The sequence below is a fragment of the Anopheles nili genome, chromosome 3 (assembly GCF_943737925.1).
Source record: "Anopheles nili chromosome 3, idAnoNiliSN_F5_01, whole genome shotgun sequence".
In the NCBI taxonomy this organism is placed as follows: Eukaryota; Metazoa; Arthropoda; class Insecta; order Diptera; family Culicidae; genus Anopheles; species Anopheles nili.
The window spans coordinates 34,501,075-34,641,079 of record NC_071292.1 but is presented as its reverse complement, the minus strand read 5'-3'; the positions used below and the strand labels follow the sequence as shown (position 1 = coordinate 34,641,079).

The 140,005-nt window shown below is 45.0% G+C and overlaps 15 protein-coding genes across 16 annotated transcripts; 9 read left to right on the top strand and 6 right to left on the bottom strand.

Annotated features, from left to right (window-relative positions):
• The first annotated feature begins 393 nt into the window (after nucleotides 1-393).
• LOC128726379 (protein bunched, class 2/F/G isoform) lies at nucleotides 394-36,978 on the top strand. Its single transcript, XM_053820184.1, has 4 exons — nucleotides 394-3,013; nucleotides 14,029-15,051; nucleotides 28,923-28,974; nucleotides 36,646-36,978. The coding sequence occupies exons 1-4, from the start codon at nucleotides 507-509 to the stop codon at nucleotides 36,976-36,978; spliced, it is 3,915 nt and encodes a 1,304-aa protein (XP_053676159.1). The 5' UTR covers nucleotides 394-506.
• Nucleotides 36,979-40,135: 3,157 nt separating this feature from the next.
• Nucleotides 40,136-44,248, bottom strand: LOC128724128 (solute carrier organic anion transporter family member 4C1). Its single transcript, XM_053817893.1, has 8 exons — nucleotides 44,167-44,248; nucleotides 43,643-43,988; nucleotides 43,322-43,542; nucleotides 42,724-43,255; nucleotides 41,941-41,996; nucleotides 41,372-41,863; nucleotides 41,117-41,303; nucleotides 40,136-40,985 (listed from the first exon to the last, which is right to left on the bottom strand). The coding sequence occupies exons 1-8, from the start codon at nucleotides 44,246-44,248 to the stop codon at nucleotides 40,445-40,447; spliced, it is 2,457 nt and encodes an 818-aa protein (XP_053673868.1). The 3' UTR covers nucleotides 40,136-40,444.
• Nucleotides 44,249-48,788: 4,540 nt separating this feature from the next.
• On the top strand, nucleotides 48,789-52,912 carry LOC128725325 (solute carrier organic anion transporter family member 74D). Its single transcript, XM_053819058.1, has 6 exons — nucleotides 48,789-48,975; nucleotides 50,258-50,755; nucleotides 50,818-51,162; nucleotides 51,227-52,379; nucleotides 52,449-52,654; nucleotides 52,728-52,912. Exons 1-6 carry the CDS (start codon nucleotides 48,789-48,791, stop codon nucleotides 52,892-52,894), a joined length of 2,556 nt encoding a protein of 851 aa, XP_053675033.1. The 3' UTR covers nucleotides 52,895-52,912.
• Nucleotides 52,913-53,494: 582 nt separating this feature from the next.
• LOC128723657 (F-box/WD repeat-containing protein 5) lies at nucleotides 53,495-57,370 on the bottom strand. The gene is made up of 7 exons (XM_053817419.1): nucleotides 57,043-57,370; nucleotides 56,699-56,856; nucleotides 56,455-56,632; nucleotides 55,368-55,790; nucleotides 54,522-55,284; nucleotides 54,302-54,452; nucleotides 53,495-54,224 (listed from the first exon to the last, which is right to left on the bottom strand). Exons 1-7 carry the CDS (start codon nucleotides 57,368-57,370, stop codon nucleotides 54,096-54,098), a joined length of 2,130 nt encoding a protein of 709 aa, XP_053673394.1. The 3' UTR covers nucleotides 53,495-54,095.
• Nucleotides 57,371-58,552: 1,182 nt separating this feature from the next.
• Nucleotides 58,553-60,795, bottom strand: LOC128723640 (E3 ubiquitin-protein ligase PPP1R11-like). Of its 2 annotated transcripts, none has more exons than XM_053817400.1 (2): nucleotides 60,706-60,795; nucleotides 58,553-59,108 (listed from the first exon to the last, which is right to left on the bottom strand). In XM_053817400.1, the coding sequence occupies exons 1-2, from the start codon at nucleotides 60,793-60,795 to the stop codon at nucleotides 58,749-58,751; spliced, it is 450 nt and encodes a 149-aa protein (XP_053673375.1). In that variant the 3' UTR covers nucleotides 58,553-58,748. The 2 variants fall into 2 exon arrangements, with proteins under 2 accessions (XP_053673375.1, XP_053673376.1); XM_053817401.1 differs by lacking the exon at nucleotides 60,706-60,795 and adding an exon at nucleotides 59,174-59,266.
• On the bottom strand, nucleotides 59,173-60,530 carry LOC128727566 (succinate--hydroxymethylglutarate CoA-transferase). Its single transcript, XM_053821492.1, has one exon. It carries the CDS (start codon nucleotides 60,528-60,530, stop codon nucleotides 59,256-59,258), a length of 1,275 nt encoding a protein of 424 aa, XP_053677467.1. The 3' UTR covers nucleotides 59,173-59,255.
• A 1,239-nt stretch (nucleotides 60,796-62,034) lies between the features above and the next one.
• LOC128726456 (zinc finger CCCH domain-containing protein 11A-like) lies at nucleotides 62,035-62,675 on the top strand. The gene has a single exon (XM_053820270.1). The coding sequence runs from the start codon at nucleotides 62,035-62,037 to the stop codon at nucleotides 62,458-62,460; it is 426 nt and encodes a 141-aa protein (XP_053676245.1). The 3' UTR covers nucleotides 62,461-62,675.
• Nucleotides 62,676-64,666: 1,991 nt separating this feature from the next.
• LOC128722543 (NADH dehydrogenase [ubiquinone] flavoprotein 1, mitochondrial) lies at nucleotides 64,667-66,602 on the top strand. The gene is made up of 4 exons (XM_053816213.1): nucleotides 64,667-64,771; nucleotides 64,893-65,135; nucleotides 65,203-66,279; nucleotides 66,361-66,602. The coding sequence occupies exons 1-4, from the start codon at nucleotides 64,723-64,725 to the stop codon at nucleotides 66,438-66,440; spliced, it is 1,449 nt and encodes a 482-aa protein (XP_053672188.1). The 5' UTR covers nucleotides 64,667-64,722; the 3' UTR covers nucleotides 66,441-66,602.
• A 3,804-nt stretch (nucleotides 66,603-70,406) lies between these two features.
• LOC128723438 (tribbles homolog 2-like) lies at nucleotides 70,407-92,901 on the top strand. Its single transcript, XM_053817181.1, has 5 exons — nucleotides 70,407-71,150; nucleotides 71,883-72,011; nucleotides 72,111-72,271; nucleotides 88,011-88,202; nucleotides 92,489-92,901. The coding sequence occupies exons 1-5, from the start codon at nucleotides 70,407-70,409 to the stop codon at nucleotides 92,835-92,837; spliced, it is 1,575 nt and encodes a 524-aa protein (XP_053673156.1). The 3' UTR covers nucleotides 92,838-92,901.
• Nucleotides 92,902-95,881: 2,980 nt separating this feature from the next.
• Nucleotides 95,882-101,889, bottom strand: LOC128722802 (regulatory-associated protein of mTOR). Its single transcript, XM_053816483.1, is given in 3 exon segments — nucleotides 95,882-96,585; nucleotides 96,688-97,937; nucleotides 98,969-101,889. Coding segments are annotated over 2 exon segments (4,047 nt in total). The 3' UTR covers nucleotides 95,882-96,585; nucleotides 96,688-96,811.
• A 4,003-nt stretch (nucleotides 101,890-105,892) lies between these two features.
• Nucleotides 105,893-106,866, top strand: LOC128726104 (mediator of RNA polymerase II transcription subunit 6). The gene is made up of 3 exons (XM_053819893.1): nucleotides 105,893-106,092; nucleotides 106,166-106,446; nucleotides 106,520-106,866. Exons 1-3 carry the CDS (start codon nucleotides 105,893-105,895, stop codon nucleotides 106,843-106,845), a joined length of 807 nt encoding a protein of 268 aa, XP_053675868.1. The 3' UTR covers nucleotides 106,846-106,866.
• Nucleotides 106,867-106,909: 43 nt separating this feature from the next.
• On the bottom strand, nucleotides 106,910-107,899 carry LOC128726908 (spindle and kinetochore-associated protein 1-like). The gene is made up of 3 exons (XM_053820753.1): nucleotides 107,558-107,899; nucleotides 107,174-107,492; nucleotides 106,910-107,067 (listed from the first exon to the last, which is right to left on the bottom strand). Exons 1-3 carry the CDS (start codon nucleotides 107,897-107,899, stop codon nucleotides 106,910-106,912), a joined length of 819 nt encoding a protein of 272 aa, XP_053676728.1.
• Nucleotides 107,900-109,104: 1,205 nt separating this feature from the next.
• LOC128726443 (uncharacterized) lies at nucleotides 109,105-110,387 on the top strand. The gene is made up of 2 exons (XM_053820256.1): nucleotides 109,105-109,629; nucleotides 109,737-110,387. Exons 1-2 carry the CDS (start codon nucleotides 109,105-109,107, stop codon nucleotides 110,385-110,387), a joined length of 1,176 nt encoding a protein of 391 aa, XP_053676231.1.
• Nucleotides 110,388-110,613: 226 nt separating this feature from the next.
• On the top strand, nucleotides 110,614-112,521 carry LOC128726710 (tektin-4). Its single transcript, XM_053820532.1, has 6 exons — nucleotides 110,614-110,685; nucleotides 110,754-110,828; nucleotides 110,904-111,405; nucleotides 111,476-111,770; nucleotides 111,856-112,078; nucleotides 112,153-112,521. Exons 1-6 carry the CDS (start codon nucleotides 110,614-110,616, stop codon nucleotides 112,519-112,521), a joined length of 1,536 nt encoding a protein of 511 aa, XP_053676507.1.
• Nucleotides 112,522-118,172: 5,651 nt separating this feature from the next.
• On the top strand, nucleotides 118,173-119,972 carry LOC128726554 (hormone receptor 4). The gene has a single exon (XM_053820369.1). The coding sequence runs from the start codon at nucleotides 118,203-118,205 to the stop codon at nucleotides 119,970-119,972; it is 1,770 nt and encodes a 589-aa protein (XP_053676344.1). The 5' UTR covers nucleotides 118,173-118,202.
• The last annotated feature ends 20,033 nt before the right edge of the window (nucleotides 119,973-140,005 follow it).

Here is a 140,005-nt window from a genome sequence, read left to right as displayed (position 1 = left end):
AATTCTCCAGCTGTCATCTGCAACGGAGAAGCGAAGGAAAATAAAAGTGTGTGTTTACTACCAGGTTGTGTTGAACCGTGGTAGCAGCGATCCGGCCAACACTAGCACAAGCACCAGCAGCAGCAACAGCAGCAAAAGCTAGTAGTGGGCCTGTCAAAACATCCGATCGACAAAACACCTTTTTTTTTCGCTCGGTTCTCGAACGAGACACAGGGGGAAGGGAAAAATAGTACTCATCTCGGTGGTCAGTGTGCGTGTGTGTGTGTACGCGTTTCTCGTGTGTGCGTAGTGTGTGCATTGTTTTTTTTTTTATTCTCGCGTTTGTTTTATCTATCGCTTGAACCATTCCGCGTGCGTTCAGCGTCTTTGCGTCGTGCGTGCGTACGTGCGTTGTGTTGTGGTGAAAAAATTCTCGAACCGTGAAAAGAAAAGAGAGAGAGAAAAAAAGAAACGAAAACCAACCTTCGTGAACTCCGGAGGACGCAGTGTATTAGCAGTGTACGGTTATGGCCGAAAACAGTGTGTCGAACAGCCTGCCGCCCGCAGCACAGCAGAAGGTCACGGTTGGCGGTACGGTGGGTGGTGCGGGAGGGCCGGGAGGAATGCACCACCATCATCATCATCATCATCACCATCATCACCACAATCACCACAAATCGATGGACATGGGCGGAACGGGCAAGATGGGTGGAAGTAAACATCACACTAATGTAATTCACCGGACTACGAGTGAAAGTTTACGCTTGGGTGGTGGGGGTGGCGCTGGAAACGGTTCCTCAATGAACAGTACTGGCGGGGGTGGCGGAGGCACTGGATCGACGACCACCGGAAGTGGAGGAAGCGGAGGAAACGGGAACATCATCATCGGCAGCAACGAAAGCTCCGTCAGCAGCAGTATGCTTAATTCGTCCTCATCGACGACGAACAGTATTTCGCGGAAGAACGCCAACGCGACCGGCGGTGGAGGTGGTGGAGGTGGTGGAGGCGGTGGCGGTGGTGGTGGACCGGCAGGAGCCGGTGGCAAGACGTCATCCTTCACGATCACCTCGGTGATCGTTGGTCCGGGAAAGCACAGCGCAGACAACGGGGACGATTCGGCGGATGATCTGGATGAGTCACACACGGACGACAACAGCCGGATAACGGATTTTGAGAACGAAACGCCCAGCTTTTCGGAGGACACGTTCAGCAAGGAGGATGTGTTTTTCGCCACAAACGCCATCGGAAGTGTGCCGGTTATACCGACCAGCTCGCAGTACGGTTTAGCGATCGTGGCCCCTAACGATCAGGCACCCGGAGGTGAAGTGCTGGCCGATGCGATGCACCTCAGCGTCACTGACGGGGGCATCAACATCATGAGCCATGGAAAGGTGGACATCAGCGATGGTAAAGAGCACCACCGGAATGAGCGGTTTAAAGTGGTCAAAATCGAGAGCACAGAGCCGTTCAAGCGAGGTCGGTGGGTGTGCATGGATTTCCTCGATCACCGAACGCTCAACAACACTGCGGTTGGTGGTGGTATCGGTGGAGATGGGAACGAAATCGGGGGTGGCACGAATGCCTCCGCCACGACGCAAGACAGTGGCGTAGGGCTGAACGAGAATTCGAACTATGCGCCCTCGGATGGAACACCAGGAGCGGCCACTGGTGATGTTCCCGGTTCCGAGTATCATCCGTCAGTGGCCTCAAACTCGACGGCAGCTTCTGGCACGACGACAACCGGATCGACCACAACCGGTACGGGGACATCCAATGTGCTTGGGCTGCTCAACAACGAATCTCCGGGACAGAGCTTGAATCTTCCGCTAGCAGCCGGTTCACCACATGTCGGAGGAGCTGCTAATGCCGCAGCCAGCAATACTAGTCACGTACCGTCTAACTCCGCTGGTCAGGGCGGTGGTGTTGGCGGGACAGGCATTCCCCACAGCTTACCACAGTCGCAGCTACAGAACGCACTGGCTGGGCAACAACACGCGCAGCAATCTTCTCAACCATCGGCATACTCGCAAGGACAGCAAGGACAATCCCAATACTATCCCCACACGATGACTAACCTGGCCGAGCTGAGTCAGCAACCTGTGACGAATCAGCAGGCTCATCAACACCACCAACACGGTGCTACCCTTCCAAGCCACATGCAAATGCATCCGCATTCGCAACCTTCACCGCAACAACTCCAACATCAGCAGCAGCAGCAGCAGCAGCAACAACAGCAACAACAACCACCACCACAATCCGGCAGTGCGAATGCCGTCTCTTCCAGCAACATTCTTCCGTCGATGGCCGCGTCGATCCCGACATCACAGGAGATGAACATTATCATCAACAACCCGACGATCCAATCGAGCTTCCCGTCGCCCCACCAGCAGTTTAAACCACCCCAGACCAACTCCCAAACCAACTCTCCCGTCGTCGTGCCCACATCGCTGCTCGACGGCACAACAGTGGCCACCGCAACATCCGGTGAGAGCGTTGGCACCAGCACCGGAACAGCGGTTCTTTCCCCGTCCGGTAACTCCGCGGCCAACACCATGGTGACCGGAACGGCCAATGTCCACGATACAGCTGGTTCTGTATCGATCGCTACGGATTCGTTGATCAACTCGCCGTCGGCAACTTCATCGCCGGTGACCTCTTCCGCTCAGATGATTCCACAATCGGCACCGGCAGCCGGTGGTGTTGGCGTTGGTGCTTCCTCCGCATCCGTCGGTGACTCGTCCGCCGTCCTGGCCGGTGCCTCTGGTGCCTCTGGAGGTACCAGTGCGGGGGCGGCCATCTCTACTACAAGCAGCAACGGTGCTGTCGGCACGTCAAACGGTGTCCACAGTGGGTTGACTTCTTCAGCTGCGACCGGTGCGGTGGGTTCTCCATCCTCTGCTGCCGTTGCACCGGTCACCGGAAGTTCGGCCTCTGATCAGCAGTCATCGGAAGCGAAACTACTCTCGGCTGTGTCCGGAGTTACGGCTGGGGATGGTGAAGACGCGGACAAAGCGAACGCGGAAGATGGCGAAAGGTAAGTTCCCGGGTTTCGGGGGCATTTTCTGTGCTTGTTAACACATTCGCTGGATGCGCTTACGTTTTTTGTTTTGTTTTTTGGTCTATTCCCCGTTATTGTATGTGGTTGTTTGTGTTTGGATTCGATGATTCTTGCCAAAATCCATCCCGAGGTTTTGGCAACTCATTGCATAGGGTAACAAAATGCATTCGCTTGCAACAACAACAACAACAAAAAACCCTAGGAAGTAAGGCACGACGAGAATGTGCACGATGGCAATATGAAAGAGGGTGATCAATATGCACATATGTAGGGCACCACACATCGATCGATGAACGAACAATCGTGTAAACATTCCGCGATGGGTGACAATATTTACAACCGCTTTTAATTTCATGGACCCTTTAGGGTGCCGGCTAAACAAGCAGTTAAAATACAACTGTTTTGAAAACTGATTCGATTATGCATTATTATGATTACTTGGAATCAATGGCTGATTGGTGTTCCAAAACATTGCACCCTCGTTGTTTTGGTTGTTTTACGAATAAATGAATATGTTCTCACGCCGTGCCCAGTTCCCATGCAACGGAACGTGTGTACTTGATTGAAACACCTCGTTTTGACTCTGCATTCGGTCAGAATAGATCGGTATGTGTGCTGGTTCCAGATCACCAGCGGTTGTACTACAATCGATCGTTGCGTCGGTGTTTGAGATTGTTTAATTTAGGTGCCGACTCCGAGCGTTATGATCGCCAAATTCATATAGCCATCGTGGATGGAAATTGCTTTTGCATTGCTTGTTCGGTTTTGCTCTTTAGTATCTTACAGGTTGTGATTTAAGATCGTGCTCATAACATGAAACATGTTTCATTCTATTGCTAACTTTCGCTCATCTAGACTATGTAAATATTATTTTACTCACCAATGCATATTATGTTTAGGACTAATATTCGTTCTATTTTTATATTTATTGATATCGTCTATCGTCTAAACATTCCGCTAAAATTGATTCGGTTGCAATGATGCAATCGGACCAAATAATATATGATTTTTTATGTCGATATATATTAAGCACACGCAATGTCTATTTGCAAGTCTTTTGCACTTCGTATTTCTTCCAAAATAGTGAAGAATATATGTCTTTAATATACGCATTCTTCGATAGTAAAACACAGTCACTAATATTCGTTGATCCTGAAAGCTCCAACAGCAAACCGATCTTCATCTATTGCTAGTAGCTCAAGGATGTAGTTTTAACTCCTTAGCGACGTCCTTTTTTTGCGAATAATTTGAGAACCCCCAAAGTCCTTGCCATGCGGACATATCGCGGACGTTAATAAATAAATCGCTTTTGGAGCGCCTATTTGTGAAGTCTTCCAATTCCTTATATTTATTGCACCATCCACCCCTCCCGAGCGTTTGCTAAATTCAAGCACTTAGCGAGCGTCAATGTACGTACGGGAAAGCAAAAATTCATCATCGAAGGTCATGGACGCTTGTGGCCGGATGCAATGTGCAAAAAAAAAAAGTCAAGGTAAACACGAAAGCAACCAAAACCCCAAACGGACAGGCTAGCACCACCCTGTGTGACTATCCTGTCAAGTTGACGTAAGACTCCGCTCTTTTCTAGACCGTCGGAAAAGCAGGCGTACAAATTTTCCTCCAACGCCAACAAACACCCACCGTACGGTTACTTTCTCATAGTAATACTAACCCGGCCGGTTCATTCGGGCCCCAGAATATCGATCCGGCATTTCGAAGGAAACGCCGTGACTCTGGAGGTGGAATAACGGACACATGCCTCCTGCTTTGGAGGTTTTGCCTTCTTAAGGATTCGATTCGCGAGCCAAATCATTAATTCATTGGTTGCGGAAGGTTGTGTTGCGGCGATGGCAGAGAGCAACATTTTCACGGTTGTTTATTAGTGCGGTGGTTTGGGTTGTTTCCACTTTTTAGAAATTACTTGTTGAATCGATATTAACTGGATGTCCCTTTATGCCGCTCGTGTCCCCTGTGTGGTGATTCTTATACCGTTCGGCTGTTGACTAATAGCTGTTTGTGTCGCACTTTTAATGATATTTCATTTATTAAAGGCGTCTCACTCCAAACAGGGCAGGGAAATCGTAAACGTAAAAGATCAAATATATCGTCTTCGCTTTGGGTTTTAAATTGAAAACAATTTTCATCAACTTACCGTTGGGTTAGCCAACGCTGGTCATACTAAACCAATACTCCAATAAATCAATTGTCGTGCTCATCTCGAATTGAGAGGCTGGTGGGAATGGAATATCAATTCGAGCAGTTTAAAATGGGGTTTTAAACGAGCCACTTCGCAAACTTCAACTGGTTCTTAGACGCCAAACCTCTCTGTCTGTAACTAGTTTGCTGGAGAACATTGCCACGGTGTTGCACTTCACGCTCGTTCTACTTCTCCGAGCATGACGAATGACGATCACCGTGGACTTGCGAGAGTATTAGATATCCTTTCCTACCGGAAGTCAGTGCCGCGTGCGTGTGTGTATCGCGCACAGACACCTGCTAGCGTCGATCAAGACAAGACGCCCATCGAAAGCGGTCTCAGCCCATTCTAGTCTAGTTGTTGCGTTGTGGTGGTTTAGCGAACTCTAACCCTACCGCGTAAAGCGTAGAGTATCGATATCGCGAACGAATTTACGAAACAGCAGCACCACCGTCACACAAGGATCGATCAAGTCGAACTGCATTTGTTGATGTTTTACCGTGTGAACGAAACCAAACTCAAAAGTGCATCGAAAACCAACAAATTCCATCCGAGGCACAGGAGGCGTTAAAAGCACGATCAATATTTTTCCTGCTTCCCTGTTCTGAACAAGCCATTTCGGGCACTCGTGTCCTGCCGGATTCTTTCGGTGTGCGCCTTCTGTAAGCTTTATTAAACGCGCAAAGGTAGCCCACGATTGGAAGGCAAGATTAGATGTGGATGCGTTCTTGAGATGTGTTTCTTTTGTTTGGTCATGCATCGCCGGCTCTGAATAAATAAACAATCCATCGAGTGTGCCCCGCGACCCCATCACCCATCGCCGACCTTGCCCTTGCCCTCCCACACACACGCACACGCTGTGACGTACGCAGTCGGTCAGTCTGGTGGGGTCTCGTAGCATTTAGAGGATCTCAAGCCACAGTCTCCGGTATCCGGGCAAGATCAGGCAGAAGATCAGTTTACAGTCGTAGCTCGATCGTGTCGTGCGCGCATCTGCATCCTTGAGGCGTCATTTCGTGTAAAAGCGTGCCCGAATTTTCCTTCAGTTTCCCACAGTGAAGGTAGTTCAATTGATAAACTAATGAGTGCTGCGGCGGTGGTTGGTGAACAAATGTTAAATAGGCGAGCAAACATGTTCGGGAACAATCTAGTGATTGGCACGACGTACTACCGAAGCTCCAACTTTTACATTCTTCGACGAAACTCGATGATTCCAAGATGGTGAGTAAGACGAGGTGCGATCGATTTGTTGTGTTGGGAAAGGCGCGGTGCCCAATTTCGGGCGCTCCAAAATTTATTCGCATCACATTATCAGCATTTAATGAATGTGTATAGTAGCACGTACACTGCGCCACACACAGAGCACCAGTCCCATCGCGTTCCATTAGTGGAGAGGAAAAAATGATCATAGCCCGGGGGCGGCGTTCTACTTGAGCGGAGTTGAAATTTTATAATTAGATTCAATCAGGCGCGCTTTTTGGGCTGGACAATCGTCGAACATTTTACTGCTAGATGATGCATTTAACCTCAGCAGCAAACGGTAGAATGAAAAACAGTGTTCGAAAATATATTTACACGATCGACGATGCTCTATTGGGACGGGTATTTTCGACCAGAAGAAAACGTTGTTTGTTTGTGCAGGAAGATGCAATCGAGAAAAGCAAACCGGAAAACCACACACCGATGCAGCTATTTTTCAGTTCCTGTTTACTTCACCGACATCCTATTGTTGCATTGTATTTTCGACCGGTGTACTAACCGCCTGAACGAACCCTCCTGCTCGACGAATGCGCTGTGCGAGGTAATAATTCCCTTGTTTAGCTAAAACTGCACGAGTTCACGATCGCAACGGCATTTCTGAGCCTTGCCTTTTTAGCGACACCTGTTGAGCACTAGCAGAACTCACAATGCACTAGCGACGAGTCACGACGGGAAGCGCAAAAACTATCTTATCAAGTAATAGTACTGCTTGTCATCCCTCCTGATCGCTCCTTCGTCCTTTCACCGCCATCGGTGCATCGGTGCAATCTGCTGCACTCGGTTTACTCGGGTCGAGATCATGTAATGGATGCGTCCGCTGCTGAAGCGGTATTTGCTATCTCTTGTTGTCGTCCCCCACCCCCTTTGGTCTATGATAGTGCAAAGTGGTTATGTGTGTGTGTCTGTGTGGGGAACTGTGATGAAATATGTGTGAAATAGTATACATGGATAGTGCACTAGCGGCGGGCGGGTTCGTTCTCGCTTGGACGGTACAATCTCATTAATACCCTTAGGTGAATTGAATCATCCATCCACACGGCAGCGAGCGACTCACGCGTGCCCTCAGGCCTGCTACAGGGTGGATCTTGAAGGGAGTGTATGCTAATTTTGAACAATATTACCCGTGCACTTGTTCCACTTCGATGGTGACGATGGTCAGTGCACGTGCTCGGAACGGCATCACTGTCACCACATTCCAACAGACGCGTTATAATAATATAATCTTTGATAAAGATGCAAGTTGTCACCAGAAACGAAAGCTTTACTTACTGATAACATTCTGGGTATTTTATTACAGGCCTGTTTTGTATGACTCCCATTTAAAGATTCTACGCTGCGTAGTTGCATTAACAGCGAGGTATTGGGTTTGAAACGATCGATACGATTTTGATTAATTTGCAAGGCAAATAGTACTGCGCGTGTATGTGCGTGTGCGGCGGTTACACACTTATTTGGCTCTAATATTATCTCGAGTACAGCAGGGTGATGTTTGCTGTTTACTCAGTAAAAAAAATTTCCCAAACACAGCTCTATCACACCACCCTGTGCGGCTAGTATTCTGATGGAATGTACTGGCGGCGCGCGTCGGTCAGTTTTGTTTATATTTCCTCGCTGTAGTAATAGTGCGGCATGCGCAAGATAGTGCATTATGATCGCCTTGTGATCGACAATGACGCGCCGTTTACGGGATGGAAGCAAGAAGGCGTCAAGAGCAAAAGTAAATCGTAAAATGCAGTAGCGCCCGCGCAACCGTTTCATTCAGACAATTTCCTGACGCCGTCACTGACGCGTTCGAGTCGTTTACGCGCATTTCGTGCTTGTAGTAGCATTTTTTTGTGATTTGTTGCAACAAAAACAATATCCTTAAGTTGAAATAAACCATCATTATCCTCAAAACCAGCCTTCAAGGGTGGGTGGATCGCTACACAGTACGAAAAAAAAAACAGTGTTTTCAAAGTGTGCTGAATTGTTGTGTGGTGGTAGTATCCTGAGCGAACTGTGTGCTAGACAATATGCACTTGCACTGAATACTGCTCCAGAAGATGAGCAATGTGTGTCAGTGCGTAATTTTGAGCCACAATTAGCATTATCGATGGTCGTTGAACAGTGCAAAGCGAAGGAAATCGATCGCCTTGTCCTTGTCCGGTGTGAGTGCATGCACACGTTTGTTAGTACAATTTGAGATAAGTGCTTCCAGAGTATCCTCCTACTGCTAGGTGATAACACGTGCCGCGGTGTGTGTTGGGTGGTAGCAAAGGGGACTGTTACAATTAGTAGTGGTCCGTAGTGATAATTTGTTAGAAAAAAAATAACAAAAAACCTTAGTTTGTAGCCGAGCGTTAAGTGGACAGTTTTGCAAGCAAGACGAATTCTTCGCCACTCTTCGCTGACGGTGTCCACCCAGCAGGGATAACTTGTGTACCTCAAATGTTGCTAGGCTTCCGGTTCGGTGAGGAGCGGTATTTGCCGTCTGTTCGAGTCCACCAACAACAGGGCAGCAGAAACATGTCTAATCCGCCAGCCCGCAGGATCACCATAGGCGGTGTGCCGTCGAAAATTGTGAGCATCCCGAGGCGCATCTCGCTAAGGTAAACACTTTGCCTCTGGTACTAGATCTACCTCGGGCATATACGCATGGTGATGAGAGGGACCGTAAGAGCAGTGGACGCATTCCTGAATTTGGTTGAGTAATCGTGAGGTCGGAAATAAGCTTTCTTACTCATTGGAAAACGCCACACCGTGTTTGGCAGTAGGTTGCAAGAAGTATGACACAGAGATGTGCGATGAGACTGAACATACTAAAACAGAAATTGTCTTCCACGTGAGTCACTGGAGAAAAATTGTATTGCTCAAAAACCCAAAACAAGGTTATTTTCACATAACAAGCATGCAAATGGGGATTTACGCTATCAACACCTTGTCTGGTACAGATAACGATCGAATAGGTTGTTGATGTCTTAGAGCACTACTTCGAATCAGCCTGAAATTGTGTTCCATGTTTTGAGCATTTTCTAATTTGCTATTTGTCTTCTCAAACCAAAGCTGACCATCGGTGACACTTTATCAAACCCTCAAATCACCGTTCAGATAAAGGAAGTCCCATTGTCGTCGGCGACATCTTTTTCCCCGGAGGCTTAGTTGCGCAGCTTTTCGACCAACAGCGCCACACTTCCGAAGGTTCAATTTAATTCAATCATCTTTTCAACCATGTCTCCATTTTGCCGGTGTGCAACCGACAGTGGGATATGAAGCTCCATTGTTCGTCGTCTAATTTGCCCACACCCGCCGCAGGGACGCGGTGGTGCGCTCTCTCAGGGCGGATGTCTGTTCGTCTCCCTGCCTCCTCCAAGCACGTCGATGTGATGCCCGACCTAACTACCAGAAGATGATAACGAGTCGGCTAAAAATAGTGTATAATCCGTTCGGGTGTGTGTTGGTCCGCCACTTATTGCACTAACGAGCTAAAAGCCGTGTGCGCTTCCTCCTGCGATCTCGAAAGCGCGAGACGACGTTTCGACGGCACCAGCACCAGCAGTAGACATCTTCGCTCTGCGCTCTTTGAACCAAATATAAATCCCCTGTCTCCCCCGCCCTCCTCCTTCTTGCCCGCTGCTTGTTGCTTGATCACTCGCGTTCCGAGGTTCGTTGTTGACAAGCGCGCGGCGACCAACACGACGAAGATGCGGGATGTAGTCTCTCGATTTTTTGTCAGTTTTTATTTCTCTGCCCACCTCTTGGTGATAGTTCCAAGCCTGTCGCTCGGCTGGATGAGAGGAAGAGGAACGAAATCGGTGATCGGGGATGTTTGTTTAAAAGACGATCGAACGATCATCATACGCGAGAGATGATGCGCCGTTTGACAGCAGCGTCGTCATCAGCGAAACGGCACGAGTGATCCTTCCTGTTCGAGAGATGGGTTTGTTGAAGATCACCAGCAGCGTGTACTAGCGTTGTCTGACGTTTGGCGTGTCTCAGTGGTGGTGTTTGTGCATTTGTCAATGCGAAACCGCGAAACGACCACGAGCAAGCACGCGAGAGATCACCATCCTCCGCCGCCTACCAATAAAGCGCGTCTAGGTTGGGTTGGGCAAATGCGCAGCCGGTAGTGTGGTACCGTTTGCATGCACGCGAGATATTCCCTCACAACAGGTTGCTGTCATTGTTTGTTGGTGGTTGGACAGCAAAAAAAAGAAGGAATGGCACTCGAGAAAGGCACAACAGCCCGCGGTCGTCCGTTAAGCAAAACAACGAATTGAAGCGAACTCTCGCGAGTTTTGTGCAACAGCAGCAGCAGCAGCAGCAGCAGCAGTACTACTGCCATAGGTGTGCAGCAGTTGTGCCTATCTTCTGTCACCTTTTGCGGCCCTTTTAGAGGCCCTGGAAGTGCACGTACTCTAGTGTGTTTTGCGTTAGTGAGCGACTGAGCATTCCCGCCTACGACGTCGCAATTGGGTCGGATGTGCTGGTGGTTGACTGTTCCGGGGGCTAGTCCACATTTGTCGAAACAGGAATTGTGAATCCCTTTTTTGTCGTTATCTATCTCTGGGTGCAGCTTCGTTGCTGATTGCGTTTTGTCATCAACCTCCTCCATCTTTCCTCCCAAAAATGTTCTTTACGTAACATCGAAAACGCTTCGTGGTGTTGTTGGTGACAGCAGTTGCAATTTTGGTGTTGTGGATGCTATCGTGCACTCGGTGTTCTCTAGATTTTGGCAGCATATCGTACATGTGCCCCTCGCCCGCATCCATGGTGCACCACACATATGTTATACGAAATGGCGCACGTATGGAGTAGATCGAACCGCAGAAACAAGCGCACCGCTTGCGAAGAGGAGCAACCAAATCTCAACTTTCGGTAGGTGACATCGGCATATCGCATGATCACCACCCACACGTGCTTTTCATTTGAAATTTATGAAACAATTTTACTCGTCAAACCGCCACGGAAGTTGCACTGCCCAGTGAGTCAGTTTGCATCACTTCGTGAACAAAGCACATAGCGGTTTGTTGCGCTCTTGACGGTCGCGCATTTTTGTGTTTCATTTCCTTTGCATTAAAATTTGGCAATCGTACCAGACAAAGCTGGCACCATTTTCTCATTCGCGTGCGGCACCGTTGCTAACACCAACATTGTTTGAATTAGGGATCCACACAGTGTGCGTATAACAGTTTTCGTGCGCTTCAAACTGGTATACTTCTTGTCTACGGCTGCGTTCTCGTTGCATTGTGAACTTGCACACAAGCTGCCTGTAGAGGGCGCTTCATTCGCACAGGAGTGTAGAGGGTAAGATGAAACACCGAAGCAAGCCAGTTTGTTTCGTTCAATTTTCATCTTATAAAAAATATCACCACACACAATTATACATTAAAACAATTTTAGCAATTTTCATCCCTAGTTAATGCCATTGATTTGGATATTGCTCGCACAAGTATTTCGTGTAATGAGTGTGTAAAATATACCTCAAAAATACCTGATCCATAATACAAAAGGCTCAATCCTTCAACCGATCATACGACGATGGTTTGGTGGTACGAATTATCGTACCATATACGATCACGAGTTATTTTCGACTATAAGGTGAAGACAAACTATCCAAAGAGGCCTACCACTCGCCTTATATCCTACCACTTTCCAAACCGCACTCGTATTCAATGATATCATCGTTCAACACATGAGATCACCTGGATTGAGTTTGTTCATTTGTTCCATCTGCGTGGACGACAATCACCGAGCAATCTGCAAAGTGGCCTGGAAAAGCACTCTGAATTGCGGCGAAGTGCTAACAACCGCGAGTTTGTTTATTATTTTCGAACATTCCCGAACCACCACCAGGTCGAATAATAAATAAAGCGAAGTAATGCGCCCTATTCGTCCGAACGTCCACCTACACGGTACTTCTCATATGTAGCGCGCTTCACAAGACCAGTTTTGCGTTGTTTACGTCCCGATGGTTTGGTTGATCAATTCCTGTTAATGATTTTTTGCCTTAGTGGTGCTACCAAAACATCGACTCTTGGGAAGGTGGTAACATGCTCTGCATTACGATTGTTGGTTTAAGTGAGCGCAAATATGGTTAATTTTTATTCATGCGTCAAATAAACATATAAAACTCATAAAACGGATGTATATTATTTAAAGCGTGGAATTGTCGTTTATTTTAGTGCTTGAACACTATGTTTGCGCAAGAATACAAAATTTCAACATTAAAACTCCTTCATAGGGAGTGTGTAGGGAATTAGATACGTATTCTGGTTAGTAATTTGCGACAGTAATGCTAATGAGTTATTCAATCATGACGCTTTCGACGGTTTTCCGATGGCATCATCGTTGCATAACTATGGTTTGACAATGCGCAACACAAATTTGCACGATTGAAGAAAAGGAAATGATCCCTGTTTTGTGGTGGATCGAGACACGCTGTAGATCGCAAACGATCAGCCTTCTGTGTCAGTAAGCTCGACTGGCTCGAGCTACCCGTACCTAGTGGACATGGCATAGTTTGCAACTCATCGTTAAAACTAATTGTAGCAATGAATCTAATGCTGGTGAACATGTTGCAAAAACCATGCCACCATGCACGTGCACACGTTGTTGCATGGTCGGTAGGATTGGGAAACGAGTCCGGCATACACCGCCAGAGAGGGTATGTTGGCTCGATGAGCTGCTGGTTTTCCACGTTGCCACCGGTGCTCGTGGAAAGAATCGTTGCCAATCGTGACTGATTGGACCTAAGTGATAAGGTCGCGTGTAAAGCATTAGCTAAATGCAGAATCGCACAAATGTTATACAAGCAGTAGCGATTTTCCAGATAGTTGGTCGTTGTCGAAGTGAAGCGAAAACGATAGCAAAATTATGGTAGAAAATAGTTCAACCCTCTGTTCTTCGTCATCACATTGTACAAACTCACTTTCTTGTATTATCAAAATCGATTCCAATTTCTTTCTTTCCGCTATTTCTTTATGTTTCTTTATTCGTGGCATACGTAAAATGTTTCCCTCATTATCGCTCTTACCGAAGTCATACTAGACCTTTCCTTCGACCTGTTATTGTTCCTTCGACAATTTAGTCAGGAGGGTTATTATTGCTTAGTTGGCGTATGGCAATGCAAACGCGCTTTAGAGGCATGGTTTGCGGTATGTGGATGATCAACATTGACCAGGATGGGACGGTACATATCATCGAAGTTTATTAATACCCGCTGCTCGGTATTCGGTTGGCTTTTGTACTTGTGTTTGCTTTTAACCAGTCGTGTTGCTATGTCTTTCTTTTTGTCCGCCGTTTGCTGATGATAATCTGCTGCTCCTGATATCACTCATCTCAATCCACGACGCTACTAGACCAACCGAGACTGCGCCGAGCCCGTTGGTCACCATTAAAATGCATGTCCTTTACTACGCGCCTTGAAGGGAAAAAACCAAATCATCGCAAAAAATGCTTTCCTTCCTCATGTGTTTGAAACGTTTGCTGCGAGTGCTCGTTATGCGCGATGTGGTTTTGAATATTTTTCGAATGATTATTTCGTTGTCTATAGCAGCAACACCGGGTTGCAGGCGACACAGCAACCACGCCAACTGCAACCATTGCCTCCTGCACAGCAGCAGTTAGGTGTAAACGCTTTACCCGACGCGAGCCTATCGAACGAACCCTTCTCAAATGCTTCCTTTGACAGAAGCACGTTACCCGCTGCCCAGCAGCCGCATCAGCAACTGCACCATCATCATGGCCCGTTGTACAACGAAACCGCCGAAAAGCTATCGAAAGCCTACTCGCTGCCACCGTCCATGAGCACCGCTGCCAAAGAGTCCCTTCGAAAAGAGCTCGCCCAAAGTCGCCTCGAACAGCAGCAGCAGCAGTTCCAGCAGGCACAAAAGTTCCAACCCGTGGGACGCGGATTCAATGTCGTGATCACCACCACCGGACCAAGCGGAACTACTTCCCCTTTGAGCCACAGTACGACGAGTGCTGCGAACCACTCGAGCAGTAGCAATGTCTACACCGACATTGCGCTCGGCAAGAGCATCCAAAGTCTGATGAAACCTACGCCGATCCTGGCGACTGCGGTATCTAACCGGTTGGCAGGAGGATCCTTAACCAGATCGATTGGGGCGCTAGGACCCTGCCGAGAGCTGCCGGAAAATGGAGGTGTCGTCGACTCGACTGGCTATTGCCGAACTGCCAGCAGCCTGCTGGGCAATCTGTCCGGTGGTAGTAACAGTGTTAGTGCGTGTACGGCCACGCATCCGCACCGTTGTGTGCAGGATCTGATCAAGGAAGAGCTCGGTGGTGGCAACCGGTTAAGTAAAGCGGGCAGCATGATTAATATGAGCATCGAGTCGGACCTGTTCACTGGTGGTGGCTCTCAGTCACATCCGGCGTCGGGACGATCGAGTCCGGCGTTCCTGCACGGGACCACACCCGTCGGGAGTCCGCCGCGGTTCCTCAACACCCTTGGGGCTGCTGCGTACGGTGGTTTCGGTGGTGGAGGAGGCAGTGCACGTGTTAGCAGAGCTCCCTCACCGTCAATGGCTGCTGCAGGTGGTGCCGGAGAACATGCAAGGTTTGACGATTTTCCGAGTGTTTTCCGCGCTCGCTATCACTACAACCAACCAATCAAATACTCAATAATCTGTCCGCTCTCGTGATGTCCGCTAACGCTCGATGATCTTCTCTCTTGATCGGTCACTCGGTAGCCGAAGGATACTCCTTTTTTTCGAAAAAGTCTTCCGTATCCTTCACGGCTTCTGGAGTGTCTCTAGACGTGTGCATCAACTCCGGCAAACGTCGTTAAGCCGAGCGTGGCACGATCCTTTTTTTGGGAAGTTCCGTTCTGGGGGCAGCGCAACCCGCATGACCTTCATCTGAACCTCAAGGTCACTGTTGGATGTTTTCTGTTTTTTTTTCTTACCATTGTGAAGCTGCTGATTTTTGGTTTTATCCCGTTTTTATCCACTCGTCCACTTCCGCAAACTAACAACCGCTATTACATGCGCGCTCATACACACAAACACACACACATACACACACGCACATCTACTGACACGCATAGCGATCCTCTCGAGGTGCGAGTGGAAATCCATGCGAGATCGATCTAGGGCCTAGAATCTAGGCGATGCTGCGAATAGAACGTGTGTTGTAGCCGCTATAGTTGCTGTTAGTGTTGTTTGTTTGTTAATTTTTATATTTTTTTTATTCTATTACCATTATTGTTTCGAATGGCAATGCAGCAACACTTACGTTACGCAGTATGGAGGCTCCTCTTTCTATTTGCTCTCATTGATGTTGTCTTACTGCTCAGGGGACCTACGAAAGCCAGCCAAGAAAGTGGTGTTTAATTTGATTTTCTTCTCTCTCATTGCAGGTCAGTATGGTTTGTCGCGTGGTAACATTTCGTACCGGTTGCGCAAAGCAATTTTTCTGTATGTATGCATGAGTGGTATGTACGTACGTACAGGCAGGTATGCTCTTATGTTGTAATAATAATGTCTCATGGAAGTGTAGCCTATCGCCGAACGTGTAAGTATATTACAACATTTTCTTCTGTCCCGCGGAACAGCTGGTAGCGCCCCGAAAAGGGGTTACTACATAAACGGGTGAGAAGTATATTCTACAAATACGCGAATCACCGGGCCTGTCCGATCGAAAACCGGCCACTGTCAGGGGTAATGGCATAACCGCGACTTTGAATATGCCGCCATACTCGGTGTCGCTTTGTGCTATAATATAATTAGAGCTAATCAAATTATCAGCGAACGAACTTGGCAAGTGCGAGCGAAATGTTAGTGTGATGTCGTGCATAGCAATGGCGGCCATAGGGAAGCCCTGTCGCAATGGCAGACTGTTTGTCGCCACTGCCTGATTAGGCAGACTTGCAGACTAGACCGGCTTTCTGGAATCGGGCAGCTTGTTATTTTTTGTTGCTTTTCTCGGGTCGTATTTGCACAACAAATGATCGAGTTTCGAAAAGCACTTCGTCTCGAGGGACGTGCGAATTGGATCAAAGTTTAGAAAGTATGCAAAAAAAATCGCATAAATTAGTACCTTATGTGGTAGAAACTTTAGCACACATGCGATAACTCAATGAATGACTAATTCGTCATGCTATGGTGCCTATTTTTGGGGCGATTTAAATGAATCACCGATCATTGAAGGTCTAAAGCTGCTTGCAAAAGCTTGAGTTTAGTTTGTTGAAACAAATACGACCTCGCGTTGGTTTCTGTCTCTCCATTGCATATATCCTTTATCAAATTTAGAGCATAAGAAATCGATAAAAGAAATGATGTTTAAGTGGGTAAATAATTTGCACACACATAAATCAATATCACGCTCTCGGCCATGTTACGAGCTGACGATTGACCTGTTATTACAATCAATCAAGCTGCAACGGTGACTCCACAAATGGATATGCGGTTCAGCTCGACCGAAGGAACCAAGAACGTCAGGAGATCAGGTCGAGCTGTCAAGGCATCAGCTCGGGACGTATAGATTTCACCCCACTACTACACCGTGTGTTACATAACCCACACGCTGGGGGACGATCTCTCGATCATGGACTACAGTGAGCCGATGTCAGATCTAAATGACAGCGACCTGTATATATCCCACAATCATCATCATCATCATCATCATCATCGTTTTGGTACGAGACGGGGACTCAAACATGTGCGCTGATTTGTTGCACTTGCGCCAGCAGGGCTTCTGTGTGTGGTTTGCGCTCTCTGGCCGGGCAGAACTAATCGCACTTCTGTTGCCTGCCCCCCCACTCTGTGACCAGCTGGTACGAATGACGCAAACGTAAAACGTTCAACTGCTGCACAAACAAGACGACGAGAGACGATTGCACACAGCATGCGATTGCTTCGCGAACCCCTCCAATCATTCCAGTAGCTGTAGGTAAAACGAATGTGCCTGGCGCAAACCAACCGGCTTGATGATGGAACCGACGTTTAGCAACAAATTAGCCAAAACCACGCGCTTCTTGCAACGAGAAAAAAAACCAAATATGCAAAATCAACGGCAACAAAAAATATCCACGGCGCGCGCGTAACCTGATCGCAGTCAAGATCGAACGCGGATACGCAAACGCACTGGAAAGTTCGCGAAGAAGAAGCTTTTGCCTGCGGCTTTTGAGGGGATTGAATTGAAAACCGATCATTTACGCTTATCAGCCAGATTCGCTGGTCGTTTATCAGCCGGTTGACACGGCAGCAAGTGACTATGTCCTGGCAGGGGTTGCCTTTTCTATTTGATGGGGATTTTTGTTGTTGTTGAAAACATATCATTTGAGATGTGATTTTTTCATTGCGCTGGTATGTGATAATTAGTTTTAATTGTAAAGAACCCTCAAGTGCACTGAGGTATGGGCTCAAATTGAACGTTACTCGTTGAACTTTTATGCAGCTGGCAAAAAATGTAAAATGGCTGACCATTTTTTCAACACCCAAGGTGGCTGTAGATCGCATTACAACGCTAGCAGCCTTGCCAGCCCGGTTAAACTGTCCCGCAGTGTTACCTTTTAAAAGGAGCCTAATTCGGGTGGTGTAGCGTGTGGTGGCCATCGATCGTTAGTGCCACGGCTTAGAGGACTTTTCAAGAAGCAACACCGTTGGGGAACAAAAGAACAAATGCCAAACGAGCCCACTAATGAGCTGCAAAATTCAACGAATAGCCTTCGCTCTTATTTGGACCCCCGTCACTAGCGAAAGCGACACGTCGTTGACTTTGAAACCCTCAGAAAGCCTTGTGTTGGTTTCGAAAAGTTGCAGTTTTCCTCCTCCATGTGTGTCCTAATCCCCCCTTTGGTCGATCGGCCCTTGCAACATCATGCGCTCCATGAAGGGCCATTTTGCAGGATGTGATTGATAAATTGACTATAAATAGCGTTTTTTTATCTTATCGGCTGCGTGCGTTGTTTACGCGAATGACGCAAAAAGCTGTAAAGGGTTTTCGGACGACATCGTCGCTGCTGAACTAAAAAACCTCGGCCACGAGTGAAACCGGGAACTCCCACAAACCCGTGTATGGGTTTCGAGTTCCCTTTCTGTGGCCCTAGGTCATGGGTTTCCACACCACGGAAGCTCGGAATCGCTCCGTGAGTGCTCCATCGTGGGACTCTGCACGCTGTGGTGCGCAGGCCCAGGGGCTACAACAAATCAATAGTGGCAAAATGGGCAACCCAATTGCTTCTTGTTCTTCGTTTTTTCGCGTGAAAATGCGCCACGATCGGTGGTGAGGCAGTTTTCCCTAGCGCCCCCTCGAGTTGTCTGTCCGTTCAAGTGGCGGCCCCACAAACGGCACAAAAGGGACACGTACGCACGCCACCAATACACCCACATCCAACGCATCCGTAGCGCATCGCAGTAGCGGCAGCAGCAGGAGCAATAGAAGTGCGTCGTGAGGGTTTCGACGTGATTGCACAGTCTATCGTGTGTGTGTGTGTGTGTGTGTGTTTTTTTTTGGGCCCCTTCTGTCCATCCCTTGTTGTGTTGTGTCAAGGCCGTCAACGTGCGCGGGAAAAGCATCTCACGGAAAAATCGCGCGTTTTCTTTCGCAACGTGCCCGTTTTGGGGATTGTAGCCGTTGTAACAGCACGCAGTGGCAGCACTGGACGGAGCCTTTTCCGGCGTCCATTTGTTCGTTGTTGTGGTGGCACGCACAACGCACGCACATGGGCTGCGGGAAAAGTCACCGCGTGGAAAAGGTTCATTGACTTTTCCTCAAAAGCGGCACTGAGGGGGGGGAACGTAAATTCACGAGCCCAGTGTTGTGTTTCCGTCACGGTGCGGGAAATGAATTATTGAGTGCGTCAGTTCATTAGTGGGACGGCTCTTTTTCTTCGTTGTCGTCGTCGTGCGGTCGTGGAATGTTGTAAGTGCCCTCAACGAAACCTGCCGAAAAATGGTGCTGCTGCTGCTCGATTCTGTCGCCGTCAACTGCTGGGGCGTGTGGTTCAATCGTGTAATATGCATTTACATTGAGAAGTACAAATGAATGCGCGAACTCAAGCTCTCTGTCCCGTGAGAAAAGCCGAATGCTAGCGTAGTTTAACGGGCGACTTTTCGACCACTATATCACCGTATCACTGCCACTACCGCCAGGACCTTTCCAGAGCCACCGCTTTTGCGTGTGTGTGTGTGTGTGTGCGCTATTTTGTAACAGGAAATAAATACACCACCAACACGGTATGTGACTTACGCTGGTTTCATGTGTTAAATAGCATGTTGTAATGAGGTTTTTTTTTCATGAGCTGCCCTAATGCGCATTACCGGCCGTTACTGTTATCCCAATTGTTGTACTTTTTGTTAATTTTATGTTGAATTTAATCAAATGAGTACCAAAAAAATACAAGGTTTTTAAGCAGATCATGACGTTAACTATAAACTTAAAATCGAATGCAAAAAGTAGCTTTTCATCGTCGCTCATATTTTCCAACGCACATTTGCTTCATGCTCCCTGCTCTTGCGTTTAATGCTGAAACGTTCTGTTTTGCGCCTCGATAAATCCACCCTGACCACCGCGCTGACGTAACGGAGAGAAAAGGATCATTAGCCGTTAGGGACGGCGAACGAAAAAAAAAAAACATCATCAGCCGGATTCGAATGAAAATTCGTTCATTAAACGACAGTGCGTTTCAACTCGGCTCGTCAGTCTGTGGTCTCGCGAAAGAAGAAAGCTTTTTTCGATGTGTTTTATGTGTGTGGAAAGCCAAAAAAACCCCCCTAGACGGATACCACCCCCCTCATCACTCGATCGCGCAACTAAACTGATCGTGCTCTGACCAACGCGCACGCACACATCCGCGCACACATTTTCACCACGCAGCGGCGACGCAGTGCGTGCGTATTCGTAAATTTACGCACTTTTTGCTGCCCTCCCGCTCGATCGGCGAGATGAAATTTAATGCGAACCGTACGCGTGGGGGATGGTTGTGAATGGAGCGAGAAGGGGGGGAATATCGGATTTAGGTCAGCAGCAGCAGCAGCAACACTCTTTTTTTTTGTGCTGTCGCCACTTCGCCAACGGAATTTGCAGCGCTCAGCAGCAGCTTCGACGTTGGACGTTCCTTGTTTGTCGTATATATATATATATAATTTTTTCTTTCCCTCGTATTTTTCGCCTTCATCTCTTCTTTCGCCAATCCAAAGATGAGGCCGCATAAGATGAAGCGGATGCACGCGTGTGTGTGTGTGTGTGTGTGTTCGTGCGTGTGTGCAAACGCGCGATCGGTCTCTGACGATGGTTTTAAACACACCACCTTTTACACTTCGTTTTGGCTGGTTGCCTCGTGGTTTTGTTTTTTTCGCCTTGCAGTAATGTCATCGGTGTGCAAGTCTGCCCTCCTTGTGTTGGTGTGAGTACGCGCGCACACACACACGCAGCTTTACGGTTGTATGTGCTCCCCCTTTCTTTTCGCGATCGCGCTGCAACACGCATTATCCTTTTTGCTAAATGAAGTGACTTATTCGAAATGGCCTCGCGTTGTGGTCTTGAATGTGGGGCGATCGTGCTCGATCGAGAAGAGCGGAGGAGGATAGCATTGGGCTCTGGCGTCTGTCGTCCTTGAGACTTAAAATAAACCATACCGGTTTTCGGTGCGCGCTATATTCGTAGCTCCCATTTCCACCGTTTCCAATTACTTTCCGGAAATGCGATGGCTAGCAGTTTTTTTTTTAACACAGCCTGTTTTGGAGTTGATGCTATTTTTTGTGGTTGCTATATTTAACTTCGAATTATGCTCTTCTGGGGGTTGCGTACAGGTGTATGCGCGTATTTAAATACCAACCAATGCCACCTGCTTTGGTGGCACGTTCTCGTGATGTGTTTTTGGTATATTCGCTCCAAAACGCTGCACTTTCAGAGCTCCCAATTTCGAGCCTTCCCATAATCCAACAAAATGGCTCCGTAATGTTGTCACTTGTTACTGAGAGAAAACGGTATTTCAAACTCCCTCCCCAATGTGCTCCTCTCGGTGCTGGTTTTCAAGCACACGGTAGTCATTTAAAAAAAAAAAAAAAAACGACCCCCCAGGCCCATTTATGTTCGCTTCCCAAACCAAAGGCGCCCTCTGGCCGGTTTCGGAACGCGACACCATGTAACGCACACCACCCACCACCATCAACCGTGGGCTGTTTATGTTGCGTTATGCTGCGCTGGCTTTGCGAGAGTGTGTTGCAATTCAGCCGAGATAATTCAACCGCCGGTCTAGCACACCAGCCAGCCAGCCAGCCAGAGCCAGCCCGTAGATGGTGCGATTATTCTTCACCACGAGCTTTCGATGCTCGGTGCGAGCATAGGCGGTGGGGGAGTGTTTGATATGTTTGTTTATGTTTTACTACGATGCTTCATGTTTCGTTGTACCGCGCATCGCGCTATGACGCACACCACAGCAGACGCGCTAAAATTCTGCTCTTCTCCCCTTGAGTATTGCATTATTTATCGGCGAGCGAGAACGCGAGAAAGAGCGATTTGATCAAAAGAGCGAACACGTGCAATCTCACGATGAGATTCATCTATTTTTTTTTTTTTTGGTAAGAAAGAGAACCAAAACGGCATTCAATAAAGGTCTAGGAGACGTCGTCACACAGGCCATTGTGTTTTGAGCATCGATAAATGAACCGACCCGGATAACTTTTACTTTTTATACATCGTGCGATATGCAGCGGACGATCACATCATGATTCTCTTGGTGCAGCATACTGCACCGTGTTTGTGCTATGTTGCGTTCTGTGCCAGAGAAAATAGAGCATACGGTGAGCATATTTCTGGAAGCTCCCATTTTGTATGAAACCTTCGTGAAATTCGTGAAACACTGCATCCGGAACTAGCTGGGGTGGGTTTCACACGCGAACCTATGCCAACATGTCCTGTTTATGGGAGGGCATTATTTTTTTTTTTCGCTAGAAGCCCGCCAGCATAAGTTTTTCGGTCCCCTGCGAAATATGGCTCTCTGAGGCGAAGGACAAACAACGCTCAAATTTGGAGAGATCGCTTTTCGCATGGTCCCACTCTCGCTTCTCCCAGTTACGGGCTGTGTTATGCTAACCAAACAAAAAAAAAAAAAGGCAAACCAACAACCCCCCACCCTCCTCGGACACACACACACACACAGCTGCACACATACGTAGTCTGTTGGCACAAATCCAGGGTCTCCCGTCGAATGTTATGTCTGGCGGTTGTGCTCGTTCCGTCTCTGTCGCTCGTGGAGCATGGAGAAAATGGTTGGAAAGTACAACATATTGGCACCCGCAAGAGACCTTTTCGTATTGCCAGGAGGGATGAAAAAGCCCTCCCTAACCCCGCGACTACACCTCCTTTGCTAGCACTCCAAAAACACGGGAATTGTGCTCACGAGAGGAGACCCTTTTTGGCGGGGATCGGCCGATATGCAGAAACGGAAAATGCTCTTACGAGAGAAAGCAAGAGAGACTGAGAGCAGAGCGATCGAGCTCCCCTTTTTTGGCTTTCGTATGTGTGTGTGTGTGTGCAAGCTGTCTCTCTCTCTCTCTCTCGCACGGGCGTGAATCCATTGTGCGTTGGAAGCCAACAGCATATGCCCACGACGGTCTCTGGCTGGCTGGCTGGCCGTGTGTGCCGTAATGCTGCCCTGTGGCCATGTGTCCCCGTGTGTGTGTGTTGGGGCGCGGAGGATTGGCTCGAAATAACTGCATTGCATCGCCGTGTGCCGTACATTTGCTCGTAGTAAAGTGCGGACGTTTGACTACACACCATGTCATCGTCGTCGTCGTCGTCGTCGTCGTCATTGCCGCGAGCCCGCATGGCGTAGTGGAAAACCAGTTCGTTGTTGCCGTCGTCGATGAAAATTCAAACCTTCACCACCTCAACCCCGCCCTTCTCCGCGTGTGTGTGTGTGTGTGTGTTGTGTTCTCGTACGGCGTCTCGTCACGCGTTCGCAAGAAGATTCCGAAATAGGGAGCAATTTGGTGAAGAAAAAAAAACCAAAAAGCATAAGCACAAGAGCAGCAAGCCCCCACATGCGTAAAGACGCGAACAGACAGATAAGTGCGTGAAAAGAAGCGAAGTACAAAGCACAAGAAAAACGCCTCCACTCGCAGCTGTTTGCACGCGAGGAGCTCAAGAGAAATAGAAACTGCAGCAGGAGCAGCAGCAGCAGGCATCCTGGAGGGATGTGAACAACGCTGTCCTGTAAAAGTGTCGTGTTGTGCCGTTGCATCGTTTCGATCGTTGCAAATTCGGTGCAGGTTTTTTTGGGTGAAAGTTTTATGCTCACTCACCTTTCGATCAAAAAGCGCAAGTGATCGTGGGTCTCTCTCTCTCTCTCTCTCTCTCGTTTGGTTGCATTCGCTGGCTTATCAGCAGCACAGAGCAGAAGGAGTTTGTTCGGTAGCATTGACAGCAGTGTGCGTGTGTGTCCCGTGGCCAGGACAACCGACTCAGCAGACTGGCCCCAGGAAGCAGGCGTGTGTTTATGCGCCCCTTTTTGTTCTTCCTTTAGTGGCGCTCCCCACACAACGAACGTACGTTTAGTGCTAGGCACAAGAACCGAACCGTGCCATCGTGTGGCTGATTTGATTGATACGCCGCCGCCACCGCCACCATTTGATCGTGGCGTGTGCGCTGGGTCAGGAAATTAGAACGGGGCAGCCAGCAGCCAGCACGAAAAGGTCCTTCACACACCGGCTTCTGTGACCTGCAGCAGCAGCAGAAGAACACACACGCGACATCCGGCACACGGCACCGCACCGCATCGGCCATTTTGGTTTCGTCCGTATTATTGATTGTGGCTCGGCTCTTGGGTGGGTCGTCAGGGTTGCCCTGGGACGTCCTGGTGCAGCACCGCCAGGTTTCGCTGCTAGTGGTGGTGTACGTGAGCGAGGTTGGTTGGTTGGTTGGTGCATGAATGTAGGTGCAGGTGTCCGCCCGTGGTTCGCTGCACCAGCAGGAGGAAGCTTACCGCGGTCCAAAACCCGGTGGTGGTGTGAAATGTAAAGAGCGAAGGGGTGTGTTGTTGTGCGTGTGTTGTTGAAGAAAATTTACGGTGAAAAAAAAAACAACACCAGCGACTCGCCAAACACCGACATCCGGGCTCGTGACGTGTGTGTGTGTGTGTGTGTGATTCACGCAAAGGGCTTCCACAGCCATCGGAATGGTCTGATCCCTTTTGATGAAGGTGGCAAGTTTTCACGACGAGTGGTGATTTTCTGGAGTTTATTGCTTGTTTTTTTTTTCTTCACCCGTGCGTGCTCTCTCACTCTCTCGCTCGCTGGGCCCGTCGTTATCATACTCTCTCTCGCTCTCGCGTCGTGTGCGTTTGTGTGAAAGTGTTGCCGTGTTTCGTCGACATCTTGCGAGAAGAAAATTCGTGCGAAAACCTTGCACGAAAAGTCCTCATCCACGCCCGGGATCTCATCCCAGCCCATCGAGTGGGCCATCCAGAACGAACCATCCACCGTCAAAGTCTGCAAGGCCCGAAGAGCGCACGGTTTTTTTTTGCTTTACCTTTTAATTCCCAATTCCGAACTCGCGAACGGCATCGAAGATGAAAAGCGACATCATGGCCATGCACCAGTGCACCGTGTCCGGCAAAAAGGACATCCTGCGGGAGGTCGTTATCAAGTACATCGATCACTTCTACCCAAAGTAAGTGGTGCAATGCACACTTTTCTCACTCCCCCCAAACGCGCGGACAAAAATCGAACTCGAAATTCGAAGCGCACGGAGTATTACTCTGCAATATTAATGCGACATCCGGGCGTGGACGGCTCGAAGGATCGGGGAGGAGGGCTAGCATAAACGAGGGCTACCAAAACCAGCACACTAGCGACAGTTACCATCGCGCGATGCATTTGTGGGGCCGAAACAACCCCCCCCTGACGGTGGTGGAAATGCGCGGAAACGGCGTTTTTCCGCTCGATTCTCGATTGTGCATGGGAGTTTTCCTTTGCACAACCATTCACCCACCACCGGTGGATAGTGAGAGTGAAATGGGCGAGAGAAAAGTGAAATCTGTCGCAGCACCACAGACCAGGACGATGGGCCTCAAACGAAGCCGCCACCCGGTCGTGCCCTTTTCGAACAGCAGCACATCGAATAACATCTCCTGCGGCTGCGACAGCGGCGATGTCCTTCGATCGTGGAAGGTTTTTTTTCGCTCACTGGAAGTGGATTTTAGAATGGGACGAAACGCGATGGTTGGAGCGCATGGGCGGCGGGCACAAGAGGCACAAGAAAGACGTGTGTGTGTGTTTGCGCAACCATCTATCGGTCTATGTTCGTCTGCCGCCCAAGGAAACGCTGCTGTCTGTCTGTCGGTGGCACAGAAACTTACCGTGGTGGGCTGAAAAACTAATAATCATGCCTTGTGCACGTGGGGAGAGGGATATTGATTGATGCCTTTCAACATGCTTGAAGGGCCTTGCTTTTGCTGCAGTGGCGGTCAAAATGAGTCCCATTTTTTCGCATGCGTTTTTTTCCTCTTCTTCTGCTGTGTGGTAGGGAAAAAATGTGGCACACCATTTAATTTCGCTTTCGTCGTCATCGTCGTCGTCGTCGTCGTCTTGTTCGCGATAATCATAGTGGCGAAGGTTACCAACTGGTTTTTTTTTGTTGATATAAATTGATGGATGAATTTTTGTGTGCGTCTAACACAATCCCGTACAGTGTTGAGCAACATGTTAGTTTGCTAAAACTTGTCCGAAATATGGTAGGTTGAAACGCCACCAAAACGGGTGTCATTTGAAGTTACAGCAATGGCTTCTGTCAGATTAATTCCAAAATTTGTGTAACCCGAACAAAACCTGCAATCAGCTTTGTAAACTCGTTTACTAGCCTCTAAACTCTTGATCCTGCGATGTTGAGCAAGTTATAAACGCTCAAGGGTACGCAACATTGTGTCAATTGATCTCTTTTTTGTTGTTGTCGATCCTCCATGATCAGACTCCTGGCCTGGCATGCAATTTTCACAGGCTCGCTTGATGCACTTAACCCTCAGCAGTCGTTTGAGGCCGTTCAGTTTTGAACAAATAGCAAAGCAGATCGAAGAACAACGTAAAAACAAGAAAATGACACACATTTCCAGGCGCGTTATGCAGGCGCAGAAACGCTTCGCAGATCTTGAACTTGGTACCGTTTGTTTTTTTGGTTTTATTTCCATGTTTAGGGCCTCGCCAAAGAATCACCACCAGAGCAGAGACCGTGCCAGAAAATGGTGCCCCTGTGTTCGCTCGTTTCGCAGTGTGTTATGCTTACGGAGTTTGCTGCACACGAGAAGCCACTGGCGGCCAGCAAAACAAAAAAAAAAAGCTTCGTAAAGGCAGGAGGGGTGTTATTTAATTCCCCGCTCGCGTTCATGGTGAAAAAAGGAAAGGAGAGCAGAAGGGGGATGGTGTGAAGTATTAATAAAATGAAAACATAACAAACCAACCGATCGGGAGGCGAACGTGCAAAACAAAGCGAGAAACAACAGATACAAAACACCACCCCCACGGTTGAAAAAGCGGCTTACGGGCGATGGTGTGGTGTGCGTTCGTTTCGCGATCACTGCACGCGATAAAACAGGGGTGTTTGTTTCGCGCCTCGCAAATTAAAAGCCCACACACACACACACACACACACGCGCGCTGCTGACAAACCGATTCGATCGATTGTTCCATAATGTTCCCGTGTCTAATGACACGAACGGCTACCGTTTACACTCGTAGCCGAGCGCACTCTTCATCGGTTAGATTTATACGACGGGATCGGATCGAATCGAATGAGATTGACAGGAGGCAAGAAGTGGTGTGAATTTCGTGCGCTGTTTTAAAATTTAAATCGCTCCCCCCCCCCCCCCCCCCCCGGCTGTCGATCACGAACGGTTTCTGGTTTCGCGCGTGACGCGCCTTTCCCAAGTATGCGTCCTCGAGAGAGCGATACGACGAATGTCGGCCTTTTCTTACACCACCACCCTCATCAGCTCATTTGTTCCCTTTTTCTCGCTCATGTTCGCCATTGCAAAACCAAATAAACGCAGTGTGTCGGTTTGCCGGACAGCTTCATTTGGCACACCGCGTGTACAAAATCCCGGATCCCGGGTAATCGGCTTCGCTTTTTTGGCCACCCAGAGAAGCCATGTGTTTTGCGTGAAAATAGCTTAGAAAAACTGACCCAACCGTTCAGCGGTAAGAGAAGCTTTTCTCGGTTGCGTACCACCAGGGAGATGGATTATAAATGGTACGATTACGTTAGCAAATGCCCGGCACTCGGAGGAGACGTGTATAGAATAGTGCTTGAAAAGGTGGCAACCGTAAGCTGTTCGGAAGGAAGAACCACCGTAACACTCTTCCAGGGGTGTATACTTTCGCCCAAGCAAAGCAAATGGTGTGGAGTGGCCAAGTCCTCTTGAAGCCGTCGATCAACAATGCGCCACTGTAAGCCGCCGGTATCATCACCACTTGTGTCCCTCGGCGAAAGCGTTACGACGAGTCGCGTTCAGTTAGTTTTCACGCCACAAACGATCGGTTCTTGAACGGAAGATCATGCCGATGACGTATGCGGGACAGGAGACAGTACGATGACGAAACGATGCCAATTTTAAATCGCCCGTTTGCAGCTTGCAGCATGACAGAGCGCTGCGCAAAAGGCGAACAAGGTAGTCACCGTACACCGTACCAAATGATAGAGCGAGTCCGCGATACGGTGGGGGGAGTACGATCGAAAGCTGACTAATTTGTAGGCGAGCAATGAGGTTTTCGGGTGGGCTCCAATCATGTCAATATAAACGGTGTGTGTGCGTTTGTTTTTTTTTTTGTTTGCCTACCGTGCTATGTCAGTCAACTATTGTGTGCGGGATTACGTCAGATGCCACATGAGTTCGATCTTTGATCATGTTTTCTCGATGCTTTGAAGCGTATTTTTTTGCAGGAAAATGCTCTCCCCTAAACAGAAAACGATAGGACTAAGATCGATTCTACCAGCGCAACACTAACAATAATATTTAGCTTGTGTATTTTTATGCCACAAAATCAATGATCATATCTAGTCTGTTGTCTTTTTGCTGTATAAAACGATGACAGCATAAAATTAAAAAAAAATGAACTAAAGGAATAATTATTTTTGAAATAAGCTTTAGCGTGTGCTAAGCTAATTTACTGGCCACAAATTTATGGTTGCAGCTTCGCCTTTTTTCTTGAAAAGATACTGAAGTGGAAATAATTAAGTAATTCATTATATAGTACCCGCACGTCATACTCGAACGTTATCACGCATCCTTATTACTTTAATTAATTAATACTACCTGTCACGATCGCACACCGTCATCTTACTGTCGATAAATCCACTTCCGCCTCGTTCATGGAAGCATATTTTTAGAACAATAAGCATTTATCGCTCGAAGGCAATAATTTACAACCGTTTCTCATCGTCAGCCGACATATCGTATCATGGATTAACTTATCTTTTCTTCGTTCGTTTCAGTGCTTCGGGAACAAGTGCGGTCGCCATCGATAATAAAATCGAGCAAGCAATGGTAAGTCATGTCGGATTATTTTAGCTGTATTATACGCTTCTTTCTGTATTTCTGAAGAAAAAAAACGCGCTATGCTGCCAGAGAGCCAATAAAACTTTCGGCGTTTTAGTGTGTTTCATTTAGAACACACGTGACACGTCAGTCAGTTCGTGTTTGTTCTTCAGGTGCTTGCTGATAAGATGCGTGAGTAACCGTATCCTATTTCATTATTACGGTTACGACTAACGCAAATATCTCACAGTAGTGCAAAGTGGCGAGGAAACCTGCAATAAAATGACGAATTCTATTTTTGGAAATTATTACTAACTCTGCTGGCCAGTTTTGGTTAAATACTGCGCTTATCAACCCCCGAGAAAGTGCCACATTTTGTGTTTTGGAGTTTGCCAGAATATTTCAAAAAACGCCTTAAGCTCCTTTTATCCACGATAACAGGAGCCTTTCGTTCCGGAGCACCATTCAAATGTGTTATCAATTGAACTGGCTTGGGACTGTTTTGATTCCACTCCTCCAATGTACGATGATGATGTCACGTGGCAAAGAAACGAGCAACTAAAAGTTGTTGTTTTTTTTTGTAAACAGATCGTTCGTTATGATTTCGTCATGCCTCGCCAGGCTTATCATTGCCGCCGATGGCAAAGATGGAAGCCTCGAACTTAAACTCTGTGTTTTTGCTAGTACATTTTTCTTCTTATCCTTTTCGCTTTTCCGATCCGCGTTACGCACGACAACGCGCCAGTGGCAGCGATCGTGGCCATTTTCTTCGCTCCTATAAGAACTTAAAAAAAAGAAATAAACGATGCAACGATGCTTGCCATTGCAGTATCAAATTTTATTCAAACCCTCATTTGTATAGCCTCGAAATGCTTCGACGTGGATGGACAGTTGTTGAGTTGTTTCGTTCATCTCACAGCCTCGTAAACATAGCGTTTGCTGATAACACCGTTTGCTGAGTTCGCCTGACACCTTTGTCGAGCAGAAAGCACACAACACCACACAGCCCGTTTTGAGGAAGGAACGTTGGGGTTCCGTTCAGATCACCCCGGCTGATAGGCCGTTACGCTTTGCCAGTAAACAACAAACAAAACATATCACTTGTGGTGGTGGAAGGCTTGTTGTGGGGGGGAGGGCTTGTAATTGATTTTCTTGTTCTTTCACAAAGGCCCTTTCGGCGCATTTTACCTTGTCTGTTGCGCGCGTATTAACAGGCTGCGGGTATTAGAAGCAGATTACTGCTGGTTTATAGATTGAACCGGTTGCATCCACCCCATGTATTTGCATTGACTTTTATGACTTGTTCTTCGTGATACGACTGATTGCGATTGTGCGAGAATACCTTGATGTGCTTTGCTGCACTGAGGTGGTAGTACAAATATATACTTTATTTTTCCTTAAAATTTGTCTATGTTTTGTTTCCTCTTAAAAGCGGAAAGCCAAAATCTGGTAATTAAATTTGAATAATACAGTGTGAAAATGTTGTATTGTTAAATCATAAGTCAAAGGTCCACGATCGTGCCGACATTTTCTTGAAGACTCCATATTGTTTTTTTGTTTTCCATTCGAGAAAAATTGTATTTCAATCATTTGAAAATTTTAAAATAGTTTCCTGAAAATTCCAGGATCCTAAAATATTTCATTTTTGTTTAAATCTGTGTAAATCCTCTTCACAAATGGTTTTTTTTTCTTGAATCGCATCATTAAATCCTCCTTTCTACGAGTGATCAAGTCATGCGACTTTTTGATGAATTTATGCCCTACTCGGCATGCACTCCTGGCGCCCGCTGTAGACGAAAAGAAGGAATATCAGCACTTTCTCCATGTAACTGGCGGCGTAGGGATTTGGGGAACGTGTGTGGATGTACATGTGATGTTTAATTTTTTTTTGCAAACTTATGCAGGAATGCCGTTCTTTCAAGTAGGTCAATCCAATTAACGATTGCGGCTTACTACCGTGAGGTGTTTTCTTCCATATCCTTGTCTGCGTTGTTTCATCGCAATTTTTTTCCCCCAACCGTTATGCATATGCACTAGTGAAGGATTTTCATGTCGATCCAATGTTACGATGTGCCATTTTATGTTCATTCCGACGGGCAGACGATAACCAAATAATCGTTCCTTTTGAAACAAATTGTCGACATACCCAGTGAAAAAAGTAATAAAAGTTGTGAACCAACCCGGTCACTTTCTCATGAAATTCGAAATTAATTGAGCTCCCTATAAAATTCCAAATTTCGGCTTTTTGTGAGTGTATGGTAATTATGTCCTGTACGAGTACTCTTCATTGTTGCTTAACTTGAACGCTAAGTTTAGTTGTAAATATTTGTCTGGTAAATATTACACAATTTCTTTGAACATGTCATATCTTCCTCTGAACGTTTATGCATTGATAACAGCCTAACCTCGACCTTTTCGCTAACCATCCCAGACAACATTGCTGTACGGGTCTTTGAAGTATGACGTCTGAAATCGTAATTTAATCCCAAACTCTCAGAGCTAATTATCGTTTTGTACCTTTGCTCGCGCATTTCTTTGTTAAAGCACACCTCACACAATAAGTCTTACACACACCGCACCGTTATCATCTTATCACTCCGGCTGGTTCCGTCTATTAAAAGTGTGTACTTTATTCTCTCCAGCGCATAGTATCATGGCACATGATGGAACTGGATTGAACTAGTTATGTTTTTACACTTCCAGCTGAAAAAAGGCAGACAGCAGCAGCAGGCACACTCGTTGGACTTCTGGGCAACACTTTCAATCAGACGGGGCGGGCTTATCAGTGGGTGTTTTTTTTTTTTTTGTAATGTTTTTGATTCGATTTTTGGCCACGTTTCGGGATAGACCGCTTTTGACGGGTGTTTTCAGTGGAGTGTTTTTTTTTTGTTGTTGTGTGTGGTGATATTTTATTCCGCTCAACAGACGATGTTTTTTTCTGTTCTGTTGCCTCCTTTTTGGTACGCAAACAAACAGGGAGCTCACGGGCGACGCGAGATTCATTGCCATCTGGCATTTCGATAGCTCAAAACGTGAAAATGTTTACATGTTTCGCCATTTTCTCAAACCGTAAGCTTTCTATTCGAGGGTGAAGAGATAAGCAAATTCATGCATGAGAAGATGTAAGCACCCAAAACGAGAGAGAGAGAGAGAGAGAGAGAGAGGCCAAACACAATCATTTGCGAGATTGCGGTCGATTAAAGGAACGGTGCAATAGAACAGTGTCGAGTGTCACGGGACGGGGTGGTAGCCCTTCGAAAAAAAGAAGGGGGAGGAGAGAGGGTGGCACAAATTATTATGGCCTTTTTTTCACCGTTTTATCCACCCCCCCCCCCCCCCCCCGGCCCTTCTAATAATGGTGGAGAAGTGGAGGTGACACTGCACGCTTCCTTCCTCTATTTGCAGTCGTTGTGCGCCTGAAAGTCTAACGTGTGCGAAAGGGCCCTTAGTACCTATAGCGTGAGATGACCTTCACATTCTCTCGAATGAATCGATCTGAATCGCCGTCACTTGCTGCTGCTGCTGCTGCTGTTGTTGCTCCACTCACTACTGCCCTTCCCAGTGACGTCCCTTCGTCTGCGATCCCTTGGAGTGAAGGGAGAAAAAAAGGGAACATTTAGGACGGACAGAGAGAAAGGACCTGTTATTTTGTGCACAGTTTTAGAGAACCAAACGCCCCTGCTGTTTTTCGATCATCGCCACAGCCTGATCTCTTGCCTTCCATCAGGTATCAGTAGAAGGGCTGCGGGAGACGACTGTTTTGCTATCACGTCGTGTGCTCGTGTCGAGAAGGGAAACGATTAGAAGGTGTGGGGTATTTTCTCCCTCACCCAGCGAGAGAGAGAGAGAGAGAGAAAAGAAAAGAACGGCATCGTTCGAATGACATTCACGGCCCCTAGGGAAGGGGATTGCGCTTCTTGAAAAAGAGGAGCATCAGCGATATCGAGATAGAGCAGAGAGTGGTGGTGCGATTTTTATGCACTCCCGCAAATGGATGACTTATTTTTCACCCATTTACGGGAGAAGCGCTGTTGGGTGATGGGGAGACAATTTTCCACGATCGCGCTCACATTTCCCATTGCGAGTCGGTGTGAGCGAACTGTGCTCGGTGAGAAGCAAACAGCAACCGGCAGAGTAAGGCCCCATTAAACCCACCGTGAGAACGAGAGAGAGCGAGAGAGAGAGAGCAGTGCATTGAAAGAAGAGAACGACCCCATGTTGGGGTGCGTCACTGTGCTATCGCTCGCCATAAAACTGCTCACATCCCGTCACTAGACAATCAGTCGCCTTTCGGAAGCCGTTGTTGGGCAAGCGTTTGTTGTGTTCAGCAGGAGCGTTCGTGTGAGCCTAGAGCTGTGTTATTCTTGCTCAAGCAGTACCGGGTGTGGGTGTGTGTGTGTGTGTACCATAACCGGTTCGCGGTGAGCCAGCAGGCACTTGCAAGCGATAAGCGAACGATCCCTGAACTGAAAGAGACTGGCCTATCCTTTTCGGTGCGTGATAAGCACGCCCATATTCAGCGCATTGTTAGACGTGCCGTTATCAAATTGCCGCCATCGTCCTTGTGAGGTAGACGTGTGGGGGTGTGAGTGAAAATCACGATCACACGTGATCAGCGAGTGTTAGTTGATCAGCGAGAGAGAGGTGCTGTTCCGAGACACTGCCCCAGACACGTCGCGATTGTTTTTGTTTTCTTTGAGCGAAAGGACAAAATGGAAACCCTTCCTGCGATAAACGATCCTTACCCGGCACTATGCAGTGTGCTGAGACAACAGCAACCGGCACAACCAAAGCAACAGCAGCAACGATTGGCCGAGAACTGGCTTTATGAGATTAAACAGAAGGGCCAGGACAGCACCTACTACGTGATGGTGCAAAATGTGAAAGTAAGTAAGCTCCTGGACAACAAACACTTCACGACGCCACGTGCAGCAGAGCGCGGTTGGTGGGGCTTGTCACCGCAACCTATGGAAAACGACACCACCCCCCCTTTTGTGAGCGGTCGCAAGTCGTCTCGAACGCGTATTATTAAGTACCGGCCGAAGGCAAGGCACCGTGTGTGTGTGTGTGTGATTTACCCACCGATTTACCCGACTCCAGGGCCGGGTGTTCTGGGCGGCTCATTAAATTTAAATTGTACCCCGGGTGCGTTCGATTAATATTGCACTGAAACGAGGCCTCCGATAACCTTCACCTCCCCTTTTTCCTGTTGGTGGAAGAGGGGGAGGGTGGAAGGTGCAAGAGGGTGAACCCCGCTCGTACTTGATGAGTCACTCGGTCGGTTGGAGTTGCAGTCCAGAGGTACACACACGGGTAATCGTCGGAATGCCAGAACAACACCGCTCGGAGGTCTCGAAATATATATATAAATTTTCCGGACACCCGGAAAAAGGAATTTAGGGGGTGGTCGAATTTTTCTTGGTGGTAGATTTTTACCGATCCGCGAAGGAAATGGAGAGGTGGGGAGGCATTTATTTCCCGCAACGAATCACCAAATTACACACACCTGTTTGTGGTTCTCGTTCCATCGATCGCGTGGAGACCTGTATGGTCCTTGAACTCGTGTCGCCCTTAGTTGGCGGCAGCGAGAGGATGGTAGTATTTAATATGCGAAACCAGGACACAAAGTTCATATCACCAGCTCTCGGCGTCGATCGCAACACGTGAATTTTCTCCCTTCGGCCACATTTTTGGTGTCGAAAAATAAAATTCCTTTCTGGTGAGGAAAATTTTGTTTTTTTTTTTCCTTTGCTCTTTTGCCTTCCTTCCAATCCCGCCTGATCAATCAACGGTCAACAGGAGGGGGCGGGTGGGGCATATCGCGCAATCGAGGCCACGGAATCCGCACCATCCTCGACGGAAAAGGCCACACGGCCGCGTTCGTTCGCTTCTGTTGATGCTGTTGACGATGGGCTGGAATTGATTTTAATTGAACGGCGGCCCAAAGCGCAGGGACTTTGCGTGTGTGTTCCTTTTTTTTTTCTTCTATCGCTAGTTTTTTAAACGAAGTCCGCACCTCGATCGACGGCATGGGGGGTGGGGGGGGCCGACCAGCAGAAGGATATAAATAGAATATGTTAATCTGTGTTTTCGTTCGTTCCCGTCAGCAATCGCCTCGAAAATAGTTCATGCTCATCGCTTTCGTCGACATTCATATTCCCTTGGTTGTCCCAGTACGGACGGAAATTGTGCTCTCGAGCGTCACAATCGCTAACTATTTCGAATTTTGCACTCAAAGCGGCCGCAGAGGGGCTCGGTTTGTCGGCGAAAAATATTGGCTGATAATTTGAAACGGTCATGTTTGCTTTGCCCATTTACAAGGTCGAGCGAATCTGGCTGACGATCGTTTATCACGTTCCTTCGATCGATAGGTTTTTCGGACTTGGGTAAATAGAATCGTAAACATTACCTTTTCCCCTCATTTCTGCTTTTTTTTTTTGGTGTTTGCTTCCTCGATGGTGTGATTACTTATCGCGCAGGGGAGTTTGTAATGGAGTCGCATGCGTGTGTAGCAGATCTTACGTTGGGTTTTGTTTTCGTATCTCGTCTGCATCGCCCGAGGAAGAACTGGTCTGGTTTGGCTAACAAACATGCCCCCTCTACAAGGGTGGGTTTTGTTATCTTATCGCAAGAAACTATCTATCAAGCGCTCCAAACCGTCATGCACTTTGGGATGTTGTTTCTGCTTGTTTGTTGTACATTTTGTCAGATTTTGTAACTTCTGTTTTCCGAGGTGCCTGGTCTGGGAGAAGAAATAAATTTTCCATAAATCAGGTTTGGGGTTTTTTTGGTGTTGTATTTGAGAATTATTATTGTTCAAAAAGCCCCCTCCCCACCAAACGAGGAGAAAATAATAATTTCTTGTCTGTGCTTCTCGGTAAACATCTCCATTGCATCATTGCCGTTCTCGTCTCGCAAAAGGACTACAACTTGACGATGGTCCATTGCATGAATGATGAGACGAATAAAAATAGCATGACATTGATCGTGTGCAGTGAAGCTTTCCGCCAAGAAATACTACTGACTCCCGCCATTTAGCATCAATTAGCATCGCCAGACAAAGACCCAACCGGCGTACGTACCTTGTGACACAGGGTGATTTGTTACTTTTTTTTCCCTCCCGCAATGCCGTCATGGTTTTGCGTCGCAATCGATCAGTGATCGCGATGATGACGACGATCATGGTGTGTTAAGTGGAGTGCGTAAAATATGGCGGCGGCGATGACGTTATCAAAAAGGCTCACCCAGACCCCGAGGTGTGCGGCTGTTGTCACTCGATCCTGTTAAGCAAAGTGGTAGTTGGTGGTGGTGTGATCAACTCCACAAACACCGGAAGCATTGATGATTCAAACAATTAGCGTCAATTATTCGTCATTGACTTTCGAAGGAGCGATCGATTTGCGGAAATGTGCCGTGATTTTGTGCTGCCTGTGCTGTGCGGGAAAGAATTTCTACATTTTTTTAATGCATTTCCGGACCGCTCAAGTATTTCAACTCGGGAATCGTAATTTATTGTCAGTTTTTTTCATGGACTCATTGTGCTTTGACATTTCCTTATATGGTGCGTAGTATGTTGAACGATTTCAGTAGCTGTTCGAATATGCGTGCCCTTTTCAAAAAAAAATGCAACATTACTTATATTGTTTCTTGTTTCGTTCTCTCTCTCTCTCGCTCTTTTAGGATCTGGTTAAATCGCATCTTATGTTTGCTGTTCGCGAAGAAGTTGAAGTACTGAAAGAGAGGATATCCGAGCTAATGGATCGCATCAACCAGCTCGAGTACGAGAACAACATTCTCAAAGCGAACGCGTCACAGGAAACCCTGGCGCAACTGACCACCGGCGGTAGCACCGTGGCAGCAGCGGCAGCAGTTGCTGCAGCAGCAGCTGCAGCAGCAGCACAGCAACAGCAGCAACAGCAGCAGCAGCAAGTCTCGTCGGCGGCAGTCACAACTGCCGGTTCCACCAAAGCTCCAACCTCCTCGGCAAACCCTGCCAATGGTTCCGTTTCCTAAAGCCTACGTGTTTCGAAAAGGCCGTTAGACGTACACTTGACCTAAAGACTACTATTATTGCTACTACTAGCCGCGGCAAGTAGCAGCGCTTGACCGAGAGCAACCGATGCGTGTAGAAAAGAAAAGTCGCCAATAGTTCCAAAATACGGCTCACGTGTGTGCCGTATTCTCTCCGATGCACACACGTGGAAATTGTTTGTCGCTCTGAGCGCTGTGTTTCGATGCTACTTCCTAGTCGAACCGGGGGAAAAATCCGCCATTCTGTGATTGTTGACGTGAGCCAGGCGTGTGGGATGATCCGACACTGTCCGCTCCGACATCGGCTGTCCCCAACTCCCCCGGGAGAAACGAGGCGTAAAAGCGGTTGCTACTCGGGCGCAACAACAACTTCTATTCCAATTCCCTTTAGTATTAACTTTTTGCCACACTGATTCTGTTTTCTCGCTGCAGCAGGATCACAAGATCGCGTTGTTGTGTAGAACATCAAACCGTGTAGATCAAACCATGCAGAGTGAGGCGAAATTAGGTAAACAAAAGCTCGTGAAACCGCGCGAACCGATACAAGCACATGAGTAGAGGAAGCGATGACAGCGGCAAACAGGAATTGCTCTTTGCGTGGTGTTTGCGAGGATGCTCGAACCATTGAACGATCGAATTAACTATTCAGCTTTACGCAAACACAAGTGCGCCTACAACAAAATTGCCAGCATTGAAAGCGAACCGAGCAGGGTCTCTTTAAAAACACACAAAAAAGTTTACTAGCCGACCGACGGGTAGAGGAAACACGAGCGAAGAGTTTATGTTTTAAGGGAAAGGAGATAATGTTGCCAACGGTTAGAGGACGAAGGAGAAAAGCAAAGCATTAAACAAAAAAAATAATACTATAATCCGTAGCACACCACCACTTCGTAGAAGTAAGGAAAGCGTACTCGTTTGAGAAGCTGCACCATTGACAACCTTGACTAAAAAGGCATCGAGAAAAGAAAAGAATATATGTATATCTATATCGGCACCAATGCAGTGCGCAGGGCCTAGTTTTGCGTGGACAGCGAAAACGAAAAATGCAGTCGTCTAAATTTTATATAGGGCAGCAGCCTGCGCATGACACGTGGTAATGAAACGCAGCTTTTCGAGGAAGGTTACAGGCGCGAGGTAAGCGATTCGTTGCGAAACGCTAAAAAAGGAAGCCAACAAACGGAACTGAGATACGTTAAAATGTGATTTAATGATAGGAAGTGACTAGTGACAGAATAAGGCAAAGTGTTGTAAATGGAAATATTAAAGCGCATAATACAATAATCCACCACACGCTCCCAAAGCAAACAAACAGGTTAATCAAATGCGCTCTGGCGAGTAATAAATGAAACGCCCCCCGAATATGTGCTGGCCGTAGTCCCAGCATTAGGCAGCAGCAATGCTTTTGCGTGCTTTCGTTTTCCAAGTATTCATGTACCGGTTCTAACCTACCACGCTCCCGTATCTGCGTTTTGCATCAATTTGTCGTATTTGTTGTCACTGAAAAATGCAGTTTACAGTTTATTGGCTACTTACCTTGCGCGCTGGCAGGCTTGTTTGTATCGATCGCTAAACAGAGCAGAAATCAACAAGGAAGAGCTAGTCTGAGAAGGAATCTTCCCCCCATTTGCGCTGTTGCATTGGCGGAAGGCGATATACGTTGTTAAATTATTTTTACCCCCCTTTCTTTGCTTTTTGTCCTATTGTTCCAATGTGCTTAGGCTAGAGCCAAGGCGGTAAAAGTTTAGATGGGGGTGGGTATCACGTGAAAAAGCAGGTCTTTGTGTGAACAGCGGGATTTCAAGAGAGAGATTATAGCGAAAGTGGAAGTGTGGAAGAGCATGTATGATTGGAGGCAAATAAATGTGATTCGTTTGTACATAATGAAGATAGGAAAAGGTTAACGAAACGGTAGAGATTTATCGAGCGAGTGAAAGCACGGGAAGGACACCTTGCGCTTTCGTGTCATAGGCGCTTGGTTGGGAGTGGGATAACCCGAACCTATACCGAAGAAAGGGAATGCGATACGACGAGGAAGAAGAGTTAGATATCTATGGTCCGTGCGTGCTTTTTAAACACATGCTTGTTTTTCGCTCTGTCCGTAGACTATTTGGTACCAAGTACCAGGCGCGATGGGCGGATGAATGCAAAATAAATAAAAAAATCAAACCACTGTTATCGTAATTGCATGCCGCAACACGCAGCAAGAGAAAACTAACTAAACCCTAAACGGCTTTTGATCATTAGCGTTTGGTTCTGGTGGTTCTGATGCTCAAGCAGAGCAGTAAAATGCCACAGAATTGTAATGATATCATCACCCGCGCGCATCTCTTGTTGAAAGCAAGGAAGACAAACCCATGTATTCGTCGAGCACTATAGAGAGAGAGAGAGAGAGAGAGAGTGGATGGTGTAATTGATGATAAAAATATAGTAGTCGCCTTCATCGCAAATGTATGTTATATATTTTTTATCGAACAATGCAACCATACACGCGACCGATGAGATGAAATAATCCTACGGCGAATTCACGCATTTGAGTAGCGGAAGCCGAGAACGAAGAAGTAAGTCATATAAGCATAAATATATAGATTACCCTTATTGCTTGTCACCCGCGCCTAGCGTTTAAGTTTAATAGGAAAACTGTTTTATTGAAAACCTTACAGCAGGGAAGAAAAAAAATAATCTACCGCAACACGCAACAGGGAATGGAAAGGAAAAAAAAATTAACAGACGCGCGCGCGAAGGAAGTACGTTAGCGGATGGCCGATGAGGGCATCTGCGGAAGCGGAAGCGTTTTTCTGTTCATTTTTACCACTTACGACAGCGCAAGCCCTTTTATTTACTCTTTTTTTTTATTTATTGCAACAAGTTCTCCTTCGAAACGATACTACACTAAAGCAAAATGCAAAAGAAAATACCAAAAAAATCAAACAGATCACGTATAGAGAGAAGAAAAACGGGAAGTGCATAGAGTGTAGGGAAGAGGCGCGGCACTCCAGCCTCCCCCATCGCTGATGCTGGGTGATGTGAGGAAACCCAGCATACGGTGGAAGTGCGGAATGCACCAGAACAGAGCATAATAAATTTAAACAATGAATGAAAACCAACACCAGTGTTTGAAACTATTCAAGTATAATCACAAAACCTTTTTTTTGTCTTAAGCGATATCATCGAAGCTTAATTGCTTTATTGCAGGGCCGACTAAAAGCTGATAAGTAGCTACTAAAGCTATGTTTTGTTTGTTGCATTTTTATACACATATAAATATGTATGTAACTATAATGGCCGTTGCGATTTGCGTCACTTTCGGTTCATTTTGTCAGTTTCGGTAATTGCGAAACAATCGCTATCCGAGCGTTGGCAGAGATCTGCTGCTGCTATTACTATTATATCGCCGGTCCATCCGATACCGGTATTCGTTTTTGGGGAAGCGCAATCCAGCTGCTCCGTTTTAAAAGTCCGTTTCCGGACTCATAGGCCGGTTGGGTTCGTTCCTAGGCCGGCTTACGGGCCCATTTATGCTTTCCGGTGAAGTCGCCCGAGGTGAAAACACCTCATTGCGTGCGTAATTCCGTCGCAAAGCGCTGTTCGGTTCCGGACTGGCCGCTTGCAGCTGGCTGTGATAATCACTTTCATCGTCGCTATCGCTTTGCCCTCGAGGTAAACTGGTCGCCGAACGGAAATCGAGCTGCTCCTCAACATCGCTTGAGTTCTCCCGTCTGGGTAGCTGACGGACAACCTCGGCATACGCTATGGAGTTCGTTGCCAGGGGTGAAACGGACCGGGCCGCGTAGGTTGGTTGCGTGTTTTGGATGGTCTCTACGGAAGGTGTTCCGGAGTCGTCTGAGGCGATCAATGTTGCGGATTGTACATTCGACTCGGATGTCGTCGACCGATCGACCGTGTCCGGGATCATCCTGTTGTTTAAGGGAACCATCTCCGTCATGGTTTGCGTCCGAGCTGGTGACATGAAGCGCATCTCAATCGGAGAACTAACAGGGCGGTAAGTAATAGGGGAGAGGGAGAAAAAAAAACCCAAACGTCAGAGAAAATGTGGAAAAGTTCTTATCTACTCGTAGGTTGATTGGGAAAACTATTACAGGAGCACCGCACCGTCGCTTACCGTAACAATCCAACGTCGTCCTCGCCGTACAACGCCATATCCTTGACGAAGTAAAACACCACCATCTCGAAGATAAGCCCCACGATGATTAACGCAGCCGTAATCATGTTGAGAATGTTCCCGAATGCCGGTGTTTCGTGCAGAAAGCACTGCCGCTCGTCGGAGGACCAAAACTGGCACGTTTGAGCTGCAACAAAAAAAAACGTATCGAATGTACTACTCGAGTGCTTCGGTGGAGGAAATGTGATAACTTACTTGCCACTACCTGATAAATGACCATCCCGGGAAGGTACACCACCAACCCAACTAGCGTCAGCTCGAGAGCGAGTGCCATCGCCTTGTCTTGCGTCAGAACCGACCGCAAGGTTATGAGCACCTTACCCGTAAGGCCCGAGGCAAGCAACATGGCTACGATCACCGTCAATACCTGAAACACGATCCAGTACGGCTGGCAATCGTCGATTCCACAAGCGCCTTCGGTCGCATCACCGCCACTTTCCAGCACAATCTCTACGTCGACGCCACAGGAGCAGTTGCGGTATATGACGAGGTTGTTTATTTCTTCTCGATCCTGACATCCGGCGTGGCACGGTGAAAAATACGTGAATCGGCTGTCCACGGGGCAGACTGGCGTGAAGGGCACATTTTCCGCACACACGCAGTTCGATGCGCAGAAGGGTTTGATGAGCTTGCGGCCACGGTATGCTCCGGCTATTTGTTCTTCTCCACACGAGATGAAGATGTATGCTGGTGGAATTACAGTAAAGAGTCATGAAAGTGGTATCAAATAGGTGCGAAAGATGCCATTTGGCAATGCTCCTTACCTATGAACAAACCCGTGGCTAGTATACCGACAAATATGTTCCATCCAGCAAGTTTTCTGTCAGGAGAAAGAGAACAAAATCCATTAAACGAATGAGCTTATTGGGAAAATGATAAACCTGAAATATTAAAATTAAACTAAGAACTTGTAGAACTCCAAGATGATCATAATTCGTGACGTTCATTCGGTTCATTTAGCGATCGTTTATAGACATACTCAAAGAGCCCAAGGATGGACTATTCCGCTATAAGCCACTACTCGATCGCTGTAGGTTTTCTACAAGTCTTTATGGTGATTGATGTCCCCCGCAACAGATTATGTTGATTAATCCCAGTTGATTTCAATTCACTTCTTTGACCAAGTGCCGCGATCTATGATTAAACAGTTGCCTGGTTGCTTTTCTTCAACGAACGTTGCTTTTGGCCTGTTCAAATCTACTTGTTTTCTATTAAATGAATCACATCACATCACAAAATAAACCGCAAATAGATGAAACACTTCTGCGTATTGAGGGACCGACATCATCACTACTCGAACTGCTCTTGAACCAATTGCACAGCACACTAATTTGCGATCGTTTCAATATGTTTCGTCAAAAACTAATCTCTGTAAAGGTGCATATTCCAGCACCAGCATTCACAGGTCTCCAATTTGATCTTCCCCTAAAATCACTGAATTTTTGCACCACAAATGTTGCCATTTTGGCGTGTTCGAACGATCTCCACCAGCACTTGATCTTCCTGGGCATCAACCACCAACAACCCCCTTCCGAGGGATCACATACCTTGCCGAAGGGTTCGCATTTGCGATGATAAGCGCCGCAACAATGACGCCCGCTGCTGCCGCAAAGGGTCTGATCAGGTTGGTGATCAACCGCGACGTCCATTCGTCGTTTATACCGTCGGCTTGAGAGGTAGGCAGGAAGAACCGCGACTGTAGGTAGGATTGCTCGTGCGCGTGGAAGTTCACCATGCCCGTTTGGATGAAAACGAGCGCCAGGACGTTGCAAACGAGCACCTTGTTCGAGAAGATACGTCTCACACTCGCCCAAAGTGTGATGTCCGCGAGCCACTTGTCAGCGGTCGCGATCGATTGCATGCTATTGGTAATGGCCGTCTCTACAATGTCGTTGGCCGCTTGACGTACCATCGTTGAAAGTAACCGTTTCGGGAACAGCGAGATGGCAAACCCAAGGACGAATGTTAGCGGTCCAACGATGGCCCATCCAAGCCACCAGCCAAGGGAAGTTGCTCCAACGATCAGACCGATCGCTAGTCCCAACTGTGCTCCCCAGATCCGTGCCGCAATCACACACCCTTGGGGGAGGAAAAAAAACCGTCATTAGATAAACTGCTTCAAATCCACTCTGTGGGTTGCTTTACCTATCAACCCCGGACTGTGATGTGTCCGGACATTGTCGTCTAGGTAGCTAATGCCTAAGGCGTAGATGACCACGTTCGCACATCCAATCAGTACCTGAGCGATGAACATTAGTACCAGTGTCGTGATGGCATAAGGTCGATCCGTCACCAACTGGGACGATTGCTCCAGAACACACGTTTTGTTCATGTTGATCGCATCGATGGTGTTGCTCTCTGCCGAGCTGTGGGTTTAACGATAGAGTTAGTTATTGCACATACCAAACGTTAGGCAACTTCTTGCGTCTGATCACTAAAATCACAGGTTACTCGTTTCATACTCACTTATGCGTCACAGTCGGTATGATCAGCACTATTAGCCCGATCGCTTGCAGCATAAATATTGCCCCAAGCCACGAGATACGATGAAACCGATTACCCCAGTAGCTGATCAGGATCGCAAGGACACCCTGCGCAATGCCAGCTGTCACCAACAACCAATCCAGCACGATCGGATCGTAATTCAGCTCACTGGCGGCCTGATGTGCCGCTAACCGGAAGTAACTCTCGATACCACCACTCACAAAGGCAACCAACGAGAGACAAAGGACGAACATCGTCGAGGTGCCCAAACGGATACATCCTGGCCCATTGCAACAACTGCACGCCGTCACACCGCAATCGATCGATTCTGACGGATAGAGAACATCGATGAAGCAACAACATTCCAGTGTGTCTGTGTGCGTGTGGTCTGATAACGACTATCTATGGTTTGGGTGCGGACAGACTACGCAATCGCAACGGTGGTGAGTAATCTCTTGCTCCCACGAATCCCTCGTCATCACCTGTTGATTCTTTCGCCGGCCTACCTTGTTTGATGTTGTTCGCGTTGGCCTCGATGCGAGGCTGTCGTTCGGTGTTGCTTAGCAACGATTCTTGTCGGTTTATCATCGTGGACGTTGTGCTGTTAGCTTGAAATCTTCTTCACTCAAACACCATGCTGCTGGGAGCGGTTGTTTTGTCACTAAACGATTCAAAAATATGGCGCGCTTTTACCGCACTACGCAGGTGCAGTACTACGAACTTTCGCGGACTACCAGTGACTGGTGCGTAAAATTGTTGCGGTCGATTGTACGAGTTGTGCGATATCTACCGTCTTGCATGGTATCTTATCTTATCGGAGGGTTTTTGCTTTCAGCTCAAACACCGGGTGGTTCTACAGAGAAACGCACGCAATGCTTTTTTTACAAAATTTTGAAAATACGAAAAATACATCCATCCTGGAACACGACAAAATTGTGTTTTTTTATATGTCTTGTCGCTTACAATACCTCTAGTCGCTAACCGCTATGTATACGAAAACATACTTTACCACTAAAGTTATTCAGTGTTTTATATTTTCTAAACTCCATGTTTTTTTTCCAGCATGACTTCAGGTCTATAATTTTACTTAGTTCGATAACTGTAACAGAGAGTAATAAAAACAAAGCATATCCACTCATATGGTTCTGGCTGCTTATACATTTATGTTACACACATGTTGAAAGCATCAAATTTGCTTCGATTAGATTAGATAAAAATATGGAATGTTCGTACGATTAATCGTAAATGGTGAAATTATATTTCCGTTTGTCCTGATTTGTCACTTATTTTCTTCGTAAACCTAACACTAGTAATTTTTTACTATCAATATTGCTTAACTGTAGCCACTGTAGTGATTGAACAGTTTTATTATGTATCACATCATTAAATAGCGTTGAACCAATTATACAGTCACTAAACCGCAACAAACGTGATCACTTTAGGAGCATAGAATTATAATGCATGTATAAGCCTAAAGGAAGGGCTGAAGATGTTAAAAGTTACGTAGGAAACATTGTCGACTCTTAATTAAAAATAAAAAATGTATGGTAAATAACTAGGGGTTGAAACTTAAGCATGAATACCGCAGACTCTATCTATAAAATAGTATTTTAATCTTTATCGGAATGCATAATGAGATCCTAACCCATTTCGAATATTCAAAAATCTAACAAAAAAAATCTTTTTGAAGAATTACTCTACGAAAGAATCCTATTGGTATAGAACGACAAATTATAGCAAAATTTGCAGCTACTGGCATTCAGTTTCTTAAAATGTGACCAATTTGAAATCGGATGATCTTTTCCAGTACCGCACACAAACTGCTCACATGTTTGCACAGAGAATTCACGAGCATTTTTTTCGCTCGACGTACAAATCCGCCGCACAGATCAGCACAGAAATTAACTTAGCGGTCAGTGTATTTCAACCTCCCGAGTGAAACTCATGCTCAATGCGTTCCAAGTAGTAGGAATATGTCAGCTCGGCGAAAAAATAATGTTTTTTTTTATTTGCACGATATCAGTGTTAGCAAATAAAAATTAACAAATAACAAAAGGATTTATAACGATATCGCTACAATTTTTAACGAAAGAACGCCTTTTCACAGCCGATCACCTTCAGCACAGTTTACACAACCTACATGGTACAAAATTCGCGACACGATCGATTGAGCATCTCTGACATGCTCCACAGTGCCACATTCGCCACCGACCATCAAAACTCTCTCTCTCACTCTTTCTGTGGCTAGTTCGAGATCAAGTCTCGTGCGTGCACCACGTTTCAGAAGTCGTTAGGGCCACATTTGCGCGATGCCCCATGGTGTAGATTAAGTGAACCTATCCCAAATCGGGTTGGATTGTCATCATACCGTTTCGCGACTAGTGTAACGCTTTTCGGTAGTGATTGTGCATCGGTTTTATTGTGCCAAGCGAACCATTGCAAGTGAGCAATTTGCAATTAAGCATTCCAAACCGAATACGTGATACATTCTAGAAAGCTCATCGATGGACGATTCAGTTTGATGGTGATCAAAACTACTTTATTGTGTGGTGTTTCTTTTTTTCAACGTAACAACCGCGAACCACTTCCTTGTCCAACACCTCCCGTAGCAGTTCCGTAAACACACATCCGACCGAGGAAACGGCTCCAGAAGCACCGGAGGCAGAAGCGCTGATGTTATTATGATAATAGTGTGAAATTACTAGTGACCAAACGGCCAAACGGCGCTTCCTCTGGTGACGGTGTTGCCAACTTTACCCTTTTTTCTTTTGCTAGCGGAATGTGTGTGTAGAATTTTTTTTTTCACGCGTTCCATGCAATTTTGTAGAATCGTACTCTATTCGGTGTAGCTCCACGTGCAAGCCGTATCGGTGGAAAACAGCGTGATCGCAATGGAATGCTCTATCTCGCATTGTGGTCGGTGCTTGTGTCGACTAACCGGACCGATAATCATCAGGTCCCGCTTTCCTATTGTCATTGTACGGATTTAGTCGGGAAGGCAATGGAGAAGAAACAAAAAGTTCTATTCGCTAGGCCATGAATTAGGTGTTATCCAAACATATCTAAACAACCTTACACGCATATGGATGTTCGGGCAAAATTACCGATCGTTGCTTCCAGTAAATCCGCTATTTTTTATAGACCGGTGTGTGTGTGTGTTTTTTTGTTTACACTCAAGCTAAAGTAGTTATCTCATTTAGGCGTTTTTTCTTTTATTCCATGATGCGCGCTTGCGGTGTACGGAATGATTTGCAAATTCAGGCGGGCGATCATCATTGCCTATAATTAGCAAAAATTCTCATTGACATTCATTCGTACTTCTTTATCAAATACAGGAGAAAACGCTGACAAAATGGCTAAATGTTTACGAATTGGTTGGGTTGTTTACCACGTTGAAATGGATATAAAATTTCGCGATTCCATTGCAGCTATTGGAGCTCGAGCATATGAGGCTTTACGCAAGCGATGCCCTAGATCTGGTGGGTTAGGTGTATTGACATCAATTCCATACACAAAAACGGTTCTGAACGAGCTGAAAAAACTCATGAAAGCTAGCGAGCGATCATGTTCGTTCGGAAACCGGTTGTAGGCTTCACGCATCGCGTCCTCCAACGTCAGAGCAGAGGTTAACCCGTAGGGGGTTGATTTGTTTACCAGGGGTTGAGTATGGAAAAGGGTTAAGCTTTTTTGAGGCTAATATTTTGTAGTACGTAAACAACGACGTGGCATCCATGGACAAGTTGTGTTTTTGCAGAAGGTGATCACGCAAATTACGGTCAACTAAAAATGCAGAAACTTATGAACTGCGGGGACTAAATGTCCCATGCTTTCGAATCCACTTTCAGACTCCGAGGAAGAGGACGTCAATCAGTTGAGCGAAACAAACATAATTCTATCTGTTTACACATCCAGCTGTGACGAACTAAATTGATTTTTTCACTCCCTTTTATACAAAACAAAAAAGCCACCCAAACCGAGTGGATTTCAATTTTTCCGTTGTTGTGCCTTGTTTTACACGCGCAGGGCATTGTAATATTTTTCCCGATTGTCCTCCCGTTTTGTACCGTCCCGTCAATCATAGATAATTCGATAATTGCAATGTTGAAAATTGATTCTACGATAGCATCACGCGCACACATGCCATTACGCATTCATAGGTGTTTCACCCACACTGCGGTGCAGTAAATTTTGGACGTACACACCTTCCACTGCGTTTCATTCATTTTGGGCAGTATCAGAAACGCTTGCCATTAGTCGATCGCTATCGCAAAAGTCGTAATCCTGTAGGGCTTAAAACATCACCCAAGCTATGCTTTCGTTGACATTGGTGCCACATGGATCCGCGAGGGCTGCAAATCAATACACAATCTGCAAACGGAAGGCTTACCCAGCCGTTATCAAACCACTCGAGCGAACGATACGCAAATCAGGCATGCTCCTGTTGGATGTTAACAGCAGTAAATGTCACTGTTTTGGTCACACAATGCATTCACGCAACCAAGTAGGCTTTGGAGCTCAATGGCGGCGGCAGCATGATTGTCAATCGAAGGGTCCCGAATGTGCCTGCTCATTGCGATCCCTATGAAACTAGGAGGGTCTCCCTCTCATGGCCTGCTACGGTTGGTTCTGATAAATACCGCGATTATCTCGCGTACGACCGTGCCGTATCGCACTGTTATGCCCTCGCGGGTGGTTTAGCGCCGAATCTCACGGATTCCTTCAATCAATCGGTCAGTGGTCGTGCACCGGTTAGGTTGGCAACCAGAGATATACCTCGACAGCACCACGCGTGGTGGGTTTGGGTTTTTTGTTGGTTTTGCGCGCGACCATTATCGAATCAAGTGCTGCCATCTTCTAGGGATCCCCTAGCCGGGTTATTTGTTTTTTTTTTGACGAGGTGCGCAATGATAAGTGACAGTGATATTCGGGACTCAATCGCCAAATACACCGACGTGCCAAAGTGATCCAGTGTGAGACGTGTTCAAGGAAAGTCCTACAAAAACAGGCTTTCGTGTGTCCGGGACTCGCGAACGGGGAATTTAACCCCACAAACTGGGGGTGAACTTTTGGTGATCTACGACGAGTGCTGCGAAAGGATCACGCTACTGCTGGAAGGTCCTGCAGAACCATGAAGTCCAATCAGCTTTGTGGCATTTCCTGCTGGCATCCGGCCTGGTTGCAGCGATATGCCACCCCAAGGTCGTTCATCGTCGTGTATGGATTTTTGGGAACCGTGCAGGCCATGGCATACATCTACTTTGTCATCACACTCACGACGCTGGAGAAACGATTCAAAATTCCCTCCTCAACGACAGGTAAGGAGTGCGCAAAGAAAAAAAAATGAGCAGATTTACGAAAACACGTAAAAAAATCGCAACAAAAAGATTACAGTCACCCCAGCGCCATAGGACGAGGAAGTTCGCTTTATCGCGGGTTTCGTGCACAGGATAGCCCCTAACGGCCAGTCGCCTATCAGCTACGACCGATCGTCTTTATCTCTGACACGTTCGCAAGACGTCTGGACCGCGATTGATATTGCTTTGTCGAAGCTCTTGGGAACTCTCGAGAGCTTGCCACTTGTTACGGTCGGTGATAATGGTTTATTATGTGGCCGCGAGCCGCACATGGCGCACATTCCTTCCATCCACCGGGAGCTTTAAACTCTCTTTGGCATTAACGGGTCGCATATTGTTTTATGATGCTCTTGTTTATCACCAAAAAAACAACTGAAATTACCTAAAACATACGTCTAGAGGACAAAACCGTATGCTTACTGTCCTGGCAGGAAAATGACCTCAAACGCGTCCACTAGAAACTAGTAAGTCAATAACCGTAAGATAATTGATAATAGATGACCTCCATCGGTGATACCAAAGTACACCGATGCTTTATCGGTATGCATGTTCAATTACTGCTCTAACAGGGAACATTCAGGCACTGCTTGCCAACCCAATTCCCGTTCCTTTCGAAGTCCCTAACGCCACCATTGAATTGGTTAAGTGTACAAGTTACGCACTACGCGCGTTAATCCCGGTACCCAGCTCCTAGCACTTATCGCTTCCAGACTTGTGGACCTAGAATATAGTGCTCGGGCGGGAAAACAGTACACACTGTTATCGAACCGTAAACAGCTGTTTCCAATGGTGTCTGATAAAAAGAAAATACTTCCGTACGCAAGGTGGAAACACTTGTACTACAATGGATGTTTTGCTCTCATTGTGCTCGTGCTCCGTTAGTTGTCCTGTAGAATTTTTCGCGATGGCTGGTATTGAGGTATGAAAAGAAAAAGAACCCAATCTAATCCATGCCGATCGCTACAAAGTAATAAGCAAACGGATTTGGCGCCATTTGATTGACCGCTATGGCGGCTTTATTAATTGATTGATTGCAATGAGCAACGATTGTCAGCCGTTTGCGCAAAACAATATATGGCTGCCTTTTTTGCCCTGCTTCTACTCCTCCCACCGTTATCACCACATCCCTTTGAGCTTCCGTCCTCGTGGATTCCGATTTGAACAGGCGGCCGTTAAGTAGGCGGCCATTGACATGCGTTGCTATAGCACTTGAGTCTTGTTGCATTCGCGTTTATACTTGCAGGTATCATACTTAGTGGCAACGAAATTTCACAGATCCTGCTCTCCCTCATCCTTTCGTACGTCGGTGGCCATCGAAACCGTCCACGATGGATCGCATGGGGTGTAGTGTTTTGTGCCCTGTCCTGTTTCATCCTCGCCCTGCCACACTTCATCTACGGTGCCGGTGATGAAGCGCTCCGTCTAACGAAGGAGTACATTCGCGAGCGTGAAGAGGACGAAGCACACATCCGGCAGCACCAAAACTACACGATCATGGTGAAAAGCACGAACCGGCTGTGTTTGGATACGTCCTCACCGAAAGAGTGTCTTGAAACGATATCTGTCGTACCACTGGTGTTGATCTTCATGTCACAATTCGTGCTAGGTATTGGTAACACACTGTACTACTCGCTTGGGCAAACCTATTTGGATGATAACACGAAGAAAACCAATACTCCGCTGATGTTGGCATATGCGTCCTCGTTGCGTACTTTCGGACCGGTTGTTGGATTTGCGCTTGGTAAGTAATGCACGCATGTTGGCAAATGATTGCAGTTAACTAATGTGTTCAACTTTGAGCAGGTTACTTCGCGCTGAAGATTTACATTGACCCCAGCAAAACGCCGATCATTGACAGTTCCGATCCTCGGTGGCTTGGAGCATGGTGGTTGGGATGGATTCTTCTCGGAGCCGCCATGATCGTGTTTGCCTTCCTTATTGGCATGTTTCCTAAGGAGATCCCGAAGAAAAGCAAGCCAGCGGGATCGGCCGATAATCGACCACACTCTGCCGTACCCGTGATACTTATGAACGACGCCGAAGCATTCGGTATGGAGAAGGAAAGCCTCAGCAAACGTCAGCAACGCACAGTGTCGGAAAATGCCATCGAATTCACGGAGAGCATCGTAGAGTTTCCCAAACTGAAAGGTTAGTGGAGCCGGTCGTCATGATCAGAAGTAACAAATAACGCGAACAATCTTGATTTTTTCAGATTTCCCGATGGCTTTAATGCGTCTGCTGAAGAACAAGCTGCTCATGTTCAACATTCTGTCGGGGATATTCTACATCCTCGGTTCGAGCGGGTATATCACGTTCCTCAGCAAGTACATCGAGGTGCAGTTCCACAAATCCACGGCCAATGCGACCGTTATAACGGGTCCAATCACCCTGTTCGGTATGGTTGCCGGTTTCCTCATATCCGGTATCGTCATATCAAAGAAGAAACCTTCACCGAAGAAACTGCTCTTCTGGAACGTGATCGTTGGGGCCGGCTACATGGTCGGTCAGATTTCCTACCTCTTCCTCACGTGTCCCGACGGTACAATGCCGCTTGTTCAGGGCAGGTTAAACCTCACGACTGACTGCAACAGCCATTGTCACTGTGATGGCATCCCGTACAGTCCGATCTGTCAGGAAGAGACTGGAATTACCTTCTTCTCTGCCTGTCACGCTGGCTGTGAATCGTGGCATACGACCGAAAAGTACTACGATAGCTGTTCCTGTCAGAATGAGAACTATTCTCCCATCACTAAGCTGCCTTGGGAGCGATCGACGAGTAGCATGGCACAGTTCACAACACGTACAACGAATCCTTACTCTTCTACGACTTACACATCTGGTGAGGTTCGTGACACATCCACAGCTAGTTGGCTGAGTTCCACCACAACTGGCACGGTTTCTCCAACGCTCGATATAGGCACGATAGCACCGGAACTATCCGACAAGATAAAACTGCTCGAAGGGAGCGAACCACTGGTAAATTATACGCTAAATCGCGGGCAGGATCATCAACAGCAGGACGGCCAAAGTCCGGAGACTACCCTCGAAGAACATGCGAGAGAGTCAGACAATACTGATGCGGTGGAACACGTGGATACACCTTCACCAGAGCATGAGACTGGTCCTTCGACTTCAAATTCTGAACCGTTACGAAGAAGAAAACGTACGATCGAGTCCACCAGCACGGAAATGCCTTCGACTGCTGATGCTAGCCCGCCTGATAGCATCCTGTACTCAGCCAAGCTAGTTCCTGGAGCATGCATCCAGGGATGTGCTTTAGGTTTCTATCTCTTCTCAATCATCTCGAGCATCATCAACTGTCTCGGGGCGTCGGGAAGGATCGGTAATCTGCTCGTCAACTATCGGTAAGTACTGACACACCTGAAAAGGTATTGAAAGTGATTGCTGCATCGTGTTTTTTATTTGTGTTACAGGTGCGTTTCGAAGCAGGACAAATCATTTACCCAGGGCCTGATCCTGATGATGATCAGCCTGTTCGCGCTCATTCCCGGACCGATCATTTACGGACGTATCATCGACAGTACGTGCTTGGTGTGGACAGAGGAGTGTGGCAAGCGGGGAAATTGTCAGCTTTACGATCAAAGGCTGTTCCGATATTACATCAACATAACGGCATTATGTAAGGGTTATTTTCTCACCATAGCGTGTGATCTATGTCCTTTTTACATTCCCCAAATTGATCGTTTCTGCAGGTCTGACATCGGTTGGTGTATTTTTCGATGGCCTGGTTTGGTGGTACGGCAAATCGCTCGACTTGTACGGTGATCGAGAAATGGCGGAGCAACAACAGCGACAACAGCAGAGCAACAAAGTTCATCCTGAACCGATCAGCAATCATGCGTTCAAACATGATACGTGATACGAAACCAAGATGCATCAGCGCGTCATGTAAAGTTGTACCCGTAAGCCGTACGTGTTTGTTTTACTGTATCGACACATAGGTGATAAGAAAAATATTTACAGCCATTCGCGTTTGTCTTTATTGTTCATGTTTTTTTTTTCACGGGTAGCGTAACGCGAAGAAACAAGGCAAACATAATGCACTAGGGCTGCGAAATGGGATAAGGTCGCTGAAATGAACGACTGCATATGCATGGTGGAGTACTGAAATAAATGCATATTCGTAATACATTTGACTTTTTGTAGGTCACACAATATTCGGGGTTTTATAAACAGAAACAGCTTCGAAAATAAAAAAATGAATATTGACTTTGTTTCGATTTGTTTGGTTATGTTAAGTAGCTTAAAAATGGCTGCCGAACAAGACGATTTGATAGCCAGTGTCAGGTGTCCTTATTAGTCATACAGCGTTTTTTTTTTCTAAACAACTTTAGTCATTTTTTATTGTAGTAAATCTCAGTTTACTAACTGAGTTGACTATTTGGCATTTATTTTGAACGAACTACTATTTGGGAATGCATTGTAAACGCACTAATAACTGCAATAATAACAATAATATTCGGCATTTATCTTTATTCAAAACGATTTATTGCAAGTTCTACGAGCGATTGCACAATGTTTGCACTTGCTTCATTGTAAACGATCCACGGCAGCCTGCAGTATTCCAGATATAGTATCACTGGGCGCATTCAAAAAGATATAAAAAAACTTTTCTCTTCCCCATTGGGTGTAGTAACGATGCATAGTATGTATAAAAAAACTCGTTTTTAAAATATTTAAAAGGTATCAATACCGTAAAACATGTAGAAAAATGTTTCAATCGCCACTAAAAACTATCAAAAACATTCAACAGAACAAAAGCATAACATAAAACGGTGCAAAAAGGTAATAACATATCTACGGCTAAAACGACTAACGGAATAAAAGAAAATATGGTATTTTTCTTCACTCAGCGTCGCGATGATACAAAATAGGACAGTATTTGTTCCCAATCATCGTCGATCTTTTCCGACTAGCTTCAAGAGGGCTGTATTTTTCTCTCGAACCGTACACCGATAAACGAGAAGCACATAGGAGCTTCATAGTACGGAATTATATATGGAAACTGAGCATCAAATCCTCAAGGCGATTTAAATTTGCTACACTAGCGGCACCAAAGCTCATACAAATGATCGTAATCCGTACTGGTGTTGCGGTGGAGGACGATTGTTTTTATGCTTTCGAAATTCGGCCGCTCGGCCAACCGGCTGTATTCCTAGCTTTTTCGCCTTGGAAAGGGATCGCCAAACCTGCAAGCATTTTACGGAAAGAAAGATTTAATTTAGGGAAAATGGTTTCAGCCCAGGAAGGCGAGTCAACATCATACCTTTATCTCGTAGTCGTCGCTGGTCGTCACAAGCATTTCATTGTCACGCGGATTGAAGGCGACACTATTTACCACGTCTTCGTGCTGGTACTTGGACAAACATACACCATAGTACCGGTCCCAAAGATACGCATGCATGTCTTCGGCACCACTGCGTGAGAAAAAAAACAATCGAAACAATCACGTTTACCGACGGCGGTACAAACACGTCAATCCTCACCTGGCGACATAATTATCACAGACGTCCAGAAAAATGAAGAAACATTCCGTGTTCGGTGTGTACGCCTTGTGGGCGCGAAGCATTTTGCCCACTTTTTTCAGCGTCATTAGATCGATCACGTGTATGTCGATCTCTTGGGCTATGGCCGGGGGGTCGAGCGGATTTCGAATAACGCAATTTTTCGGCCAAGGTCGACTGTTTACGTACAAATAACGATGGTCCGGACTAAGCCCCATGCCAATGATGTGCCCGTGCAGGTCGATCAGCTTGTCCACCTTATCAAAACGATTGGCCACCGATTCATAGTTCCCCCAGTTCGGTTCCGTCGGTGGGTCTTCGTTCTGTAAGATATACTGCAGGCGGATTTCTTCCTCTGACATCTCGGCCATAATTACCTGCATCTCGCGCTGTCGATCCCGCAACGCTATGCGTTCCCGGAGCGACGGTCCCAATTCGACGCGCCTGGGAAAGTTTACGCTAGTAATCCGCTTGAAGCCGATTTGATGCGGTGTGTAGGTTTTCGAGCCAGTCGAAAAGATCAGATACTTCGGGCATATGTTCTCCAAGTCGTCCTCTCCCTCCGACAGCTCCTCGTCATCGGCATCATCTTCGTCATCCTCGAGACAATCATCAGAAGATTCATAGTAGGATTCTTCGTATTCTTGCCGGAACTCGTCCAAGTATTGTATTGGGCTGACATAGTCGGACTGATCGCCGACCAGCAGTTGATAAGGTACGTCCTCAGCAGCTAGACGGTCTTGGCCTTCATAAAAGACAAACACCCAAATGCGTTAGTGTGCTATGCGCCGAAGCAGCTGGAATGCAAATACTCGCCATTATCCGCACCATCATCCGGATCTTCGTCGGAATCAATGTCCTGGTTCATCTGATAATGCGAAAGCGGATTACCCGCGCGACGATCGCCCCTACTAGAACCTTGCTCTTCATCTGATGATTTCTGTTGAGATTCGCCAGTGTCATTGCTGTTCTCCGTTTTGCCGTCCTTTTCATCACTCAACCACGGACAGTTGGCTACCGTAATAGCGCGGATTGAACTCGCATTGCGATTGTAGAATTTGTACATCAAATTCCGCACCGGCGTGTGTTCCGAATCGATCTCTTGGTTCGCTTTATTTAACCACAGCATAGAAGAGCTGACCAGATGCGCGAGCCATTTCAAATCACCCGAAAGCAGATGTTGATCACTAAACCAGGTGCCAAAAATGTCATACGGTCGATTTGTCACACGGCACTTCAACTTAAATCCATCTGTAAATTAAAACAAAAATCGAATGTTACAAAAAACTTTGTAAGAATAATTAAAAAATTTAGTTTAATTCTAATTCTAATTGAACTAATTAAACGATCACTTTTCAAAATAGTTTGAGTGATGGAGACGCCTGGTTAATGATAAAATGGTCATCAGATGGTTCAGCTGGTTTAACATGACGTACATGGCGGTTGAGAAATTGACAACAAAGAAAGCTATGACCAACACCAGCAAAAATTACGTCAACTATACATAAAAAATGCACTTCTCACTATTTTACCCCAATAATCAACACTAACTGGTGGAGATGATCATGTTTGGTAGAAGTCTACCGATCTACCGAAACCCATCACTTTTAAAAATACATATTCAATCAGAGCTACTTAACTTCTGCTACATTTCAACGACCGTATCACCCACCTATACCACACAAAACCAAGAAATACTAATAAATACTAGTACTTAATGGACCCAACACCGAAGTCCATCAACCATCCCAGAAAATTGACGATTTACGAATGCTTCTAACGATTATTAGCACTACATTATTTTAAAACCTAACTAACACATAGTAGCTCACAATTGCACTATTATCAACACGAAAGTTATCAGTGTTAAAGGCGCCCTTTGAAAACCAAACACACATGACTATCAAAAACTTACTTTGCACCGTGAACACCGCTATCTCGCCGGAAGTGCTGTGCGGCGAACCAAAGTGGACCCCGGATACTAGCAACAGGGTGTCGCTCTGATTGAACTGGGAAAATTGTGTGTATTTCCAGCTAAGCTGACGCATATCGTACGAATCTCGTATCGTCGAGGGATATGCCGAGTTCCATACCTATGAAGGACATAAGAGGTATTTCGTCAGTTGGCAGAAGCGCAAAATTTAAAGCAATATACGTACGATCACGAATCCATCCTTCGAGCAGGTGGCAAACATTTTGCCATTGTGTGAGAAGCTAACGTGCAACACTTGGTGCGAGTGGGAAGTCAGGACATCCGTCATAACCATCGGCACGTTGTTCGTTAAACGACGGTACTCAGCTCGCCAAGATTCCGCGCCTGTCGTGGGAGGTGATAGGAAATAGAAATAAATAATTTCACCCTTCGCTACCCTTGCCCACAGCGCAAGTGAAGCTGGTTTGTTGCGTAGTAGCATTATTGACGGGATCGGTCATTATGTCACCAACGTCAATTAAACCAGCTTTTCTCACACATTCGGCATAGCCAGTGGGTCCGCGCACTCACCTCTTTTCAACGGAATCGAATGATCTACATTAAACTCCATCCGGAAGTACTTCCGCCACAGGTAGTCATCTTTGGACAGCTTGTGCCACCGTTTGCAACACTGACCAGCGTTGAGGACATCGCGCGCTTCTAACTGCAGGAAAATTTTCACGAACACGGGCTCAGGAATAAACACCCAGCAGCTGTTGTCCATGTACAATTCGTCGTCATCCTGCTCACTGCTGGTGCTACAGGAACTGTGTGATTCCATGCTTTCGCGAGCTCGATCATGCTGCATTTGCGTCTCACTGCCATCGGCCATGGGCACATCGTCGTTGGCTTCCGCCATGGAAACCTGATCGTATGTACACCCCCGCCGATACTGTACGCACGAGTAGAGGAACTTGTGCCGCGCACTTTCACCGATGTTTGGCTGCTGCTACTGGTTACTTTTTCTTTCGCTCGTTTTCTTGAGCGTGATTGATATTTACGCAAAGTGTAGTTACACTAGTTTGCACGAACACATGCGCGAGTCCAGAATAACATAACACATCAGAGCATTTTCTAGATGCAAACCCTAGAAAGACACCTTTTTGTAAACCAATCGTACTTTTTGCAATCAACGAAAGCTTCTTAGATGCGCGGGGGAAAAACTTTTTGCTTTTGTAACACCTTCTCCAATAAATTTGAACTGAGGTGAGACACCTCATACCCTGAAAAAAAATTACGTTTAGCAAATAAAAATAATCACTGACAACTGAGTGCTGTTCGTAAATACCACTGCGACTAGGTTTATGAGCTACACTCGAAAAGTTAGATGGAACGAAAGTTCCAGATACTTTTCGTGCAATACACGCGCCGTGGTTGAACTTTTCGATTCATGCTGTGCCCTAATCTACTTTAAAATGTATACATGCTGGCTTGGTTTTTAATACAGATTTTCTCAATTCTTATGTTTCAACGTTTTATTGCAATCATTGAAATCATTCAGGAGTGAGAAGTGTAAAATACGTTATTTGTGAGACAAATTTTGTTCAAGTAAAAAAGCACAAACATTGACTACTGATATCATCTTTAATTACATGGTCTCGATAAATATGAGTACAACAACTTTGTCACTATGACAGGTAAGATGATATGGCATAAACCTTTTATTTCGATAGACTCATTTACGATTAACGTTAACAAGCGTAAATCAACTTGTGAGAATCCCGCGTATACCTATCTTGTATTCAATCTCATACAAGACCAGCTGAATTTTTGGTATTTATTCAAAAAATTTAAACAACTCTTGAATCACGCACGATCAACTATTGTGATCTCTGTCCGGTTTATGTGATTGAAATTCGAAAATTATCAACTCCAGCAATCATTACATTCAATAATTCTTCTTTTAAACATAAGCTGCTCAATATAACTGTTCGTTCAAAGCCAATGGCCCAAAATCGATCCGATTTACTTAATTATCCTGCCAAAATGGCTAAATAAACAATTAAAAACTAAAGTCGAAAAATACACGAGTCACAGGATATACTACATACAGGTAAATATATTAACAATAAGTTTATGTACAAATATGCTCCGAAACGTAATGTAACCTTCTGTTCTGCTGCAATTGGATAGTGAAAAAACGTAGCGTCCTTGCTTAATTTTTTGTAATAAGTGTCAAAAGCAACCAAACCATTATCGAATGAAAATCAACTTTTTCTAGCCAAACGTGTACAATTCTATTCTCCGGCGGATTTTGCCGATGGTTCTCCGGAACTGCATCCTCTCGCAGCATCTGACGGCCCATCGACGTCATCGGAATTGTTCGTGTTCTCATCATCGTCATCACCGTCGCTCCGTTTCGCAGGCATCCGAGGGGGTTTTTGATTTTTCTTCTTCAGCTCAACGTGCCCGAAACAGTGCTCACACTCGTCCTCACTCTCTGACGAGCTTTCACCGAAGGCACGCGGTTTTACGTAAATACAGCAGCATTTAGATTTCTTTTTGTTCATGTGTTCATTATCCACGGTTCCGTTCGTCCATTGTACCTTTTTGCCATTGCGTGGTTTCTGCAGTCGTAATCGCAATACAGGCGGTTCCTAGAATAGAAAAATAGGTGTTAGATTGCCTTCAAACGCTCAGCAATGTCATATATTTGGAGTACACTTCTAATCACGATGCACATTCGTAAATTATAGCTGCAATCAAAACTGTCCTCTTCGATTACTCTACTGCCGTTTGTCAAGTTACTGTATGATTTTATCTTTTCTTAAAAGCTCTATTTGTTTCTCTCCATACCCAAGCAACCCGCTCAGCACCTCGTTCGTGTGCTGGCCCAGCTGGGGGGGAATTGACATGATTTCATTCCGAGCTTCACCGTACACTACGGGCGGACCGACAAGTTTCACCTTCCCGGCCAAAGGATGAGGCAACGTCTTCACCAACCCAATCGCCTGCACGTGATGATCCTCGAAAACCTCTTTCATACTATTGATAGGACCAACCGGAAAAGAAGCTACTTTGAAAATGTCCATCCATTCCTTGGAGGATTTGCGTTTCATGACATCTGCAATAATTGCAATCAGTTCCTGTCTGTGACTGACACGTTTCTGATTACACAAGAACCGTTCGTCTTGTGCCAGCTCCTTCATTCCCAGCAGATTGCAAAGTGATGCAAATTGTGCATCACTTCCGCATCCCAGCGTGATGAAGCCTGTCTGAGTTTCGAACGCCTCATACGGCACAATGCTTTCATGTGCGGTGCCCCAACGTTTGGCTTCCTTTCCGGCATTGAGATAGTTGCTAGCCACATTTATTAGACAGGCTACTTGAGTAGAGAACAAGTTTACATCTATCTTCTGACCACGGCCAGTTCGGTGTCGCTGCAATAACGCAGCAAGTATGGCACCATGCGCATACAGCCCAGTGGCAATGTCCGTAATGGCAATACCGACTTTTGCCGGGGGTCCATTTTCACTTCCTGTGATGTGCAACAATCCACCCATGGATGCCGCGATGACGTCGTACCCGGGTTTCGATCGGTAAGGACCCTCGGAACCGAATCCCGTGATGGAGCAGTACACGAGACCAGGAGCAATCGTTTTTATAGTCTCATAGCCGAGACCAAGGCCATCCAGTTTCCCAGGAACGTAGTTTTCCACCAGCACATCGCACTTCTTGGCCAACTCGTAGATTATCTCACGGCCGGTTTTTAAGTTCACGCAGACGCTTTTCTTATTTCGGTTCGCGGCCATGAAGTACACCGAATCAGTGGAATTGCGCATGAACGGTGGTCCCCATTTGCGTGATTCATCTCCTGCGAATGGTCGCTCGATCTTGTACACCTCCGCACCGAGATCTCCCAGCACCATGGTACAGTATGGTCCAGCAACGATGCGCGTAAGATCGAGAATTTTTATGCCCTCCAGTGGAAAACGATCCTTTCCTGTTGCCGATGAACAGAAATGCATCCGGTTGGCCCCATCACGGACCACAGGAAGCAGACACTTCTTAGCTAGCATATCGAGATTGAAACAAGATCACCCTCCAAATCACGCGCACAGTAGATAACCAAATGCAAGAAGAAGGGGTGGGCTGAATAAATTTGAACGCATCACCAAGTCGCACAAACAGCGGTAATAAATATTTACCAACACATCCTGATAAAAACCGTTTACAACGTTCGCTTTTACTTGCCTGGGTGCTGCTTGTGCCGGGAGTGGACTCATCCTGCAGGATGGTTTCCGTAATACTACGGCTAATACCGGTTGGCGTTTCTGCACTCATCTTTTAAGGGAAGGAACAGCAGGAATGTTTACCTCCCACGAATGTACGCGTTTCGCTAGAACGAACACAATTTCTACAATTTTCTTTAACTATTTTTGCACTTTTTGACGTTTCCCTTGTTATGTTGTTAAGCCAAACACACGATGGTGTGGGTGTTGCTCTGTTCACTCCTAAACCGCCAGGTTAGCTAAGGTGCAAATGACGAGTTGCCTAAGTAAAAAAAACCCTGTTTGACGTTTTTGCTAGCGTGAACTCTCGAAATTAGACTTGGATAATGAATATGGAAAAAAATACGATATGAATAGCAGTACGTTATAAATAAGTTTATTCAAAGTCAGTGTTCTTATGAAAAAATGTCTAAAAAATAAGATTCGCCGTAAAATAAACATAGTTTGATTGACAAATCACTTTCTTCATTTTAAATCTTCAGTCACTATTTATTCGATCCAGTTTTTGTGCTGCAATAAATAAGAGACGTTTTAGAAGTACGAAGAAGATATAAAAAACTAACATAATACAATTAGCATCGAACACTAAGAAAAGTGTCATTTGATTTTTTTAAATTAGGTTCACCTGCTACGACCATTCCCAAACCTGGTACTGTACCAGCTGACAGTCTGTCAAAATACGGCTGTTTACCAAAGCGTTTGCACATCGTGTAGGTATCGAAAAGTTAATAAAAAATTGATACGTGAATTGGTTCAACATCTACGGCATTTAGCATAGACCGTAGAATAAAGAAACAAGTTAGAAGAGCATCCACACCAGAACTCCTGTCTACTTGCAATTAGTTCCAGCTTAGATTGTGATTCCCTAATTGTGTAGTGAAGTCCCAGGTAGTTGGATTCCCAAGGTGTACCGTGGCTTAACCTAGCAGAAAAAGAATAAGAAAACACAGCGTAAGATCGTAATCCCGAAAGGAAAAGAACAGCATTTCTCAAAGAAGAACCTAACCAAGTAGTATTGCAGTCGCATCGTTTTTTTCAGTGCCATCGAGGTGCAAATAGCTTGAACACGGTGATTCTACTCAATTCCGCTCTAACCTGCGTGGTTGTAGTGGGCTAGCATCTTACATACACGTTTTTTCTGTGCGAAACCCTAACACGATAGTAAGCGATCAAGACGCCGATCGCAGCTGAGAAACTGCACCGCAGAAGAAGCCAAGCTTCGGGCTCAAAAATTGCTCTTCGGTCGAAAAGGCAGCAGCCCCCTCGTCGGAAGTTGGTCCATCCACCATTTATGGACCTCCCGAGGAATCTGCATGATTGCTACTTCTTCTACTATTCGACATGTAAAAAGGGGAGCAACTGCGAGTATCGGCATGAGCCGGCTGCACTCGGGCACGAGAAAACCTGCAAGATGTGGGCGGAGGGTAAGTGTTACAATCGCACTTGCACCATGCGCCACATGAAAATCGAGAAGCCACGCTCGGCCACACCGTGCTTCTGGGAGGACCAACCGGGCGGTTGCCGTAAGCCGCATTGCGTGTTCCAGCACAAGATCCCGAAGCCCGCTCAGCCGACAACGAGCAATGTGGGCGTACCGGTGCAACCGGCGGCTGCAGCTGCCGCCGCGAACGCTGCAGCAGCTCATCTGATGCACTCGACTTCAACTGCAGTTGTGCTGGATTACAACTATGCAACAATTTTGCCGAGAATCATCTAAGCTGCAGTGTCAGCTGCCATTGCTTTTGCGCAGAGTGTGATTGTGATCGCTACGAGAATGGAAAGAGCACGTGCTCTTTGGTTTGTACCAGCAAGCGGAAACACTTAGGATGATCACACCGATGCGTTGAATTACGGCATCTATGCTGCAGGTGTGAGTGGGTGCGCGCCTATTTGCATAGCTTGTCATCCTGGCCCCGTGCACAGGATTGCGTTTTCTCTCCATAAAGTCCATCTGTACTTTGGGACGCTTTACATAAAGTTTTGCATTTTTTCGAAGGTTTTTGGGTCATTCTCCAGTTTGTATTTATTATATTTATTTTTTTTTCTTACCACTTTTCTTCTTTATTGTTATTAATACCACCAGAAACACATACCAATATATCATGGCAGTTTTACTAGGCGTGTCTAGTGGTACGAACAGGCGAGTAATGTAGCTGGATACTGCTTATCGGGTCGCCATTTTTCTTTGTTTGTTAGAAATGATGGAAGAAAGTATAGCAGAAATGGATGAACTATACGCGCATGAGTAGTACGTATGTGGCGGAACTAGCGCACGTTCAATTTGAATACATTAAGCAACAAAAAAAGAAGCAAACTGCATGAGATTAATCCTGGCGTGCATGATTTAAATAGTGAAGTCAACTACTCCTGTGTGGCAATTTTCGTTGGAAATAGATAACAAAGCGTGTGCCCACTCACACTCATACTATTGCAAATAGCGAAATACAGTCGCATTAATTAGTAGTTTAGAGTAAAACTTTTGTTCACATTGTTTCCCACTGTTGTTATACTCATTTGCAATGAAACGTATAAAATGAAATAGATCAATAACCTTTCAACAACTTGTCTTGAGCCGCCGATTAGTCGGATCCATAATTTTGTTACATTTCGGTGAAGGTTTGTGATTGAAAGTTCCTTATGCAGCAATGCGAAACATGAAGGAAAACAAAAAAAATAAATAAATATATATAGATATAGAACCGGTGCAGGTGATAAAAAATTAACGAAGAAGAACTAAGCCACAAACTAAACCAGAGTAGTTGGCAATGAACGAGGGAATTCATTGAATTGTTAAAGAAGCAAGGTAATCACCGATTCTCTGGCATTACCAGGACATTTTTGTTACATAAATTAAATGCTAGAACGCAAGCTGAGCATGAAAAGTGTTCTGTTACAAACGAAAAGAAAATGAACATACTAGTAATCAATCTGCATCTGTGGAGGGTACACCGTTAGTGACGGAACTGGAGTGGCCGGTACGTAGAAAGAAGAATATGTTAAAACATTTTAAAATAATAGTAATGTGATCACCACACAACAGAGCATGCAAGTGCAACAAGGACAACTTAAATCGAGCGCTGCTCGCAATAGCACATACTCTGAATATTTTTTTTAAATCATTTACGGCATACACGTTACTCGGAGTGCAGATGGATAATAATTGCTTGTTTTAAGTTTCGTTTGGCCGTCATTCTATTACGTTGGTGAAAAGCCACTTGGAAAAAAAATCTCTATTATCTTATTATTACACGAATGAAAGTAACAAAAATATAATATTACCTAGCAAAGGTTTCTTTCGAATTTGTATTCTGAATTGAATGCATACCATGAATAAGAGTTAAACGGCATTGAGCGTGAGATAAACTGGACTATAATCGCAAATTTAAACGTAATAAACAAATAATCAATGGATTCATTGTGGTGTTTTATTTGTACGTATTTTATGTAGCCATATAGTTTTATACATGCCGAACAATGGTAATAAAATCGATTAGTAATTTATTCTACTTTATTATCTTGAATTTTAACAATGATTTGAAACCGGTGCTTGATTTTTATGATAATTCTTAAAAATGTTCATTTTTTTTCAACAAATAATCAAACCTATCACTTGCTTTCAATCACTACTTTACCTATTTACTACGTTACTACTATTCATCGAACCATTAACAGTAAATACACATGTTATGCCTTATTTTTGTTTTATTGGCTATCAGGTTGCATAGCATAGACATGAAAAGTGCCTAGAGTAGATCTTTACCGGATAATGTCACCTATAAATGACTACCGAATAATCGAGTGGGAAATTGTTGTTTTGTGCTGTTGGCTTTTCATTTGACAGCAGCATGACATTATTGACATCAGCTCTAGAAGTTTATTTTTCTCCATATCGCGAAATTACTTGCTCGCCTCGGCGATTGAGCCGAAAGAGAAAAAGTTTAGTTTGACTAGAAGCTTGCTCGAAGTGAAATCCTAAACGATGGCAAACGCACTTGTGCGTATTAATTGCATGCCAAAGCAACAATTGGGTAAGCAAAAATCATTGAAATCTGTAGCTGTACCAATTGTAGCATGTTTTGCGTCGCTACAGCAGCAGTGTAAATTATGTAATTTTTCGTAATATACAATCTTTTCCAAAATGCATTACAGCTGCGTTAGTGCGCGGTTCAGCGGTTGTGGCCAGTTGCAATAATCAGCAGGTCCGTCTGCAGTCGGCTCAGGCATCCGCACCTCCGCCGCAGACGAAGACCAAGTTTGGTCCTCTTGCTGATCAGGATCGTATTTTCACCAATCTCTACGGACGGCATGACTGGCGCCTGAAGGGTGCTCTCAAGCGAGGTGATTGGTACAAGACGAAAGAAATTTTACTGAAGGGCACGGACTGGATATTGAGTAGGTTTATTGATCTAATGTTACATTGCACGTACGTCGTGCTAATTCGATTGTTTCTTTCTTCCAGACGAAATGAAAGTTTCCGGCTTGCGTGGCCGCGGTGGTGCCGGGTTTCCCACTGGTATGAAGTGGTCGTTCATGAACAAACCCTCCGATGGTCGCCCCAAGTATCTTGTCGTGAATGCCGACGAGGGTGAGCCGGGAACTTGCAAGGATCGTGAGATCATGCGCCACGATCCGCATAAACTTATCGAAGGATGCCTGATCGCAGGTCGTGCGATGGGTGCCCGTGCCGCTTACATTTACATCCGCGGCGAGTTCTACAATGAGGCATCAAACATGCAGTTGGCTATCGCCGAAGCGTACCAGGCTGGTTTGATCGGAAAGAACGCCTGTGGTTCCGGATACGATTTTGACGTTTTCATGCACCGTGGTGCCGGGGCATACATTTGCGGTGAAGAAACGGCGCTTATCGAATCGCTTGAGGGAAAGCAGGGAAAACCACGCCTAAAGCCACCATTCCCGGCTGATGTCGGTGTTTTCGGCTGTCCGACGACGGTGTCCAACGTCGAAACCGTGGCCGTTGCACCCACTATTTGCCGTCGCGGTGGAGTTTGGTTCGCCGGTTTTGGCCGCACGCGTAATTCCGGTACGAAGCTGTTCAACATTTCAGGACATGTTAACACACCGTGCACGGTGGAAGAAGAGATGTCCATTCCGCTGAAAGAGCTCATCGAGCGTCACGCTGGCGGCATTCGCGGAGGGTGGGACAATCTGCTTGGCGTAATACCCGGTGGCTCGTCGACGCCAGTCATTCCGAAGTCAGTCTGCGAGGACGTGTTGATGGATTTTGATGGTTTGGTTCAGGCGCAAACCTCCCTGGGAACCGCCGCAATTATTGTGATGGACAAGTCTACGGACATTATCAAAGCCATTTCTCGTCTGATTATGTTCTACAAACACGAGAGCTGTGGCCAGTGTACGCCGTGCCGCGAGGGAATATCGTGGATGAACAAGATTATGCACCGTTTCGTGGCCGGCAATGCTCGTCCTGCCGAAATTGACATGCTATGGGAAATTTCAAAACAAATTGAAGGACACACTATCTGCGCTTTAGGCGATGGTGCAGCTTGGCCAGTTCAAGGTGAGTTTGTCGGACGATTGGATTGGAATTGTATATGCATTTTTTTACTGATTCTTTTTGCTTTTGATAATCTCGATACAGGTCTTATCCGACACTTCCGCCCGGAAATTGAAGCCAGGATGAAGCAGTACGAGCAGAAACAAGCTGCTGGAAAAAATTAATTATCAGCATATCTTTCTCCTTGTGTCCATACTTTGCCGGAGGCACTGCTGTAGTGATTCAGTGACAACAAAATCTAAACAAGCCAGCTTAATTGGAAATGTTAATCGAAAATCTTGTTTATGATATAAGGCATAAATAAATTTCGTACGGTGTTAATTTAACTGTCTCACATATTAAAACATTATATTTAACGGTTAAATTATTTTATTTTAAATTCTTCAATCAAAAAATGTTGTAGCTAATCCAAAAACCATCAAGGATACATAATCAAACATAACGTTCACAAATCTTATGCTTGCAACTTGAAAGAATAATTGTGAAAATCTCCGTTTTGCTTTTCTCTCAATAATATTTCTTTACCTAGTTCTGTATTTCTACATTTTTAAATATTTTCCATTTTCCCTTGTCTTTGAAAAAATATTTTTTTAATTTTGAATATTTTGTGTGCCATGATCGGAAAACAGAATAGGGGAGAAAACATTTGTTGAAACGGGAGGGTTATCTACCAATTTACCGAATTTTGATTTTTGACAGTTGTGTATTTCTTCAAAGGCACGCCAAACATTTTGGCCACCGAGCCTCAATAATATCACTGATGTCCAATAATGCGGGGTCATTTGTGCCTCATGCAATGATGTCAAAATTATAAAAGAACGTACATAATCATCAATTTTTTAACACACATCCCCTTTATCAATTGATGTTCAAGCTCGTAGAAAACAAAAGATGTAATAATTACATTTGTATTGGTCAATTTTTACACTCATCATTTGCGCCTGAGTTTTGACCGTGCTTATCTTATAGTGTGCATCTTTTGAAAAAAAGGTTTCGATCGAGCGAGACGAGAGACAGCCATCCATATGCCAGAAAAAGAAGTATGATCGTTCCGAACCTCGTTGGAGTACCGAACAGTGTGGAAGAGAGATGCCGACTGAAACGACACTTGGCCAAAGCGAGATGACATGCAACAGTTTGTAAGAGTTTCGGGTTGTCGCTGGCTTAGAATCGTCCGTCTCGCATTTGAAAATGTTACGCGAAATAAGCAGCGCGGGAGCGGTTTTCTACTGCAGGCTGTGAATGAAGTGGTAAACATACGCGAAAGGTAGTGCGTGCAACTGGTGCAAAATGCCATCGCTTGAAAACGGCATTTGAAAAACGACTACGAACGTACGCTGTGCGATACAGGACCGAGTGAAATAAGCTTTGTTCGAACAGAAACAAAATAATGATACAAGTTTTTAAGTAAACAGCATTTTACAAGTTTGGAGCCGCAAACCCATCGAACACCAAAATATAGATTATGTGAATATAAAGTGCGGTCACAGTTAAAAGAAATTGTGCCAACGCAACAAAATGACGCCCGGAGAATGGATACCCAAGCATTTGTACAAAATATCGCCCAATGAGAGTTTACCGTCGAGTGCTTCATGAATGGGTTTGTTCTTTTGTATGTGGCCACACAGCGACCCTGAGCGGATAAGCTTTGTGAAATTTGGCTACGATACTCGGATGTGTAGCTGTGCCTGCCATCCCTTTCTTTTCCCGTGTGTGCCAGCCTGTAGGAATTCCAAGAGCCAACTCCACAAGGTGCAGTTGAACCCGGTCGTTTTTTTTTTGTTAAAAATTATCAATGATTCCGGTTACCCCGGTGTAAGTGACGGAACGCTTGCCTAGGCGAATGTAAGAAAAAAAGCGAGCCATTCCCTTGTATGGGGGGCAGCACCCGTTGAATCGCGTTGGTCATTGTTTCGCGCAGTATGCCTTGCTCGCTTTTGCCCTCTATATTAAGCCACGCACGCTACGGAGAGGGTTGTCGTTGTCGTCGTCGGTACGCTGGAAGAAGTTTGTTTGTGGCGAACAAATAATGGTCGTACGATTGCCGGCAGGAAGAATGTGAAGCACTGTCGAAGAAGAAGACAGGGGTAAGGACGAAGGACCCACCTAGGATTTGCACGCGTTCTCTTTTATTACGCGTTTAGAAGTTTGTCCTAAAGGCAGGAGGCAAAAAGAATACGAGCGTGCGCGCGTGAGAAAGAGAGCGAGCGCGTGAGTAGAGCGTATGTGTGTGTGTGTGTGTGTGTGTGTGTGAGCAGGCGCTGGTTTGAAGCGATTGAATTGTTTCTTTGATTTGCAATCACATAGTCAGTGTCTTTCGTTGCGATGCAGCTTGGTCGCAATCGTGTATTTCTTGGGTGACGCGGTGTGCACAAACTGCTGTAATCTCTTACTTTTGCGACGCAAATAATTGAATCAGCCAAGCAGAAGGTGGTGTTTTCTGACGTGTGTGTTTGGTGGACAAAGAAGCTAACGGAGAAACGGAGCGAAGAGAGCAAAACGTACGATCCATGTGAAAACATCCACAGGCACTTGGCAATATGAATGGCCCAATTGATGTCCCGCGGTCCGTTGCATGACCTGTTTCGTGGCGTTACCATGGATACGGAAAGCCCTCTACGTTGCTACAGTATGTTGGAAAACACCTCCCAATAGTATGCGGCATTTTCGCATCGGACAGGTTTCACCACGATTTTCTTTGATGACTGTTCATTGCGGGTCAAAAATACAGTGAATCAGTGATTAACGTCTTCACGAATTTAGATACCCGGAATTTCGCCACCTTCTTGAAGTGTAGTTTGTGCTATATCTATCCGGCCACAAAACCCAAAAGGGCAGAGGGACGGACGGCCACCAGAACGATAAGATAAGAGTGCACACAGTTGTTGTTGCAGTTTATTTTCCATTACCCGACATCAATTGGTGTTGCGATTGTGTGCGCTACTATCAGTACGGCAAGTACTGGGACCTCAGTACCATCGTCATACCGCTTATCTGTCCTTGCGCCATCGCGGAGGTAAATACAGAAGTATGAAGCAAACAGCATGAAGAAACTCCTCGACCTTTCCACAAACGCGTTCCAACGAGACACGCGGCTGATTGTGAAATACAGGAATTCCGGGATTGCATTCAATCAATAGCTCGCAGGATCGGTTGCGAAGTGTGCCGGTGTGAACTTGTTGTGCAGGTCTACTTGTTGATCAATTACTGGCCATTGATTCCGCCATGGTGTCGTTTTTACACACCTACAAGAGCCCGGCTGTCATTCAAATGTCGCCATTTCGATGGCACGGTGTGTTCGCTCCGTTCTGTTCTTTCACTAACCGGGGTGCTTTTGTATTCTTTCTCCCTCTTATTATTAGCCTCCTTCAATGAACGTAATGTGTATGAATCATTCATCGAAACAACAGCAACATGCTTACAAAGTAATGTTGGTTTGTTAGTGTTCTCGAGTGGATCGTGTAAAGTGTGTTGAATCGACAAATATTTCGTACGATGGCGCTGTAACGACGAGAGACCAGAAACTTCCAAATAGAATCGGCTTTTTATCTTTCAATGTTGGGAAAAGCATAACGCACAAAAAAAAAGATAATCATCATAAAGCAGCGCGATGTTTTCCTGCTAACGTGTGACGTCCACTGCCACTGTGATAGAGGCTGTCTTGAAGGCCGATCTACGCGGTAGTGTATATTGATCGCGTAGTTATCAATTCGCGCATGTTTGTGTGTGCGGTGCGTTGTGTTTTGTCCGACGAAAAAGGAGTCCGTCTCTGACGTGCGGATGGTGTGACGTGTGACAAGCGTGTATAGAAAATAAGTAAGCCGCGTTGTTTTAATTTGGTGCGTATGATTCATCACAATGATATATGTGTAACCAGCCTCTAGCTCTAGACGAGCAGTTCACCGTGATCGTGTTCGTGATGAGGATCAGTGTTCCTGATTTGTGTACAGAAAGCAAATAGCTTGTTAAGTGTTGTCGTTGTGTTGAGGTGTTTTTTTTATATAATAAAAAGTGTTTCGCATTTCGTGTAACCGTCTCTTGTTCGGTTAGTTCGCGCGAAATTCGAAAGCGTTTTTACTCAGCAAAGGAGAGAACTAAGCCGTTCTGCCGAGATCAGCGAAGCGAAAATAATGAATTCGCTCAATTCCACCACAAGTGTCTCACCGACGAGTTCGGTTGCACGCATAAATGACTTCCTTCGCCTGCACAAACCAGACGAACTGCCTTCTTCAGTAGTCGCTTCCGCAAGCTTTACATCCCACGTAAGCCACCATGCTGTCACGGACGGAACAGCAATTCTACCGGGTGGTTCCAGTGGATCGGATTCATCGTCGGACCCGGATAGAACCGCTAGCACAGCTTCAGGAGCTACTGCTTCCTCCATAGCAGCAGATACCAATGCGGCATTGCTTGCTAACTCTAACGTGACCTTCCTAAACCAGATCCTTTCGGTGGCACAAGCGACCTCAGGTGGTGGTAGTAACGATCAGCAAGGAAGTGGAGGACCTCTCAGTAATAGCAGTACAAATTCCAACCACAAATTGTGTCCCTATCATCGGCAATGCAGCAGTCATCATCATCACCTTCATCGGCACCTGACTGTGCAACAACATCATCATCAACAACAGGCCGGTGTTAGTGCCGCAGGAAGCTCACTTGTAGGCGCCTTTGGTCCGTATCGGAACACCGGAAGTCCGTCCAACAGTGGTTCCTCGGTTTCGTACCCATTGCGGGATGCTATCTCTACGAACGTCTCGCCACCACCCTTGAATGCGGTAATTCTCGTCGATCGATACCTACTGATGGAACCGGTCGAAGGGAACAATCTGTACCGGTGCTTTGACATCAAATCGCACGAGGAGCTGGTGTGCAAGGTAAGAGCAGCAAAATGTCACCATTTGCAAGTAAGGAATTAACCTTTTTGGAGCCCTTTTTACCTGCCGTCATCGACAGGTCCAATGTCCAGGATCACGTAATGTCGGTTGTAATCCTATCTCGGTAGCTAGCCTTTCGGCGGGACACTTGTCTCGTCTGTTACCTGGCTGCAATGAGCTTCGTTATTTAAAAAAGATGCTTGTGTTGTAGAGAGTTGTAAATGCTGTTGAAATGTAGGCAATAACGTTTTGTTTCTCCATTCCGTTTTGAGTTTGAATTTGAGAAACTCTTTTCTTATGACGGTTTGACTATTTGGGAACAATTTTGGTAGTTGCGAAAAATGAGACTATATTGCCGTTGCAAGAAGCCAAAGCACCAGCTAATTGATTTGTCTTGCAGGAAAAAAAAACCCTAATATGTTTTTAATGAGCTGTCGCCATGGAATGTCTGTAAATACCCTAATTTATTGCAGTACCATAAATAAGTCTCTGTGTAGTTTTATTATTGTTTTGAGTTTGAGAAATGAATTTTATTACATCGGCTTCACGAACAGGAGATCTTCTCAGTTATTTGTATATTGTCTCCTTTTTTTTGCTTTATTATCTGAACATATGGTTTTCTTGTCAAAAGTCTTGGGATGTCATGAGAGATTTTGGGAAAATACTACATGGTTTAAAAAAAATTGATAATAAATGCAGAATTAAAATTTCTTTTTCTTCGTTTATTTGCAGATTGCCAACAACCCATGTTCGAACTTGATTACGGCACACTTTAGGCTCGACGGACATCCTCACGTGAATTCGTTGCACAAAGTGATAAGAGGAAATAACCAAACATATCTGCTATTCAGTCCTTCGGAGGTAAGCACGATGTACCAGAATGGACTTTGGTGGCTTTAAAGCACGGTTGAATTAATCCAACTCATACTTCTTACCGCATTATTTTTTACACACGAACAGGGTGATCTGCATTCGCATGTCCGCAGACGGAAACGACTCCGCGAACCGGAAGCCCGCCGCCTGTGCCGTCAAATGTGCGAAGTAGTCAAAAGTTGCCATGAGCAAGGCATCGTGTTGCGTGATCTCAAACTACGAAAGTTTGTATTTGCTGATCGTGGAAGGTAGGTAACACCCCGTGTGTGTGTGTGGGGAGAATCACGCTTTGTTAGAACACTGGTCGATTTCGATGATCTTGCTGCAAAATGACGAACACGAGCTGAAGCGATGAAATTAAACACGACACCAAGACACTTTTCAAACCTCATCCTGCAACAGGTTCTTGTGGTAAAGGGCGAAATATGGTGAACCCCGTGGGTGGACTTGAGGATAGTTCAAGTTTCCCCATATGGTAAACGAAAGTTTCTCGACCTCTTTTATGAGTGCAAGCTGATGTTCACAGGCATGTTCCCATAGAATCTTAACGCCAAGAATCCTCAGGGATATGTACTTTTGATTTTGGACGTGAAAAAGTTGCCTATCGCATTCAAACAGTAGTAGGAGTACTTTCGTACGCGCAAATAAAAGCTTAAGTTTCTTGGTTATCTTGCTAAAATACAACAGCTAGTTCAATTCTTTCGAAATTAACCTCCCGAGCAACACCGGAAACGACTCATATTGTTGTTCTAGTGAGCAAATCCACTTTTCATCCAAGGTTGTTCAAAGCTACCACAAGAAAGACAATTGTTCTGCTCAACAAGTTGTCATAGAAACACAATGTTTACAAGGGAAACTAGTCCTTGCATGCTAATGACTCGTGGGTTGGGGACTAAAACGCGGAGAGAAAAATTGCAAATAAAATATTTCCCACGCAAGAAGCAAACATGCGGTTCTGCGTCTGGTCTGTTATCCGTCGCAAGAAGGCGTGTTGCGAGTCTACACTTATCAAAGACAAAACACTTTATCGAGATGTGTACGACGTCGTAGGGTGGCTTGCGGTTTCAACAAGAACTCCACCATCTCAGGAGTTTTTGAAACAGAGCTGACGGGGTTCGTTCGTTGAGAACAGACACGGAGCAAGCACAGTAGCATAATTGAGCAGCATGTCGCTGATTGCATACCATGAAGGTTATGGGAGTCTGTTGGATGGTGATGCAAAACCCAAGCCCCCGATTCAGGCGTCTCCTTCTCCAACTGAACTTCCTGTGGACTAAGTGTGTCGATCACGTTCGGAGCTGCCGCGTGCCGATCTGGTCATTATTGGTTGGTAAGCCTGGCTTTGGGTTCATTTTATGCAAAACAAAAAAAAAACAAAGTCTCTGACTTTGATTGTTGCCGATGTGGTTTGTTTGCGCAGCAGTCGGGCGAACTATTGGCCAAAGGGATTGCTAATAAAATGATTGTTTTGTGAAGGGCGAGATACGTGGAATGGTTATGCACCTCCTGCATTTTTCATTGCTGCATAATGTTGCCCCAGGAAACTTTCTGCATTATCGAATGTGGTAAAGAAAATCAAGAATCAGTCAGAATCCCCGATAACTCGATTTTGGCTTTCTATTTCAATTTAATTATGCTCCCCTTCAATAATCACCATTGTATAATGCTAGGGATGCCCTTGTTTTAGCACCCATCCAACCACAACGGGTAAGGTAAGTGTGGGTTTCGGTGGTTAAGGCCACGAAAGCGGCACACGACTCAAGAATCGCGGCTACTTCAGAAAGAGGGACGCTCCCTAATTCGAAGCTTCTTTCGCGCCGAGACCCTTTTGACCAATTAACTATTTGTTGGGACCTTCAGGAGTGGACGAAGGGAACCTTAACACGTTTGCCAGCTCAAAAGCGTGCCGTTTGGGAAAAGAAATGGAAAAGAGAAGAAAAAAAATAAGATCAACCAAGCGCTGCGAATTCGCATAAATTTTTGTTACTGCCACGTGTTGCATATCCCTTTTAGAGGGAGCATATATCCATCGTGTTATTTGCGCACGAGAGTTGCGTTATGTGTTGTGCGCGTGTCCTACAAGGGCCACAGGTTACGTCTTTGGTACTGGGGGGAACTACACCAACATAAGGGACCGGATTTATGATGCGTAGCTTACTTCATACGCGGGAAGGTATGGTTCTGGGTAAGAATATCGGAACTATCGCACACGCGTGTCGTGTTCAGTCATTCCGTTTTTTTTTTTGCTCGTGCCACTCCAATTCGTCGTTTATGGAAGGTCATCTTCCTTTTTCATGGCTTGACGAGTACGTGTTTCGCACATTGACGTTCTTCACTGACTGCGCGATCGCTGCAGCTGTTGAAGAAGGAAAATCTTATAAGTTTTCATCAGCACGAATTGCCTGTAACTCTGATTCGAAGTGAAAGATCGAAACATTGGGGAAGCTTTAGTGAATGCATTCGATTACTAGACAGCTCTGTCATGTCTTCAAATTTGAAACCATCCGAGAGACCATGGATTCTGACGATTTGAACACCAACGGCGGGGCTCGCACACACCGTTGGTTGGCAAATTGCGAACCTCCAACCAACTCGCCGCAAAGGTAGTAAACTGGAACACGGAAACCTTGAAAACTATGGTTCAATGAGTAGCCTTTACACGCGGCCGGTCCACTGACGAGAGTGTAATATGCTGCTCGTCTGGTCTCTCTCTCTCACTCACATTTACTCTCTTGTCACTTTCGCACCGTTTCGCACCGGCATTGGGCGCAGTCCAGCTGCTGGGGGCCTTTGCCTTGGGTGCGGCGGACATACGACGGCTCTTTTCTACTCTGCTTGGTTTTTTTTTCTTTCTTTCTTTCGCTACTCATTTTTCACACACCACGCAACAGAATATACTATACTGCCGTGGGGCTATGCTGGTTGGGAGCCTGCTCGGTGTACCATTGCCTTTTTGGCCATATGCTCTCTGACCCCAATCTGACACGGCAACAATATAGAGCCCCCCCCCCCCCTCCCCCTCCATCCCATTGCCCAAAGCATCAGAGGGCGCGGGAGAGAAAATTGAGAGGAAATAGAGTCGCAATCGCAATGGAAATCATGTTTCAAGGCAAATCGTGCTTAATGCAATAGGCAACGTGGCCTGGGACGGGTTTATCCGAAAATCGGAACACGTGATGATGGCGAAGGTGTCTTGCCGTTTTTGTACCGGACATATGGGTATGGCTCTGTCGGGTGAGCTAGATTGAAGTTATTTGCGAGAAGGTTTTGTACTGTAACGAAGTCGCATGACGATCAGTTTGATGATCGATGCCCTCTGATGATGATGCTGATGATCCTCCGTTACCTCCGTTAGATGTGGTTATGGCAGCTTTGGTCAGATCCAAACAGACATAATTGCTTTGTACACCCCAAATAAGTTACTATCGTGGCATAATTGCGGTCCCCCTTCGAATGTACTAACAAACTCAGGTCAGAACAAAACAGAGCGAGAAAAAAGAGCGTGCTAGTGAGCGGCTAGGCTTGATGGGAAATCTCGAAATCTAAATCTAAACCAAAGCGAGAGAGCGAGAGCGAAGGGGAGAAAATGAGCGAGTGAGCAAAAAACGTTGATAGAGAACAAAAATAACCGGTTGGGGCGAACGAGCACGTGTTGCAACGTGACATTGGACGGGTGCGCGTGTTGAAGCGGTTTCGCCGTCTCGTACACGATCGTCAAAGCTATCGCAACGCTGATAGACCCTAGCAATACTGTTGCTGCTGCTGCTGACTCGGCATGGTTGGAGGTTTCCAACTCACCACCACCGGGCCGATTTGTGTGGTGTTTGTGCCACGACGTCGAAAACGCCCGAACGATCGTGTGGCTCCCGATCGGTCGATTTCTGAACGCGTCGGTGTTGAACATTGCGAGGTCAATTGCATTGCTCGTTTGGAAAGGTGGGGGTTTTTGCCGTTAGACTAGCGTTTGGGTGGCGCACAGCATAATCTTCTCACCTAGCGCCGACGATCGAGATGTAGAACCCGCTGCGTGTGTTTGTTGGTAGCAGCCTCCGATCCTCAGCCACAGATCAGAAGGTTTGTGTGATCGAAACCGAGACAGAGCGATAGAGCAGACAGCAAGCAAGCGCGCGACATGAAGGTAAACCAATGTCTCGCAATTCACTCGAATAATGGGAGTTGATCTTTCGCGGTTGAAATATGTTTCGGGGGCTAGGGGGAGAGGGAGGAGGGAATACGTCATCCGTAGGTGGCGTTGTGTTGTACACACAGCACAACGTTTTGACTATGATCGCGCTCAATCTCTCTCTCTCTCTCTCTCTCTCTCTCTCTCACTGTGTTGGTACACAAGATTATGCTGCTATTTGGCATGGGGTTTCAGATTTTCGGAACTTGTTTCGTGAACCAGCTCTCGGTGAGGGTGGCGCTACCGATTTCGCTACCGTTTTTTTTTTGCTGATCATCGGTGTTGCGCCACGTCCAGAACCACGCGTGTGTGAGAGTGTTTGCGTTAAGTGTTGACCTTCACCGACGCGATGAAACGATCGCAGTTGCGCTGTAATGCCCGCGAAGCGTCTGCAGATGACAGGCCACTACAGAAGCACTAATTAGTACCCTTGAATAAATTAGGCTCAGCACACGTACACAGCTTCACTACGCCTTCCTTCCCAAAACCAGTGACAAAGCAGCATGATGGTTTGACACTTTGGGAGAGATGGACCCACAGTGGGAGGGCGAAAAGTTACCGTTCGTTGGTCGTTCGTGGTACCGGTTCCAAGAGAAGGTGTTTCGGAAGGACAAATCAAAATGTTCAACGCTATCCTACACACACACACATACACGCACCATGGTGGGGTGATGCAATTTTTTGGGTGGATTCAAGAACCACAGAAACTTGCTTTCCCATCGAAACGGCGCTCAATGTTTATTTATCCTTCAACTACGGACTACAACCTTCGGACGGCGCTGTTAGCACCTGTCTAATTATACTGGCGCATTTGCACGAGACGCCGGGCTGAAGAAATACTTTCGTCTTTTGGAATTGACCGTGAGGTTAAGTGTGCTTTTATACTCGATGCATAATTAAATTCTTACGTTTCTAATAAGCGTTAGAAAATAGTTGAAAAAAAAAACGATATAGGGAAGGTCGGTTTTTATTACTCAACATGTACAGGACTCGATGAATGATGCATCATTTTTGTGAGATATCAATGTAACATCAATAATTCGCATTATAACGCATTTAAATGACAACATACCGAACACAAATGCAAAATGACGAAGCTTTGATAACGCGACGGGATTGGATAAGGGCCACAATTACTCGTACAATAGCTCGTACTCATTCCCGTCGAACCCTCGCCATCAGACATTAGACGCTTATTGCAAAAGTGTCTCAATTTTTTGTTAGGCTCGCACGTGTCAATTAGTAGTAGCAACACCAACACCATATTGCCTTCATCCGAAACCATTTTCCTAGCTAGTATTTGCACAAGCATCTCTCAAACGAAAACGCGTCCGCTGCGAAAAATAGTGACGGAAACAGAGAGAAAGAGAGCGAAAGAGCGAGGGAATCAGATGGTAAGGCAAGCGCAAAAGAGAGGCCTCATTTGGTAATGTCATCTTCCGCTGGACAACCAATTTGACGTCCAATGCCAATGGGGAGGGTTGGTTTGGTCGGCTTTTCGATTTGAAGGTCCTCTGAGCGAACCCCACTGGTTGGTGGGAGGAAAGAAGCAGAGTGGAGGAACGCTGGTAGAGGAGTGCATTTGACCGAGATCAAGACCGCTGAAAAGGCCTTTCGTCTGCTGTGTGTCCGTCGTTTTGGTGGGGTAGAGACAGTTCGAGTAGAAGCTGCAACTGGTAAAGTCTTTAAAATCCCCTTCTCAGGTTGGCTCTCGGTGCCTTCGAGCGATTGAAGAAGACCGATTGAGGACAACAATTGATGCAAAAGGGGGGAAGGGAGTACACAGGCTGTAGGGGGGGGAGGGGGGGAGAGGAGCGTGGACAACTTGCGCTAAGGTCCCTACAGTGGGGGGGAAAGATTTGACCATGACCAAGATTTTGTTTAGACCGCCAAAAGTCGCGTGTATTCGAGCGAAAAAGCCCCGTCGTGGCGGTATCCATCTAATGCTTTGAATGTATCCATCGTTACGAGAGATGGTTGTTTGTATCGTTTACGGCAACAGCAGAACTTCCAGCAAGAACCTTGGGACACGCTTGGTAGTAACGCGTTTCCAAGAAGGACACTGCCACGATGCTGCAATTGTTTGTGGCATTGTGGGCCCAAGAGACGGTCCAATATCGGGTTGGTTTCAACTCAGCTTCAACCTCCGGAGTATAAACGCAGCGTGGTTGATGCGTTAATCGGGGATTGCAGCTTAACCTCCAACACGTGTCCATCAATTACGGTGGAAAGCGTTTTTGTTGATTGAGGGTGTTTTTGAAGGACCATTTACGCGTTGAAGCGAAAGACTGGAGTCCTTTTTCGGCAAGAAATCTTGTCTTTTCGACAGAATTCCTCACCGTAATTGAGCGTGAGTCTGGGGTATGGAGCTATGTTCGAATAAATGAAATTAAATTACAATACAATTCATTCGCACCCACGCCTGCGCATCCAAGGAAGTGAACCACTTCTTGCACGCCCCGTTTACACGACAAGAAACCGCAGAGTATGATTTATTAGATTAACGGCAATTAGTTTGTGCTCATTACCTCATCTACTAAGTGAATAAAGTCGTTAGGCTGAGGGAACCTTGCGGTAGACGTGCAGGTGCCTGCGATCGCGAAAGGGCAGTGTCGATTCCAAATTGAATTAAAGTACCACAAAAGTGTGGTGAAATAAAGTAAAATTAGATCAGCTTAATTAAATAAGCATAAATTTAATAAGCACAATGTAGCAACAAAAACCAACCTACCTTTGTGGGGGAAAGGAAAAGGTATGTTTTATTTTGTGTACAAATCGTTTCGCCTTTTCTTTTGCATTCAATTTCAGATTGCTGGGTGTAATTAATTGCATTCTACACACGCTTATTCAATTAAAGACAAGACGCCGAATGAATATGATCGTATCGTAACTAATACGTCAATTTTATTAAATTATCCGCTAAAGGCGCAGTATGTCTCTGTGAAGCACCAGCGTATTTTTTTAAAGTCATTATGGATGTGCTACGAAACACGTATGGCGTGTGGTCTAATCTTTGCCGTTTTAGAGATAAGATTTGAGCAAGAGCTTAGATAGCCACTCTCGTTAACGTGTCAGTGAGCTATTTTCTTTACAAAAAATTAAACCCCTTCAAATTGCTTGCATGGTGAGATATCTTGACAGCGTCGGATCCTAAAATAATCGCGGTTTTCCCAACAAGAGCTTTATTACGTACGTGGTAACGTTTTGTGTGGGAGGCAGCTATGTTCTTTTTTTCTCTTTTCAAGCAATCCTGGGTTCTTCGAACTTTATCAGTATTTTTGGGACATACGCCATTGCGCCATGTGTATTTGTAAATGGTGTACTTTCTCACCACTTGCTTGCTTTTTAAAGCCTCTTTGTTTCGGTGTCTGAATCATCCGACGATCTGGGATGTTTTTCTTTCTACGCGCTACTTACTTCACGAATGGTGAGAGTGAATATTACTGATACCGAGCGCAGTTACAATGTGTTCCTTTGAGGGGAAAACTGTGGGAAAATCGCTGTCGCTGGCATTGCAAAGGCAGCAATAAAATCACCCACATTTATGTATGCCGGTGCATGCTGCTGGCTTTTTAGGGTTCTAAATGTTCAAACCTCTGGGAAGGATCTGTGTCCTTTACCCATACACGCGTAAGGGATACAAGACAAGAAGCCCGAAGTTATCGCAGATGTTCAATGTGTTCCATCTGTTGGCGTGGGTCTCAGCAGGGAAACCGACGTTGGTTATTGATTTTTTTGTGATATTTGTTTCTTCCGTGTTGCATCTCTGTTGGCAGAGATGTTTTCCTTTCGGCGTGCTGCCACATTGCTGCCTTTGCTGGTCCTGAAGGAAGAACTACAAGTCTGGTGTGGTGCAATGCTGCACTTGGGCAGTGCTCGAGAGTATCCGTTGTCAGAACGAACGCACCATTTCTCGATCGTAGTCTTGCCCTAAGGGTAGGAAAACTCACTGATCCATATATGGCATCGATTGTCTTTTTTTTTTCGTCGTTTGCCGCATGCGATATACGATCGTTCGATATCTGAGTGTGTAAATATGGGAACACTTTTCTCTCGATATCCCTCATTCGCCCTCGCATGGTACATCATCCCCTTCCCAAGCCTGCACCAGGTAAACCAGGTTGTCAAGGTAAGGAAAGAACCTAACCACGTCCTCAACCACCAACCTTTCTACGCTCGTCGTCCTTCTTCGTAATGTTGCAGCGAGTTTGCTTGCTTTGATAGTTTACTTCCTTTCCGACGACCGACCCATATGGCTGCAGTCGTCCTAAGGACCAGCCGTTGGAAGTTTTTGCTCCTCGTTATGGTCGCCCTTCGGTTTACCTTACCGCCGTGTGTACAGGCCGCATGATGGTCTGATCCTTTTTTCGGATTCCAGGACACGGTTGACTAAACGATCGAAAGGTCGAATCCCTCGGTATCCGGGGCAGGAAGAATGCAAAGCCACACGCGCAAGCGATGCATATATCTGCTGGTATGTTTTGTTACTGAAACTGAGCGAAGTTTACGGACTCCTTTTTGGAAGTTTGAATGCAGTTTCTACCTGAAACGTTGTAAAATCCTTCGCGTGTGTACCTGTGGGTCGTCGTCGGGTATTGTGAGAATTTTTCCTCTAAATCGAATTACCTTAAACACAAAGCCCTTTTGCGCTAAGGGCGGTACAGAATTCCTATAAAGCATGAAATTTGGTGCATTTTCGGACAGATGTGTAGGAGGAGGTGAGCAAATTGAATTCGGTTCTCCTAGGAACCTGGAACTAACAAAAGGAAAAGAAAAAGCACCACCATAAAGCAGTAAACTAGATCAATCGATTGCGTTAAGCTTCTGCTGCTGTTTAACATGTATCTAAGCTGGGAGGCTTTTATAAACTTTGCTACTTTGTTGTTGCTGTTGGAGAAGATCATAAACAATCGTGTTGTAAATTGGTTGATGTGCGGTACCATGGATTACATGTTAGGGATTTATCTTGCAACTACGCGATGTGTGTATTTGTTTGTAAAAACTCATTGTAAAAACTCATTTAAACTTTTAAGCGTTTTTGAAATTTTGCCAATAACTCAATAATATTTGCGACGAAAGGTGCATTTCACAACCCTTTGATAAACCTTTCTGGGGAACCCATCACACCTTCATATATTGCCCACGAATAAGTCGTTTAAGTACGCAAGTCGTGTGTTCCGAAATACCCATTGATTGCGTAATGGTGCGTGCAAAAACTATCGCCCGATTTTCCTTCTCACTGCAGTTTCCCTCTGTTAGATGTCGTCCTGCTTTCGCCTCACGACGAGAAGCGTGCACGGACTTGAAACTGTGCATTACATAGTTCACTTCCTTGTTTGCAACCGTTGCAATGGCGCTGCTGTGTACGGGAAATAATTCAAAGTGCGTCTCGTTGGTCGTTCGGCTTTGGAAATGTCTATATATATGTAACGCACTCCTCCGATAGGGAGTGAATTGGTTTCCCTAAGCCCAACACCCCACTTAGGCGGGCACTTTCGTTCGATTGGCGCGTGTTTTCCTGTTTCATGCGCTCACCTAATCGCCACGTGGTTGTGTGGCTTCGAGAGGTGGTTGATCTATTGCCTAACGAAAGCAATTGATTATTAAACGGCCTTTCAGCGTCCGTGTGTGGCATTTTCTTGCTTCTTTCTTCGCATCACCCGTTTACGCCGTTAATACCGGGTTTGGCCAGTGTGAAAATCAACGCATTTGAATCTGTGCCTCCGAGAATCACGTTGCGTGCGTGTGTCCGGAGGCTGATAAGCATAATGGTTGCTGTTGTTACACTTTCAGTTCGTTGATGCGTCGGGAACGATTGATTTCGTACGTTTAGGTCATGTTTGAGGGCACAGGAAAACTCAAAGTCCTATGAACAGACGGGTAAACCCGAACACCACGAACCACCTAGTGCATCGAGGCCAAAAGAAAAGAAATGTTTGCCTTTTATGAGATTCGCCTTCTCTACACAATGATGAAGGCTCCAGTTTTTGCTCGTTTAAAATTCAATTTCTCTCCTCCCAACGATGCAACTATCTGCAGGCTTTGTAGAGATTGTGTAAGAGCTCGCTGCAGCCAACAATCGCTACCAGGAACCAGGAACTAAGGGGTGCAAAATAACAAAAAAATGCAACCTCTTAGCGGAGCTCTTCCCGGTTAGAAATTGGCAAGCAAAAAAGGTGAAACTTCCCGGACCGCGTGCCGGAGGCATTTTTGTAGCATAAAGAGAAACGGAGATAGCACTCTGATAGGTCAAACGTGTGTCGGTAACTTTCACAGGCTTCTCTCGACAAGACACGGGAGAGTCTTCTTTCACTGTTGAGTGTGGTTTTCCTTAACGATAGCGTTGGAGGTGGAAAAAGTACATAAATGATCGACGTAAGTACGTAGCTTGCCGGATGGTGTTTCGCCTAAGGGTTGGGAATTCACTGAGCTACTTCGGTGCTGGGTTTCTCGTGCTCTTGTACGGTCATATTTTTCACAACGGCATATTTTTGCTCCGCTCCAAGCGTACACAACCTGTGGCTGGTTTTTCGCTTCTCTTACTTTTGAACTTCATGAGTGGAAAACCCAGCCTTTGCTTGGGTCTTGGCGTCGTAACGGTACGGAAGCGAAGCAAAACCATGCCGTGGAATGTCTGGTGGAAAATGGAACCACAGAAGAATAGAGGCAAAGGCAAGGCGAACCGGAAATGTTTTAGATAATGAGCAGGAAATCAAATAAATCCGGGATTCGTAACACGTTTGAAGATGCGCATGGTGTGGAATTTTTATTTCATCTTTTATTTCTGAAAAAAAACCCACCTGAAAGGCGGCGCATCCAAAACGATTTTGACAAACGACGTGACGTAGACAGACATATTTATCATGTGAAAACTCTTTGTGACGATCTGACGGGGATGTTTCTCAACATGATTGTCCTTTGCGACATTCGCACGAATTGCATCAAACAGCGTTATCGTTTGTGTAGGTAGGAAATCGTATAGGTGCGAACAACCCATGTTAGCAACTCATAGCAAATCACACCTAGCTGAGCAACGGTAGCGCCAAGGGCCATAAATAGCAGCTACATTTGCCAAACTCAAGCTTATACGTGGTGTTGTGCATGATCTGTCAATAACCTTTACCGCCTTCAGCCGATCTCGTGTTGGTTGCAAAAATGGCATCTCGCTGTAATGACCACCACGCAAGCACACGATCACGGTTTAATGCACACCCAAGACGCGTATCAGCATCGACGGTCAGCACCACTACCACCACAACACACGGGTGTATGAATAGTGGGCCCGTTCTCGGCGCTTGTCCACTCCCTTGGCACGCGTAGAATGTCCTGCCACTTGAATGCTCTGGGATGTGGGGAAAATGCATTCATGCTTTGCATCATCATTTGATCAACTCGTGGGGTTAGTGATCTGATAGAATGTCGATCGATGGAATCGTTTGGTCCGTGTTTGTTTTTGAAATCCCTAATTTTTGCCGTAAAGTTTCTGCAACTTACACATGCAGAGGAAATTGCAGATTCGTGTGGAACAGCTTGATGTTCGTTTTCAACAGCGCGCAAATCGATATGTGATTGCCTAGCGAATGAAAATGCCGCCATCGCCGCGATCATTGGTACATCCAACCCCAACGCGCAACACAACACCGGCCTAGGAGGGTGTATTGCTGAACCTCGTCTTCGTTTAGCATATACTCGTGCTCGTCTCCTACACTCCCTTGCTGCGTCTATTTTATTTTTATTCCACCACACGCAGCCCTATGTTGCCCCACACTGCGTATTATTGTACCGGAGGAGCGTATGTTTGAACTTGAGAATTCGAGAGGTTCGCTCTCTTTCGCTCGTCCTATCTCTCCTGTTTGCTCTTGCTCCTCGCGCGCATCACTCGATCGTCTGCACTAGCGATCGTTTGTCTCCTCATATAAGCCTATGATCGCGTACAGCGAGTGCACATACACCGTAACGCGTTCAGTTTGTTGGCATTTGCTCTTTTTTACTGCCAACAACGAAGACGCCCGCGTGGAATGTCATCTGACCGTTTAGTAATATTCATACACACGACGAGCGCTCGGAACGATCGGTGTGTGGTTATTAAAAATGCTCTAGAATTCGCCTTCGTGTCAGTCAGAATCGCGGATGGAGTGCAGAATTGCAACACAGCCTCAACTAACACTCTCACCACGCTGGCGAAATTATCGAAGACGATCGTCGCCACCGGTTTTCTCTCGCCACCGGTGCCGATGTTAAAATAAATCACATCTTAAAAAAAGGGCCCCAGCACGACACGGCGTGTGTGTAAAGATAGATGGCTGGGCCTAGGAGGTGATCGTGCTTCGTTCTTTTGGTTGGACTTTTTCACGTGCGCATTGCATTAGCATGATGCAATGCTAATATACGTGGTGCCACCGCCGCCGCCGTCGCTCCATAGCCGCTCCCAACTCAATGACGCGACAACAGTGCCCGGGACGCGCGCGCGCGCGCCAGAGAGAGAGAGAGAGAGAGAGAGAGAACGTGCGAGTCGGAGCAATACTGTCGTCATACGCGTGCCCATGTGGAGTACGCGTAGCAGTTGGTGGTGATGGCGTTGGCAGAATTGCGTTATTTGAATTCGGCCAAATGGCGGCCAAACCGTACGCGTGAAGTAGCCGGCGGATTTCGAATGTCGGTGTTTGACTGGAACGGTGGGACCCACGCTGTTGATCGTCTGGTTCCCTTGGTTCACTTTACCGCTCCCGTTTTGTGGCTCCAAATCGTTGGCCCACCACCGCGGTGGCCAGTAGATCCTGAATAGAGACACTTGCGAAATACGTCTCAGAGACCACCCTTTTTCGGGTGGCAATACACGGCAATGCACGCAGCTGCCCCCAGTTGCCAATATGATTAACCGAGTGGGGTGTGTTTCTGTTGACATTTTTTCCCCCTCGTGCTTCAACCAGACGCAATATTCGAATTATCGTGCGATTAGCTAGAGTTGCGCACGTGAGCGAAATTCGCAGCCTGTGGTAGATAGATTTCATTCAAGGAATGTCACTCATCAAAACGATGGGGGATTTTTTGTGAAAAATTGTACGAAATGTTTCATAATATTGAAACCACTTCCGAGCGGTGTTGTGAAATTCCGCCTTTAAACTCATCATACTTTAGAACGCTTCTCTAAGCTTAACCAGCAGACCAGACCGGCTACTAGTACGACTTGCGCAATATTCGTTCTTGTAGTATAATAGCGATCCTTATGCAATTGTTACTCGATTTGTTTAGCTCGCTTACTAGTGAAGTAAAAAAAATATTGTCCATCGCTACCTAGTGAACTAGCTGCATGAGTAACAGTTTATTTGACTCATTTCATTATGTTGCGAAACATATCGCTTGCCTTCGAGGACTGCCGTGGCTGGGTTGTACTGGGTATATCCCCTGGCCTGATCGCACCTCTCACCCTATGGTGGCGTGTGGATTTACGAAACATCGAATTCAACCTTTCAGCGATAGAGGATGGGAGAGAAAAATGAACCAAAACACCACCTCCCAGAGATCGGTCGGACGAAGGACTGTCGTACGTTCGTCGTCGTCGTTGCTGCTCTGTTGGTCCGATTGACGAAGGGTGTTTTTGGTTTGGTTTGCAACGCCCAAGCTATATCTGTCGTATGGCTTGCAGCAGCATTCTGCTCCGATTTGAAACGTTCCCAAAGATTGTCCTGCCCCGGAACCGGGACGCCATCGAGTGGGTTAGTGAGCGGTTTTGTGCATTGGTGACTTTGCAATATCATTCCCGAATGACAGAGAAAAATTTCCCTCCACGAAATGGTTGTGTGAAGGGTCGCTTACACCGCTGAGGTTCTAAGAGGTAAAACGCTGGAATAAGCACTTCGCTTTTTTTTTTCAAAATCCCCAATTACCTGGCCACCTGATTTTAACGAAAAATCGTATAAAACGTGTCATTCCGACGAGGAAAAGGGAAAACTTTTGATACGAATTTTGGCCACGAAAAACGAAACGTGTGTATAGTAAAACATGCGCCTTTGCTTGCAGGAAATGGCATACTTTCTTCCGCAGAGTTTGCGTAACCGTGCGATTCAGTGCAAGTGATGCACTTTCCTAGTAATCAACGGGCTTGTGATTTCTTCATCCAACGACAAAAGGGGAAAGGAAAACGACTGCTTTCGTAATTTGCTTTCACTTGCCGTCATGACTAACTTTGCGATAATTTGTATTCCGTGTGAACGAGTTGTGTGATTTGGGCTTTATCTTTTGTTCGCGCGTTTTGATGGACTTCATCTTTTTTATTCGCCATTTGAATGTCCGCATGTAACGAAGCCTTTTTTTCTATCGAATGCTAATATAATACCCACAATGTATGGTTCAATATCCGGTTTCCGGTGGCATGTGAAAATGTGGAAATGATAGAATATTGACCACGTATGGTGTGATCGAGGTAAAGCCCAAACATCACTCCTTTGGCGCATTAGTGGCCTTCTGTGGGCTGCCTTCAAGGAGAGACCGAGAAAGGAAGATCACCTCCCACCACCCACCAAGGCGTAAAGGTGACGACGCGTGACGCACACCGACACAGTTGTGGAATCCGCGATGAAAACGATGGTGCATGGAAGGCTCATTTACATGACAACCATCCGTGTTTCACCTTCGACTGAATGGCACCGGATATAATTCGGTGGTGGAGCCCGGGGTGGATGTGAAGACGGACGGACGGGGGTGCCCTCCACAATGGCCCTCACTCGATTGCATCGAGAGTGAGTGAGAGAGAGAGAGAGAGAGAGAGAGAGAGAGAGAGAGAGAGAGAGAGAGAGAGAGAGAGAGAGCTGGGTGGAAAGCCGGCTGGCCCGAGGGTGGCGCTGTCGAATAAGAAATATCGTGGAAAAAACGAAAAGAGAGGAACGATTTTGTTACAGCTGTGGTAATGAAAAATTTCAGTGTGAAACAAAAGCCTGCCTGGAGGACAACACTTGGCTATGTCGAAATTATGGCCAAGCGTCCATTTGTTCAGGGGCAGAGACACTCTGAGGCAAATAAGAGAAGAAAAGCACATTTGAGAACCAAGTGTGTTGGTTGCATTGTCTGGTGGGTTGGTGGGTGGCGCATAAACGTTTTTTAATGAAAAATCTTCCTATTCGCCTGCTTGGTGATTATTGTTAGTATTCTAAATATCACGATCATTCGAGCAAACGTCCCATCATCTATAAAAGGCTCTTTTTCGTTTTCTTTATAACAAAACTTTCCTCTAAGTACTGCCTCCGTTTTGCGCCATAGAGCACGTGATCAAGTGATATTCAGGCACACGAAGTGCGGTGGTGTAATGAGAGAGAGAGAAATACATCCAGCCTATAACCCTGACGGCCAAGGTAGCGGTCGTGAAATAGATATTTATTACAATGCCTTTACCGCACGTTTTTTTTTTGCAATCACGCGCATCAAGGACTTGGCAGTAGCAGCGATATCAGAAAGTCAATTTGGAGCCATAGCAAGGCATATCTAATCTGTTTCTTTGAATTGATATAAGCAAAACGCTGTGACGTTGCTGGTCAAGAGAAGAGAGTGCTAGTAACAATCTCACGTGAATATGCTGTTGCGAACATAGCATTTAATGCTACCTTATGTGTATAAAACATTTTCCTATTTCTGCACTGGGGTGGTCTCTCCTTCACGATGTTTCGTCCAATCATCGTCAAAGACTCCGCAAAGTAGACATCCGCTGGTCCATAATTGCAGCATGTAGAAAAAAAACATAATATATCATCACTTGCGAACCTTTGCTAATTGAGCTCTTTTCTTTTTCCCCTAATTGATGTCATTTGCAGAACTCAGTTGAAGCTAGAATCACTGGAAGATGCCGTCGTGTTGGACGATCCGGCCGAGGATCTACTCCAGGACAAACGAGGTTGTCCCGCCTATGTGTCGCCGGAAATCCTGCGCGCCAATACAACGTACTCGGGCAAGGCTGCCGACATGTGGTCGTTGGGCGTTATTCTCTACACGATGCTGGTTGGAAGGTAAGAACACCGTAGCTTTCAGAAAGCAAAACTAATACCGATCGTTTCTTTGCTAACGGATGCGTATAATTATCAATTTCGATTCGTGGTACGGATCCCACCGGTGGTCTCTTTGTGGGAGGAAGTTGAAAAATCCACGACAGAGCGGGTGCTATTATTCGATCGGAACAGATTTACGCTGTAGGTGCTTGATGTAATTTCCCTAATTGCACTACGAGTTCAATGATCGAGATTTTGATGGTGTCGATCGAACGGGATTTGTAATTTTTATGGTATTACTGGTTTTGTTTTAATGTTCCGTAAGTTTTTCCTGTTCTTGTATCGGACTGTTGATTGACGTAAACGGCACAATTTTCTGATAAAACCAGTATGCTCAGATAAAAAATGCTCGATAGAAATTTGCTGAGCGTTACCTGAAAATACATGAATTTTTATAATTTTTCAACCCAATAATGTAAGAGGTTATTTATATTAAACACCTTTTTCATAAATGGCAGAGAAGTACAATGCATCAAAGATGTTGGAGATTCTAAAATGAATAAGAATTGCATCACGCAACAAATTCTCTTCCATCGCAAACAAATCTTTTCTAATCGCCAGCAGTTACTACTACGCAGTTACTGATAAGCATCCAGTGTGCGTTTGAAAGTGAATCAGCAATGCTGGGCTTTTCCTCCTCGTGGCTCAATGCAACCAAGCAACGCTATCTGTTTTTAACAACACACACCATCACCATCACTGTTCAGTGATTGCTTTCGAGTGTGAGAATAAAACCCACTTAACCGGCGCGAACAGGCATCAACCTGCCCAAACACACGAAGTTCGCGTACGTCACCGTGGGTTTGTTCCGCTGACTGACTCCTGCAGGAATTATGCCAGTCGTTGACTTTTCGATCGTACGTTTCCATGACAGATCGCGTTGTAAGCGGGCTTTTGTTGCTGCAGTGTTTTGCTGCCGCTATGTCAGATGAGCAAAATCACGTTGGTTCCTGTTTGTGTCTTGTCTGTATCGTTTTGCCGCTGCTGCTGGTGGTGATCGTAGCCATCCGCTTGATGATCGTAGCCTGTTCACGACACGACCTGATTGAACTCATTCGTGGTGGCGGAACGTGAGTTCACCAATCTGTTAAACCGACCGTTGGTCTTTCACCGAAATACCGTAAGATCGTCTTCACGTGCCTCTCGATCTTTTCAGGTAGTTCATTCCTTTGGCGCTAATCGCAGACGGGGTTTTAGTGGTTTTTGAGTAGCAGCAACTACGTCAGCAGCGATCGCGTGCTGACATCATTCCGCGAAGAGATCGAAGCATAATATGATCATTCAAATGGATTATTTACGGTGGAGAATTTCCCCCTTTTTTCTTTTGTGGTTTCACCTACAAGCTGTTACTCATTCTTTACCTTAATGTCAGAATCGGTTGGAACATGAGAGCTACTGATATGACGCATAGTTGGTGATGATTCATCAAGCTTAAATTCCTTAGCAGCTTGAATTTAGCAAAATTCTTCGAATTTTTATGTTTTCAAGCCAAAATCAGTTAAATGCTAATCGAAAGGCGTAATGGGTTGAAATACCCCCGCTTTGGTCGCTTTTGAATGGTGAGCATCGCTAGCCCAGGCAAAGGATAGCTTCTGAGACGAACACGCGTGATTCTGCTGTTCTTGAGACGATATAACTGCCCAAAGGGCAATAGCCGACGTAAAGCAAAGGTAGTAAGCGACGAAGGATGCATAAAGAAAATAAAACAAAACACGCAACTGGCCAGGCAGCGAGATATCATCGAGCGTAAGAAAAGGTTCAGCAGCAGCAGGCCTCACTGCTATAGACGGGTGAAAAAAGACCCGGCAAAGAGAAGAAATAAGCCTTTAGCCACACGGCAGAATATGGAAACAACCGGCAAGCAGGATAATGCAGCTAAACCAAAAAAAAATAAAAAAGGAGTAGGAAACAACTCGCGGCAGGTGCACACGCGACCACATTTTGTTTTTGGCTTTAATTTTGCGTGCGTGTAAGCCCACCGTACACATCTGCACAGAAGAAACTCCTCCGGTTGTTGTTCTTTGTGCCGGACATCCTCCGTCTTTATTCGATTTGGTGCTCAGGATCGGATTAGGTTGCATCAGAGAAGATCCTGTTTTCGGCGTGTGTAGGGAAATCCACAGTGAGCGAATTGCATCTGCCTGCGCGTCGCATAATGAGTATGAGATAAAAAAAACAAAAACAACCGAAAATGAAATTATGCTTAAGCTTCACTCATCTCGTACAACGATTATGTACGGCTCTTGTGGCAGCAGGAAATAACACAATTACTCGCGAAATTGCGATAATATAAGTAAATGATATTTTGTTGGGTCGTATTAGGAGATGATTTTTTTTACCTGTTAGAGGATAGGGGAGGTTAGAAAATAATACTTCTTTCTAGCTTTTCCTCTCGAGAATCTTGTGGGAAGAGATACGATTGGTCAAACAACGATATCCTTGAAAGCAATCGATCGATCGCAGCTGTCAGCAGCGGATCGTTCTGGAATTGGATCCACAAGCTGTACAAAGAGAATTCGGCCATATTTTCAACGAACTGTTAGGAAGAAAATGTCCTTGAAACCAACGATCGTTTTACGTCGAGGTGGTTGAACATGTAACATTCCTCAAAAAAAAATCACAGCTTACACAATCTTACAGAACTTACAATCTGTTTTGTAATTCTAAATATGTTTAAAATTGACACAATTGTAAGCCTAACATATATTTTTGAGTAGTGTTTCTGTTGTTATTATTTGTCTTTCAAAACGCTTAAAACATTTGAAATTTTTTTCTATTGAAAAAAAATTATTTCATTCAAAATATAACCTTTTCACTTGTTTAAATGGTCTGAGTGGATAATTTGAAGCATAAAAAATCCTGCCCCAAATCCCTGGAAACGATCAAATCATGGGTGTGCATGGCAAAGCATGTGAGGATAGCAGATAAGCATCAGTATGTACGCTTTTCTGTGCACCGTTTGATGGCATTTTGAACCGAAATGCCCGTGTTCGATGAAGGACCGAGAAAATATGAATTGGAATGCACACACTGATCAACGGAGAAAAAAAAGGTAGAAAACAAGCAGATGTATTTCTTTTCTTCGATATCTGCAGCATGTGTGTGTGTGTGTGGGGGGGGGGGTTTATTCGTGTTCTTTTTGCTATCCTCTCCGCTGCAGAAGATCCTATGGCCACCGCACACCATTAACCGTCCTCCGAAAGGACATTAAACACCAACGTTTTTCTCGTATAGTATTGTGATGGTGGACGGTTGGCCGGCGGCTAGAAAGAAGGATAGCGACGGAGAGAGGGAGGACATACGGAATTGAAGATGAACGGCACAGAAAGGATAAAGCATCAGCGAGTGTCAAACGCAGAGGAAAACGAGAAACGAAATGCAAAGAAAACGTGCATCATGATGAAACACATGTTGCTTGCGAGTTTCCTGTTGCAGCAAAAGGATATGCAGCCGGCTGTACTTTTCTCATCAGCTCTATCTCTCTCTCTCTCTCTCTCCGCGGTGTTTGCTGCGTACGAAAAGCAAGCCGAAAAGAAAACTGCCGAACAACTTGAACACTGAAACAATCCAGAACCATGTGGATCTGCTCAAAGTAGCAACGAACAAAAAAGCCTTCTCGTGGAGGCAAGTTTCGCACTGCTGTAGAGAATAGAGCCAGCGAAGGGCTTTACAAGTGAAGCACGATGTCACGGGCTTGAAGATCGAGAAGGGAGACGCCAACGATCAGGATCTTTTCTACTCCAGTTTGAGCTGACGTATTTTTTTTCTCTTTTTGACCGTTTCCTTTGAACGCCTAAATCTCGCGGATGACGTCAAGATGAACGGAGAGAAAATTATGCTTTGCCCTCTGATTGCCACTTCTTCTATTCAATCTCCCTCGGGGCCGCTACTCAGCTGGTGGAAGTTGAGATGCACGCCAGAAAACTCTTCAAAAACTGCAATTATATCGGTCCACCTGCCGTCTGTTTGATTTTTTTCTCTTTGACGTATGAAACACGCATCCTTCAGGGCTCAAGGATGTGGAGCAGAAATACGACGGAACATCCGAATACATTTCGTTGGTTTTTGAATTTCGCGTATGTTTGGTTGGTAGCGAAACTTGTGTGCTAAATAAGCTTTAAAAACCCATCATTGAAGTGTCTTAAAATTATCAATGTAGCGACGAGTAGGGAATTTGATCTATAATTTGATTGAAAAATATCAGTTAGTATAATTTTCTACATGTTCTTTTTGTTTCGCCCATTCAGATATCCATTCAATGATTCGGAACATGCATCGCTATTTGCAAAAATCAGCCGTGGCCAGTTCACCGTGCCGGAATGTCTCTCGTCCAAGGCCCGGTGCATCATTCGAGCCTTACTTCGAAGGGATCCAGAAGAACGCATTGCCTCCGAGGACGTGCTTTTCCATCCGTGGCTACTGCACGACGACAGTAAAGACCACGGATATGGGCTGCACTCGAGTAAATCCGGTCCCGCGGCAGACGATCATTGTGTTCCGGAGTGGTTTGATCCGTCGGAGGAAAGTGAAGACTCCAAATTGTCATCATTTTGTCGGTTGCAATATTCTGGTTCCGGGGACACCTTTGATAACTAAGTTTTAGGTGGCATCGAAGGAAATCATCAGTTCTTCCTGAAGCACAAGCTCTGTTGCAAGCTATTACCAACCTGGATCAAGTGATAATATGCTCCAGGATTCACGGATGTTGCTGTGATCGATTGGTTTGTAAGATCCTTATATGAAGGAAGTGCGATCAAGGGCCCAAACCCCACAGTAATGGTGCGTGTGTGTACAAATGAAGTGAAAGAGTTTTATTACCAGACCATCCCATGCCCCATCCTTCTCTCTCCCCACTTTCCCTGTACTTGCACACGCACACGTAGCATCGTGTAAAGAGAACTCATAAGTACGTTTAAATAAGCAACTCCAACTAATATGTGTAGTGTATGGGCAGCAGTTGAAACACTTATTACGAGAACGATGTGTAGTTAGTAAATCAAGTAAAAGAGAAGATGTTCGGGAGAAGTCGAAGGTATTAAGCATTGAACGATCAAGCTTACCATGTAAAATTGATCAACGTTATTCGTTTGCTCGAAGATGTTCGTACAAAAGCTAGTTGTAAGTAGGTTTCTTTTAAAACGGATTTGCGATATACAAGACCTTTTAGCGCGAAATAGGCGATGCTGCAATGGTTAAAGTAATATCAATTATTTATACCGCGAGCGATTCGCCGTGAAGGATACTTCCAATGAACCGTTTTGTGAACGAGATTAAACGAGAGTCGAGAGCAAATGTCAATGAAATTATACCCTTCCTAAACCGATCTCTTCTGAAGGTGAAGTCTTGTTTAGATCTTCACTTAATTGCTCGTTCGGTTTGTGCAATCAAGGAAATCATCCCTTAACGGTTTCCTTACTCTTAACATTCTGCAAATGGTTCCTAATGTTTAAGATCCTGTTATTTTTTTTTCTCCAAGTTTGCTGTTTATCTTACAATTTGTTTTTTAAACAGCGTGTCTCTGCTATTGGGTTGATAAATTGTGGCAATTTATATTGCCATATCAACGGTGGCATGTACATGTTCTTGCGCTTTACTACCACCGACCAGGCAAAACAAAATCAATGACTCAAACGAGAGTACATCCTCCAATAGTACGGAACATTTTTGCAGCCACATCAGCATGCGTTGTGATAAAATGAAATGGAATAGTACGCATATATTCCTGTGAGTGTGTGCCACTTTGCCTCAAAAATGTTCTGTTTGTTCATCCTATGTCGTTCAGAAGAAAAAAAAATCAGCGTTTTGTTGTACTTATTAAATGATCCAAAATGAAGAGGATTTTAAAGGAGAAATTAGATTTTTTTACATTTTTCGATCCACCGCTACGTGACCCACAACAGCAAAAGTATGGACAGTTACCATGTGCGAAACATGTCTGGTTATTTATGAATCTTTCTTTATTCGATCCGTGCTGTTGTGGAGTGCAGCAAACGTGCGTTTTTTTGTGAAAACCGCGTTTATTATCAACAAATCGTGTTAAATACTGCATCTAGCATATAATATATTTTCTTTTACACACATTAAGATATGTTTTTACGGTAAAGAGAAAAACGTGGAAATGTACGTTGATTTTACGCATAATAAAGCATCTCGAGATGCTATCACTACATTGGTTTTTCATACAAAACCACAAATCTTCCAAATGGAGAAAAAGCGTTTTTTTTTCTGCCACTAAATAGTAACTGCGTATAGAATTATCGTCCCGACAAATGAATAAACGTAGATGTAGGCCACATTACTAATGCAGAAAACTTCATCCAGATTACGTCCAGGGTAGATGTTTGCTTTTTGGTTTAAAAAAAAAAGAGTTCGCCAAATCAGTATGTTGTAGATGTTTACTTTGCTTTTTTTTTCTTGATAATTTGACTATTTAAAAAGCTTGAATTGTTGTTGTTTTTGTCTAGCGGCTGTTTTACTCTATCTGTGAATGAATGAGCAATTTTGTACAGTAAAATCCCACGGAAGCGACACAGGAACCTAATTATACCCGATGCACGATGGATGTTTAGCTTTAGGAATAAACAAAATTTGTTAAAAATAATACCAAACCTAAAGATTTTCTATACTTTTCCTCCGAAACGCTGCAAGTGTTATTTTCTTCGGGCACTCATCATGCCGCCAGATTAGTTGACGATCATCACGAAACAGCCTGTCCTCCTTCGTAAGATACCTGCACTCGAAAAGGCGCAATAGCAGCATCAATCTGTGCATTCCCACTGATCAAGATCTGGGCGATGAAGAGTTTTCAATGCATTTGAAAACGTGTAATGATTGATTGGCCGATCTTCCGGGACCTGAACAACTAGCTGAAACACCGTCAATATACCCAGTGGTCTCCAGTCCATCTTCCTTGCCTTTCGCCCTTTCGTTTGGATAGTACGGGGGAGTCCACTCGATTTTTAAACCCGCAACCGTCGTGTTTGTACCCCACGCTAAGTCCCCTATGTGGGTAATGATGAGATAAATTTAGCGAAGATATTTGTCAGGTCACGGAATTGATCAGAAAAACAATGCAGGGGGGGGGGCAAGTTAGAGAGTTGACTAATACAACATTTTGCAGGCGAATGGAATTTCAACAATCAAGGATTCAAACATCACGCTACCACGACCAGTGTGAAGTATCTCGGCGGACTCTTAATCGGACTAAATATGTCCTAACAACAGCGAATGCTACGATACCCGAATAAAATCCTTGACTTCTTTCAGGAGCGTTGGTAATTGAGATTGAATCAATTACAGGGACATATGGCGAATAAATACAAAGTTTGAACAAAGACGAGCGATACGCAAGAAAGAAAAATCATCAAAGTACTACAAACAAAAAACACGCTGTTACATACGTGGCACGAGAACTGGTGCAATAGATAAATGAAACTAACAACGATAAAATCATATAGCAAACTAGTTATCTAACACATATTATAAGAAAGAATGGATTTCAAAAATGTTAACAGATTTTACATATAACAGTACACGCAAAAGAAAAAAACGTTTCCTTCAACAGGATTTTAATTTCCCTTCGACTAGTTCAAGGTATTCCGTCATTAATTACTTCATGCATGATTAACTTTCTACTACACGCAACCAACCAATGGATGTGGGCATTCCATAAAAGCAATAATAAAATAAAGGACTATTTTCTCACCAATGTTGTCTATTTTTTCGTATCGGTAACTTAAAATGCAAATGTACATAACAAATAAACCCATGCACAAAATATACGCTCTTCACACGCATTGCAAACTATTACCCTATTAACCTGGTACACAACAAAGCATTTTTTATGTCACTATAACGCGAACACAATGCAAATATTACAAACATACACATGATAATATGTCGGCGTCGTCAGCATAGCTAAAATATCAAATTTATACATTCGCTCTACACGATCCTAGGAATCTAGTATGTACTACGAACTATACGCGTAAATTGCTTCACACAGTACGTACCCACAATGTTTACATCTATTTAATATTGCACATTTTCGGAACAAACACAACTGGGTTCGTTGGGTTTTTTTTTATAACGTTTGTCTTTTGTTGAAAGGTTTGTGTTTTAATCATTGTTGCTTGGTTGTTTGCTTTCTAAGCGATTAGTTGCCGTACAATGTTTTGGAAACTATAGTTCACGGCTAGCAGTAGCAAGTATCCTGGAAACGATATCGTGGGTGCCCGCAGGGACATTTTCTTCAGCTTGATAATACCAAACCAGCCGGTTCGATCGGTCTGATGCCTGTTTGATATCGCAGATCTGTTTTCTGCGGTTGCAGCAGCAATTTTGCCTGCAAGATAAATGGGAACGCACGCTGTTAGCTTTGACAACGACAACAACAACAAAAAACAACTGTGAAAAAACTTCGCTGATCACCATTGATCTTACTCACCTACAGAAGTTGCCACGGATCGGCACGTGATTCGTTGCCGCCACGCGTATTCTAAAGCCATGCGCACAAAAGCAATGCTTTGCTGTTATCTGCTTGATAGACGATTGAGGCGATCGCTTACTTCCTATGGCACTAGCACCGCGGCGGTATTGTCGTTGTATCCGGCTGCCAGGTTGAGCTTGTATCTATGGAACGACAAGCAAGAGGCCACGCCCTTTCTAGGGGCCATGAATCCATCGTTACTTCGGCCCGTGCTGAGAATCACACCATCCAGTCCGTATATCGTGATCTGATTCGTTGCGCACGCCAAAATGTCCGCGCTCGAGTGGATGGCCATCGCAGACACATCCGATCCGGCGTGCCAATGTTGCACGGAAGAGTACGCCTTACGTATGTCGTACAACCGAACGACGGAGCAGACGCAGGCCGATACCAGTGATTCGCAATCGTCCCGCAAACAGAGGGCCAGAATAGGGTTCAAGTGTTCCCTTATCGTCGCACAGCGCGATTCTACTGGTGGGCAGCGTTGATCGAAAATACGCACACTTCCGTCTTGGAAGCCAGCCGCAAACAGGCCGTTTGGTGCGCACGAGAGTTTCAGCACGGCCGTATCCGACCCGCTCGGTATATCACAGATTCTCATCTCCCGCTCGGCATCCCAGAGGCGAATGTATTTGGCCTCACCCGCAGCCATGATCGTTTGCGATCGCTGGTGCCACGCAAGAACCAGACCACCTGGCGTATGCCCACTGCCATACATCACTGGTGCCGAGTCTGTACAGCTTACTTTAGACGCGCTGGACGTGTTAAAGTCCAACAAACCGTGCCATGCGGATAGCAGTTGATCTTCCTCTCCGACACCGTCCTTTGGGCGCCACAAGCGCACGGTGCTGTCACTGTACCCCGCCATGATGATGCCGACATCGTGCGCGTTGACAAACTCAAGCGATGTAACGCTGAGTCCACCGGAACCGTGCGTTAGCGATGAGGATTCGGGTGATGGCTTTAGCTGGTGCTGCAACGATGCCGGTTGTTGGGATTGCGATGACGGTGCATGGTGCTGGTCCATGAAATGGATGGATTGATTCAGCAGACGGTACGATCCGTGCGACTGCAGAGATTGGTAGCCGCTGGTGGTATTGGTGGTGTTGCTGCTGGCCAGGCTGTTGCAGCTGTCGTACGTGGATTGTCTTTGGGGAGCAAGCGTATGCGTGGCTTCCGTAGTCATGTTTACTACGATCACCCTATCCCTGGAAAAACGGAAAAGAACCAACGATAAAAAAAAACCGCATTGTAAATACTGCTACCAAATGTGTCACTAAACATTAGACAGATTGTTGACATTCTGCATCTTCAGATGGTGATGAAAAGTACTTCTATCCGGTACTAATGAGCTACTCGCAAACGTAACGTTCAATCAACGGTAAACAAAGCGGTATGATCTAAGATTCTCTCTAATCAGTTCGAGCGCCCTATTTCTGTGCATGTTCTTGCAATAATCAAGCTTCCTATGCCGGACTATTCACTCCTATATAGAGTATCCTATAGTAGCCGAACTCTGTCACATTTAAAAAAGTATCAATATTTTGCCACCTGTGACACAGTTGAGTGACGTGATCTGCGCGCGAAATGCATTGACAGTCGTTGATAGCTGACAAGCAGGTTGCAACGTTTTCGTTTTTGTGTTTTGTTAGTATTGCATTGGAAGGGATGAGCCCCTCGTGCCCTATTAGTTGGTGGTCAGGAATGTCAAATAACTTGTGTTGGTCGCAGTCTACAGACGGGTATTGTTTCTGATTGCCATAGTAGTGAGCCTCGTGTCCCCAGTCGAACAGTCTCGTCTAAAATTAGTAAGTAATAAGTATTGCTTGCTTATTGAAGAACTCGTAAAACATGTATCTAGCTTTTGTAAAGAATTCTTATATTTGATTGTATGATACATAACAAAAGTACATTGATTGCAATAACGGGCGTCTGAAAAACAAAAAATTAAGCCAACCTGTTCTTCAATGAACATTAACATTTTAATCATAATCATGAAAATAATCCAATTGTTCATAAGGCATTCATATTGGTACGCTTTAACCGTACAGAATCTCAGTTTAGTTTGATTTCCATCTTATAAAACTAAACGTCGATTTAGCTATTTTTATTTCTTTGCCTGTAGCTCAGTAGACCCATTGCTGTAAATCAGGATACAAAAATCATGCCAAAACGTTGATATTTTTTTGTATCAGAAACGCACATCAAACGCAAACGATTTGCGATTGCTTCTACTTACTTGTATGCGAATGCCACCTGTTCCTCGTAGGGGTTTAGTTTAATTATCGTGGGTGCGTGCTGCGTTCGGCAGGACCAACTCTGCACGTCCAGGCGCTTAAAGATCGCCTTTTTGCGTTGCGTACGTCCCTCCGCGCGGACCTCTTTATTCCGCATCCAGCGTGATTTTCGAACGAAAAATTCGTACGAATTGTGATCAATCCCACCCGCCCCGGGAGTTTTCGTGTCGTGCATGTGTTTCGACGGTTGCGCAAAGAAACTGACCGACCAATCAATAAAGTTTGTCCCAACGATCGGTTTCACTGGTACCGAGGACAACAAGGAGTGTGACGATGATTGCGAGAATGTCGTTTTCTCTTGGCTGTCGGAAAAGTCCGCACTATCGTTCATCGCTTGAATGCGCTTCTTCATCGCCAGTAGGTTTTGTTGATTCGCGAGCCGATGACTGAACTGGGCGTTGTCACCATGCGTTGGCGGAGACTCTCCGGCCAGATAACTTACACGGGTGTTCGGTGAAGGTGGCAAACTAACACTGGCCGCGCTACCATAGTGGTGGGAATTTTTCTCACATACCGTCACCTCCTTGGCGCTGTCTGCACGCACGTAGTCGACAATTTTCTGTGCCATTGCGGCCACCTCCGGGAAAGGATCTTTCGACAGCGAGACGAACCCGTTCCACAGCTTTTGATAAAATCCAACCAAAACGGAAGCTTTACCAACGCCGATGATATTATTTGTGCTCGAGACTCGCTTCATCGGGTTCGTGTTACGCTCCGGACTGTCCAACTGCAGGAAGGTGCTGGCAAATTGCGATTCAAAGAACAGTACCATCCACTGAAGTGATGCGATCAGTTCCATACGCACCAGTGGGCTCATATCGTTGCTCACGGTCGCAAAAAGATGCATAGCAGTTGCCCGATCAATGTTGTTCGCATGATCGGACCGTTGTTTCACGGAGCTCATGAACGTACCCAGAGCATAGACGGCAGCGGCTCGAACTTCCGGGTAAGGATCACTTAGCAGTAAATAAAGTTTCTCGTTCGCATTATCTCGCACGCCAGACCAACGCGCCTGCTCGTAATTCTGCCACAGGTGCCCCAAGCAAATGGCCAACCATTGTCGCAACAACGGGTTGTTGTCGTCGTTCAACTGATCGAGACAGATCGACACTAACTGTCCTTGCAACGCACTCGCCTGTCCGTTGGGGAAATTGTGTACGATTCTAGCCAACACGAACGCCGCGTACGTACGATGATTCCCCTTAAACGGTTGACCTCCCGGCGAGGTATCCTGCAGTGCAGACAGGAAGTATTTGTGACCCTGCTCGCGTATGAGATCAATCTGGCATGTCCCATCTACGGCCACTATTTTCGCCCAAATAAACACCAAGCACGGTCTCAGCTCTTTGGCGGAACTTTGCAGCAGCTTGAGCACATACGGGAAGATTCCCACGCTTAGCGCGAGATTGACGGCCCAGGGGCCTACGTCGACAAAGTGTCCCAACAATTCCAAGGCACGCAATCGGTGAACCTGCGATAGCAGCACCTGAAGCACGATCGGTAGCTGCTCTGGTGGGCTCCGTTGTTCCGTACTTCCTTTGAGCCACACCTGAAACGCCGTAAGCTGCTCCTCGAAGAAGGGCGAATGCTGGAATGGTTTTCCTTTTTCCAGGATGTCAGGTAGCTGGGAGAGCGCCTGATCGAGCGCTAAATCCCACGCGGACCACATCGGATGGCGATAGCTTGGTGGCAGCGCAGGGCTCGATATGGGGGTGCAATCGTACGCCCTTAGAATACGTTCGGCGAGGAGGAAATTGCGAAACAGGCTGGCCACGAGCAGGTCCTGTCGGAACAGCTTTTGAAACAACTCCGGCCGCAGCGTGTTCCACGCTATCGTGTCTGTTATGGCGGTGAAGATCCAATTTAGTTCGCCCATCATCGTTCGACGGTCGTTTAGTTGGCCCGGGATTTTGTCAATCAGCTCTTCGGTCACTTCCGGAACCAGATTGGCGGTGGACTGGAGCTTAAACCACCTCAGCGCCATCTTCACAGGCGTCGTTAGGCACGAGGTGAATAAATCTGCCGGAAGATTCGGATTCATCGGCAACAACTGATCGGCGGCACATGCGGCCAGCTGAATGCAATTCCGGTACGTCGTACCAGGAGCTCCAGCCGACGGCGATGGCGAGCTACGATTATCCGGTTCTATGGGCAGATCTCCGCCGCTACTGTGCGGCTGGCCAGCGGAACTTCCACTGCGATTCCGCATTTGTTCCATCTCGGTTTCGTGCTGCTCGGCGAACATATTAAAACTGTTGACAATTATACCGGCGTTAGAGCAGTCGTACACGTAGATCGAAGGTGCCCCCATCCACGTTTGAAGATCGTATATCGATAAGGGGATGTACTGCGTAAACGTCCGATTAAATACCCATATCTCGCCATTAGCCGTCGGTCGCGGCACTCCGTGACCGTTGTAGTGAAACAAAACCCGCTCTTCTTTGGCATTTCGTCTCAGCGAAGTGCACAGCTTCTTAACGTCGTCCATTGTCGGATCGACAGAGTACCGATAACGTGCACGTGGTTGCCATCTCTCGTACTGTTTTTGAAGCTGCAGACTAATCAACTCCAGTGCCTTTCCGGCGGAATAGGACGCTGGGTTGATCCAGCATTCCATTCGCGCACATTTGTCGATCTTTACCACGTCGGGTGGATCGACACCGATGTTTAGGCATATTACCAACGCCACGCTAACCGTTTTCATGCGATCTCTTACCCTCCAGCATTGCGTGGTGCAGTTGATGCCTACAATTTTACCTTGATGGCGTTCGCAGTTGAAGCAGATTGGTAAGAAGGCATCATCCTCATCTTCCGCGTCATTGGAATCGTTAGATTGCTCCGTTGTCTCAATCATAATTTACATGCCGTTGTCCAATTCGTCAAGACAGTATTTTTGCCGAGACAGGTTTCGCGATGCACCTTCGGAACTAATTCTATAATTGAAAAAGTTATTGAACACGCAAATTAATATTTCACATTATTAATTCAAACATAAATAACTGGTAAATAATTCTTTTCAACACAAACGTTTTATGTTATTTAGCAATGCTCTTGAGCTGCTTCTTTATATTCGCAAAATAATCAAATTTTGTTTTTTTTTAAATGACTCAACAACCAGTGTACGATCAAGGCCTTCCTTGTTCAGTGAAGCAAATGCTTTCAATGACCTGCAATTTTTACGTTGCTGGATGGTCAGGCAATCACAGTTAAGTCTTGCGTACTTTGGGAAGCTTCTGTCGAGATTCGAACCCGATATTATCGTGTATTTGTGTCGCACGCTAATGCAATAATGATTATGTGTAGCCCAACCCTCCAATTTAAACAGAACATAAAGTATCAATTCTGCACAATTTTTATTTAAATCCACGCTATTTACAATCAATGTTATGCAGAGCAAGATAAGGCTTCGTCACCCGTTGGGTGAATATGCCGCAAAATTCATCCACTCGCACTGCAGAAATATTTCACGGATATTACTATAAATTAAGTACTACATCGCATTGATTTCAGATAACAAATTTACTACAGTGCAGCTGCTTACACATTACATACATCGTTAACGTAACAACTGCGCTACTAATTACAAACTATTATATTACTAGTTTCCCATACATACTAGTCTAGCGTTTCTTTTTCTGTGCTTATCGTGGAAAGTATGTTCCTTTACTTCTCGAACTTCCCAGCATGAAGAGCATGTTACTTTACGAATTTGTTCATGTTTTTAAGCTTTATTGAATATTCAAACTGATAGTTGACAATAAATATATGGTCAGTATGATACTAATAAACTAATTTTTAAGTGTATTTCATCATCCCTTGAGTGATACTTTGTATTGGTAACCATACTCCCTGAAGCAATACCGTTGTGAAATGGTTTTTACAATCGTCAATTTTTTACCATACATACAATAAGTAACAGAGCATCCGGCATTCATTATCATCATCCAAACTTTAACCATGATTTTCACCAGCCTTGTGGTCTTTGGTCGGGGTACCGAGGAAGCCGTTGCCTGTTATCTGCGAGCGCGAAAACTCACACATTGAGAACTTGCGGATTTGTGCATCTACATAGATCGACAATCGTTTCCAACCGAACACTAACCTATAATTGAACGATGAAGTACCACGAAGCAAATATCATCACATACCCTTTGCTCTTGGTTTAAAATGATTTCCCGTAGATTTGATTTCATTGTATGTTCGGGTCATTTTGATAAATCGAATCTCTTAAACTACATGGAACGCGAGGGAAGCCGATCTCGTGTTTGTGCCCTTGTAACACAAACGATTATGTGCATCGATTCTGGTACGTTCAGTTACTCAGGCAGAGGTGGCCCAGAGATCATCATATTGCACTTCAACGAAATATATAACTTAACTTAAATAGTTTTTGTCTTATAGTCTACATTACTAAACACTTATTCTACCGACAAAACATTACAACATTTTCGTACCTAGGTTACCTAATTTCTATATTTTTTGACATAGGAATATGTGAAAAAAGATAACATCATTTAGTGTTTTTGCGATGATTTAGCAATTTATTGAATTTTAATTTTTCACTATTCATTCATTTATTAAATTTTGATTTTTCACAGACAAAATCAACCGATTTGTTAATCGTGAGGAACGATGTTGTGATGACTAAAATAGGTATTCAAATGCAAAGGGTTATTAAACACAAAATACGATATATCTATTATCAACAACCCTTAGTAGCAGCCAATAACTAAATACCGATCACGTTACGGGAAAACAGTGGACATTTGTTTATTTTATATTTTCTCTGCATGGAAGAGGTTTATATTCTACCCAATTTTATATTTGCCAATATAAAAACCCAATTACAAAAATGTCACAAAGCGGAAGGACTGTAAGAGTTTCTTTTATTGTTCCTTTTTATCATGGGGTAGATATAAACATCTATTAAGCTTATATTGTTTGCATTGTTTTGTTTACTGATTTGTAGTATATTTTATGTTTGTATTTGTATTGTATGTGATTGACGTAAAATAGTTTGTGAAGTGTTTGAAGTTTCAATGTAAATACCAACTTACAATTCCATTTTTTTTATAGCAGTGGGATGCAAACAATGCATTTCTGCCGTTTCGCCGGGCATTGATAATTATGAAGTCATTTCTTATCAATACCTAATTGGCTTATACCATATCATATTCATACATATATTTTGTATTTAACTAAGTGATTTTTATCTGCAATCAAGGAACTCATGAAGCGTTACTTACCGTCGTTACTACGGAATCGACTACGACACGATGCTAATGATGCTTGAGTTACCGATCAGCAACTTTACGATTTGTATATAATGTAACCAATTTCGCTCCTGAGTTTTCTGACGTCGTTGCATGCGGTTATGACTTATCTCTCGGAAGCCACCATAATTCGCGAGTATTCCGCGTTGAGAGCGAAGCTATTGCCACCTCATGTGCGGCGTGACTAAATTAAGAGAAAATCGTCATCAAACGCTACCTCGCGCACTTAACGAGGCTATCCGATCTTATGCGCGTTTGTTGCCGCTAGACTATTCGACGTATTGCATCTACGTGATTGTTTCTTGAACAGTCAACCGTTGGGCTTATGTTTGTTTTGCATCTGATTCACTTCACATGTTACGCGAAAAACGAATGGCTGGGGTAGGGTCGATATCTAAAACTTTTTAACTCCGCCATGACACGCCGCAGCGTAATTGTATGCTTATCCTTTCGCGGAGGCGAGAAGACGCACTAGAACCACCCTCACTACAAATTTCAATTGCATGAATCACTCTGATTGCACTGTTTTCATATTGAATGTAAAACAAATGCCGAAAATAATTACAAAATATATGAAAGTTTTTACGATTTTTTGGAGGTTAGAAACGAGCACATTTCCTCCTTTTTACAGTATTTGGTTGACAGTAGTTACAAAGAATGCAGCCATCTTAGCTCACATAGCTGATTTGACAATCATAAATAGGAACCGGTAAATTGAAACAAAACATGCATTTAGAGGCATTTTCAATTTTGTTTAGCGTGAAGATACAGGCCAAAAGAAAATAATTGATCATTTTGATCATATTTTACAATAGAGCAAATAATTTCTCGCAATATTTGAAAAGAAATAACATATTGGTCATACACAGTCAAACAATCTATTGTGATATTTTTCTTCAGGCAACATTCAAGCGTTTTTGTTTCGGTTCTAAATGAAGCAGAAGCTGTTTGGTGTGAAGTGTCATAAAAGTTATCGATTTTTACGGAACTCTTGTAAGATTTGGGTATTGTGATAATGGTGCGATGTATTTTGTTAATATAACAGGCCATTGTAATTTTTATTATTGTGACTATCACATGAATTTTATGTCTTACGACTTACCGCCAACTGAATATTCTAATAACCTTGAGCCAGAGCATGTGAAAACGCTTCAATGAGTTCATTCATGTGCCATATTGTTTTCTTATTTTTATAAAAAAAAACATACCGATCTTGTAATGACCAGTCAGCGGGGCTCTGGTTAGGAAATTGTTCCAAAAATATATTAACGTTACTGAAAATAATGCCTTATAATTTGATACATATTTTTATCATAAAATTATTTTCACATTTAGACTTTCGTATAAATTCTTATACATTGTGAAGTTTAACTTTGATTATCCGCTCTATTACCTAATTTTATCCATTAGTCCATATTCATACCCATAGTTGTAAGGAATAATATTTCCGTAAACTAGAAGGTATAAACAACGGACGCCCTGCATAAAGAGGAATAATAGCATAAAAAAAAACAATCAACGTAAACACAATTCTCTTCCATAGGCATTGGGTGGTATTTACTGTGCGAAAAACGTATCTTTTGCAACATTTCGATGAATCCTGGAAGATTAGGACTTACACCAATGGTTCAAGAAAATCCTCTATGGATTTCTTGGCATGATTCCAATTGGATACCGCTGTTAAATCCGGCCAATGTTATGGACTACTTTTCCGAAAAGTCCAATCCGTTCTACGATCGAACATGTAATAATGAAATAGTCAGGATGCAGCGACAAAGCTTGGAGCTGTTAAAGTACGGTGAACAAACCAACAGTGCACAGTAATAAGTTTTTGTTTGATTAACAGTTTGCTTCTTAATGTTATAGCAACATGACTGGTGTGGAATATATACCCCTTCACGTTCAAGATCCAATCCTTTACGTGATTCGTAAGCAGCACAGGCATTCTCCAACCGAAGCTACTCCTATGGCCGATTATTACATCATAGCAGGAACAGTATATCAGGCTCCCGACTTAGCTAATGTGTTCAACTCGCGAATACTTTCCACAGTGCACCATTTGCAGACAGCATTCGACGAGGCCAGTTCATACTCTCGTTACCATCCGAGCAAAGGATATTCGTGGGATTTCTCATCTAACAAAGCAAGTGAGTATTTTAGCGTGAATATTCGCATCACATAATGCTAGAGATGTTAATTTAAACTTGACGTATATTCTAGTTGCTGAAAAAACGAAATCACAAACCAAAAAAGAAGCACCGGTTAAGGAGGAACCTAGCTCGATTTTTCAGCGCCAACGAGTAGACATGCTGTTGGGTGATCTGCTTCGAAAATTTCCTCTTCCCTTGCCACAGATGACAAACAATTCTGCTAATGCGAATGCGTCTGATATGAACAGCACAAGCAATAATCACACAGGCGCAACAGGCGAAAGCGATCACTCCGGTTCCGATCATACCATGATCAAACAAGAACCAGTCGATCCTAGTGGTGGAGGACGAAGTGGCAGTAATGAGCCACCACCAGAAAAGAAAATGAAAATATAATGTTTTGTACATCGGCTAAAATAAAAATTATACACGTATATTTGAAGCCTTTCTTTATTCGGTCCTATTTGTTGTAAATCCAAAGGAAATACACGGTTCCTTCGATACGCACTTCCTGAAGGATGTGTAAATGACGAAGCATATGTATTTTTGTGTAACTCTTTTTGTCTAACATTTTACCCATTTTCCGAGACAAGTCCTCTTGTGTAATAAAATTGTGTTCTGCAAATAAAACGTATTGAAGCATTATTGAAAGATAGTATATTGGCGGCTTAGACATTCATCTTTGTTGTTGAATCGGCACATATGCCATTGTTTACATCCTTACCAGGAAAATTCGCCTGCAAATGGTTGTACTCTTTCCAAACAGCTAGATCATGCTGGTTTGAAATGACCTTACGTTGTTTATACATTAGAGTATATTTTTCTTCGAAGCATTTTATAACCTCTTTTTCAAGAAACTGATTCAATTCTACCAACTGCATACGACCTTTCAGATATTTGGGAATTGTTTCGAATTGTTCTTCTGTGATAATAGCGTCAAAATCAAAAAAGTTCATACACTTAACCTTTGAACGCAATGTAAAGGGAGATTTTGAGTAATCGGACAGATGCATCTTGGAGGTACTCTCGGAAGGATTTTGTATCTGCAGGACAAACAGTTTGGCTTAAGCGGAAGTTGTTGATTGTATATTACGATTAGGAAACAAACCTCTTTCAACGGTATTTGTTTGACCATGGATGATTGTTGTGCGGGATTTGTGGTGGAAGGTTGCTGCGCATGTGGACCAACTTCTAACAAATGGAGCATTAGCATCTCATTGCGGCGCATTTTACGCATTATTTCTATAAACTGAGAGGACATGTATTTCCGATCGGTTTCCAAATATTCCTTGGTACGCTGCAACTTCTCGGCAGCTTCATGAACGTCAGTTTGCATCTCTTTAAGGTCGCTTAACACAAACTCTTTACATTTGTATATATTTAAGAAAAGCTCAATACGTGACACAGTTTCCAATTGTTTATGGAAAAGATTTTCCAAAGTAATACTCATTCTTGCTGGTTTGTTTGTTTCCGTTTGGGTATTTTTCGAAATCCTAACTGATTTTGGTCGTTGACAGATGGCTGACGTTTATTCAGTTTACACCAGTGTGATGTTTATCTTGATATTGAATTTCATATTGCGTAGATCGGTGGTCTCAAAGCTTTATGACCGGCTAATCTGTGCGCAACATGTTTATAATTGATGGAATGCTAAAAACAAGTATATGCTAAAAACAAGCAGTCTATAAAGTAAATTTATGCCTTATGATAATCTCTTAGCTGTGCCGAAAACCTAGAGCAATGTTAATTTTCAAACGATCGTTATTGGGATTAAACATGCGATGTAATTAGAATACATTTATGCCATTATTTCATCAATGCGTAAATGATATTGAAATATTGACGATGGAGGACCATCGAGAATGTTCCTTTAAAACTGATACTTGTTTATATATGCATTTTGTAAAGGCACTTGTACATTTCAAATTAATTTGAATCCACTTTTTTATTATTTGATGGCGAACATTTCCTTCACTAGTTATTACTATGAGTATTTCCAAAAAAAACCTCAACCTATTGAATTTTTTTTAATTGAAATTGAATAGAATACAATGTATTCTACGGAAGCGTGATTCTCTTCTGTTACAATGTGTTGTGCACACGAGCTTCTTCGTGCGTTATGAAAATAGACGCAAAAGCTTTTAACGCGCCACTCACACGTGGTGGTTTTATCAGATCGGTTTCCATTTTAGTGGGTGTGATGTATTCACATCAGATGTGATTATGTATATCTACCGAAACTATTTTTAAGCTATAGTTTCAATAGCGTGTTGCAAATTGTGCTAGGTGCATTGTTGCAACGCCATTCGTATTTCAGTACATCAGCCGTGGTATTAGTAAAATCCATCAGGATGACGAACACAACAGTCAGTCGTATTATCAAGACGTTTGCCGATTATTTAGCAGCTCGAGCGCTGTATTTTTGCTTTTAACGCGCTCTTTCACCTAATTCACATACAATGCAGAATCTCAACACATCTACACGGTAAATCGCCCACTCGGATGGATGGCGGATCTCTCAGGATGTTGCTACGAGAGCAAGTTCACTTTACGTCGTGCAGTGAATTCAAGTGGGTCGTAGTAGCGCGCTTCCAACGGTTTCTGTTCGTCTAGATAGTTGGAATTCAACGTTCGGGTTTCTCGTCATCTTCAAACATGTCATCAAATCATGCTTTCAATTTTGGCTCCCATGCTAAAAGCACCGGTAGCATTGAAAGTAGTAAAGTTTTCGAAATCGAGCAATGTATGTACAATTTAACGGAGGATTTTACCCGCCAGACCACGCTGCGAGATCCTGCCGAGCCTGTATCAAACAACTCAGAAGTACGCGCAATGGAAGAGTGTCTTCCGGACAAGCCGCACATGAGCATCGCACCCGAGGCACATCTTGTTCATCAGCTGGCAGATATTCTGCGTCGTCCGATTCCAGACGAGATGATGAACAGCCTCTGCTTCAGTGAAACGCTGCTAGTTTGCGATGGCAACGAAACCGTCGTCGGAGGAGCAGCTCTCAACGTGAGCTTGATTGCAGAAGAAGTGTTGGCTGCATTTTCGAGCACAAGACTTACATTCCTTGGACACTCCACGGCCGAGAGTGAGTTGATGTCATTTGCCGATAGAAACTGCCGTCCGCTGCAGGAGCGCAAATGCGAAACGTTGATTTCTGGCACAACAAGGCAGGTAGGTTAGGTCGCTTGTTCGCGACACGATGTGATAATTAGCACGTTAGCAACTAGCGTCACAACTACGCCAACCTTACGTATTATTTTGCTTTTACTGTTGATCAGGAAAAACAAATCCAGCTTTATTTCGACGAAACCCACAACGTCACAGCTTATCGGCAGGAATGTAACGGAATTCACACCGAAAGTTTTCAGGGATTGTTGTCGGCGGAAACGTGCAATGAAACTGACGACAAGCCCAGGCAAACAATTGTACCCGACGGACTACAGCTGCTCCTGTTGCGATACTTGATGTTAAGCAATTTCGTGGGACAAATCTGTAGCCAAACAATTGACGTTCTGGGCAGAGTAGGAAATTGTGTGCATACAATTTCTGCCGTAACACCAATGCCGCGGAATCGCAACGTGATGCACTGCGAGGAAATTAAAGAAGTCAGGAAAACTATCTGGTACTCAGATGATTCGGAGCCGGAAGAAAGCGTGTCGCATTACTCCACCAGCGGTCGGTTGTTGAGGCATGGTTGGAATAATTCTAGCTACATCCTCATTGCGAACCCGCTGGGATCTGCACCACCTTCGGCCGTAATAGAACTGGAACGCAGCATGAGGGATTACGTCCATGCACTTGCGGGGTTGATAAAGAATCGTGCCTCTGTGAAGGGTTTGATCGACGACATTGATTGCTCCGTCAAAGAGATGGATCGTAGCGCTAAGATTGTAAATCCAGTACTGATCGATATAATAAATGAAATATGAAGCTAACAACAAAAAAATCTGCAAGGAATAAACTATGCTTTTAGGGACAAAATAATGCAACTGACAATAAAAATTAAACGTAACAACGGTTACCTAGGCGCCTAGACACCGTTTGCGAAGCTAATCAGCATCATAGCAACATAGAGTAGCTTCAGAATCAACAATCCTCAAATCGCTTTTGTGAGGCATACAGATATTCATCATTGAAATTTAAATAGTGTAACAAATGGCCCAACTCAATTGTCCTCCTTGCACACCTTGTGCTTCAGTGTGCATTGAACATCAACCAATTCAAACGGTAATATGGATAAGTTATTACATCTGATAGCAGGTTATACACCTTGCATTTTCCATTCCATATTACAGGAGACATCGATCGATAATCCGTTTCATACTCCTCGAGAACGACCGGCAGATAATATACATGAATATCAGAAAGAGGTAAGAGATATCGCAATTTGCCAACATAAGTTTGTGTTCAAAAGTCGTTACAAAGTCCCGTTTTCCTTCGAAAAGCTGCAAACTAGTCCGGTGGGTTTACCAGCAAGCGAACCTGCTCCGTATCTCCCCCAGCGAGCTGGCTGTTCAGATGGATATCCTTTGGCCAAACCGATGGGTCCACTTGGTCCTTGGGCAACGGGTCGTGTCGATTGGGGTGCGTTGTCAGGACAAACTGGTACGCGCCCTGTCGTGAATCAGTACTCGATCACACGTTACAGCGTAGACGAGTGGCGCCAGAGAAATGCGGACATCATAGGGGAGTGTGCCTCCACCGTTGATCAAAGCGTTCAAGTGGAGAATGCAAGTAAGAACACTATCATTCGTACTTACGCTACCGCAGACAAGACTCAAACGGATTGCACGCAGAGTTTGCACGTGCGAGCTAAAAATATAGATGACTTGAAATCGGATCTACATCGTGCAATATCGAGCATGCAGGACGAAATAACTGCTCTCGAACGTCAGCGTCGGCGTCTGAAGCAGTCACTAGCAGTACTCCGCATGCCCGAGGCTATCGGTAAGATGGACTGGTAACATGAACTATTCCAAAGCAATGATAAAGCCTTATACTCTACTTCTGCTCACAGCCAACGAATGCTTGGAACGCCGCACAGGACGCCCGGACACGGAGCTGATTCGCGATCGCCCAGAAGAAGAGTTGATTCAAGAGATAAGCCTTATTTCGGAGATAAAAGCAACATTGTTGCAAACGCTTGCCAAAATTGAACAACAGCAGAGCGACAACCGAGCTGTACGCCAGCGCATGGAGTTTGATTGGAGTGAGAAAAAGATGGCCCATGAAAACGATGCCATTAATTGCAACCTACGGAACCAATCCACTAACACTTTATTCAAACCGGGAGCAACCAGATGTTGTAATGAGTGCGTGTTGAGGATTGGCATGGTCTATCCGTTTGATTCATTGAATTGTTTGGTTCATTCAACTGTAAATCCTCTCGCTTTTTAGGCAATCGACGGAAATATATTGGGAAAAATTTACTCGTGAAACTTTAGACATTTACTCAAGCTGTCGCCAACAATCGGAGCAATTACGAAACACACTTGATGCCATTCTCACGAATGCGGCGAGAGATTTGCGCACACAAGCAGATAGTGTTGAACGTGCTTTAGCTACTCGTATTTCCTGCATGGAGGAAGTTCGAGAAAAACTTGAAATTGATCTTCGAACGGTAAGATATGCAAATACTAAATTTGTTCTTTCTTTTGTTACAGTGGTTTGCTTATGCATTTGTTGTTTTCGCAGGTTCTCCAACGTCTTGCAGATACTGAAATTCAGATTGACAAGCTAAAGGTGGCCATACGAAACATGGACTACGCAATGATGGTCGTCCAAACTAGACTGGATAATCGAAATCAACGTCCCAGAGTTGAAAATTGCCGTGACCAGCCGCAGACTTTGCTTATATCGGAGGTGAAGTCCTTGGAGGTCGGCACGTCGTCTATGAATGCTCAGCTTAAGCAAGAAGAAGACGTTAAGCAAGAACTTGTCAATCGTCGTAATGAGCTGGAGCGAGAAATAATGCTCAAACGGCGCACCATCGCAATTGATCATGATCGTTGCCAACTGCTGCGAACACACTTTCCTTCTTCTACTGCCCTCAGTGGATACTGAAGATTAGCATATGATAAGATACGCTGTTTAGCTGAGCACATTTTGCACCATTCGTTAGACTTTATTCACGGGTTTGATGACAAATGTTTCGAAAATTCAATTATTCACGAACAATTCCCAACCCATCCACTGGACGAGTTTAAATGCTAAATAAACTGGTATCAGTGTCAGCGTAATGTAAGTGTAATAACTTATATCTTCATCCATTATCTTCTCATAGCATATTCAGTCTTTTGGCATAATAAAATGCGACCTGAAAAGATGAACAATTTGTCAAATATGAACAAAAAATTTCTAATAATATAGTTACATACTTGCGAATAAGCCGTTAACAGTTTAAGCATTAGTTCAAATGGAGATGCTGAAATGAAAATAAGAAATTTGATTCAATACCGATCCCTCAAAAGACATACTGAGGCCAATGTTGTAGTTTTTTTTAGATTCAATCTAATGCAGCATTACTAAGAAATAAATAAAAACTAATTGTGATTTTGGTAAATTGCAATAAAAAAGTATTCTGTTTGTTGGCACATAATTATCGATAGAATATATGTTGATAGAAAATGTTTACGACATTCGACCATCAGATAGCTCTAAGCTAAATGAGCTGTAGCCTTCTATATTCGAATACCCCTATGTGCCAATAATAACATTCTCATAGTTTCAGCATTTTTTAAGCTCGATCTGGAATTATATGTCCTTTAATTGGTTCTTCTTTATTTCTGTGAAATGGGATGTAGCCTTCTATATTTGAATATCACAAGGAGTCAATTTTAATATACTCAAAGGATAACCACTTCTTTATATGCTTGACTATCTGGAGTCATATGCCCTTCAGTTGGTTGGTTTGTATAAGATTCGTTTTTGTTGATTTTGTGCTTTTAAATTTCTCTTTTAGTGGATTTGCGTCTAAACTTGCTTTTTCATTGCTGTCGAGTTTGTGCATAATAATATTTTGTTGATTTTTGGGAATTTTAAATTTTTATAGTTTTTTCATTAAGGTTTTACCAGTCCTTTGGAATTTTTGAAAATTTATGGTGAGGTTTTGTTTTCTGTTTTTTAGGTATTTTCAGCAGACATTTTTTTATGAATCCCCGTTTCCGACACTTTGCATTTATCGCAATCTTCATTTGAGTTTATTTCGATGATCCTCAACCAGTATATGGAGAGATCATGTACTGCTAATTTCTTGTTCGTACTTTTTATTTCATAAGTTCGTCAGGTTTATCTCTGTATAACATGGGTTGGTTTCAGTCAGTTTAAAATCTCGGGATTTTTTTTCCATTTGTTGTTCGATTGCTCTTCATACCAGATTTTTGTTTGTTCTATCATGTTTGCTTTTACGTGATGTATGGCGCTCATTACCTTTGATGTTGCAATGAGCCGGGGCTCATCTTATTTCTAATTTTATTTCTAATGATCAATTATGTGACATACTGTGTGGCATTTCGTCTAGCTCTTGGGCTTGTTGTAATATTTTGCACGCCGCTTGGCTGTCCGTATATAATATTGTGTTTGTGATGTTGTTTTGTTTTAGGCTATTTGTGGTTTCTTTTTCATATTGTTGCTAATTCTATTCATGTGATTGATGCTGAGTTTTGTTTATTTTAAATGTTTGTGCCCAGTATTGTTTTGTCTTACTTTTTATGTTGTTGCAGATGTAGGCATCCATCCATAGTTTTAATACCATCTGTATTGATTTGATTCAATTGATTTTGTTCGTTTGAAGATTTGGATTTCTTCATCATATATGTTTTAAGTAGTTTCGCGTTGGTTGGTGTTTCTACTGTTGTAATGATTGTTTTGTGGTTTGTTGCGCCCATATGAAGGTCCTGTACTATTCCAGAGCTCTTATCGATCATGTCGTTAGATATGATAGACACAGACTCCCTTCTCTATATTGATTACCTCTCAGTATTCAATTAAATCTGTCCATGCGTCCTGGCATGTATCTTGTACTGTACTGTGTGTACTCTTGTCCATTATGATAGGTATGGGGAAATTCTCCCCATTACACTTGAACACGTGCTTCATGTCATGCATCGTCACTATTTTTTCACCATTTCTTCTTCCCTAACCTGCACATATACCACCCACCCTGTCGTACGGAAGTGAATTCTCACCAAAATCGAAACATCGATTTCTAGTTTATCTTTGATAAATTTCATTGCCGCCATATGGATAGGCTTATTTTTTAATCGTGAAAATCCACTAGAAAAGTGCATTTGCTTGCCATTGTGATTTGTTAGTACACTTGGCATACCTTCACTCTTTACATCCGAATGCTGTGTATTCTTCCCAACTGTTTTTTTAAGTCTGGACGCTTAGGAAATTTTCTACTTAGCTGGGTTTCGCAAATGAAAACACACAAATACCTACTTATTCGAAAAAACCAAACAAAACAAACTATTCGTCTGACAACCTCACGCCGGGCTCTCCTGTTTATAACCTAATGTCAATTTTGACAATTGATTCTTATTGCACATTTGAAGGTTAGATTTACTTATCTTTTGTCGTTGAGATTACTGTAGCGTGTTTGTTAAAAATATGTTATTTTCTTAAATAATTTATGTATAAGTAGTGATACACTAAGCACATAGGTTTCATAAATAATAGTTACATCCTTTGGTTTTTGTAGATAAAAGGTTATCGATGTTTTAAAAATTCTATATATCGTACATATTTATAACATGATATTTTTCCTATTTATTTTTCCATTATATTTATTTTTCATATTTATAACATTACATTAGTATATTGTAAATATACAATAGCACTAGCAATATTTACTCTTTTTTCTGCTATGTTACGGTTGTGTTGCGGCAGAACTGTGAAAATCGAGTAGATGAGTGTGCTGTTTTTGCAGTGAAGCATTGGCAAACAAAAACTTATTATTCTGACTTTAATTTCAATTTTAAAATGCCTATTTGAACCGTCTCGACGTTTAGTAACTGCGCGAATCTAAATTCACATCTGAATGTTGAATGTTGGGCTTGGAATTTCATGATTTTCACTAAATAATCTACAAGTATTTTTGTTTTCTTTATTTTTTAGAATTAAGATCAATTGAAGTATGTATTTTCATAAGATACAAGACGATTCAAAGCTAACGCTGCTTTTTAACGCCGACGGAGATTTGCTGGAAGGCTTTAATATCAATGCCATAATGCTTCAGATCTGTTGCTTCAGATTGCGTAGACTTTATTGACATTCTATAACAGTAAAACATCAATCTTGTTTCATAAAACTGTTTGCCCACAGGCATAACGTTCGAATGAATAGAACATCTTTATTATGTTTTATCTACTAAGTAATTTGTTCGAGTCCGAACAGAAATTGGTCATCGTTGATATCTAGCACAAATCAATATATTCACTAATAGATTGGTTAGATGAAAGAAAAAAAAACAATTTAAAAACAAGGATGCTGCCCGTAAGTAATAATCTGAGGACGATATCCTCTGAACTGGTTTCGGAGGCAATGTTTACTCACATGTGTCGGCTTGCGATATACACTAGTGTATTGGAAAGGTAAAACACCAGAAGTCGCGTTTGTGAGGGAATTCATGCCGCATGCGCACTGCCATCTGAATTCCATCAGAGCATTAACAACAAGTTCCCAAGTTGATGCTTAACATGAAGCTGTGAAAGTGTGTTATAACAACAATATTTTTATAACAACAACAAAATACTCAATTTGAAAGATTCCAAAACACGAAGCAATGATAATTTTTGGAAATAAAAGATACCTGATGATGAAACATTCATTGACTCATTTTTATCCTACTCTGGGAGCTTAGAGATAGATTCATTGGGCTACATTTAATTATTTTTATTGGTTTGGTGTCATTGGAACGGTGTAGCAACTGTTTTCATTTTATTTAACCTTTTTTTGAACTGCTTTGCACACGCGCGGATGTTGAAGGCGTGGCAATGGCTCTCACTAGATTACACCGCCTTTGAACATTCCCATTGGTTTATTTTCTACGTACTTCCCCCACCTAGTGGACGGTTTGCTTGTGGGTGTTAGTGCGCCCGATGCTTCTAGGGCTAGTTCTTCGCTCTTCTTTTTCTCCCATGCCTTTACCGGGTTTGCCATCTCACTTGCCGGGTTGTTTTGCGGTTCTTTCTCTCTCTCGTTACGCTTCGCATAGTACGCACAGTGTGATCCGCTATCTCTTTTCACCGAGCGAGAGCTTGAACAGTGGTCGAGTTGATGGCCAAAAATAGTGTCGATCTCCACAGCGATGGGTGGGAAAACATTATTCAACATTGGTTGCTTTATCACTGTAGCTTTTGGTGAGCCAAACTGCTTGATAAATTCTAGAAAGAATAAAAAAACAATGACACTTTCAGTTGAATAAACAGGGAAAAAGACCCACGAATACGTGAAATAGGGCAATTATTTTAATTCTCCCGACTGAAATACGTTTCACACCAGAAGACAGATTCGGAAATACAGTTGTCGTCAAGTAAGAACAAACAATAAAATATCATAAAAAATAATTCATTTTCACACGACCACGACACGTTGTCATCGGCTCCAATCAAAACCCCCCTTTAGTTTAGTGGTGATGATTTGTGTTGGATAGGGGGACGGGGGGGGGGGATATGGGCCATGGTGAAAAGGCCAGCGCGGGAGGTACGCAGCTGCGAGGCAAGACATTGGCCGCTGGTTCGATGGCAAGAAAGATGGCGCAGTCGCTATTTGTTGCCGAGCCGCCTACGAACGCACATCGTCCTTCGGAGCAGCGCGCAATCCGAGTGTAACGTCAAAGCAGGCGGTGTTTTGCTCCATAACACCGTAACAAGTGACAGCGACAGCCACAGTTGATAGGAGACCGTTCTGTACCACGTGCCACCAGGACGAGGATTGATCGTGCATATGTGAGGGAATTTTGCGTTGCACGCTGGCGTTCGAAGCAGTAGATTTAGTAAATAGGCACCCCACGAGACAGAGTCACGTGTTGAGTCACGGGCTCGCGGCCCAGGAAGTGAAGTAAGTAGTTTGAATTTTTGGGAAAGTGGAGAAAGCACCGAGTGTACGCGCGCGAGTGGATGTTTGCGCTTGGGCAGAATTACATCAGAACCAAACAAAGTGGGTAGTGCGAAAAACCGGGCCGCTCGTCGGGGTGAGAAAGCAAAACACACCCCACAGAATTCGCCGGTTGTTGTCGGTTGGTCCGGTGTTGAGTTCGTTTAGCGGCTTCCGCAAAACAGGAAAAGAAGATACAACAACAACAACAACAACAAAAACCACCCCGGGCAACTCGCGAAAGCGAAAGCTGCTCCGGTGCTCAGGTGCAATAACAAAGGCAGCGCGAGGAGCCGGTGGATTGTTTTGTGAACCAAGCGTGTTCTGCTGCTGGTGTGCTTCCGTGTGTACGAAACCGCCGCGTTTGTGTGAGTGCGTGCGCGCGTGTGTGGGTGTGGGTGTGTGGGAGAAGTGTGAGACCAGGCCGATGGTGAGGCCAGTGAACGTCACGGAGTTGTTGGTGAGCAGCGATTAGAGGGTTCGAATCCCCCACACAAGTACACACGAGGGGAGAGGAGGGAGAGGGGACGCGTGAAAAAAGGGTGGGGGACGCGATCGAAGGGACAGAAGGGATCGCTGATCGCTGCGAGTGATCGCCGCGTTGTGCTGGTTTTATGAGACTGCCGTTTGACCGCCTGGCTAGAGCGATGAATCTGGAAGAGCCCAGCTTCGGCGACAGCTACATCCAGGAGTTTGTGCTGGAACACCTGGACCACGATACGGGTCCGAATGTGAAGCGCGAGGATACGAGTCCTTCCGTGCTGGGTGGACCGGGAGCAGGCGTGAAAAGTGTCTGGAATGGATCGGCGGTGGATGAGAGTGGTTTACTTCTGCCCATCCGGTTGAAGGCTGTCAGTAATGTCAGTGTTGCCCCGGGTTCTACCGCGGGTGTTGGTGGTGGTGGTGGCGGTGGCGGTGGTGGTGGAGGTTGGCATCTGGAGGACGCCCGTAAGCTGCATGCCTGCTCTCCCGGCCCAGGTGATCTGTTCACACACGTTGGAGCACCCACTCATGGTCAACCGATGCTGTTTAATCCTCCACTAAGTGGAGTTCCTTCGACTCCACCTGAGACACCTCCCGTGATCGGTTCTCCAAGTTCCGCCGGTGGTCCGGGAGCTGGTGGGACGGGAGCTAACGGAGCTGGTGGATATGTGGGTGGTGCGTACGGATATGGCACACGATCGCAGACAGGTCTGGTAGAGGAGATGATGTTTCTGCCACAGACGATGCGTGGAGAACAACCACTCGATCTGCGACCATTGCACTGCTCCATAGGTCCCGAAGGTGACTGGATGGATCGTAAGGAGTACGCCGGAGTGTTGGCAGCTTCGGGAGGACAACCAGGACCCAATGGAATGCTGGTAGGCACGGCTGGAGCCTCGGTAGGACCGGGAACAGGACTACCCGGAACTGGAGCTGGAGTCGTTGGTGGAGGTGTTGGAGGGGGTGGCGTTGGTGGGGGATTCCAGCATCACCATCACCATATCACGGCGGCTCAGCTAGAGTTTGGGCCACTGAACATACACGGTGTGGCTCACCAACACCCGCATCATCACCACCATCATCATCATCATCATCACGCCCTTCATGGGAATCGACCGCATTCGGTGAGTTCGACCAGTTCGACGATTTCACCACGGAATGGAACCAGCAGCAGCGGAGGTGGCAGTTGTTACAACGGGCTTGGTGGATCGGGAACTGGCCTCTCCTCGGAAGATGTCATCAATGATGAGCTGTTGATGACGCTGTCAGTGCGTGAGCTGAACAAACGACTGCACGGATGTCCACGTGATCAGGTTGTGCGGTTGAAGCAGAAAAGACGAACACTTAAGAACCGTGGGTACGCACAGAACTGTCGTTCGAAGCGGTTGCAACAGCGTCATGATCTTGAGATCACTAACCGACACCTGCATCACGAGATGCAGCAGATGAAGGTTGAACTGGCGAAGGTGAAGCAGGAACGCGATGAGCTCATCCAGACGCTCCAGTTGCATCAGCGTGATCAATCCGCACAACAACACCAGCCGGGTAGTGTGCTTCAGCAACACCAGCAAGCTCACCACAAGCAGCACCAGCAACAACAGCAACACCAGCAACACCAGCAACACCAGCACCAACAGCAGCACCAACAGCAGCAACACCAGCAGCAACACCAGCAGCAGCAACAACAACACCAACAGTATCAGCAGCAATCACGTCAGCAACAGCAGCAGCAGCAGCAACAACACCATCTCCATCATCAACAGCAACAACAGCAGCAGCAGCAACACATAGGATCGTGTGGGGCTAGTGGAGGCGCTAGTGGAAGTGGTGGTGGTGGTGGTGGTGGTGGCGGAGGTGGACCAGGACCTGGGTTGGTGTCCTCGGTGAAGCAGCTGATCGCCGAGAGTGTTACCTCGCAGGAGTACTACGTATGACGCCAGACATCGCTCGGTGGTCATCAAACGCCATCTTGGGTCGGCCGGTATGCCTGTTAATAAGCTGAGCTTCCGGCAAAGGACCGCAGTGCGTGTTTGTGTGGTCGCGAGTGAACCTCCAACGGAGAGGATGCTGACACGGATGAAGACAGAAGGATAAGCAAATATGTAAATAGTAGACGCTATACGTTAGTGCTAATGGCGAGGCAGTTAAAGGTACCCGTACCTTTGAAGAAAGGTAGTCGCGAAGGACATCGGGTCTTAGGGTCCTTACGGAATGATCGCGATCTTTGTTTTTAGCGATCATACTGTTGGCGAGATCATACGGTCTCCCCCGCCAATGGACGCGCAGCCATTTGACGTTTGACTTTGATTTATTATGTATTTTTAGGCAGTTTTGTTAAGACAGATTTTTTCCGACTTACCGAACCACGTGGCTCGTGGTGTCGTTGTTTTACGTTACACAGACACGTTACTAGTAGATGGGGCTCAGATTTGTTCGGGTAATTTTCGTTTCGTTCTTTTTGCCTAATTATCCTTACACGTAAGCACGCGCGTTTGATTTAATAAATGATGAACAATGTTACACATGTCCTTGGCGGTTATGTTGATTTGTTACGAAACGATTCGTCGAAAATAAGGCCCCCAAATGTTTTGTTATTCGTACGGTGCTTTCCCAAACGAAGCAGACCACGTGTTGAGTGGTGAGATTCGCTCATCGACGCTCAGCACGGCATTAATTTCGCTAATTTTGTTTATGGTCAGTTCGTGAGGACAGCAAGTATACGACTGAGGAAAGGAAGCAACAAAAAAAAACCAAGCACGCGATTATCTCTTCAGAAACAGTTCCAGCGAGCAGGGGGAAAATCAATCAAACAGATGGAAACCGCAGAGCAGATCGAGAAGCTTCTGCACCCAGATGAAAACGATGATAATAATAGCAATAGAGCGCGGAAAAACGCCGTAATTATTCAGTAGCATTAAAACGATCGTCGATCGATCAAAACTGCGCGTAAATCAAGGAAGAACAAATATCAGGCTTTGATAGGAGCAGATCGACAGCAGGGATAGACAGTCGATGCGATAGAGACAGGGTCAGAAGATCTTTATGGATTACTGCCGACCGTGTGCGTCGGTTCGTCGGTTATCCGTTTTGTTACTGTAAGTTACTTCTCTCAAATGCTAAAACACACACACACACACAAAAACTGTACGAAATTGAACGCTGACCTACCGCTAGTGTATAAATAGATAAGAATTGAAAACGAATCCACCCCGGGTTTATCATTAAATGATGTTGAAGAAAAGTAAAAAGCCTACAACGAGTAAAAGTGCCACGAGATGTTTTATTTCTTCCTCCAACAAAACGACTCCTTCGTGGACTTATTCGCACCCAGGTCTGATGGATCCGAACGGTATACATGTTATGCAAATGTGACTCCTCACAAAGTCACCAGCTATTGGCGGCCTCAAACTTCAGACGATCTTTTGTTGCTTGTTTACGCTTCGAGCGGTTCGAGAAGAAGGATACGCTGTTTTTTGTTCTTTCCCCCCACCGGATGCCCTGTTTGTTGTCACAGCCAAGAAGGAGGTCCGCGCTGTATGTTTGCTTTATCCGCTGCCGTAAGTTGGGCGTAATCGTAAAAGAAGCAAAATAATATGGGCCACGGTATCGGGTGGACGCTGTTCGCGGGTGGCATTTGCATTCGGAGGTCCTTCCGGATTGTTGGTCCCGGTGCTGGACGAGCTACCCCATGGGTGGTTCGTGTTAATCGGACCAATAACTCGCCGCCTGTCAACAGGGATGGCCGTTTCTGAGAAAGAAAAAAGCAAAACAAAACATTCGCCGATCGTCAAACAGTTGGGATGCGATTTGTGTTTCGGATCAACGTTGGGCCACCAGATTCGCATTTGAGTTTTCCTCATCGGTGGGCTGTCCTGTTGTGCATGCTGCCTTATGGTGCTTTTTTGCCCGACTTGGGCCACGGTTTTATGGCTTTGAGACATTTTCCTACTTTGTGCGAATGTGGTGTAACGATCGAGTTTCTCTTATGTAGTATATAAAATTTTATGAATCTCCCGAATGACTGTATCACAACAAAGCGATGGAAATGATGGGCATTTCGAACACAAAAGATACAAAGAATAATTATTAAGCGAAAAGCAGTTTCAGTTTTGAAAGAAATGTTCAACCAACAGTTTGGATTCTTCTTTATCAAACCAAGTCGTGGAAAGGAAATAACACTAATCGAAACTTTCATCAAACTGATTGGTATTGGTTTTTTTATCAAACCAATCTGGTTATGCTGTTTTATGCCCTTGTTAGTTTAACGTATTTCAAGTATTTCAACACAGCTCCATCCGTACTGTTGATAAAACACTTCCAACACTAAATCAGCTTTTTGGTTGGTTCGTAAATGTCAACATTACCGAGTTCATTCAACAATGGTTCGCTCTTGCACGCTTTTTAACACAAGTGACTTAATTATCTATCCATGGGTTCCGGATGTTTCGATATTTAACTCAACACTCGGAATCTCGATTCCCCTGAAATGCAGCTCTTGTCAACAAAGAATCGTTCTGGATTCGGTTGAATTGAAGGCCAAATCGATAAGGGAAGAGAAAAAGGAAAAAAAGGCTTCGAGCGATAAACAACTTGCCATCCGCGTCAAATCGTTTGACGACAAATTTGAAAATAATTAGAAGTATTTAATAAACACTCCGCCCCGATCGTTTGTTTAGGCGCATAAATCAACGCGCACGGCTAGAATCATGAATGAACTTCGTTCCATTTTTCTCTAAATGTTGTTTTTTTTTTATCGGTCTTTGTTCGAATAGCTTCACGTCGATGCCGTCGATGATTTTCCTTCGTATGAGCAAGTACGCCTCACGAATGAGGCGTTAATTAAAGTATAAACACACTTCGAAAACGCAAGTGTTTGGAACCGCTTCAAATTCCGTCGATCAATGAATGGTGGCACTGAAGGGCTTAGAAGTGGATTAGGCAATTTTAATGACGCACGAAACGTTACTGCGAGATGAAGTTAGTTCACCAAAACTGTAAACAACACTCGAAACGATTTCTATTCATGCAGGGCATTAATTTAACTTATGCTTGGCATTAATGGCACGCTTTTACGCACCCACCGAAGGTGACAAAAAAGGTCTGCGCTCGCGTGATATATATACATGCACACATGTTTACTTCCTGGGGATTTTAGGCATGCTGGAGCTCGAGATTAACCGTAAACATAACCACCCTCGGCCACGTTCGACCGTTGCGAACCCCTCTTTGAAGCGAGTGAGCCAGAAAAAAAATCGGAAACCAAGACGAAACGCTAAAATAACAGAACATGATAACCCACCCACCGCATGTTGCACACTTCAGGACGACAAGATAAAGTCCAGCCGGAAGCTAATAAAATAAAAAATCCCCAGCCGGACAACACGCTGACCGGGCCTTGGCGTGGCCGGAAAATCCTCGTCCGACCGGCGGCACGGCTCGGAACGATGATGTTTCATCAGATAGCACCTAAAAACCCGGGACCAACAGTCCCAGTGGCTGACAGGCTACGACGGGCTATGATATTGGTAACGATGTACGAAAAAACGTGACCAGGATAATGATCGTGATCCGTTCGGATCACGGACGTGACGCGTTTTCGCACCCCTTTTTGCAATCACGGGGGTTTGGTTGACCGAGAGGGAGAACAAACCCTGGGCTAGGTTTGTTACACTTGTACCGGTGTGGTAGACTGTTTTTTTTCACACTTAGCTGTGGTCCTGCTTTTTGGTCCAGATATTGTTGCAATTGAATTTTAAAACGAACCGTGCGCTGCATTAGCTGATGGAGGGTACGATATGGCCGACCAATGCGAATAATTATTTGCTCTAAAATAAGCAAACCACTAAATGTCGAAATGCCTCCATAAAACCCGTTTGCAAAACCCGGTTAGTAATAAAAAAAGATACGTCAAAAATCAATAAATGTCCAGCATGCTCATAAAAGTCATAACGCCTGTAATCACTCAAAAAGCACAAGGATTCACAGCGAGTCTTGGGACGGAGACGGATGGAAATAAAACCCCCGCGTCTGTGATATGTGTCCTTTTCTCGCGTTTTATTGGGCTGATTTTTAATCAAAATTTAGTACGTTAACGGTTTTATTGCCCACATTCAGACCGGAAATGGTCAACCGGCGTGTTCAACTGCAGCCAGTGAGACCCAAGGAAACATAAAAAAAGGCAAACAAATCGGTACACTGCACACAACTGTGCCGAAAACAACATGGCCTAATGTTTTATGGCCCGTTTTTTATTGTGCACCGATCGATCGAAACGAAGCTCAACTTTAGTCATCCATCGTGGCCATGATTTTACTCGGCGAACCATCGCGCTGGGCTGATAAGTGATAATCTATTTCGTAATTCGAGCTCCTGTCACATACCCGCCACTAGTATTGGTGCAAGCTCGTCATCGCCTGCTTCGATGGCAATAAACTGTAACTGGAAACAAGACTGCAACTCTGTTGCAAATGGCGAAAGTTCATCGCTTCGATCGCTGATTAGATCGCACACCAGCAGCGATCGTGAGTAGTCGCGATCTGTTTGTCTGCGGTGGTTGTTTTGCGCGATTAAACACGAAAGGGGGTTGGATTAGAGGTTTTTTTTTGTCGCTGCACACAAAAGATAACACTTCGCTTATTGCAGATGGGAAGCTTACGTAGTTTCGTATCTGTATTTCGTCTGCTCGGGGGCGACTGCTCTAATTTTGATTCCGCCGCTACAATCTAGGTTGCAAAACACCTGCAACTGGGAGAATTTTGTTGTTGGTGTTTGAAAACATTCGAGTGAGCGGCAGCTACAGCACGGAGGAGAGATGTCCGAATGGCTAGAAATAAGTGAAACTATCGGCAATTTTTTGTTTTGCACAGGGTAGTGATTGCAATTACGAACGCCGACCTGCGCTAGAAGCCAAGAGAGATCTATAGGCACCCAAAAAAAAAAAGAAATGCAACCAGCCTGCCAATGCCATTGATTATATCTGACTTTTGTACGTAATACCGAGATCGTAACGGCTTGCGAAAGGCGCACGAATGCACAACTGACTTTACTATTTTCCGGGCAGAAATCCACCCGATTCAGATGAATATGGTTTAGAAAGTAATTTCAACTCCCGGAGGATCATTCAAAATGCCTATCCAATCTAAGCACGAGCACCGGGTGCGCTTAAAGCGAGCCTGTCATACCCTACCGAACCGAAGGGATGAGCACCATCGAATCATCGATAACCGCCGCATAGGTCCTCAGCACGTTCAAACGTCCGAAAACCCGATATCCAATTTGGTAAAATCACTTTTTATTGTTTAGTTCGCCTATTTTTTTTTGTTCGCTCTCTCACTCACTCTCTCTCTTTCTCGTCTCTTGTGTGTCTCTTTTGTTGGGCTCGTGTGGCTCTGACCTTCAACCCCTCCTACGAATGAGGCTGAGGACAGTACGGGCATTTTCCGCTCGGGCATGCTCGATTCGAGATGGGGGAAAACTCGAACATCGGAGGGATTTTCCATGAAGCAATGAAGACGTCCCAGTGTCCTCGTGCGTTTCCCATCCCTTGGCTGTCAGGTTCGTGGTGTGCCTTCGTTGAGCTCATTACGGCAATCAACTGAAGAAGCGACCGATCAATGGCCGGGATAGGTTTTACTATCAGTCTGGGACGATAAAACTGTTTACGCTTCGCCACAGTGCTTTAATAAATACTTTTTTCCGTCTCCCTCGGTGCTGGTGCTCGGACTTTTTTATATTTCTTTTTTGAGACATTACTGACGCCATTCGCAGCACGGTGGCTGTTCTTATGTAACTTTCCTGTACAATGGTGCACGTTTTGTGTGAAGCAGCATCATTTGCTCTACCGTCGATGTACAGTTGAGACATTTTTTTGGATTATTTAGTAAAAAAGGATACATGCTTTGCCTTATCGTGAAAAAGTTGTTGCCGGCTGAAAAATATCACTTTTCATTGCAACACTGTTCAAATTATAAATTTACTTACACATTTTTTATTTTGCATTCGCTTTGGTATTACATTTTTCGATTTCGCAAACCGTTCCGTAGGCTTTGCGACATAAAACCCAAAGACTAAGAGGCTCAACCTTCATGATTTTTCCGCTCAGCTCTCAGCTTTCTGTACGCAATTTCCACCCGAGGATGTTGCCAGATCACGGACCAGTTTGTGGATCTCATCGCCCGTAGCGTACCGGACCCGGGCCCGGCCCGGTGTAAGGGGCTGGAAATTAAATTCATAAAAGTCACGTTTGGCTCATATAAAGTGTCACAGTACGATACACCGAGGACACACTACGGAACATTGATGACGAAGGCGCCGAGGGAGCACACGGAAATGCGAGGGTTTCCCGGCGTACGTTCACACTTTTGTCCATTTCTGCTTCTTTGGAGAGGTATGCTTTTGTGTGTGTTTTTTGCTCATGTTTCGCCAAGGCTGAGAGCGATTTCAGCCACCAAGATTCCCCCACACCAGAAGCTGCGTGGTGGAAACTGTAACGAAGTTGACGTCCTTGCGAATGGGTTGCGATTTTCTTTTAAAAGAATCAAACCAAAAAAAAACGCAGGAACCCTCAGGGCCGAGCAGCTGTGTCGGGAGGGAAAATCGGTTACCACGGTTCGTTGTAATCGCGCGCCTTCGGGGTTCGTTTTGCATTTTTTTTAGCGCAACATTCTGATGAGTTGGTTAAAAATCGGCCAGCTTGGGCAGGCGATCGATACAACCGCGGTTCGATGAACTTCGCGACCATGTGGATAAAGCAATCATATGCTAATTGGTTCGATCGGTACGTTTGTCAATATTGTTTTGTTATGGGGTTTTTTTTATTTGTTATTAATTTTTGATGTGCCAGCATTCCTGGCTTCAGGTGTGCGGCGCGTGTACGTGTCGTTCACCCTGAGTTTCCCAGGGCTGTGGGGTTTGGTGTAAAGTGGCGAAAAAATAGCACCGAGTAAAAAGGTGTTCCATCCATCATGTACTATTGGCTGCCCAAAAACCTAATGGAACTAGAAACCAGATGAAAAACCTCAACAGTTCGAGGAGCATGTCGTGGTTCATCCCAAAAACATTGAACTCTAAAACATGTATCACAGTGCTGTTGAACCTGTGATTGAGTGCAGATTTTGTAAAATTTTAAGCTCAACAACTAACTGACTAATTTTCTTTTTTCGTTTTGGCGGACATTGTTTCACCTTCTTTTCGGGAAAAAGGATGCTGTTTCTGACCTATTTTGAGCCTCAAATCACATCAATACCCGCAAGCCTGCCACACGGATTTTCAAACCCACGCCCGTTGAGGTGTTTTCCCCAAGTCAGTTGCCCATTTTTCCAACCCGTTTCCCCTAACCGTGAGCATGGAGCATTGTTGTCACAAGACATCCTCTCGGTCTTGGAAGACCTCAGCGTCCCGTCACTGGCAGGCAGCACCTTCGAAGCTCGTTACGCCATCCACTTTTACGACGGGTGATGCACGCTATTTATTGCAGCTCAGCTCCGATGGCTTGCACAAGGGCGCACAGAATCGTATGGCCGTGCCACAGAAGGCCAGCAGTGTGACCATCTCGTTCGATCCGTAATTTACATATGGAACGCATAAAACAGCAGTACAGTACGTACGTGGTGGTGGTGGTGGGCAGTTCGAGTTTCTCTGACCATAAAAGCCCAATTGCTAGGTTGTTCGCAACCGCAATCGCACCGAAAATCGCTCGTGAAAGCTGTAGTGAATATAAAATCGATGAACGCCACGAGCGCCACGTGGAGGTGACGACTAGTGAGGGGAGTAGATACAAAAAACAAAAAAAAAGAAAAAAAGGACACTGGCACGGAAAACAATAAATAAAATGTCCGACCGCAAACGGTCCAGCATGTTTTTTGGGGATTTGATTTCGATAGCCTGCGCTCAGCCTGCCAGGACATGGGTGTATTTCCAGGGGCGCTTGAATTTTCCCAATTCCGGTGCACCTTGGGACGTGTTAGGATCGCGTCACACGTGTGAGACTCGAGATCATATTAAATTTGTTCGAGTCTGTTTTTTATGATGCGCCAGCTCCGTGGGTGCGGGAGTGTCAATAAATAATAAAGAATATAACGGGATTCGATCTGGTCAAACGGAGTGGTCGAACAACGAACTGCCGGACTTCGAGGACCAACGGAATGATGTGTGGAAATTATGGGCAGTGGGCTTTTGGTACTATAGGCGACATGTCGCGCGTTAGCTCACTGTAGCCGAGCCCAAAACAATTTGGATTAGAATGCCTGCAAATCGTGCAAAGTGGAACAAAGGTTAAATATTATGATAATGGTACGGGGCTAAAGATAACGAGCACTAATAGAATCTTCAAAGATTGCGCTGCGAGAAGCGAGGGAAAACATAGCGAACGGTCAGTTCCTTTCCCGGTGGAAACATAAGGAGGTTTCGAAGCGGAGATTTTGGCTTTTTTGGTAAAAGACGTATTAGCCCAAAGTTAGTCCACAGCAGCCGAGCAGGGAGGTTTATCGGGGAAGATTTATGTGAAACCAATATGTTCACCCTAAATGCTGCTTTCGGTTCCGTGCAGTGCCTTATGTTTCATTTTCATTCGGTGCTATTGTTCAGCAACGGAATCGTAGGATGAAACTAGCGCATCTTTGCAGGGTATTTTATTATTTGAACGTTGTTTTTTTGTACTTTGGATGTGACTTTTCCACAGAGAAGGAATACAACAATATACCAAAAATCAAATGATGCTCGAGTTGTTCATACAAAGTTATAGTATGTAGTAATGCTTATGCAAGTGTACGTTGAAACTCATGCAAGTTCATAATTCGTTTCTGGAAAGGCATGAAGTCTTGCATGCTCTTTCGGACACAATAATTAAAGGATGGAAAAATTCAGTTGATATTGAAAAAAGGAGCCAAATGTAAGCAAAAGTATAAGTATTCTATTTACCAAACAATGAAATAGTAGCAATAGCATATAAGCAATAAAGAAAGCAACTCAAAAACTAGCAAAAATAGAATAATTAGTTCAGGTCAGCATTTTTGTTTTCGACGAATGCATGTCGTAGTAAAGATAGTAAATTTATTAAATGGGGGTTTGAGTTACAGTCATTAAAAAAGTCCTTCCCAATAATACAAAAATCAACACACTACCCACAGATCCTACATATGAGAAGAAATTGTTAATTCTAGAGATGATTCCTCTTGACGAACTTGGGGCATACTCGTTTCAAACAATCAAAAATGATTCAACATACCGAGCCTAGACACGCATCTGAGCTCTCATCGTGGCTTTTACAATAAAGCAGCGATAGAAGATAGTCCGCATGCAGAATGAAGCGTGAAATTTACGAAATAAAAAGATTGTTCCATCCATTTCCGTCTCCCGGTGGCAGCTTCAATGACTTCCCCTTGTATCTGCTGCGAATTTTGAAAAGAGTTGAGTTAGCGAGCACAACGTTAAGTGAGTTGGAAAGCAGCAAAAGAACCAAAAAAAAACACGCGAATAAGACGCGCTTTTGTACCGGAAGAGCAGCGAAGAGCGACGACGAAGGGTTTACGTAACATTTGGTAAATTTATGATTCGCTCAAGAAACCGACGGCCGGCTGTTTGGTCCGAGAAGCAGCTTCATCGGCCGAATGCGCTGGGGCATTCGTGAAAGTACAAAGCAGATATTGACTGAGATAATAAATAGATTTGAATTTAAATTCAAAAACGTTCACGCTTCAGTACGTGCGTGCCCAACGATCGCGCCAGCTAGCGAGCCTGGTTGCTGGCGAAAAGGAGCGAAATTGCATGCGCACTTTATGATAAATCGGATTCGTTTGCTTTGTAAGCGGCATGTGGGCGAGCTGGGTGGAAAAGGCACAAGGAAAAGTTATTTCACCCCCGAGAAGAAGGCACCAACGGTCGGCAAATTAGTTTTCTCTCACCCACCCGGTGCTCCTGAACCCTGTCGGTTGTCCTGCCAGCCCGACCAGGGCATTCGATTGGGCCGGGCGAATGGTGAAGCGTTTAAAATTTTAATGAAATTTACTTAAGACGTCCATTATGTGTGTATCATTTCTTAAGACATCTAATCCGCTCGTCGGTTCTCCGAAAGCGATTCTCCGATCGCTGGCCGAAACCCGAAACTCGGTGGACGTTGTCCGGCCGGCATCATTTGGGACGCTCTATTTATGGCTGTTTGCGCGTTGCCATTTACTGCCGGTACCCGATCCCTTTCGGGAAACGTTGGAAAACGTTTCATTTGGCGTTTTTTTTCTTCTCTCCCACCGGTCAGAGGATTTTCTTCGATACACAATCCACCCCACTGGGCGGTGTTTGTTCGGTCCGGTCCCTTATGGTCGGTGGCCGCGTTTGGGTTGATTTTTTGGCTTCTAATGAGTAAAACGTGACATTTTGAGCATCCACAAAAACGGCCTGCCCATCTAGGCTAGTGTCGATACGATGTGTCTTCCGCGCTAATGTGCATAAATTTGTGGGTGAAAAACCACGTGCATCATTTGCGATCGTATCTGCTCGTGATGGGTGGCCCGGTGGTCCGGTTGACCGTAAACATAATAAAATACCGTCCCCAAAAAACGGTCGGCCCTTGTAATCTCTGGCCGCTTGATAAAGCACCCTTTCTGAAGTGCGCGCGCGGGACCGACCTTCAAGGGGCACCGGAATTAATCCCCGAGTAACCCACCGATCCTTTGTTTGCTTGAGCCTGCCTTTCATCGGTCGAAGGTCGGTTGAATCCCGAGGACATCGGAAAGTATCGCGCAAACACTCCCGTGGGCGTGGAAGACAAATTGTGACAATTTCCCAGCCAGCTTTCTCCACAACATGCACCACGTGCAGGTAATTTGCGGTGCGCCAGTGTAAGGATTTGATTGGAATCAATTGCCCGTCCGCGAATTTGACTGCTGATTGAATCATTTTTTTTTGTTGCTCTCTCGAACCGGCGTGGTTGGAAAATTCTCCGGGTGCTGGAAAAGCGCAGAGTATTACTGTTTTTTTTTTGGCATACCCGTGAACGTGTGGCATTAGCGAAAGCGCTAACGATTCGCGCGCGCATCGCACCACAATTTCATGCTCGGTTGGTGCAGAAATGATGGTTGAGCGATACGCCACTGGGTATCCTGGTTTATCGCTTCTTGCTCCAGATCTACGGTAAGGTGGTGTATTGTACAGCTCGCCTTTCTAACATGCGGGTTGAAGCTGCTGCAAGGACACGCACTACACAACACCGACCTCGGGGTGTCCTTTCGGAAGCGTTGAATGGCTTAGATTTTTCCGCTTCCCAATGGAACCAGCAGGAAAAATTTGTCGCCGGTTGGGGGTTTCGTGTCTGTCTGTTATTTTCTGCACCTTTCCAAATTACCACCATCGAAGCTGCATCAACCCGATCGTTCCCTTGATGGTTCGTGATTTTTTTTGTTCGATTTCTCCCAGAGCAAGTCAGAGGTTCTGTGAGATTCGCTTTTCCAACGCCTCCTTCGACACGGTACGAAGATTGGGCACGAAAACACGTGTCAAATCAGGCGGAAAATAAATTGGGAATGACAGTGGTCCCCGTACCGAACGTACAGAAAAACGCTCCAAGCAATGAAACCAATCGAAGGAATCGGGAACTTCACCTGAGCCAAAACCCCCATTTTCCGGCTTAGTAGGCAGTGCAAAGAAAGCAAGAAAAAAAAAGATACCCCATATGCATGTGACGATGGATGCCTTTTTGGTTTCAAACACTTAAAGACTGGTCACAAATTCCGGAAGCAGAAGAATGCGCCAATTTTTGGGAACTCAACGTATCATCTGGACAGTCACCAAGTGGCGTATTCTGACGGATTCTGACCTGCGCCTGTGATATGTCAGCCCGCGGTCGGTCTTCTGGACAGCGTGTTGAATTACGACACGATTGCAGTTTTAACCTTATACGATACACACGCCTCCTGGGCGGTAACCGCTCGTGTTTAGTTCTTTTTTTGTTTTGTTTCGTTTTACTGTCCACCGTGTGTGTTGCTCGCTCGAGTACGTCGTGACTTCGGTCATCGAGACTGAGGCACGTTGCCGGCAGCACGTTAACAAACGGGAAAATGTAGAAGAGCGCGCAACAGTGCAGTTAGTAACAGTTTCCAGGTCCGCGGGGTGCGATAATTTTTCCGATTTCCTTCAACTCGGCAGGTAAATGACCTGCGGAATCGCGTGGTTTTTGCCAGGGTGGTCAGGGTGGCCGAATTTTCGGCTACTTTACTTGCATAACCCTTAATATGGGGCTAGTACCCACTGAGTTGGTGTCTCTCCACATTCTGCATAAATTATCGTCAAATTATCTTCACCGGATTATCGCCCGAGACCGAGGCCAACTATTAGGTGAGCTCTTGCCACGACCCTATCTGTGGTTCGCTCCAACGTCACCATCCATGTGACGTACCCCGGCTCATGTCTGTACAGCAAAGTGGTGCAAAATTACGCCCATGCCAGCAATTCTCAAGAAATATGCAGCTCGCAACGAAGCCTTTCGCCTTGCACTATCTGCGGTGTTTCATTGCGCTTTTTTTCCATAATCGCGATCGCGTCAAACACCCTTTCATCATCGAAGTAGTTGATACATTTTTTGGGCTTAACTCCTTGGCGCATGCGTCGTCGCTGGGGCACCTGGCTTGTGGGCTGGAAACCGCTGATTGTGGCGAAATGTTAAAAGCTAACCTTTCAAACAATGCTCACTTTCTGTCAGTCGCAGCAGCAGAGTGTGCCACTGTCTGGGCGACCGAACAGCTGTGATTGAAGTTCAGTGCCCATCGACGACCTTCACGTGATTGGTGATTCATGTATGTCATCTCTTCCAGATTCCTTTCTCCTTACTGATTACTGATTACACAGGTGTTATGACTGTTGAAAAATTGCGCTTCCATAAACGTCAATAAACCTTTATTACGAATGTTTTTACCAGCCTACTAATCGATGGTATCGATGTATTAACGATTAGAATTTACATAAGGTATGATATTGTAAACACTGTATCGTTTATACAGATTGGTACGTTACTTCACCATAAAAGAATGATTGGTTAAGTAGAGAAAATTCACGTTTCACTCAACAACGGCTAATCAAATATATTACATCAATTTCGAAAATGGATGATCGGACTGTGTTTTAATTAAGAACGGGCACTCGCGTTCTTCGCCATTTGCAAACACCACGAAACTATGTTGCCCTATCGGGAGTTCGCTTCTATTGGCGTATGCTAATTAGCAATCATATGCTAACGATTTGCTGCTGGCCAAAGAAGTCAATATCCGCGGTACGGATCCGCTCACGGAACTGGCCAACTCGAACGCGCTCGATCGTCCGGCTTAGAGACACACTATTCGACTCTAACGAGACCCCTGTTCCGGGCGCACACTAGAGATGATAATTAAATAAAGCCACCACCGGACGGTCTGATCCGAAACGCTAAAACCCTTTCCCAAAATGTGCGGAACTTCGCGCAGCGAATGTGGATTTTGCACCGAAGCGTTTGTTTTCCCAGCAACGACCGTCGGGGATTGGGTTTTCTGAGCCACTCGTCGTTGGTGGGAAAACGGTTGCCACCCTGCGAGTTGCTGAAAGGGTTGAAAAGAGTTTCGCGAGTCGAGTATCTCACGACCGAGGCGTCCCCGTTGCGTCGGAGTCGAGTCCTAACCTCAACCGAACAATGATAGGAAATCAAATATTTAATGGCAATTATTTACACCCTAGCGATTTGCGTAAATACTCGTACTATAATGTGCGCCACAAATCGTACCAGCCACGTGGTTTTGTGGATTCGGGAAGTGATTTGATGAACCTCAGCTTCGTACTCCGGCGTAACTTCAACGTCGGTGCATTAGGTTGTGGTGAAGACGAGACGGATCGGGACCATTGCGAGAAGGGTCGAGGTACGGCAAAGGACCTGAACCATGGCAGGAACAACGCGATGCGCCTTTTCAATTACGTTAATTGTTAGAGTCGCAGGTCAACAATTACTGATAAAATGGTTCATTGTTTGTTTCGTGCATGGAGGCGTTTAGTAGGTTAGCTGCGAGCTAGAAGCGTAGGTTGGTTTTGTAATTTGCGAATATAAATTTGTATGTAGCCATGTTTTATGTTTTAAAAATGCTCTAAGATTGGATTTGGCTTTACAATAACATTGTTTCTTACTACCATTTTGTTGTAAAGGTTTACTATACTAAATGTATAATTGCAACTTGATATGATGCACACCAAGCTGTTGAATTTTAGTTTAAAAAACCATGAAGTATTTGTAAAAAGCATTTGTTGCCAGATTTTGACAGACGGAATAATTTTGTTGTGAAATAGATTTATTTAGCGTTTGCTGTGCGTTAATTTAGGAAATATGGCCTTTTATTACCGTCTATATCTGAGTATGTACAATATTGAAGTTTTACGGAGGGATTGCAGGAAATACAAGGAGGGTTCAACAAGAAGGGAAAATACAACATACTTTTTATTTTTATAAAAATTTACTTTTTTACTTTTATTTACTTTTTATTTTTATTTTTTATGTTGTCAGTTATTAATGCCGCTCTTTACTGTTTTGAAATAATTTCTTCACTGTGTTCCGAAAAGTTCTTATATTCGAAAATGAAATTTCAATTTCCTTCTTCGTTAGTTGTTACAATAGCAGACAAATAGATTTTTCAATTATATTTAATAGGATAAAGTTCTTACTTTAATCACAATATTAAACTTCGACTTCGACTTCGACTATGCACAAATGTAAAAATACCTCACCAACTTCTTCAGAACTAAATGTATGGACTTCTCGAGTGAATAATAAACATAAATAAACTAAAACGAGCACCCGTAGTATAACGCATCGTGTACATACGATTCGTAACGCTCATTTCGTAAACCACAAGTACAAAAAATTATTCTTTCCAATAAGAAACAACCTCGACTCGAACAACTGGTGGTAATTATGATAAAATCAACAATCAACCGCCGTACAGTGGTTCGGCACACCGCAACATCGGGAGCTGAATGGCCGGCAAAGTTTGGTAAATCAAGTTCGATTAGTCTCGCTCGCAGCCTAATTGCAAGGACATAAAAATGTTCGGCCGGCTGCCGGGACGCAGCACCCGGAAATGGATGCTATCTGTTGTGGCGCCACTGCTTGCTGGCAGGCAGCATCGGTACCCGGAGCACCGGGGAGCATAAATTCATACAAATCATATTACCCAATATCGGGCGAATCGCCGCGAATCGGAAATAGACGGAGTTTAGCAAACGGAAATGAATTAATATTTATAACCGATTCACCATAGCGCCCGGGCTCCGGATAGGATAATTTCCGCTCATTTCCACATCTTCATTTTCGTCGGCGCTGGTCGGAGCCGTTCGACATTTGATTATACTTTCAAATGGGCGCTACTTGTGCTGGGGCTGCGTGGCCAAAAACGGTCGAGAAACTATAATGAATAGGACCAATCTAGCCGATGAGCAATTAAGTACTCCACCGGAGGCGGATCTAGCGCTCGTTTGACCCCCGCCCGAGATGGACGGTTCTGAACACCGGCCAAAGGACACCGAGGCCGAGGGCCAAAGGAAAGTGCTAAAGTAATTGATGCAACCTCCTTGGAACCGCCAAAGGGCGAGACATTTGACGATTAGCTTCTGGGCAGAGGTCGTGCTCCTGGAAAAACCGGTCCTGCCCAGTTCCGTGCCCGGTGAAGGACATCTTCTAATCTTTATAAATATCAATGACACACAGTACAACGGCCGAAAACAGACGTAGAAAAAAACGTAGAAACTATCGAAGGGAGTTGTCGGTTGTATCGATTCCCATAAATAACTCCGCGTGCAGCATAATGCCACACTTGCGTCTTGGGCATAAATCAAAACGGACAATTCCGAACGCCGGGAAATGGGGGAATTCATTGGGGGGGGGGGGGGGGGGGAGTGGAAAACCCGACTGGAGGGTGAGTGCGACAACGACGGACACAAACAGGATACGGAACGGTTCACCGGAAGAAAGGGAGAAAGAAAAAAAAAGAAACCAGTGTCATTTTCGGGCGCTGAAAAGGACAAAAACGCCCTACACGGTGGGGTGGAAAAAGGACCTCAAATCGCACAGGACCGCCTTTCGTCACGGTGACTGCTGCTGACCTTTGGGCGTCTCCTTCCGGCTATCGATTATCCGCTTTCCGTATTTACGCGCCGAAGGAGGAAGGATAATCCGCCAAATGGAGCAGGAACGCCGAAAAGGGGAACATAATGAACTAATTGTCCCGGGGGAGCCATTTGTTTGGTTGCCGTTTTACCGCAAGCGTTTGCTCGTCACTTCACTCTGGAAAACCCCTCCCGGAATTCCACGCCAGCGACATCACTGAGTGCGTAATCAAGGCTTTAAGGAAGGTGGTTGGGTTTCAATTCCGGGTGGATTTTTCATCCCAAACGCAGTGCCATTTCTTTCCGAGGGCGCATTATTTAAATTGCGTGTCAATAGTCCGTTTTCCCTGGGTGTCCAGTTCGCAGGACTTCCGAAGAAACCATCCAATCCTTTCGCAATTGCGAAAGTCACGGGCAATTAGTTGTTCGGGACGGGAAGGATAACAAAAAAATGCAGCCACCTACGAATGGGAAGGAAAAACTCCGGACCCGCAATGTGGGACAGCTTTCCCGACCGGCCGTGACCAGCGCTGGGTCATAAATTTTCCCACCAGTCTTATCATCAGCCCATTGTCCGGTGTACGGTGGCCACACCGAAAGGCCCCGTCCATCAACCGATGGCCAATGGTCAGTTTTTATGGAGTGGAATGTGATAATGCTCCCTCGCAAAACCCGGCCTTCCCAGGTCTGGTGGCATATTTCGATGCGACTGCGCCAAAACCTGTCGTTCCCCATTTCCCTAACAATCGGAGACGACCGACAGGAGGAACTGGATGGGAACTTACCTCACTCGTGCACAGTAGGATGCACAATCTATTTATTGTTATTTAGTGAAGTAAATCGCCCATACTGCTGCTGGTTTGCTGGCTCGAGAAGGGGAGTCTTTTCTAATCAGCCGTTATTTATTTTTATATGTGACCGAGCACATTAGTCTGGCCTCGGGCATTGAATAGCGCACTGATGGCAATCGAATTTATGGCATTCCGGGGAAGCGAAGCGTGTCCAAATGGCGTTTTGATCGTCACTCACCGAGGCACCACGCGTTCCAGGATGCAGTCTTTCTTAAAGTGATGCGAGCAAGGATCGATGATCGATGAATGCAAAGCATGAGCGAAGATCCTTTAATGATCAGGTCTTTAGAAGCCATCTAGAACGTCTTTTTTTTGGGGAATTCCTTCAACAGAATGAATCGTCGTTATGAAAAGTCTACGCAATTGCATAAACCGACTCGCTGTCCTTCGACCGTACTAACCATTTATGTACGATCTGCGCGACAAGACGACCATTTGTCAACGGGTCGTTCAAACATGTCACCTTAATTACCCGTCTATTCCTGGAGGTTGCCTGAAGCAGCTCGTTACTTAGCTCCCGGGCAATCGCTGGGACGTGTCGGTGACGAAAAAAAATAAAACATCATCGCCCACGACGACGACGACGACGACAACTGCAAGGCACGAGCAGACATCTTGGAGGAGGTTCGCATCCTTCAGCAGCATTTCGCTCCTTTCGAGCTTGCCAGGAGGATGGCTTGCCTAAAACCACCGGTAGAAATGTGCTCGGAATAACAAAATCTGCTGGAATGTAGCCCGAATGGAGCACCTCCGATGGTCAGTGTCTGGACGGTTTTAGGAGTGTCGAAAGCGATTGGCTCACCCCCGCAGGGACTGATGAGCGAGAAGACCACGACCAGGAGTTGAAATAGTAGGGCTTCCAATAAAGTGATTGGAACCGATAGCGAAGCTTGTACAAATAATGAGGGTGCAGATAATGTTTTATCCATGATTGCGTCCCCTGGAGTGGGCAGCTAACAAGGGACATCATCCGTGGGTAAACAATCGCCACACCGGCCACAGGATTCAGTGGGAATTCGTCTCGTACGGGAAGGCAGCGAGACTATTCGTGGCAATGTTTCACCTGCCAGTGGAGGATGATGGTGTCGAACAGATTAGCCACCACACAGCATGGAGCTGGAGTTTGTCGCTGGCAGGTTTTCCCACTTGTTCGATGTCGCTCGGAAACATGCTCCGAGGACAACGTGCCGGGAATTACGAAGGTGGCAATTATTTCTATTTCATCGCCCGATCCATCAATTGCATTATCTCAATCACGGTGACCACGTGGTCTGAGCTAGGTTCTTACGGTGGGGGAGTTAAATTTAATTGTCAAGGAAGGCAATTGAAAGAGTTATCACTCATTCTGATCATGCGTGCAGAATGCGGAAGAAGTCCGGTAACATTGCGTTTTGGGCAATGGTCGGAGTAACAGCCTCAGTGATGTTTCCAAACGCGTTGATAAGCGAACGTTTCAATCCCAGCATTATTGCATTCGTTGATATCTTCACTTGAAATCCGTTTTGTTGCGTTCCTGAAGGTTCTAGTTTAAATCTTCTTCCATTCTCTCTAACGTGGCGTCTTCACCAGATCCGGTTTTGTTCCCTTACCAAGATGAAGTTGGATTGGAAAATCCCTCTCTCGATTAACCCTGGAACACGATTCCAATGAATGTGATGTCACGCAGGAACTTGTTGACATCTGCCATTTGCTCAGGTCGACCTCCCGTGGCGAAACCCAACGCAGTTATCCTTCTATTCTTTTCTCTGGTGACATTGTTCTAAAGGGAACACGTTTTAATATGCGAATTTGATGGTTTTATGAATATAATTTTTGGCTTTGGAATTAGTCAAATATTTTTGCCATAACTCTAAGAACAAGTCTTAGACAAGACAAGCTAAATAGTAACAAACATGCTGCATACGAGTTAGGCTATCATTGAGCGTTACAGCTGCAGCTGCATGTGCTCAAATGGTGGCATTTGTCTCTGAACTGTACAGCTGTAATGCAATATTGGCGAACATTGTGCCTTATTTCCCCGACAGCGAGACATTTTGTCTTCCATTCCCAGTCTCAAGTGGTGATCGGGTGAAGCGACGAGAGATAAAACCAGCAGACATTGAATCGCATCCGACGTTTATCGAATGCTTCAAAATTTGTTCTGCACTCGATTGTGCCTCTTGTCATGCATAATGTTTCGTTATTGAATTCGCATTGTCGCGATACTCCCCGACCGGGGGGGCAATACGCAATTTCGACAGCAGCTTTGCGGGAGATCTGATGACAGTAAGGAACGCGGCAGTTCGTACTCATAAATCAAATTGTAAGAATTAATACTGAATAGCGACGTTTATCGAAAGGATTGCTTGCGACTTGAAGATTTCTACCGATTGATCAAACTACATATATAGTCAGCTTTATAAACTTATACACATTATCTAGCTCAAAAGGAGTTTCACATCTTTTCTTACACAGTATAAAAGTATCCTTCCAATATGTTGCCCAATATACGCCATATCTTGGCATGTCTTTTCAACATATTTTTTGCATGTGCTTTGTTATTGAACATAAATTTAATCTTCACGAAAACTTTCACAACTATCTTATTTTTAACCTTCCTTTTTTACTGTGTAAAACTTTTCCGTGCTTTTTTTGTGTGTGCTACGCGACAAATGGTCCCATGAATGTATGAAGAGCAAACTGGGAGAGGTAAATAATATTTCTAGAACAAAACTTTCCATGCATCGTGTTCGGTAGCAGATTGTTTCTGAATTGATGAATTATTTTCTACTGCTATGGTAGACATACAAGAAACCTTGCTAAATGTAATGCTCATTGATTTTGTACATTCAAACACTATGAACAACACATATTTAGTACATTACCCTTCGTTTTGTTGCGCAAGAGTATTTGCAACGTCATTAAACGGGTTGGATGTTAGGCAGCGGTGAATAAAGCATATTGACAGTAAAGGATGTTTTTCAAAAAAAAAAAAAAACAAAGCAATCAATGACTCGAACATGGCTGCTGCA

What these genes read in the sequence shown, in the direction of transcription:
- LOC128723438 (XM_053817181.1), top strand. Translation starts at nt 70,407, where the DNA reads ATGAATTCGCTCAATTCCACCACAAGTGTCTCACCGACGAGTTCGGTT. An exon ending in TGCTATTCAGTCCTTCGGAG is followed by an intron (nt 72,012 to 72,110) that starts GTAAGCACGATG and finishes ACACACGAACAG; the next exon opens with GGTGATCTGCATTCGCATGT. An exon ending in TACACGATGCTGGTTGGAAG is followed by an intron (nt 88,203 to 92,488) that starts GTAAGAACACCG and finishes TCGCCCATTCAG; the next exon opens with ATATCCATTCAATGATTCGG.
- LOC128726443 (XM_053820256.1), top strand. Translation starts at nt 109,105, where the DNA reads ATGTCATCAAATCATGCTTTCAATTTTGGCTCCCATGCTAAAAGCACC. An exon ending in TTTCTGGCACAACAAGGCAG is followed by an intron (nt 109,630 to 109,736) that starts GTAGGTTAGGTC and finishes ACTGTTGATCAG; the next exon opens with GAAAAACAAATCCAGCTTTA.
- LOC128726456 (XM_053820270.1), top strand. Translation starts at nt 62,035, where the DNA reads ATGGACCTCCCGAGGAATCTGCATGATTGCTACTTCTTCTACTATTCG.
- LOC128726554 (XM_053820369.1), top strand. Translation starts at nt 118,203, where the DNA reads ATGAATCTGGAAGAGCCCAGCTTCGGCGACAGCTACATCCAGGAGTTT.
- LOC128726710 (XM_053820532.1), top strand. Translation starts at nt 110,614, where the DNA reads ATGGCCCAACTCAATTGTCCTCCTTGCACACCTTGTGCTTCAGTGTGC. An exon ending in TACATGAATATCAGAAAGAG is followed by an intron (nt 110,829 to 110,903) that starts GTAAGAGATATC and finishes TCCTTCGAAAAG; the next exon opens with CTGCAAACTAGTCCGGTGGG. An exon ending in CCGCATGCCCGAGGCTATCG is followed by an intron (nt 111,406 to 111,475) that starts GTAAGATGGACT and finishes TTCTGCTCACAG; the next exon opens with CCAACGAATGCTTGGAACGC.
- LOC128722543 (XM_053816213.1), top strand. Translation starts at nt 64,723, where the DNA reads ATGGCAAACGCACTTGTGCGTATTAATTGCATGCCAAAGCAACAATTG. An exon ending in CATGCCAAAGCAACAATTGG is followed by an intron (nt 64,772 to 64,892) that starts GTAAGCAAAAAT and finishes AATGCATTACAG; the next exon opens with CTGCGTTAGTGCGCGGTTCA. An exon ending in GGGCACGGACTGGATATTGA is followed by an intron (nt 65,136 to 65,202) that starts GTAGGTTTATTG and finishes TCTTTCTTCCAG; the next exon opens with ACGAAATGAAAGTTTCCGGC.
- LOC128727566 (XM_053821492.1), bottom strand. Translation starts at nt 60,530, where the DNA reads ATGCTAGCTAAGAAGTGTCTGCTTCCTGTGGTCCGTGATGGGGCCAAC.
- LOC128724128 (XM_053817893.1), bottom strand. Translation starts at nt 44,248, where the DNA reads ATGATAAACCGACAAGAATCGTTGCTAAGCAACACCGAACGACAGCCT. An exon ending in ATACCGACTGTGACGCATAA is followed by an intron (nt 43,543 to 43,642) that starts GTGAGTATGAAA and finishes TTAAACCCACAG; the next exon opens with CTCGGCAGAGAGCAACACCA. An exon ending in GACGACGTTGGATTGTTACG is followed by an intron (nt 40,986 to 41,116) that starts GTAAGCGACGGT and finishes CCGCCCTGTTAG; the next exon opens with TTCTCCGATTGAGATGCGCT.
- LOC128723657 (XM_053817419.1), bottom strand. Translation starts at nt 57,370, where the DNA reads ATGGCGGAAGCCAACGACGATGTGCCCATGGCCGATGGCAGTGAGACG. An exon ending in AGCGGTGTTCACGGTGCAAA is followed by an intron (nt 55,791 to 56,454) that starts GTAAGTTTTTGA and finishes TTTAATTTACAG; the next exon opens with ATGGATTTAAGTTGAAGTGC. An exon ending in GCGACGACTACGAGATAAAG is followed by an intron (nt 54,225 to 54,301) that starts GTATGATGTTGA and finishes AAATGCTTGCAG; the next exon opens with GTTTGGCGATCCCTTTCCAA.
- LOC128726379 (XM_053820184.1), top strand. Translation starts at nt 507, where the DNA reads ATGGCCGAAAACAGTGTGTCGAACAGCCTGCCGCCCGCAGCACAGCAG. An exon ending in AACGCGGAAGATGGCGAAAG is followed by an intron (nt 3,014 to 14,028) that starts GTAAGTTCCCGG and finishes TGTCTATAGCAG; the next exon opens with CAACACCGGGTTGCAGGCGA. An exon ending in GGTGCCGGAGAACATGCAAG is followed by an intron (nt 15,052 to 28,922) that starts GTTTGACGATTT and finishes CGTTCGTTTCAG; the next exon opens with TGCTTCGGGAACAAGTGCGG.
- LOC128726908 (XM_053820753.1), bottom strand. Translation starts at nt 107,899, where the DNA reads ATGAGTATTACTTTGGAAAATCTTTTCCATAAACAATTGGAAACTGTG. An exon ending in AACAAATACCGTTGAAAGAG is followed by an intron (nt 107,493 to 107,557) that starts GTTTGTTTCCTA and finishes TTTGTCCTGCAG; the next exon opens with ATACAAAATCCTTCCGAGAG. An exon ending in TTTGCAGGCGAATTTTCCTG is followed by an intron (nt 107,068 to 107,173) that starts GTAAGGATGTAA and finishes TTTTATTTGCAG; the next exon opens with AACACAATTTTATTACACAA.
- LOC128726104 (XM_053819893.1), top strand. Translation starts at nt 105,893, where the DNA reads ATGAATCCTGGAAGATTAGGACTTACACCAATGGTTCAAGAAAATCCT. An exon ending in CAAAGCTTGGAGCTGTTAAA is followed by an intron (nt 106,093 to 106,165) that starts GTACGGTGAACA and finishes TTAATGTTATAG; the next exon opens with CAACATGACTGGTGTGGAAT. An exon ending in TTTCTCATCTAACAAAGCAA is followed by an intron (nt 106,447 to 106,519) that starts GTGAGTATTTTA and finishes CGTATATTCTAG; the next exon opens with TTGCTGAAAAAACGAAATCA.
- LOC128725325 (XM_053819058.1), top strand. Translation starts at nt 48,789, where the DNA reads ATGAAGTCCAATCAGCTTTGTGGCATTTCCTGCTGGCATCCGGCCTGG. An exon ending in AATTCCCTCCTCAACGACAG is followed by an intron (nt 48,976 to 50,257) that starts GTAAGGAGTGCG and finishes TTATACTTGCAG; the next exon opens with GTATCATACTTAGTGGCAAC. An exon ending in GGTTGTTGGATTTGCGCTTG is followed by an intron (nt 50,756 to 50,817) that starts GTAAGTAATGCA and finishes AACTTTGAGCAG; the next exon opens with GTTACTTCGCGCTGAAGATT.
- LOC128723640 (XM_053817400.1), bottom strand. Translation starts at nt 60,795, where the DNA reads ATGAGTGCAGAAACGCCAACCGGTATTAGCCGTAGTATTACGGAAACC. An exon ending in CCGGCACAAGCAGCACCCAG is followed by an intron (nt 59,109 to 60,705) that starts GCAAGTAAAAGC and finishes TTTCTATTCTAG; the next exon opens with GAACCGCCTGTATTGCGATT.